The sequence below is a fragment of the Bos grunniens genome, chromosome 16, assembly GCF_055505025.1.
Source record: "Bos grunniens cultivar Pamir isolate PY7600 chromosome 16, Bosgru_T2T1.0, whole genome shotgun sequence".
Classification (NCBI taxonomy): Eukaryota; Metazoa; Chordata; class Mammalia; order Artiodactyla; family Bovidae; genus Bos; species Bos grunniens.
Window position 1 is genome coordinate 41,978,006 of NC_141180.1, and position 144,179 is coordinate 42,122,184.

The window sequence follows — 144,179 nt, forward strand, 5'->3', positions numbered from 1 at the left end:
ATACTACTTAGCCAGAGAGAAGAATGAAATAATGCCATCTGCAACAACACGGATGGACAGAGATGGCCACACTAAGTCAGTCAGACAAAGATAAATACCATATATCACTCTAATCTCAGATATGATACAAATGAACTGTCTATGAAACAGACTCACAGAGAACAGACTGTGGTTGCCAAGGGGGAGGAGGATGGGGAAAGAGGGGTCTGGAGTTTGGGGTTAGCAGATACAAACCATTGTATAATATAAAGAATGGATAAACAATGAAGTCCTATTGTATAGCATATGAAACTATATTCAATATCCTCTGATAAAACATAATGGAAAATAATACATATGTGTATAACTGAATCACTTTGCTGTATTGCAGAAATTAACACTATAAATCAAGTATATTGCAGTTACAATAAAGAAGCAATACTCTCTCCCAGGGCAGTTGTGAGGATCAAGAAAGTATTTGCAAAAATCCCTAATTTAGCCCTGTTTTGGTCTTAACTATTTAAATGCATGTCTATATAAACTATCCATATATATGTGTATGTGTGTGTGTATATATATATAAAACCCAGGATGAATATGAATATATATGTATACTGCCCCTCATGTACTACCACGAATGTAAGCTTTTCCTCACAAATTCCATGACTACAGTTTCCCACTCACAAAACAGAACACGAGAATATGTATTCTCTGTAACATAATAGAAAAATGTACAACTATCAATATTATTACTAACTTTACAACAAGGGCACTGAAACTTCTCTTAGGCTCCCTTAGTCGTGTGGAACATAGACCAAGGGTATCTCCCAGCTTTGCAAATAGCTGAGAAGAGAAAAACAAAGAAGGGGAAGGCCGAGTTCCAAAGAATAGCACAGAGAGATAAGAAAGCCTCCTTAGGTGAACAATGCAGAGAAACAGAGGAAAACAACAGAATGGGAAAGACTACAGAGCTCTTCAAGAAAATTACAGATACCAAGGGAACATTTCTTGCAAAGACGGGCACAATAAATCACAGAAATGGCAAGGATCTAACAGAAGAGAGTAAGAAGAAATGTAAAGAATATACAGAACTGTACAAAAAAGGTCTTAATGACCTGGATAACCATGATGGTGTGATCACTTACCTACAGCGTGTGGAGTGTGAAGTCCACACACACACACTTCCTGGAGTGTGAAGTCAAGCAGGCCTTAAGAAACATTACTACGACCAAAGCTAGTAGAGGTGATGAAATTCCAGCTGAGCTATTTCAAGTTCTAAAAGATGATGTTAAAGTTCTTCACTCAATATGCCAGCAAATTTGGAAAACTCAGCAATGGCCACAAGACTGAGGTTGGTTTTCATTCCAATTCCAAAGAAAGGCAATGCCAAAGGATGTTCAAACTACGTCACAATTGTACTCATCTCACACGCTAGCAAAGTAATGCTCAAAATTCTCCAAGCCAGGCTTCAACAGTATGTGAACCGAGAACTTCCAGATGTTCAAGCCGGATTTAGAAAAGGCAGAGAAACTAGAGATCAAATTGCCAACATCTGTTGGATCATACAAAAAGAAAATTCCAGAAAAACATCTACTTCTGCTTCATTGACTACCCTAAAGCCTTTGTGTGGATCACAACAAACTGGAAAGTTCCTAAAGAGATGGGAATATCAGATCACCTTACTTACCTCCTGAGAAACTTGTATGCAGGTCAAGAAGCAACAGTTAGAACCAAACATGGAACAGACTGGTTCAAAAGTGGGAAAGGAGTACGTCAAGGCTGTATATTGTCACCCTGCTTATTTAACTTAAATGCAGAGAACATCATGCAAAATGTCTGGCTGGCTGAAGCACAAACTGGAATCAAGACTGCTGGGACAAGTATCAACAACCTCAGATATGCAGATCAGTTCAGTCACTCAGTCATGGCTCTCTTTGCGATCCCATGGACTGCAGCATACCAGTCTTCCCTGTCCATCACCAACTCCTGGAACTTGCTCAAACTCATGTCCATCCAGTCGGTGACGCCATCCAACCATCTCATCCTCTATCGTCCCCTTCCCCTACTGCCTTTAATCTTTCCCAGCATTAGGGTCTTTTCCAATGAATCAGTTCTTCACGTCAGGTGGCCAAAATATTGCAGATTCTATCCTAATGGCAGAAAGTGAAGAGGAATTAAAGACCCTCTTGATGAAGGTAAAAGAGGAGAGTGAAAAAGCTGGTTTAAAACTCAACATTCAAAAAACAAAAATCATAGCATCTGGTCCCATCACTTCATGGCAAATAAATGGGGGAAAAATGGCAACAGTGACAGACTTTATTTTCCTGGGCTTACAGAATCACTGCAGACGGTGACTGCAGCCATGAAATTAAAAGATGCTTGTTTCTTGGAAGAAAAGCTATGATAAACCTAGATAGTGTATTATAAAGCAGAGACATCACTTTGCCGACAAAGATCCTATAATCAAAGCTATGGTTTTCCCAGTAGTCTTGTATGGATTTAAGAGTTGGACCATAAAGGAGGCTGAGCACCAAATTGATGCTTTCAAATTGTGGTGCTTGAGAGTCCCTTGGACAGCAAGGACATCAAACTAGTCAATACTAAAGGAGATCAGTCCTGAATATTCATTGAAAGCACTGATGATGACGCTCCAATACGTTCACCACCTGATGGGAAGAGCTGACTCATTGGGAAAGATCCTGAGTTGACAAAGATTGAAGGCAGAAGTGGGTGACAAGAGGATGAGATGGTTGGATGGCATCACCAACTCAATGAATAGGAGTTTGAGCAACTCCAAGGATAGTGAAGGACAGTGAAGTCTGGCGTGCTGCGGTGCATATGGTCACAGAGTTGGACATGACTTACTGACTGAACAACACTACCAAGTTATAAAAAGATCGTGACTTCTGCCTTGGTGCTTTTTTTGGATGTTCCTGGAATACATATGAGTACCCATGTGCCTTTCCCTACGGTTAAGAAAGTGACTGCTTTGTGTGGGAGGCCTACTTGGCCATTCTATTCTCCTTAATTATACCTAATGTACCTTTGGCAGGAAGGTTTAAAAAAAAAAAAAGCAGCACCTGAACCACGTCATTCTGGGCTGCTGAGGAAGGAAAGTTGGTAATATCTATGAGTAGTTGTTTTCCCCCCCGAGACTTGAAATTGAACACCCCCTATTGGCAAGGGCTTCCCAGGTGGTTTAAGTGGTATAAAGAACCCACCAGCCAATGCAGGAGATGTGGAAAGTGGTTTTGATTCTTGCGTTGGGAAGATCCCCTGTAGTAGGAAATGGCAACTCACTCCAGTATTCTTGCCTGGAGAATCCCCTGGACAGGGGATCCTAGTAGGCTACAGTTCCCATGAGGCCACAAATAGTTGGACACAACTGAGCACATCTCTTGGTAAAAAAAGAGAAAGAATACATTGATCCATCCTCTTTCTGTCCCTCTACATCATCCTTGAACCTAGGACTTTCTCATCTGGAATCTCAAGCCTGATTAATTAAACTTCCTTTAATTCTCCACTGAATACTAATGCATTTATTTGGGAGCTCCCTTTTCATTTCAGGTGAATAAATTGTTGACTTTGCTTTTTTTGCTCAAAAACCAGCTAAGACCAAAATTTACATATAAATCTACTTATTAGCTAGCGTGTCAATAAATCAATTAGTATTACCCAAACAATTTTAGGTTTTAATCATACAATCAAGTTAAGCAGTAGGATCAGGGGGAAGACAGAGTGACTGGAAAATGGTCCCAGGAAATAGAGGTCAGGTATCAGTGACGGCAACCTGCAAGACTTCAAGCCACCACTAGACTACACTCAGGTAAGAACTGTCTTCTACATTCCCAGCACATGACACATATATGTACTTGATCAACTGACTAAATTATATCAAAGCCTCATCTCTTGCTTAAACTCTAGTTCATGTAAAACATCCTTCTCCTTTGATATTTCTCTGTCCAGGGAAATGTGTGTGTTTTTGACAATAATTCTTTGGAGTAATTCTATGTTGGAATATGGAGTAAATTAGTGAGTCTTGCCCAAGCTTTACTAAGATTTATTTTGGGTCCCTCCATTTCCAGCCAGAAGAATGGTGATTCTATTGTCTACATTCAGCAGTTTACAACACCAAGAAAGACGACTCTCCTCTTCCTTGACAGACTGTTTTCAAATGAACATGGCTACCTCGAGAACAGGGGCCATACATACTATCCTCAAAAGACAGTCTTTACTTTGACTGAATAAGCTTTATAGTTCTTCAAAGTCAGAAATCAAGTTTCGGGGTGGCATTTTTTCCCCCTAGAGCATAATGTACTCTTACTTCAGATTTTAGGAATGGATAGGAAGCTCCAAGACTCATTATTTAGAGAATACTTTATTAGTTTCTGTAATCAAACCCATGTAGATAAGACCTTACATATTTAATACAGTGTGTTACCCCTGTACAAATGGAAAAAATTATGTTTAACGTTTCTAGACCAATATGGCTGTTAATTTCTGTACAATGCCAACCCAACACGGTACAACTGGGATACTTTTTCCAAAGTTGACAGCACAGCTAAAGTTTCCAAAAATTCAAATTATATATATATATGTATATATATATATAGATTTATTTATTTATATAAAAAGACCAATAGCAGTATGTTATGCATCAATAGCAGCAACAGCTTTTCCAAGTTCTGCAGTCATCTGAACAAAATTATAGAGACATCCAGGACACTCCATTAAAAAAAAAAAAAGTAAAAAACCAAAACCTCAGAAAACAGCTAAGTTCTGTTACTGTTGTGGTACCTGGCACCATTTTTTAATTACGTTTCTCAATCATCATCTGGAAAGAAAACATTCTAGAATAACGTCATTAAAAACAGATCTGATAAAGCACAGTCACTACTACATATCATAAAGCAGGTACAAGATATTTTACATTCACAGAGGTATGATACAGTACTGTCCTACATCTATAATACTAGAGGATATAATTAAAAAGGCATTATTTGAGACTTGATTCTACTTTCCAGCAGAGGGCCCAAAGGATGGTTATGACACAGCTCTGGTACAGAAATGCACCTTCTTAGATAGGATTTCCTTTCTTCATTGGCATAGTTCTAGGTACTCACTGTTCTTCATGAACATCAGCTAAAAACCGTTTAAAAAAATAAACAAAAACCAACCATTGGATTCATACAAAGATGACTGAGGAGAGGCAAGCAGGACTCAACCTAAGTAGTATTTGACCAACTCCGTCATGTCTGAATGGTTAAGAGCTTCACGGAAGAAAGGAGATGCCAAGTAGCACTTCAAAGCTTTGGGCCACAACCAAAACACAGCATCATTTCAAACAGAAGCAGTAGCCAAACAATGCCCACTTGGGTATGTTCAAGGATGTTGACGTCAGTATTTCATCATCTGCTCACTCATCCAGGAAGAAGGGGAGATCAGTTACTGTACTTTGATTGTGTTCAACTCAATCACCATGTTACAAAAATAGCAAGCTGCCATAATAAAAAATAAGGCTCCTCTATCCAGCACCAGTTATCTTCTGTTCTTCACCACCAAGCCCATAAATGCTCTAACCATATTCCAAGAACAAGAGGGAGCACAGAAACCACATCTGATGTCTTAGCTGGGACCATCACTTTGTTCAGGCTGAGCTATTCCTCTGTGGTGTTATTTCCCTCATATTTCTGGTGTTTCATCTAACCATAAGGATTTTAGTTCTACATTATATGCACTCAGGAATGTGTGCACGTATTCACATACAAATTCTGACTGAAGATGCATGGCCGTCAACAGAGTGCATGTTATACAGTAGGTGCAAGCTGGCAAAGCCTCATTTACGGGTGCAGCAGCTGCGTGTCAGTGTAAATCGCTCCTATGTCCCTTGTGCACCTCCAGGCTCTGGACGGGATAGTGTCAGAGACCACTTTGCCCCTTTGGCTGACGGCATTGTCTAACTTCATTCTCCCTCTTTCCCCTCTCCCTTCCCCTTCCCCCTGCAATAACCCACAGCCTTTAAGATTTTGTTTCTTCGGTTTTGATCGCCTGAGGTTTGATTGGTCCAGTTCTAATAGGTTTGGTGGCTATGGTGGGTGCAGGGGGTGGCTTTTCTTCTACTTTTTCCTGACAGACACCAGGAGGGTCGGTCAGGGTTTCAGGAGGTTTACTTGAGTCACTGTCCACTTTCTGGGCTTTGCCTCCTATCTGTTTGTTCTGTTGCTGTTCAGAGAAGAACCGTTGCGTGGACTGAAGAACCTCTGCTCTCTGCTTTGCCTTAAAAAATGAGAAACAACAACTGAAAATGCTGCAGTATAACCAAAGCCTGTCAATCAATCTCAGTTCAAATCTTTTTACCAATCACAAATCAGTTTTCCCCACGTTGGTTTGGCCCCAAAGTACCTCATTGATCTGTCAGCTTTTAATGGATAGATTTCTTCCTATTTTTGAAAACATTCCATGTGATTCAAAACAAAACAAAACAAAACAAAAACTGAAAAGAATAGGACCACCTCCCACCATCTTTCCAAAGTTTGCCCTTGTAAAAAAACAATAAAATATAAATTGCTGTTGGTTTGTATCTTTTCTGTAAAAAACTTATTGATATCAAATTTTATTTAGGGAGTCTGCTTGCAAATTTGAAAACATATATATGTAATACTTAAAACTTCTATTTATCAATATGTGGTCTACAATAAAATGAAAAGGAAGCACTTATATTGTGGCATTACCAACACCTAGGACCAAATGTCTTGTGGCTGAGTCCTCTTCCCACAGCTCTCTTCTGCAGGGGAAGAGCATCAGAAATTAGTAACTACAACTTCACTTGATCACTAAGTTCTGATAGCTCCTACCACATTCTGAGCTGGTAAAATAATTTCCTAGTTTTATTGACGCTGTGCCCCCAAAGAATATACTTACGTCAATCTGTAAATTATACCACCATAACATACACAATTAAGACTAAAGTTTCTACACCTCTTGCATATAACAAAAGCTCTTCATGTTCTACAGGTAACCTGTACTATTCAAAGATCTGAAGCAATTTCATGACATCTGTATCCTTTTCCACCCCATTATTAAGCTCTAATGTAATTTCCAACATGCGGATGTAGGAAAATCAAGTGGCAAGGAGGCAACAGAACTGGAAACCAAGGCCAAATGGTTTCCAAAGATTTCTACACATATAGTATTTTTAATAGTTACAAATGGATGGAAATCCTAGGTACGCAGCCTTAATAAAAGCAGATAACATTCAACAAGTGTTTCACTTCAGGGCAATCTTTAAATTTGATTATTCAGGATCACAAACAAGGGACATCAACCCAGAAAGAAACTTTACTGAATCAACTGAATTTTCTAACAGGATTGTCCTAAACATATTTCTAATTCAGAATAAAGTGTGACTATGGACATTTCCCATTTGAAAGCGGTAAGCTTTTTTTTGTTCTCATCTTGCCTGATATATATACTGACAAAATTGGCAGAAGTACTAAGACTTTAAAAGTCAAGTCTAAGTAAATATAGAAACAGAAATAAATTATTCAGCTATCTGTACTGGCAGACAGGTTAAGTTTATGCTGCAAGAACTGTCCCCACACAGACTCCTCAAGGCACCCTTCTGCATTTAGCAAACCTCATGTTTATCAGTGCCTTTTATCATGAAGGATCCCAAAGTGCTTTTTGAGTTCTTCATCTACAACTACACAATCAGTTGTGGAATACGGATGCCTCAAATGGCAGGCAAAAAAAAAAAAAAAAAAGATATGAAACCAGTTTGAGAAGAAAACTATACTTGGATGCTTGGATGACTCATGAAGGAAGAAAAATCAAGATAACATGCCTTACCCATTCCAGAGTTTTCACATAACAATGATTTATATCTTGGGATGGGGGTGGGGGTGGGAAGGGAAGAAAAACCAAAAAGAAAGAAAATGGGGAAGCCTGTAATAATTCATATTACTTATTTGCTCTTCCCAAAAAATATAGCAGCTAAACTCAGATCTCAAACATTTATTCTATAAACAATTCATTTGGCCACAGAGTTTAAAACGTTAACTTGTTTGCTGACTATAATTGCAAAAATAAGAAACAAACAAAAAATAAAAACATAAAAAAGAAAAAGAAAAGTGTGTGTGTGTGGGGGGGGGTGGGGGGAGTAGGAAGAAAAAAAATTAAATTAAAAAAAGGAGGTGGTGATGAACAAAAGTAGTTAGTGTGGTCAAGTCTGCTAAGACAATGAATGCCTGGATAGGCAGTTACGGGTCCAGAGGCATCGTAAGACATGGTTCAGAGACAGATTCGTGCTCTGTTGGCTGTTAACACTGTACTAACCTTCATGTCTTGTTCAGCCTTCAACGCAGCCTGGGCCTGATTACCTCTGACTCCAGATAGTGATCCACAAGGACCCCTGGCTACATGTGGCAAACGAGCATGGCTCATGAGGCCTGTGGTCAGCGGAGGAGGCATCTGACTGGCCAGTGCCATTGGTGGCCTCTGAACAGGCGCTGGGAAGGTGTTAGTATGTGGGGCTCTTACCAATGGAGGGACCAGGTTAGGTTGAGAGAGAATCTGAGTGAAAAAAACAAAACATACAACATTGAACTGTTAAAAAAAAAAAATTGCCAACTAGACTAGGTTGGCTTATACCAGAGTAAATCTGTGCCCATTCTGCCAGTGAAAGGAAGTGTATGGGTTTGTGCCATTCTATTACAGGACCAAGAAGAAACATTCTCCATGCTTGGAGAATCTGACAAAAATTAGGCAAAGCAAGCTATGGCACTTCAGTTGGTTCTAGCATTTCAGCTACAAATTCTGAAGGGGAAATAGAAAAGCTATTAAATAGGATATCTTTTTAAAAAGATATAATTGCAGAAAAGGCACATATACCAACTATAATCTGAAGATAAATGAAAATACTACTAATCAACAAATATATGAGAGTTCTTATCAACTTTAGTCCTTCCATAGGATTAGCGAAGGGAAGAGAAGCCAACATGTTTACACATATTTTAGAATGTCTTTTAGAATTTCTGTATCAATTGCATATAGTTACCTTTAGAAAACAAAAACCAAACCCCCCTCCCCAACTTTTAAACTAGAAAATGTTAAGCACTGGGACCCTTCTCTGAAAAGTCAGCTTCTTCAAAAGATAAAAGGTTTGGGACTGAAATAAATTTTTAGAGCTGTGTGGGGAATCTTTTGACTATATTTCAATTGTCTGCTTTAGAACTATATGGTTACTACTTGTGTCTAGCTAAAAATTGTACAGAATATATTTGAATGTCATAAATTTACTAAAAGCTGTTTCTAAACTGGTTATAATATGGCAGGATTATAAAATCAGAGAATTAGCCAGATTAGCAATCACTCGCAAGTAAGTAATACTCATTTCTCATTTGTATCTGCCCACCTGGGGTGCAAACTGTGTAGGAAATGGTTGTGCCATTCTCACAGTGGCAGGGGCTGACTGGAACTGCTTCTGATAGACAATGCTGTTCATTTTGCTGGACTGGCTGTTCGGACTTGTGGAAGTAGCCCTTGGAGAGAAGCCATCACTGGTCAGTAACAGTAGTGCCATGTAAGTAATGCTGTTAGTTTTTAGAGACATGGCTTTTGGTAGATTCATCATACTTGGTAGTTGATGAAAATTTACTGGAGATACCAAACATTATGCTGGGAATGGAAGTGCAGATGTGAGAAAGCATACTAGCTTGATTTTCCCAGGGTTAAATTTTTTTCCCCCTTAAAACAGAGTATAACAAATACATTCTTATTATAATTAAGCTTAAATAATAGTTTAACACTGTGGGTAAAACTATGAGAATGTCTTATGCTTATTATAGGAAAAGTGACATATTAAGTATCTAACAGAAACATGCTACTCAGCTATTTGGAAATTCTATAAGCAAATTTAAATGCCCATTTTACCGGAAAGGACTAGATGTTGGTGTGGTGCTTCTGCCACTGATTGGAGGAGTGCCTGGTTTTATATCAATGCCACTTCCAAAGGCTTTTAGTTCCATTTCAGACATCTGAGGAAGAGCATAAAGTAAACTTAACATTTTTGCAATTCCATAAATTAAAGTGCTGTGTTTAGTATTTTATCTATAATTTCATCTGGCATAGAGCAAAGAACCTTAGAACAAGATTTTATGATTTCTTTGTTATAAGGTAAAGACAGAGGGCCTAAACACATTAATAGTAAGTGGATTAAAAAATAAGTATACTGAGCCTGACATTTTTTGGGGAGTGAAAGAAGCTTGATTTTTATAGACTATACAGATACATAAATCTAAACTCATGGCCTTAAATTCTCAAAAAAACTGCATACATTTCTCTTCACTTACTTTTCCTGTGGTTGCGATCATGCTATGCTGTGTTCCAGCAGGGATCAATCCCCTGAAAGGCTGGCTTACTTGTGCAGTACGACTCATGCTCTGGGCCTGTGCTTGTGGGGCAGTATGCTGTAATGGGGGCTGAAGAGTCTGAGGCAGAGCAATTAAAGGCTGCCCTGTAGATCCAAAATTAGGCAAAGAAAGCTGGGATGCTGGTAAAGGTACTGTAACCTAGAAAATAAGCAAACAGAAACTGTAGCAATTTGCTTAATCTGTTGTATGTATATCCCTTTAACTATATACATGACTCTTCAAATACTTCTGAGTAAGATTTTAAACAGAATACTTCAATCTATTAATATATTTCACATGTAAATATCTTGATTAGTGACTACCTCCATTCTTTTATTAAATGTGCAACAATAAAACAGATTAGCAGTAGAGAAACTCTGTATGAAATAATTATGACTGTCTTTGAATCCACAGTATGTCTTAATAACCCCAGAATACAATAAAATCATGAACATACACTTTAAGAAAGTAGTTACAACTTTCATTTTTACAATAGATATTTTTTATATTATTTTAAAGGTGTGGTCAAAATGAGCTTTGACCAAAAAAAAATCTTTCCGGTGTCATACAAATAGTATTTAATTTGAATGTCAATACGGTGATATTTTCTTAATTTTCACCCCCTAAAATATCCACCAAAAATAGCTATGAGAAGATGACTAACGGCTTGCCTCTCTCCTCCAGCCCTCCACCAACTTTTTAAAGAGTAAGCTGATTTATGAGATTGTCAGAAGGCAGTTTCATAAACATATACATTTCACTGAAAATTATTATTACATTCATATACTTAAGAAATTTTTTTGTTATTTTTACTCTATCATACTCTGCTACACAGTCCTATGTATTATATTAACTGGTGTGGGTGGTCTTCAGGGTCTTCCTTCACCTCTAGCATGGATGGGTAAAACATTTATCACACTTAGATGTAACTGCATGTACTGGACAATAGTTTTCCATTGTGGACTTTCCATTGTGTCCACAAGACTTGTGGACTCTTTTGTTAAAATAATTGATTATATAAAAATCCATTTTAGGGACTTCTCTGGTGAACCAGTGGCTAAGACTCCATGCTCCCAATGCAGGGGGCCTAGGTTTGACACCTGGTCAGGGAACTAGATCTTACATGCCAAACTACAGATCTTGTATGCCACAAAAAAGACCTTGTGTGCTGCAACTGATACAAAATAAATATTTATTAATAAATAAATAAAAAGAAGTCCTCTTTAAAAAGAGGTAAAGAGCATTACTGATTTTATGGGAAGTGAGGGTGAGAAGAGGGGTGGTGTAAGACTGAAACATGTCCCACTACCAGTGGACCCCAGAGAATTCCTAAATTCCTCAGGAAAAAACTCTGAGGCCACTGGACCATCTCCCCATCTTGGTTCTATTTTAATCCCCCAACAACAACAAAAGCAACAGCAACAACAATAATAATAAAGAAAATTGAGGAAATTTACCATGCCATAGTTTACCTGCTGGAGAGCACTTGGTGACTGGGCAGTGTTATAAAAATTTGTCTGACCAGGCTGTTGTACTTGTCCAGAATAAAGATTTGAAGCCTGGGTAAGATTCGCTCTAGCCTAGAAAATATTTTGTAAGAAGTAGATTGAAATACTTTCTAATTCAGGATCAAAGGTTACAACTTCAAAGTAATCTCAAAGAATCTGATTAGCATTAGACAGAAAGGAAGATTTTGTTTTTTCATTGTGTCTTTTAACATTTTTTTTTTCCCCAAAACTCTTTCTTAAATAATTTGCTGAATAGGAATACAAAAACAGTGCGTGATTCTAGCTCTTGCCTTACCTGGAGAAGATGTGTATCGATCAGTTGAGAACCTCCTAGTCCTGATGCCTGACCCAGCTGATGTTCATACAATATGGGAATAGGTTGAGTATTTGAAGTTTGTTGGAAGGCCAGACCTGACTGTGCTTTGGCAAGTTCCTGGTGTTGGACAGCTGGAAAGTTGTGGATGGCAGTACCAGAAAGGACCATAGATGGCTGGGACAGACTGCTTTGCATAAAGGCTGGCTGAGATCTACGGAAGTATTAAAGAGAAAGGCATGTTTTAATCTGAACTCTTAAGAATGAGTATCTCAAATGACCAAATACTCTACTTAGCGTAACTAAAGAGGTAGAGAATACAGTGTCTAAAGCACTTCTTTCAAGACTTATTGAGCCCTACATACAGTAGAGCTCTGCACGTTAAACTTCTGGGAAAAGGCTTATTATTACTCTTGCTGAGAAAATGCTAAGATTTTCTTCTCTTTAACAAGGAGAATAATTCTATTTTCCTGTGTTCATTAGTAAGCTCAGAACCAAATCTGTTGTTGTTCTCTTTGGTATTACCAGTCTATTTGAATTTATAGAACCAACAGCTCTGATTTTTAATATCTGTATTTCATTACAGATAATATATACATAGTATACATATATAAACATGTAGTACATATATTTCAAGACCTCTATGGAATAAAGCAGAGTAGCAGTTAACAACAGGAGCACCCACAAAATTCCATTTTGTTAATTGAAGCATAATGGACTCATAACATTAGACTAGTTTCAGGTGTACAATGGAATGATTCGGTATTCATACATATGCAAAATAACCACCACAATGAGTCTAGTTAACATTAGTCACTACACATAGTTACACATTTTTTTTTGTGATGAGAAACTTTTTAAGATCTATTCTCTTAGCAATGTTCAAATATGCAAAACAGTATTATGGCCAAAGGGTATATGACTCCCTTATAAAGGGGATGTAATGTACAACATGGTGCCTATAGTTAATAATACTGTATCGCATATTTGAAGGGTTTTTAAAAACATACAATGCTGAAATATAACCCCAGACTGCCCTATTATTTCTGGGATGGAGGCAGGAACAAAACCCATTAAGCAGGAACACCTTTCTAGGGACACAACTAATTTTTACAACATCTACTTATAATGCTTCAAACATAAAATGTGAAAACATCAGTATACAGTTAAAACTATACCATCTTGGCAGAAATTAACGCCAATGATTCCCTGTTAATAAATACTACGCTAATTAGGTTCAGAACATGAAACAGCAGAATGATGTGGAAGGGATACAAACAACTACTTTCAAAGTCGAAACTGGTGCCTTTCAGGTAGCCATTTGTCACAATTACATAGACATTTACATACATACACACACACACGTTACATATTACATATATATACTTAAAAAGTTCATCTTCCAAGGCAATTGTTAAAATGGGGGTTACAGAATGTCGGTGCATTGCAAATTCATCTCCCATGACTATTGAAGACATTACTAATTACTGAACTCTGTTTAACACAGCTCAAAGGTAGCAAACTTTTCAACAGTGTTTCAAACAGCCAATTAAAAGGAGATTGGTTTTGAGATTAAATCTATTTGCTCTTTCTAAATCTACTAAAGTTTTTTTTATAAATATATATTTTCTGGATTTTTACATTTGTGGAGTTTGGTTTTTTGTTTGCTGTTGAGTGCAGAGTCTTAACCACTGGAAGTCCCTCTACTCAACTTTTAAGTTTTACTACAAATTTCAATATAATCTCAAATTTAACAACATGAAAGAGACTGCCTATAGTTATATTTAGGGTAATAATTTTACTTGTACTGAGAATTTTTTGGAATAACCAAACTAAATGACAAGAGTAGTATCAGAATTAATTAATTAGTATTAATTATACAGATGTACTCAATGCTACTGAAAAATCTTTAATAAAAAACAAAAGTGAGAGCCCCATTTATTAAGTTTACCAATAATTCTGCTCCTTTGAGAAAGTGTGACTAGCTGAGACCACCTTCTTTAGGAATGAAACATGATCTGTAGAAATGAGCTATATCAATCAATGCCAATTTTAACCTATAAAGTATGGAAATTCTACCTGAATCACTTGAAAGCAAATTTCCAAAAGGAAATGTCTAATTTTGCAAGCTAATTTACACTAAATGTCCTGAAAGGCATTTCTTTTTCTTTTTGATGGTTCAGAGCTATTACCATGAGTACTGATGACAGATGTACCATGATGATGACTGAGTTATGCCATCATCACTGCTATTATTCAACCCTTAGGCAACGGCACCCCACTCCAGTACTCTTGCCTGGAAAATCCCATGGATGGAGGAGCCTGGTAGGCTGCAGTCCATGGGGTCGCTAAGAGTCGGACACGACTGAGCGACTTCCCTTTCATTTTCACTTTCATGCACTGGAGAAGGAAATGGCAACCCACTCCAGCGTTCTTGCCTGGAGAATCCCAGGGGCGGGGGAGCCTGGTGGGCTTCCGTCTATGGGGTCGCACAAAGTCGGACACGACTGTAATGACTTAGCAGCAGCCACCCTGCCAGTCTCATTAAGTTGGAGATGAGAGACACCTGGGTTAAATCCAGGATCTGCCACTTATTTGTACTGTAACATTAGGATAAAAACAAAATAAAACCCACAACCTCTTCAAATGTCAAACAAGGATGACTTAATCTACTTTATCTGGTCTTGGGAAAACCAAATAAGTTAGTGTATGTCAAGGGCTGAGTAATATATATTAAGTTGGATAAAGATCAGTTTTTATTACTTGCTTAATTGCAAAGATAACAGGATGAATCTTTCAAAAGAATGGTTTCTTCTATACTATACTCATATACGACAACATACTCATCACTACTACTTCTGTTCTGTTTCAGACACTCCACTTCTCTCGCTTTTATTACATTCCATCCTGGCCTCTGCCTTCTTACATACTGCTATCATCTGCTGTGCCTTAGCTCTTACACAGAGCAAGTCTGATTTACAGTTGTTAGCAGCGAGGTGGCACTTACACCTTTAGGTCCTTAAGCAGTTTTTCTCTGTGATTTCTAATTTTTATGGGACTGCTGTTAGCCTCTTCTTCAAGAAGCTTTGAAGCTTCACTTTGTTCAATAAAGTCTGACAGAAATTACCAGAGGCTGAAGTTCATGACACACATGCAAAACAATTATATAATGCAGTTTATAAGAAGGTCATCTTACTTTTGGGGGGAAGGAGGGAATAGACAGGATATGGCAAGAAGGTTCAGCATTTACATTGTTTCCAACATCATCACAAACATAATTATAAAGCATTTACCTGTATGGCTGAAGTGAAGAACTGAATAGTTCCTGAGCCTGGGAAACAGCAGGCCCAGCACCCAAACTCAGCTGGGCCTGATGCTGTCCTTGCAGTGGGGCATAAATAGGGATTGGGATCTGCTGAACTGAAGTTGGCTGCAATGCAATGTAAAAACAGTATGTGAACACCACATACACAAGCGACACACTTGGAAAATAAAAATGTAAGACATGAAACAAAACATTAATGCTACGTATCAGTTCCCTTTGAAAACAAAACAAAATGTAAACGTCTAAAATTCCTTTTCAATCCATTACTAGTCCTAAACTGAACCCCCAAATACTATTACACCATAAACATGATAGGGTGAAAGAAGCCTGTGATATTTACCTGAGAGAGACCTGGTTGGAAGCCTTGTTGCTGAGCCAAGGATGGTGGAGCCAGTCGCGCATGTTGGGTATTGAATAGATGACTTGTGTCCATGTAGAAAGCTGGGATCTGAGCTACAGATTAGCAGGAAAAATAAGAACCAATGAGTGCCTCACCTTCAGAATCTTCTAAACAGTAACCCCAACCAAACTTTAAAGCAGACTTCATATTAAGTGAGCCTTCTGAAAATTCATATAGCTAAGGAAAAACTAGAAATGTGAAAAGATGCAAAAGGAAAAAGATGTAACATTTCTACCTGACAGGTATATGCAAATTAAAACAATGACACTCTCGTACTTGTGGAAGGTAGGAAAAAAACACTTTCATATACTGCCACTGGGGTACAAAGTAGCAAAATTTTATATAATCCACAAAAACTGAAAATTAACCAGCAAATTCACCCTAATTTTAAATCTACCAATTAGAATTTAGCAAAATATTTCCAAAGAATTATGCCAATTTATACGCTCCTTGGAAGAAAAGCTATGACCAATCTAGATGCATATTAAAAAGCAGAGACATTACTTTGCTGACAAAGGTCCGTCCAGTCAAAGCTATGGTTTTTTCAGTAGTCATGTATGGATGTGAGAGTTGGACTGTGAAGAAAGCTGAACACCGAAGAATTGATGCTTTTGAACTGTGGTGTTGAAGACTCTTGAGAGTCCCTTGGACTGTAAGGAGATCGAACCAGTCAATCCTCAAGGAAGTCAGTCCTGAATATTCATTGGAAGGACTCATGCTGAAGCTGAAACTCCAATACTCGGGCCACCTGATGCAAAGAACCTACTCACTGGAAAAGACCCTGATGCTGGGAAAGACTGAAGGCAGGAGAAGGGGACGACAGAGGATGAGATGGTTGGATGGCATCACTGACTCAATGGACATGAGTTTGAGCAAGCTCCAGGAGTTGGTGATGGACAGGGAAGCCTGGCGTGCTGCAGTCCATGGGGTTGCAAAGGGTAGGACATGACTGAGCGACTGAACTGAACCAACTAGAATTTGGCAAAATATTTCAAAAGAATTATGCCCATTTATATGCTCACTAACAATGTGCTTTAAGAGCCTAATAATTGAAAGAATTTGGTATAGATTCTTATCAGATTTCTTCTCCATGTTTATATTCACTACTTTGTGTTATGTTGTTTTAATATAACAGTATGTTTGGGAGAACTTTCCATATTGCTTTTATTATCATTATAAACAGTACTGCAATGAATGAACATCCTCATACATATATCTCTGATTAACAAGTAGGCTTATCTATACGTAAGACTCCAAACTGGCTTCCATGGTGGCTCAGTGGTAAAGAAACCACCAGCCAATGAAGGAGAAACGGGTTTGATCCCTGGTCTGGAAAGATCCCATATGCTGCAGAGCAACTAAGCCTGTGTGCCACAACTATTAAGCCCAAGTGCCTAGAGCCTGTGCTCTGCAACAAAAGAAGCCACTGCAATGAGAAGCCCTCAAACCACAGACAGTGATGATGAACACATAAAACATTCTGAGATACTTATCTAAAAGAATTATGCCAACTTACATGCTCACTAGCAATGTGCTTTAAGAGCGTAGTAATAATACCTATGGATCCTTACAGATACTGGGTATTAAATATGCTAAGTATTATCAATCGTCCTAATATTTCCCAAATACAAAGACAAAAAATAGCCTCACTGTCCTTTTATTCTGAATTTAAATGAGTGAGCTTGAATATTTTTCAATCATTTATTTACAATTTAACTCTGATTAATGTGTTTGTTTTTAAGGCAACTCATTCAATATCACAGTAATTCAAGTTTATGCCCCGACCAGTAAGGCTGAAGAAACTGAACAGTTCTACGAAGACCTACAAGACCTTCTAGAACTAACACCCAAAAAAAAGATATCCTTTTTATTATAGGGGACTGGAATGAAAAAGTAGGAAGTCAAGAAACACTTGGAGTAACAAGCAAACTTGGAGTACAGAAATAAGCAGGGCAAAGGCTAATAGAATTTTGCCAAAAGAATGCACTGGTCATAGCAAACACCCTCTTCGAACAACACAAAAGAAGACTCCACACATGGACATCACCAGATGGCCAACACCGAAATCAGGTTGGTTATATACTTTGCAGCCAAAGCTGGAGAAGTTCTATATAGTCAGCAAAAACAAGACCAGGAGCTGACTGAGGCTCAGATCATGAACTCCTTGTTGCCAAATTCAGACTTAAATTGAAGAAAGTAGGGAAAACCACTAGACCATTCATGTATGACCTGAATCAAATTCCTTATGATTATACAGTGGAAGTGACAAATAGATTTAAGGGACTAGAACTGATAGAGTGTCTGATGAACTATGGACAGAGGTTCGTGACACTGTACAGGAGACAAGGGATCAAGACCATCCCCAAGAAAAAGAAATGCAAAAAAGCAAAATGGTTGTCTAAGGAGGCCTCACAAATAGCTGTGCAAAGAAGAGAAGTGAAATGCAAAGGAGAAAAGTAAAGATATACCCATTTGAATGCAGAGTTCTAAAGAATAGCACGGAGAGATAAGAAAGCCTTCCTCAGTAATCAGGGCAAAGAAATAGAGGAAAACAATAGAATGGCAAAGACTAGAGATCTCTTCAAGAAAATTAGAGATACCAAGGGAATATTTCATGCAAAGATGGGCTCAATAAAGGACAGAAATGGTATGGACCTAACAGAAGCAGAAGATATTAAGAAGTGGCAAGATTACACAGAAGAACTGTACAAAAAAGATCTTCATGACCCAGATAACCATGATGTTGTGATCACTCACCTAGAGGCAGACAACCTGGAATATGAAGTCAAGTGGGCCTTAGGAAGCATCACTACAAACAAAGCTAGAAGAGGTGGTGGAATTCCAGTTGAGCTATTTCAAATCCTAAAAGATGATGCTGTGGAAGTGCTGCACTCAATATGCCAGCAAATTTGGAAATCTCAGCAGTGGCCACAGGACTGGAAAAGGTCAGTTTTCATTCCAATCCCAAAGAAAGGCAATGCCAAAGAATGCTCAAACTACCGCACAACTGCATTCATCTCTCATGCTAGTAAAGTAATACTCAAAATTCTCCAAGCCAGGCTTCAGCAATACGTGAACCATGAACCTCCAGATGTTCAAGCTGGATTTAGAAAAGGCATAGGAACTAGAGATCAAATTGCCAATATCCGCTGGATCATCGAAAAAGCAAGAGAATTCCAGAAAGACATCTATTTCTGCTTTATTGACTATGCCAAAGCCTTTGACTGTGTGGATCACAATAAACTGTGGAAAATTCTGAAAGAGATGGGAATACCCGACCATCTGACCTGCCCCTTGAGAAATCCGTATGCAGGTCAGGAAGCAACAGTTAGAACTGGACATGGAACAACAGACTGGGTCCAAATAGGAAAAGGAGTACGTCAAGGCTGTATACTGTCACCCTGCTTATTTAACTTATACGCAGATTACATCATGAGAAAGAAGGGCTGGGCTGGATGAAGCACAAGCTGGAATCAAGATTGCTGGGAGAAATATCAATAATCTCAATACACAGATGACACCACCCTTATAGCAGAAAGTCAAGAGCCTCTTGATGAAAGTGAAAGAGAGTGAAAAAGTTGGCTTAAAGCTCAACATTCAGAAAACTAAGATCATGGCACGCGGTCCCATCACTTCATGGCAAATAGATGGGGAAACAGTGGAAATAGTGGCTGAGTTTCTTTTTTTGGGCTCTATAATCACTGCAGATGGTGATTGCAGCCATGAAATTAAAAGACGCATGAAAAGACGCTTGCTCCTTGGAAGAAAATTTATGACCAACATAGACAGCATATTCAAAAGCAGAGACATTACTTTGCCAACAAAGGTCCATCTAGTCAAGGCTATGGTTTCTCCAGTAGTCAGGTATGGGTGTGAGAGCTGGACTATAAAGAAAGCTGAGCGCCAAAGAACTGATGCTTTTGAACTGTGGTGCTGGAGAAGACTCTTGAGAGTCCCTTGGACTGCAAAGAGTTCCAACCAGTCCATCCTAAAGGAGATCAGTTCTTGGTGTTCATTGGAAGGACTGATGTTGAAGCTGAAACTCCTACTTTGGCCACCTGATGCAAAGAGCTGACTCGTTTGAAAAGACCCTGATGCTGGGAAAGATTGAGGGCAGGAGAAGAAGGGGATGACAGAGGATGAGATGGTTGGATGGAATCACCGACTCAATGGACATGAGTTTGAGTGGACTCCGGGAGTTAGCGGACAGGGAGGCCTGGCGTGCTGCAGTCCATGGGGTCACAGAGTTGGACACGACTGAGCGCCTGAACTGAATGCTGTGGAATTTAGTAGGATGTTACCCCTCCCAATATATAAATTTCTTTGTTGTTCTTAGGTTTATTCTTCCCTCATGTACTTTATCATCAATTTGTCAGGTTTCAGATAACAAACTTTGGTTCTCTGTAGAGGGTTGGTTCCACAATACCACCCTCACTGTCCCCGGCCCAGATACCAAAATCTTTAAATGCTCAAGTCTCTTATGTAAAATTGGGTACATTGTTTGCATATAACCCAAGCATATCCTTTCATATACTTTAAATCTCTAGATTACTTTTAATACCTAATACAATGTAAATACTACATAAATAGTTATCCCTACACAGACAATACAAGCTTTGTTTTTTGGAACTTTGTGAAAATTTTTTTAAACGCTTTCAATCCACAGCTGATTAAATCTGCAGACTTTGAATCCGTGAGTACACTAATCTACTATCTATGTAACATAAGTGTAAGAAACAATTGCCAGAAGCCCCTGAATACTTACCAAAGAGAGACAGCATTCAATTCTATGAGGAAACAAATTTGCAAAGCAAATCAAAAAAAACAAACTTGAAAAGGTAAGGGAAAGAGAAAAACACAGAAGCATTAAAACATCTTCATTTTCTAAATTCCTTATATTCAAATCTTAAAAATCTTACCTGCTGCAGACTGAGACACATAGACTTGTGGACTCTGTTGCTGCTGAGCAATAAGGGAAGGCATACAGCTTAACTGTGAAAAATGACTTGCAGAAGGCAGGCTGCTTGTTTGTAATTGTTGGGGTTTCACTTTACAGATATTAGGAGGGTCTGATGTGGTTGTAGATTTTGTACTCAAAGAAGAGGTAGTATATGTACCAGCTCCTACATTGGGGAGAGGGATAAAATGAGAGAAGTGTAGTGTATATTTAAGTAAATTCAAGCAAATTCAAGTAAATTCAAGCACCAACTGGAAACTGGAAAATTAATATTTATGCTGAATAAGTACTTATTATGTACTTATATACTGCATCTCAGACCAAAAGTGGATATGAAGTGGCTTATAACAGGAAGAAACAATTATCAGATGCAAATAGGACAACAAAATCTGGAGAAATATAAATAGAAAATTTAAATATAAACTCACAAAACAAGGAGGCTGAGAGCCCACAACACTGTCATAGCTTAATGTCAAACTAATACATAGTTTTCAATCATCACAAAGGATAATTGTCAGTAATGCCTAATGCAGCTCCCGATAGGCATTACTGACAGATAATCAAGAACTTTATTCATTTATGGTGAGACATAAATACAAGCACATAAATGGGCCCTGACAGAACACAACTGCTCCCCAAATGTCACAGAAACTTAAGGTTAGATTTTTTTTCCTCTTTGTGGCAAAATACCTTAAGGAGCTTTAGAACGTCAAATAAATATTTGAACATCTATTAAAGGCTAGGCATAAATGTAAGAAACACAGGGAAAAGTGCTGTACCTTAAGAATAATTATTATTAATGTAATATAAAAATTTAATATAAACTGCTCCTAGAAAGACATACAAATTTATTTCTCTCCTTGTATTTAGTAATTCTTTAAAAACAAGACAAACTATTAGTAATACTACAGTAAATAATAATACAGGTATTTGATTCAAAAGTCAGATGAAGTAGTTATTATTATTTTCAGACATCAAATGATGTTCTAAGAGGGGACCAACATTGAGGTATCTCTATTCTTCCATATGGATGACCAGGCAAGAAGGTCCTAGTTAAAAACTTATCCTAGTTGAGGGAAGTATAGGGAAACTAGACTCCAAGGAAAGGAAGTAGTTGGGTTCCAAAGAAAAAAGCAGGAAGCTTCTCAATCTCTTTATTTCCTAATCTTCCTACCATACTCTCCTGGTTCCTTTACAGCCTCACTCCCTATCCCCAAGCAGTCTGGGGCCTAAGCTGTTAATATTTATATAATGAAGATGTCTTGCAAACGGGTGGTGGAAGAAGTACAGTTGGAATACTGTCTTTGATGTGAACCTCTGGGTTTGTCTTAATACATGTCTGATTCCAGATAATATCAAATAACTATAGTATAACCCAAAGTCTAGTCCTTTTGGTGCTTAAAACTAGCACAGAAAGCTGGAATACTGAGAATCATTACTGCAATCATTAAATGAAAACTAGCCAGAGAAAGTAAATTCTGTGCTGTATACATTTTACATGCCTTGGAAAAGGAATTTCCCACTGTTTTGGAAATATAGACAGTATTAGGAAAGCTTAAAATGAAACTTCTATTTTCAGAAGAAACATGGTTATGCATATTGTAAAAGGATGTATCTTCATAGAGTCAAATATTTCAGAAACATCTCTGGTTCTTTAAGAATGATAAAGCCCCATATGAGATAAAGGATTACACTCTAGTGAAACATTTAAGAAAAACATCTTCTAACTTGGGGTGTTGATGGACTCTCCTTAAAAACAACATAAAACCCAAAACACCAAAGCCAATGGATATCATTTATTCAAATAACAGACTGGAAAGTCTCTACCCTGTAACTCTTTCCCAGAAAATATGTCAAATCAATAGACTTAGGCCAAGAGCTCCTTCAAATTAGATACAGACCACAGAAAACTTAAAAGCTTTGTGATTCCGTGTTATTTCTGAATGGGTCTAATTAGCTGTATGAGTTAAATAAAAATCAAAAGGTAAAATTTATAAAAAAGTTTAGAGGAACAAGACAGGAAATTTCCCACCAATTACTTCTAGGTATCTGTATTGACAACTGGGGTGGGAAGAAGAGAAGATCAATTGAAGTACTTTAGTCAGCCGTCATTAAATATTTACCAAGCTACAACTGGGAGTGGGTAAAGAGAGGGGGAAGAAGGCAAACTGGTAAGAAGTTTATAAAAGAGCTGATAATTATCTCATGTACAATTTTACATCTTTTACGATTATATTTTTGGGGAGAGTAAATAGGAAAAGATCTGAAAGAAATTTTAAATAATTTAAGATCATTAAAGAAAAGGTACATGAGGATTTCTACCTGACAGTGAAGTTGTGGGAGTGACTGAAGCAACAGGAATCTGCGGCACTGATGCACTTGAGAACGAACTGTAATTAGCAGTGCTTGGTCCACTCGCACTACTGCTGACCCCGCTTGCAATTGGAGGTGCTGTAGAGGTTACTGGGGACCCCTTTTCCCTTACATTTGGAGAATTCTCCCATGCCTTGCGAGCAGACTCCATCTGGAACAAAAAGAACATTTTTTAAAGCCAAAAAAAAAAAAATCATTATCCTAACACAGAACTAATACACATATATAAACAAATATATATACATAAATGTATTCCAAATACAATCTTTCAGATTAGGACCATAAGGCTTTTAAACCTTTCATTTTCTCCTTTATCTCCACTCCTTTACTCAATTGCAATGGGTTTTAATTTTGTCTCTACAGAGTTTGTTGAACGCTCTGGCAAGCAGGTCAGTGAAGTATAGTGACAGCTTTAATCATCTAAATATGACTGGGACTGGTAGGAGTCCCTATTCCTACCAGTGAATAAGGAAACGGAAATACCATGTCCTTTCGGACTGATTTAAGGCTCTGATTCTAGTAAGCAAGACATTAAAGGTCCTCCATTAAATATCCATTCTCTCCACTCTTTCTTTTTAAGTCTTTAAGCCAACATTTCTTGAATGGCAAGTGAGATGTATCTTCTGTTTGGCTATTTTATGTTCACAGTGCTTTAAAGGCAATGTAACCAGCAGGCTTTAGGCTTGGGTACAGTAGTAGTATTTCTTGTTTCATGTCCAAATCCTATTCAGCATTTCAGGTTCTGACTGCCACCATTTGTATTTGTGGGTGCTGATTTTACCTGTAGTCTTAGTTTCTTAAAAAGTAGAAATGGGTCTTATTTGATCGATTTACAGCTATTCAACAGACATATGGAGAAGGCAATGGCACCCCACTCCAGTACTCTTGCCTGGAAAATCCCATGGATGGAGGAGCCTGGTAGGCTGCAGTCCATGGGGTCGCTAAGAGTCGGACACGACTGAGCGACTTCACTTTCACTTTTCTCTTTCATGCATTGGAGAAGGAAATGGCAACCCACTCAAGTGTTCTTGCCTGGAGAATCCCAGGGATGGGGGAGCCTGGTGGGAGGCCATCTATGGGGTCGCACAGAGTTGGACGCGACTGAGGCAACTTAGCAGCAGCAGTAGCAGCAACAGACATAAATGTAAGCCACATGTAATTTTATATTTTCTAGTAGCCACACTTTAAAAAATAAAGAGGTAAAACTAATTCTGGTAACATATTTCATTCAACCCAATATATCTACAATAATAATTAAAACCTATAATCAATATAAAAATTGAGATGTTTTAATTTAAAAAGTAACATTTCAAATCCAGTATCTATTTCCTTTTACACTTACAGCACACACCTCAACCTGGATTAGCCACATTCAAGTGCTTAGTAACTACATGTGGTGTGTAGATACTGAATTGGAGAGCAAAGATGTAGATCCTCAGCTATTCTGCGGCTCATTGAACAGGAAAGGAACAGATACAGAAATTTTAAAGTTTCTTGTTCTACTAGTCAAAATATTGAGTGGAAAGGAAAACTCCAAGATAATCTACAAAACTCAGCAGCAATGACTTATATGTGTACGTGTTAGTTGTATCTGACTCTTTGCAACCAAACAGACTGTAGCCCACCAGGCTCCTCTGTCCATGGGATTTTCCAGGCAAGAATAATGGAGTGGGTTGCCATTTCCTTCTCCAGGGGATCGTTCTCAAGGAGGGATCGAACCCTGGGTCTCCCACATTGCAGATAGATTCTTTACCATCTGAGTCACTAGGTAAGCCCCATGAGAACACTGTTCACAAATAAGATTTTAAAATACCACTGTTGGGAAGTTTGTAGGTCCCTGAAGTGCCAACTTTATAAAAATTTCAACCTGATTTTAACTTTAATAATTTTAGAAATATTATGTATCTCCCTACTTCCCTCTTAAAACACACACTATATACAATTTAACCTTGATGGCCAATATCGCTACTACAAATTCAAAATATAAGACACTTTTAGGTTTGCTTCTTTCTTTTTCCTCACAGTCACCTTGCTGATTTCAAATGTGTTTTAAAACAAAAGTCTTAAGAGGGTAAGAAACAAAAGCAAAAAAGCCCCACACACTACCACTTAAGAAGTCCAACAAAATGCAATTTGCTAGTATTGAGATTTTATGACTTAGAGCAATTTTAAAGACTACAATGCCTTTTATATCCAGTTTTGTTGTATTGGAAATAAATTATAGCTTACCAATTTTACATAATATTTAGGCCATATACATTAGTTTCATTTCTTAAGCAGCAAGAAAATTTAGATTCTAATTTTAAAAATTCAAAGAACCTAAAAAGTATAATTTCTTAACTATATTCATTTTTCCTTTTGACAAATATATTGTCAGTAATACCCATATAATATTAATAGAGATTTCCATACTTTGTAAATCTCTCAAATAAAGAGAGGCATTAACAAAAATAAGTAAACACAGATAAATCAACAAGGACCTACTGTATAGCACAGAGAACTTTACTCACTATTCTGTAATAACCTATAAGGAAAAAATACCTGAAAAATAATGTATATATGCATATGTAGAACTGAATCATTTCACTGTACATCTGAAACTAACAAAACATTGTAAATCAACTATATTTCAGTATAAAATAAAATTACACTAAAAAAATAAAAATAAAGAAACTAGAAAAAGTCTTAAGCTAATACAATTTAAGTTTAGTGTAATTCAACTGTATTTTTTGGGGGTATTAAAAACATGCAGTGAAAGGCAATGTGAAGAATCAACACCCAGCCTAAAGAATAACTAATAATATTTGCTTATTTGAGAAATCAAATGTAAGATATAAGTATGAAACAGGTCGAGACAGTCATTCAAGGGGAAAAAAAACAAAAAAAGGCTGAGTATGAGGTTCAGTTCAGTTCAGTGGCTCAGTCGTTGTCCTACTTTTTGCGACTCCATGGACTGCAGCACGCCAGGCCTTCCTATCTACCACCAACTCCGGGAGCCTACTCAAATTCATGTTCATCATGTCGGTGATGCCATCCAACCATCTCATCCTCTGTTGTCCCCTTCTCCTCCTGCCTTCAAATCTTTCCCAGCATCAGGGTCTTTTCCAGTGAGTCGGTTCTTCACGTCAGTTGGCCAAAGTATTGGAGTTTCAGCTTCATTATCAGTCCTTCCAATGAATATTCAGGACTGATTTCCTTTAGGATGGACTGGTTGGATCTCCTTGCAGTCCAAGGGACTCTCAAGAGTCTTCTCCAACACCACAGTTCAAAAGCATCAGTTCTTCGGTGCTCAGCTTTCTTTATAGTCCAGCTCTCACATCCATACATGACTACTGAAAAAACCACAGCTTTGACTTTGAGTAGGAGGAACTGGCAGTAAACAGTAAGGACTGGGTAAAGATGGAGATGACACAAAGCAGAAGTGGTTGTCTTGTAAAAATTTTATTGTCTCAAACTTATATTTAGGCAGCTTCTTAAAAAGAAGTTGGGGGTATTAAAAAAAAAAAGAGATGTGTGTGGGGGTCAAGGGGACAAGTGGTCAGGAGGCTGGAGAATCAAACACCAAGAGTCTAGAAACAAACATTGACCACATTATAAAACAACTTAGTTACTTCCTCTCTTGACCATCATCAAAAAGATTCACTGGCAACCAATGCAGCATGACAAAGTCCTGCTATAGTAGAGGATATACTGGCCCAGGTTGTAAAACTATAAATACATAGCACCAAAGAGATAAATAAACTGCAGCTAAAAATAACCCTCACTTAATTCCATATCTGTACATCTGTTCTTTTTAACCACTGACTACTTTTGAGGTGAACAACTGATATAAAATAGTCTCAAATAACTCTATTGTACAAGAGTATTAGTAACACGTAGCACAGTTCAAGATTTTAAGTGTAATAGGTGATTAAAAAAAAAAAATAAGCCTAAACTTCTTGACAACAAAAAGCATGTGCTGTGTAAAATCTCTTTTGGACTCTTATTCAATAATTATCCAACAAAAATCAAATAAAAAATGACTTGTTTTAATCAATTACATCTTTAGAACTACCACTTTGCATTCATTCAATTCACACATGACTTACAGGAAAGACAGAAAACTAGCATTCTTAACCATTATTGGTACTTATGATAAAACAAAACAAAACAAAACAAAACATGCAACACCAGGTTACTTGCTTTCTGCATGACTAATGTTTCCAGTAACTATTAGTCTCTAAGAGGAACCCAACACAAACCAAATATAAAACGTTCTCTTGTATTTTTAAGACAAAATTCACAAGCATAGGCCTCATTTTAAATATGAAGATATATCAAGCTACTACTATGTGGTATTAAAAACTAATAAAATTTTAAGGTGTAATTTGACGTCACTCCATTTCCTCAGCTTAGTATTGCTGATTATTGCACTAAACTAGTATGAACACCAAGAGTATTAACTTCTGTCCCCTTGCATGCAACAATCAAGGACCTTTAGAGGCGGATGTTGTACATACCTTGAAGGTGAGGCTGAAAGTAGTGGGAGGAACTGAAGTGAGGCTGGAGCTCTGTTGTATAGTCTCCCTCTTAGGGAGCGGGAGGGTGCTGGGCAGGGGCACCTGAAAAGGTAGGCAACACATCACAATCTAACTAAGTCTGCTGCAAAAGCCCCATTAAATATAATGCTAATGTATTCTAAGGTTATTTTCACTAGAACCAACAGGAATATTTGACTGAATTTACATTGCATTTATACTAATTGATAACTATGGACATCTTAGATCAAACTTCTGAAAAGAAATACTATCTGCTTATTTATACTTCACTGACAGAAAAAGAATCTGTCACATATATAAGGTATAAACTTAAAGGCCATGCTCCTATATTTTAATGTATATACAAAACACTTGGGGTTTTTGTTGAAATGCAGATTCAGACTCGCTTAGTCTGGGGAAGTCACAAAATCCTGCCTTTCAACAAGATCCCAGGTAATGCTGATGCTGCTGGTCCCTGGACCATACCTTGTAAAGCAAAGCTCTAGGGAATATAATTTCTATCATTTACAGAACCCACAGGTTCTATATGAAGCATTTAACATGATAGAGTAAATATAAGAAAGTCTCTCTACAGCAACCTAGTTAACTTATAACTAGATTCAAGAATAAAAGTAATGTTAGGAGGAAAGGCTATAATTATCACCTCCACCTTGTTACACTAAACAAATTATGGTAGCAATACATAACTGTGATAAGTACTGTTATTTAGTAGAAACTTGAGATATTGGAAACTTGCTACCTTTATCTCTTTTTTTCTTCTAATTCTCTGGATCTTAAGATTTTATTATGTACTACTACATGACTGATTTTGATGGTTCAGTCAGTTGTTTAAATAAAATGAAATGCTGGGGAGGGGTTTAAGATAATCACTTTGTGATACTATGGGCAATCTAATGGAGATTATTTTATAAATCTTTAAAACAGCTGCGCTATAATGATCAAAAAGAACACCTGCATTTAAATCTTCAAGATTTAAATGGATATGAATCATCCAAGATTCAAAACAACTGTAATATTAGGTACTACAACTGATAAATCAGTTAAGATCCTTAAAAAAAGTGTGTTAAGCCTCAACAAGAGAAATACGCCATCTTTCAGTTTAATTTTTATTTTTTAGACAGGCCAAGTGGCTTGTGGGAATCCTAGCTCCCCGACCAGAGATTAAACTCATGCACTCTAGGTGCAGAGTCCCAACCATTGGATTGACAAGAAATTCCCCAGTTTAATTTTTAAAAAGACCACAGTTCTATGCATAAAATGGAACCCCTAGCCTAATGAATAAAAAAGCGACATTTCAAAAAGTCCTAAAAATTTCTACATATAGAAAATTTGTTTTTAACACTATATTAAGCTCAGAATCACCACCAAACTTGGCACAAATAAGCAACACTGTGAAATCATTTTACACTGATGACTTTTTATAAATGCTCCCTGACCCAAACTGAGCTTGTTTTCAAATACATTCTGAATACATTGCTAAAAATCAAACACAGACTATTTACTTATACACAAGACGGGGCATCTTCCCTTCAATAGTCCTCTGTATACAAGCCACTATGTTAATTAGCCCTGCAGATCAGACGGAAACCATTAAAACGTTCATGAAGATATTTAATGAGTTTTAAGGGTTTTGAGATTAATGATCTTTCCTTTCATATTCATATTTTATAAACTAAATTTTTAGAAAAGGGTAGTTTGGCAGAAGGCATCATAATAACTCTGGAAAAGGTAACATATTCTATATTTTTCTAAAATGAGAAAAGACACCACAATTCAAATATAATTAAACCTTACTGAAACATTACTGATTCAATTTCAGTTATCATTACTTGATAATCCACATAGTGACACTAGGTATTAAACTGACCAAGCCTTTTTGCCCTTCCCTAGTATTCCATTGTTTCCTACAGAAAGTTAAATAAACCTTTCCTCAAAAGGTCAGGGGAAGAGGAAATTGGACAAATTACATTCATCAGCTCCAAAAGTGCTCTCCTATCACAAAGACAAAATGTGTGACTTCTTCCTTTCTATACCTTTTCCTTCAGCCAGACTACAAAAGTTGGATTAAATGATCCTTAATGCATTTCACCTAAAAGTCTCTATACCTGACACTAAAGACAAAAACAGAAAACATAGCAAAAACATTGTAATAAAACATAATTGAGAGTTTTTATTCTCAAAGTTATAGAATTGAAGCCTTTTAAGAGCTCTCTAAATGTATTTGTAAAGATTATTATTATTATTTTTATTTTTTAAAGAAAAGCCTTTGTTTATCGAGGACTATATTTAAAAAAGAGCAGATGACCAAATTTCTACCATATCTGCTCTACAAAACAAGAGCCACACATGTAACTTCTAAATGCTTTTTTTTTCCGCTTACTCATTTTTCACCTGTCAGTCTGTGAACTAGGCAAAGTACTGGACTGTACCAATATTTAACAGATTCTTAAATTATAACATGGTTGCTTTGGGAGGCGAGAGCCAGATTTATATGACTGTCATCTTTTAATAGAGTATTCAAGGGTTTATGAAGATAAACCCTTCACAAGAGGAATGAAGTCGTTAATGTCTAGTACCATTTTTCAAATTAAAAAAGAAACACATAAATCTTCAGTAATAATCGTCTTTTTAAGTGAACGGCCTTTCACAGCATTATAAAAAGGTGTCATTTAAGAACAAAATTACCAACAAAATTAAATGCTGAATCAGTAGAATGTGAAAACTAAGAATAAAATTTTTTTACCAAAACCAGGTTAACAGGATTAGTACATATGAAATCAAGCCTAAGCATCACAAGCCTGGATATTAAAGTGATGATTTTCAGGGGAAAAAGAACTCAGCTTTGACTATTTCCTCTAATTACATTACAGTGCTCCCAAATACAAACTTACTGCCAACTCTTAGGTAACAATAGCCAGGTTCCTATCCAAACCTGCCACATCTCCAGTTGATTACTTACATTATTAACCAAAGTATCCTCCATCTTTGCATTATTAGTAGCCACAGTGTTAGGCAGAGAGGAAGAAGGTGTAGTATAGTCTGTTACAGACTCCTGTGGAGTTGTAAGAGAGAGAAAAAAAAAAAGTTTTAAATTGAGTTAGTCACTTTCTAATGGCAGCCTAACAGCTGTAAAGTTATTTTGGAAGAAAGCAGGAGAGTATACCAAACCTTAACACTCAAATCTTAGAGACCAACAGTGGGATAAAACAAACATGGACCTACCACATTTCAACCATTGCTAGAGTCCTATAAATTTAAAATATATACTGCAATATAGGAGGCTGTCAACAGTACCAAATATTTATTTCTGTGGATTTCTAAAATAACTCTGTGTGGTTCTTATACTCAAATCTATAGCTTACTTTCAACTACTGATTTTTTGTTTTCTTCAAAATAAAACATGGATAATGAATGTCAAGATCTTAGTTGTCATAATTAGATTTTAGGATAAACTCCGTGTTTATCATCATGAATCTCTCCTTTAAACATGGTAGAGTCAGATCACATGAGCTTTTCACCTCCATGAACTAAGTTGCACGGCAATTAAAAAGAGAAGAATATTCAAGTAACATAAAAGGTTCCATCCATCTTTCTTTTCAGTGAGCATATGTTCCAGAGTGAACACCAAATGGCAGATAGAAAACTCCCACAAGTGTCAGTCCCCATAAGTCACTCAGTGTTATCTTGCCTTAATGAGTATTTTTAAAGACATGCATTTTTCCATTCAATGTAGACCCTAAATGCAAGTCAGTCATTCCTCTGGTGCTCAACCAATGAAACAGACTTGTTCCAACTCTGGAAGAAAACTGGCTATACTGGAGTTACTTTGGCTTGTGAAGTCGCTCAATTGTGTCCAACTCTTTGCGACCCCATAGACTGTAACCTACCAGGCTCCTCCGTCCATGGAATTTTCCAGGCAAGAGTACTGGAGGGGGTTGCCATTTCCTTTTCCTTTTCTTAGTACCCAGAGTTACTAAGTTAATGTTATTTCCTAACCTCAGAATCTCATTAGTGTGCAAGATAAGGAGGGGGTCCATTATAACTCTATTAACAAAATAAAAAGAAATATGCAGCAATTCTTTCAAAGTCTATAAACTTACTTAAAAGCATTCTGCTGCTGCTGCTAAGTCGCTTCAGTCGTGTCCGACTCTGTGCGACCCCATAGATAGCAGCCCACCAGGCTCCCCCATCCCTGGGATTCTCCAGGCAAGAACACTGGAGTGGGTTGCCATTTCCCTCTCCAATGATGAAAGTGAAAAGTGAAAGTGAAGTCACTCAGTCATGTCCGACTCTTAGCGACCCCATGGACTGCAGCCTACCAGACTCCTCTGTCCATGGGATTTTCCATTGCTTTCTCCAAAAAAGCATTCTAGTCTTGTGTAAATATTTTTTCACTTTAAACTACTCAGTAGTCCAGAATTAAGAGTTAGTTTCCACAGAAAGAAATAATTTACTGTAAGGAATTTTAGATCACATATGCACACCATGAAATAAAATCTCTGTAGAAATAATAACCCACATAAGCTACAGAATTATATGCCTCAACCAAAAAAAACCAAAAGTATGTTGCTGCTGTTTTCCCCATTCATGTTAGACCTGGCTTGCATCAACTGAATTGGTAATCACTGCCTGTTGCTTACCTTCACATTAGTACCATATTCTGTGGATGAAACTGAGATCATTGTTCCTATTTCAGTAGACATTTCTGAAACTGCTTTGGTTTCCTTTGTTGTCACAGGATCTGTACTTCTGACTGTAGCAGGACTTGGTTTCTCTTGTCCTTCTGGCTCCACCTGTTGGGCATCTTTTACTTTTCTATTTTTTAATGAACGTTCCTTTCCAATAGGACCAGGTTTATGTTCTTTGTTTTCAACTGGACTCAAATCTGGAAGCTAAATTCAACATTTATGACAAAAACACGTCATGATCAAAGACATTTCACTGAAATTAAATCCAATTAAAAAACCTATTTATTCTCCTTATATGTTAGTGGCTTTCATACAATTGTATCTGGAACACGAACAGTATTTACCTTCTGGGCTTTGATAGGGCCTGCCCGTGGTTGCTTCTGCCGTTGTTCTTTAGGTTCAGATATTTTGTCGGTAGTTTTTTCCGAAAGCACAGGAACAATTTCATTTTCATTCCCATTTGAAGCTGGAGCACCAAACTGAATTGTGTCAATTCCAATTTCAACTCCACTTTCTTGACTATTCTTTGTTCCCTAGTAAAAGAACATTTAAAAACTTGCTTCAAAGTAGAGTTCAAATTTGACTGAATGATTTATGTAATACTACAAATTTTAAAAGTACAACAGAAGGTTTAAAGCAATCTACATCTAATTGAGATTAATTGATAATGCATGCATGCTAGTCACTTCAGTCATGTCCAACTCTTTGCGACCCCATGGACTATAACCCACCAGGCTCCTCTGTCCATGGAATTCTCCAGGCAAGAATATTGGAGTGGGTTGCCATGGCCTTTTCCAGGGGATCCTTCCGACCCAGAGACTGAGCCCGTGTCTCTTATATCTCCTGCATTGGAAGGCAAGTTATTTACTATAGCGCCATCTGAAAAGTCCCATAACTGACATTGGTTAAATTTAAGAAAGTATTCCTTTAACTGGGAGAAGGCAATGGCACCCCACTCCAGTACTCTTGCCTGGAAAATCCCATGGACAGAGGAGCCTGGTAGGCTGCAGTCCATGGAGTTGCTAAGAGTCGGACACGACTGAGCGACTTGACTTTCACTTTTCACTTTCATGCATTGGAGGAGGAAATGGCAACCCACTCCAGTGTTCTTGCCTGGAGAATCCCAGGGACGGCGGGGCCTGGTGGGCTGCCGTCTATGGGGTCGCACAGAGTCGGACATGACTGAAGCAACTTAGCAGCAGCAGCAGCAGCATTCCTTTAACTACTACTGATCTGTATTAGAAAACAACTGATAAAATAAAAACTAGGGCAAGACTTAAGTTTTAAAGTTCTGGCTTTAATTGCCCTGAACTGTAGGACAAATCACACCCTCAACTTAAATGTAAAAAATCATTAAAAAAAATGTAAACAAATACAGCAACAAATAGATGAATAAATTAATGGAGGAGCAGAAAAAAGACAGGAATTCCAGTGTCACCCACTTCTGCTCTGAAAACAAAAATTAATATACATGAAAGCACTTCGTGATTGGTAATGGAGTGCACACACCCTAGGAATTATCATTTAAACTTCTAATTTATGTAACACCTTGTTTGTGCTAGGCACTGATCTAGGCAGACACTACCAATCTAACTTGCAGAATCTGCACTATAATGGATAAAGAAAATAAGTAACAAGTTTAGATAAAAGATGTGCAACAATTAAAATATGGTTAAATCACTTAGAAAAAGGTCCTTAAGAGGTCACACTGAAACTGAATCTAAAATACAAGATTAGTGGAAGGTGTTTTTTGCAGACTAAGAATCAGGAATTAAGCTCTCCAAGTGATTCTGATACAGGCCAAAGTTTGAGTAACTGTTTTAAGGAAACTGCCACAATAGCCCCACAAAAGCCATTACTAAATCTGCTCCTACCTCTGATGAAGTAGCTGATCCAAATGATGTTAGGGGCTTATTCCACGCACTGACAGAAGGTGGCTGTGGTGGACTAATGGGACCTACTGAAAAGAAGTCACAGGAAATACGACCATTAAAATTTAGAGGTTAATAATTCATGATCCATTTAACCCTTTCTTTTTTTAATGGTAGCTAGACCATAAAAAAGTGACTTTTCACATGGTATTTAAAGAGATTCTTGCACACCAAAATAAATGATTCCCCCAAAAAACTGTACATTGTTTTATCAACAAAAAGTTGTGTCCATAAAATATGGCTGTTAAAAGTTTAACACACTTGACTTAGAAATAAAGGTTTTAAGAAAGGAAGCTAAGATTACAGATTACTGTTATTGCTTCCTACTAATAAAAAAAGAGATGGCTAGAAAAAAACCCGTGAGTTTATAAATAAAATTGAAAACAAACTCTCAATTCCCACACCATTCCCCACCCCTCACTTCTCTGTTGCACACTTACATTTCTTAGAAATGTCATTCAGCACAGCTGGTGGGGCCACCTTGTTCTCCCATAATTCAGCTGTAAGAGTGCCATGTGACTGAGAGGTCTGGATGGGTTTTCCTGTGGCTACATAATCTGTGCCATTAGGTGTCTGAGCTGAAGGTAGTCTAATTGAAGGAGGTGGCTGTTTCGAAGATTGTGTTGTAGTCTGTAGTGGACTTTGGACTGGTTTGTGAGTCTGTCCCTGCGTCTGACCTGGGGCAGTGGGAGCTGGGACTGGGACTTGGACTAGGGTGGGGGTTGGGGCTGGGGCTGAGGTTGGGGCTGTCGGGGCTGAGGCAGGGACAGCTGCGGCTGAGATGGCTGGAGGTGGAGCTGAAGCTGGTGCTAGGGCTGAAGCAAGGATGGGAATTGAGGCTGAGGTAAGAATGGGGACAGAGGCTGGAGAGGAAGCTGAGGCGAGGATTGGGGTTGGAGCCGGAGCTGGAGAAGAGGCTATTGCTGTAGTTGGGGTGGAGGCTGGAACTGGAACTGAGGCTGAGGCTAAGGCTGGGAGTGGAGCTGAGGTGGAGGTTAAGACTGGGACTGTAGTAGGGGCTGGAACAGAAGCTACGGGTGATGCTAGAAGGGGAGCTGGGGTTGAGGCTGGAACTGGAGCTGGGGTTGTGGCTGGAACTGGAGCTGAAGTTGACCCTGGACCCGGAGCTGAGGTTAGAGCTGAAGCTGGAGGCTGTACTTGCTGGGTTCCTGTAGCCTGTTTTTTGGCAAATCTTGGTGGGAGCTTAGAAGTCTGATTTCTTCCCTTTTCATTTGCATTCTTTTTATTCCAGACCTTAAAAAATTTGCAGGAATCATTTGTGTCAATAACATTGCTGAAATGTTCATGAACAGATCTTCCAACAAAGTTACCTACTGCTAATTTAGTTCCTTTACAAAATACCTACTCAATAAAATAAAAACATCAAGGTTGCTAATGAGATTTTAAATTATGAGAAGCCAATATGCTATAGGGGAAAAAACGTATATTCTTGATACACAGGTCCACAAGCTCTTTTCACAATTCTGAAATTAAAGAAATTAAGTAAATTTGCACTAATTTCATTTGGCAGCAAAATCGGACTCTACCTGACAAAAAATTATTGGTTCCACTCAACTGATGTTTGCCACAAAAACATTAATTCTGAGAGTGTTGGTGGGTGTTATGCTATATAGAATGTATGCACTAATTTACCTTCTTAAAACACAGTAACAATAAATGACTTCGGAAAATATCTAGTTCGAGGACTATGCTCAATTAAACTCAATATTATCACACAGATAGGATTTTTACAGTGCTTCCTGTTTTAGAACTTTCTAATCTATTAGGGCTCTTTATCACTGTGACCCACGTGCTCTATTTATGTTTATACTAGTTCAGCATTTAGCAAAATGGGTGTATGAGTCGATAAAAAGAAAAATTTAACTTACTGTGATTCATACTATGCATTTAAATAAACTAATTTAGATTATAAGAGAAATTGGTTTAGGTCATGAATCTGCAAGTTATTAGAGATCATGGCAGTTGTGTTCATTAGATTTCCATGATTTAAAAACTTTTAACACTGCAATGAAGTAAGATGGGGCAAATACGTTGCTCTGAAATGAAGATGATCTTCTCTAAGGCAGATAGTGAGATACAGTAATTACATTTTATTTAAAACTGATCTCACTGCGGTTAAAAACAGTTTAAAGTTGTGAAAAATCAGGTCATTCTCAGCACTTGAATAATAAATACAGCCCTGACCTTAAAGGTGGGAAGAAACCTCAACCATTTCCTAGTATATTTTGGGCAATAATCCAAATTAGCAGCAACAAACTGAAACACTAAACCTGTATTATTTGTTCTTCCTTCTTTCGGCGTTCTTCATCCTGTAAACGCTTCTGCTGTTTTTTAGATACCACTTCAGTAAAACCATCATCATTCAAATTTGACTGGGGGTCTTCAACTACTGTTACTTCAGGATGGTCATCAATTATAACAACACCTATAGGAATAGAATAAGATTTAAAGTGAAATTTTTTTCAATTGAAAAGATAAAACAGAAACGTTTATTCCAATAATGATTAAAAATAAAAAAGGCAAAAATCCAATACTTATAATTCATAAAATAACCCATTTCCCACACCATAAAATAGCCATTACTAAAATTTGAAGGTTTCATAGATAAATCAAGCCCTAAAACTACCTGCTATGAATGGTATACATCTTTTTTTCCCTTAAGCAATGAAGTGGTAATGCCTTTTTTTTAAAAAAGAAAAAAAAGAAAAATCAAAAGTCTTTTATCTTATAGTCAAATCACTTTACCTCTCCTGGTCTCAAGATGTGTATCGTGCTATGAAGATCTATGTTAGCACTTTTATCTTATTTGCATCTAACCATTCTAAGAAGTGGGCATTACTATTGTTTCCCCTTTTCAAAGGACGCAATAAGCTCTAAGAGGCTGATTTGCTAACAACATGCTACTGACAAGCCAAGCTGCTCTTTTGATTCTTAATGCCTTTAGTTTATGTAGACTATTGTCTACAATGTGGAGCTGTTAAAAACATGAAATATGTTAAAGTTCCATGGGAATGTAAAGTGATATAGATGTACATATATCATAATGTATGTACAGCAGAAGAACAATTTAAGATACACTTTCAATGCATTGTCTAAGAATTATTTTGCTGCTATGGCTAAGTCACTTCAGTCGTGTCCGACTCTGTGCGACCCCATAGACGGCAGCCCACCAGGCTCCCCCGTCCCTGGGATTCTCCAGGCAAGACCACTGGAGTGGGTTGCCATTTCCTTCTCCAATGCATGAAAGTGAAAAATGAAAGTGAAGTCGCTCAGTCGTGCCCAACCCTCAGCGACCCCATGGACCGCAGCCTTCCAGGCTCCTCCGTCCATGGGATTCTCCAGGCAGGAGTACCGGAGTGGGGTGCCATTGCCTTCTCCGAACAATTATTCTACCTTGTTAAATTACCCTATACATTCTAGTCAGTATAAGAAATTTAGACCCATTAACATTTAAAAGAAAAATAAAAACAGTCCAGGTGATATGATTTTGGGTTGCAGGTATAAAGCTTACACAATGAATTTAAGAAACGGGTGAGGCAATTCAAATAAATTAATTTTGCGAACAATATAAATATATGGGGTTTTTTAAAGCAGGGATTCTTTTTTAATATAATTAATGAATTTATTGTAATTTTTTGGTTGCACTAGGTCTTTTGTTGCTGTGTGTGGGCTTTCTCTCGCTATGGAGAACCGGCGCTGTTCTTTGGTTGTGGAGCACAGGCCCTATGAGGGCTTCAGTAGTTGTTGTGCATGGGCTTAGTTGCTCCAGGGCATGTCGGATTTTTCCAGACCAGGGATTGAACCCAAGTTCTCTGCACTGGCAGGCAGATTCCTATCCACTGCACCATAAAGTCCTATACTATGTTGTGATTGGGGAACACATAACTAAAAATTGCTTGGCAATGATATACATACAATTCAGAACGGTGATAACTTGCGGGGGTTGCCAAGAGAATATGACCCAGAGTAGACCAAAGGGAATCTACCTGCAAACAGTTCTTTTTAAATAGCTAAAAATTCACATTCATAGAAATACTGACAGGGGAAAAAAATACTAAGATTGGCTTTCACTCTTTACAAACCTATTACTGTTAGTCTGTTTAACAAAAATCTGATTTAAAAGGAAAAACATTGATTCTGATTTATCTGTGGCACTTCTATTTGTGTTTTAAATCCTTTATGAAATTAACTGTGTAAAACAGAGCATATGCTTACCTCAATGCAAGGTTTTAGTTCAACATTTCAAAGGGTGTTATGCACTCAAAGAGACCTCTTCATAATTCTAAATTTGTCTTGGTTTTTCACTTAAACTAGAAAGTGTGTGTAAAGCTTGTCCTCATAGTCATACCATCACTAATTATTTTCATTTTCTTGCCTAAGAGCTCCTTTATAAACCTTTTGAATAGTTCACTCAACTGTGTAAAGCATTTATGGACATGAGAACAATACTTTGTGATCAACACCACGTTCTTGTCTGGTGCTATGTAACATTTGGAACTAATTTTAGGAAATTTAGATTATTTTAAAGAACCTAAAGATCACTCAAAATTAATTAAAGGACTTCTCTGGTGGTCCAGTGGCTGAGAGGTCGCCTGCCAAGGCAGGGCACACGTGTTTGATCCTTGGTCCAGGAAGATTCCACATGTCGTGGGGCAACTAAACTAGTGCCCCACAACTACTAAAGCCGTGTGCCTAGAGGCTGTGCTCTGCAATATGAGAAGCCATCACAATGAGAAGCTGGTGTTTGTAGCAATGAAGACACAGCACAGCCAAAAATAATTTTTTAAATGTTGTAAAAAAAAAAAACAAACACAAAACTTCAACAAGTTAAAACTAATAGCTCAATTTTCATTATAAATTCAGAAACAATACTTACCTTTTTATATTGTCTTAATAATACTTTGCAAATATATTCCAGAAGTTGTTTGGAAAAACTAGTAAACAAATATTTGAGAAGACAAATCTGCCATGTTCTGTGGACTTCTGTTATCTTCACTTGTCATTTTCCAAATGTGATGTCTAGATGGATGCTAGTCTCTCTTCTCATGGACCACACAAGCATCCAAATTTCCTATGAATTTACTTTAAATCAAAGCTTTCTAACTTTAGCCTGTTAACATTGTGAGTTAGCTGTTCTGTGCACTATAAAACATTTAGCAGCATTTCTGGGCCTAAACCCACGAATATGTCAGTAGGTGACTTTTCTGGAGGCCCAGTGGTTAAGAATCCACCTTCCAGTGCAGGGGACGTGGTTCAATCCCTGGTCAGAGAACTAATATCCCACAGGTCAAGGAGCAACTAAGCCTGTGTACCACCAACTACTGAGACCTCGAGCTCTAGAGACCGTGCACCACAACCTGAGAGAAGCCCACGTGCTGTAGCTAAAACCTGAGGCTGACAAATATATACATATATATAAATATACAAATGCCAGTAACATCTAGTCACCAGCTGCAACACCAAAAATGTCTCTAGAAATTGTCATATGCCCCTAGGGTACAGAATCATCCCTGTTAAGAACCACAGTTCTAAAGAATCTAAACATTCTTAAAACATACAGTTATGATTCTTTCTTTTCCACACGAATCCTAAAATGATAGTCCAGAATTCGCTCTCAAGTTTGTGTGCAATGGAATTAGAATCCCCTGGAGAACTTGTTAAAACACAGATTGCTTCACATGCGAAGAGTTTCTGATTCAGTAGACCTGGGGTAGGGCCTAAGATTTTGTTTTTCTCACAAACTTCCAGGTGATGATGATGGTCTAAAGACCCCGTTTTGAAAATAGCTGGTCTATAAATAATAATGTCAAGGTCCTGGGCCTGAATCAAATTGAATATGTATAAACAACCATTAACTAGATGAAAGAAAACTCTTATCAACATCTCTAATATGCAACAACAACAGTACCTAACCAGTTTCCCATTACTACTATCTAGTCTCAATCTTACTTAGTATTTTGAGCTTAAGTCTCATCTGAATGAATGGGAAATACCAATATTCGTCTGTGTAAGTGTCTACTCTTAGAGATTCCTTGTTAACGTCTTCATCATGCATTTCCTTCTGGCTGTGTTATCCTTCACATTTGACATCCCATCACTCCATGGCTTTCTGAAAGTATTTATCTACAGCAACACTACCTCCCATCCTATTATTTATTCTGTGTTTACCGTATCTTAGATACCAATTTTCTCAAGGTCATAATTCATTGAGGTTAACACTTCTCTCTTTTCAAACACAGCATATATACAAAGCATCTTCATTTGAATTTCTGTGTGTCCCCCCACATCCGTTTAGCAAGGAAGAGTGGTTAATTTACTTTCTTAAGAAAAGTGAAACTGTGGATTATTTTTAACTAGAATTTTATCGAGCACTCACAGGTATGGTAAAAGGTGTTATTTCAGTTAGAGCTCTATCTGTGATTCATCATCAGTCTCTATGTCTACCTTGAAGTCCAACTTTCTTTTTTTGATGACTTATTTATTTATAGTATCTACTTAAATGTAACAGATGGACAGACAGACAACAGACAGACAGACAAAGGTGATCTGAAACGCACTTGCATAGTTGTTGAGATCAAACTGTGACAACGCATCCACTTTCTCTTTGGGTTTCTTAGGGCCTGGTTTGGGGTCTTCTCTTTTTTTCCCAGTAGAATCTTTGGAGTTCTTTTGTCCTGTACCATTAGGTGCTCCTTCTTGATGGTGTGCAGAGCTGCCATTGACAGGATCAGCACCACTTGTGCCTGCCGACTGGTCATCAAATGGCCTACAAAACAATAATCTGAGATTTTATTACTAGCTCCACATGTGTGTGTGGCGTGTGGCTTAGCTGCTCAGTCATAACCGACTCTTTTTTGACTCCATAGACTGTAGCCCGCCAGGCTCACCTGTCCATGGAATTTTCCAGGCAAGGATACTGGAGTGGGTTGCCATTTTCTACTTCCCAAACCAGGGATCAAACCTGTGTCTCTTGCATCTCCTGCATTGGCAGGTGAATTCTTTACCACTGAACAACCTGGGAAGCCCACTGTCTCCATATACTTGATCAAAAGAAAAATGCCCTTAGTGGCAGTTTCTAAAGTTCAATCTAAGAAGAAGTAACAGTGGGATAGAAATGCCTTAGTGATTATTGTTGGGTACAACTTTACTAAGATGGAGCTTCCCAATACAGGAAATAAGACTAGCTCCTCAAGAGTTCTTTCCAGCAATTAAATTCTAGAATTCTAATTATTCCCTGAAGGTTCTTAACTGTGTCTATTCTTACTGTGTTCATTATGTTTATAAACAAGCTAATCGACATTGTTCATAGCAGAAAACTTCTGTGATCTAAGCTAGTCCAAAGTATTCACGGGTGGATCTTCTCCACAAGAGGGCGGTATATGAAAAAAAAGTGTAAAGAATTCTATGCTTACAAGTCTTTGTTTTAAAAGTTCAATCAGATTTATACACACACATACATATATATATATATAAACATTTTAAAAACCAGTTTTAATATGGAAACAATTCACTTCACAAACCAAAAATATTTCTACAGGGTTTTTTCCTGTTAACAAATTCTTTTCCTGGGTTCATTTTATAAAAACTTAAAGAACATACATCATGAAAAATGGGCTTATCAATTCATTTTCAGCTCAATCTATAGTATTACTCAAGATAAAAGCTTATCAAGAGCCTGACAAAAACCATGATCTCAAACATGTGAACTATGAATTCATTTCTTCTAAATGTGACACTTAGAAAACATTAATCTATAGCCAGTAACTGCTATGTCTGCAGGTTCAAGTTGCTACCATGTATATGGTACAAAAGACTTGCTAAAGTAGCTGAAACCTTGAGTATTACTACTTGAAATTCAAATAGCTTGGTTATAGTCAACAACTACATTGTTAATGTAACTATATATATTATCCTATTCTTTTGACTTTTAAAGGGAGGTTTAAATTCTGTGTTAAACTGGTACTCAATTAACACAACTTGGTAGTATTACTTTCCTGGAACTTTTTCTACATTATCAGGAAGTGAAAATATTTCTTACTGACTGATATGGTAACCTGACATGCTAAGTGTATCTAACCAATACAGATTAAGATAATATTTTGTCCGTATAAATTTCTTATCAGCTCAGGCTGCAAATCTGGGAATTTGTTTTTTTAAAAAATGGGCACACCATAATAATAGTTGCTGACTATATACCAGGTGTTACATTGTTTCATAAATTTCATGTCACGGAATCGTCACACATTTTTAAAGTTCTGCTGCTTTCTCCTCATTTTACTGGTGATGAAGCAGAGAATTTATACAAATAGAAGTACCAGAGCCTAGATTTAAAACTAGAAATAATGCTACTTTATAATTTTCTTAGTACTAAAAAATAATTTACTATAATCAGCATTTTAATATTTAAAAAGAACAGGCCAAATGCTATTTGTGTTACTGGTGGCCCTGGTGGTGGGGTAGGACTTTGCTTTCTAGGCCTCTCTGTAAGCTAGATGGTTTACTGTAGGTTTGCAACTTGAGAGGGAATATAATGTATCCTTAAATTTCAACATTCACTCTCTAGAAACCAGTACAGAGGGACTGAATATGATTACAACATACTAATTTAAGTCCCAGAGGACACCTGTGAGCACCACAGTTTTCCAGAGAGAAATCAAGAAAGGCAGGCTACTCATCATTAGTAAGATGATCTACCAAATGGAAGACATTGTATATGTCCTGTTCTTGGGTGTGTTGATTTTCCCAAAGCTACAAATTTCTAACAGGACTCTTTTGGGAGATGCTGCAATTCATGGGGTCGCAAAGAGTAGGACACAACTGAGCGACTGAACTGAACTGAACAATAGGCAAGGACTTCTGTGATCCACTAACAACCTCTTTCTCAAGCACTCTTACACTTTTAGAATAGAAAAAAAAAAAACCACCTACAGGAGAAGACTGTCTTGATCCTCTATAGACTGATGCCTTTGCATAGTTCAACCAAGAAGTATACTTTTAGTTTCTCTAAAGGTGCAAAAGCAGCCATTCGCGGACCCTGAGCTTCCACTGCCAAGGGCCTTGGTTCAATTCCTGGCTGGGGAATTAAGATGCCACAAGCTGAGTAGCATACCCCAGACCCCCACCGCCTGCCCCCGCCAAAAGATGCAAAAGTAATTATAGGTAACATAAAATACTCACCCTCGCTTTCCACCTTTTGATGGTGGGCCACTTCTCCTTTCATTCCTAGGACCTGAGAAATTCCTTCCGGATTTGGGTGGACCATTGTTACCACGCCGATTCTGGCGATCTATGCCAGGTCGCTGACTAGAAAAACTTCTCTTTGCTATTTCCCTCTTTGGAGGTACAACATTCTCTCCCGTCTTTACCACCACTTGAGCATTCAAATCAGCATTTTTTTTTTCATCCCTCTCACGCCTCTCATTGAAATCACTGCTTTCAGAGGCTGTTTCCCATTCTTCATTTGCCTGATCTGAAGAGTTCTGGTTAGATAAGTCCGGTGTCTTATTCCCAGAAATATCCCCAGCAGTGTTAACTGGTTCCTGAACCACATTATTAACTGTGCCATTTGTGGGCACTGCCACCTCATTGGTTTTTGAAGCAGCCTCCCTCTCCCTTAGTCGTCTAAATCGGGGAGGCTTATCTTGCCTTGGTGGTCGCGTAGGACGCTGCCTTCGGGGCCTCTCTCTAGCTGGGTCAAATTTTCGTTCAAATTTTGGAGGCCGTTTATCTGCTGGGATAGGGATAAACTGCTCGTGTCTCCTTGGTGGCTCCCCAATGTCTGGTTTAGGAGCTTCTGTCTGCCTTGGGTTCCACTGATTATCCCGATAAGCAGGTCTTCGTAAGGTAGAAGGGCGTGATGGGCGACCTCCAGGATCTCTTCCACCACGTCTGAATGTTCCCCCTCTGCCTCGCCTTGTAGGCTCTCCTTTAGGAAGGAAGCCTGGTTTAGATTTATCATCATCCCTTACAAAAGATTTTTCTAGAGGTCTGTTATCTATTCGGACATGATTTTCAGGCTTGAAAGAAGACTGAGGCTTTATAGGTTTTTTGCTTTCAGGCCGTTCCTCTCTTTTGGGAAGCTTACTTTTGCTTAAACTATCCTTGTCACTTGCACTTTCATGAATTTCACTGTCTGTGTCAGTCTCTGAACCTCGCTGTCGTCTTCTTTTGGGAACAACTTCAAAGTCCGAGCTCTCACTCCGTGTTTCACTTTCTTCCCGCTGCCTGAGGGGCCCTGGGGCCACGTGCTCTGCTCGTGGCTTGCTGTCTCTGTACTGAGGATAATCTCGAGTGTGCCCTCTGCCGCCCCTGCCGCGTCCTCCATAAGAGCCTCTGTAGCTTCGCCCTCTGGAGTAATATTCACCTCGGCCTCGACCTCTGTATCCCTGATCTGGAAACCAATCTCTATCTCTAGCTTCTTTCCAGTAGGTCCTAGGGGGTAAAGTGGATTCTTTTTTAGCTGTTGGTCTTGAATCTGGTCGAGTTCTCTCTGTAACAAGGTCTTTGCTGATGACTTTCTCAGGCTGCTTTTCTTCCTTGACTATTGGTGCTGTGACAGCTTGTTGGTTTACGGTTTTAACTGCAGGCTCTACCTCAACACTACTTACAGATTCCAAAGGCTTCTCGGTATCTTGAGGTGGCTTTTGTACCAAAGTTGAAGGCGAAGTTTCTACTGAAGAAAGCTTCTCTGGTTCTGGTTGAGGTTGTGGTGGAACCGACTGTGGCTGAACTGGTGCTGCAGGTGGTGCGGGTGGTGGAGGAAGAGGTTCTTTCTTTTCTGTCTTTTCAGGTTTCACCACTTTTTCAGTGACCTTTTCTCCCTTTTCTCCTTCTTTCTCCTTCCTTTGCTCCCGTTCTTCTTTCATATCTCTAAGTATAGGTTTTTTAATAGGACCTGATCTTCTCACAGGCCTGTCGTTACCTTCTTCTCTTCTGTTGGAGCTAGGCCTTGGGCCCCAACGAGTTTCCGATTTAGATTTATACAATTTCTCAGGTTTTGGTCCATCAGAAGATCGGATAAAGCCCTCTTTTTTTGGTTTTTCCTCTGGCCTTTCTGCTGGTTCTTTTGAATCAATACCTCTGCTAGTTACTTTAGGAATGTTTGCAGATGGCTCATTCCTCAGCTCCTCTGATTTTTGAGTATGGTTAGATCCATGGCAAACACTTCTTTTCCTGGCAGGCTGACTTTCTCCCGCTGAAATTCGCTCTTCTTGAGGAGTGGTTATAGTCTTTTGATCAGGTACATCAAAACAAGTAGACTGACTATTTGTGTCAGTATGACGAGGTCTAATGTCTTCCACTGATCTGCTTAAAAACTTCTGTACGTCTGTCTCACTTGATTCTCTGACAAAGTCTGGTTTTGGATGAACCTCTAACTGACCATGTTCTACAGGATAGGCAGCAGTTATCTGTTCCTGATCCAATGGAGCTTCAGGCCTATGATAATGAGAATTCAAAGAATTAATAGCCATCACAGCAAAAATCTTTTTCATATGTACATGTACAGCAAAATAATCCCTCCAATTTAAAAACAAAAATGGGTCCTAATCATAAAGAACCTTATGTCTCTACAAAAAGTTCAGTGCAACATTATTCGTAAGAGCCAAGAGATAGAAACAACCCAAATGTCTACTGCAGATGAATGGGTTAAGAACATGTATATGCATACAACAGCATGTTGTTTAAAGAAAGAAAATCCTGCTATATGCTACATCATAGATGAGGATATTACACTAAATGAAATAAACCAGTCACAGAAGAACAAATACTGTATGATCCCACTTATACAAACTATTAATATAATAAAACTATAAACTATTAATATAATAAAACTAGTCCATAAAGAAGTAATTACCAGGGAGTAGGAGGAAGGGGAAAATGAGTTGTGATGAAATGGGTAAAAAATTTTGGTTGTGCAAGATGAAAAAGTTAGAGATCCATTATACAATGTTATGCTTACAGTTAACAACACTGTCCTATATACTTAAAAATTTGACAGGAGGGTAGATATTGTGTTATGTTTCTACTCCCCTCAATTAAAAAGAAATGAAACTCAGTCCTTGAGAAAAAGAAGTTTAGACCATGCTTATGTGAAAGTTTTATCTATCAAAACTGGTAATTTTCACTTATAACCAGAGTACACTAGAGTAGGTCCATCTTTCCCAATGAATCAGAATTTTAAAACATCATAAAACAAATTCCTTAAAAGGGCAAAAGCTCAAACTTATCATTATAAATTACTGAAGATCACCAATTGTCTGATACTTCAAAGTAACAGTAAATTAGTGTTTACCCTTAACTTGACCTTAGAAAACTTCCATAAGACATTGATAATTAAATGTCTAACATTTCTCAATAAGTGGAAGAATTATATCAACACTTTAGCCAGACTATATGTCAAGTACAGGAGAATCTTGACAATTTTGACAGCTACCACTAAATTTCAGTATTTAAATAAGGGTACAGAAAGAACTATGTCGCAAAATGCCCTAATCAATTAATACTAAATGCTGGGCAAAGGAAAATACATCCTAGAATGAAATAAGGCATATTAAATGGTAGAAAATCAGATCTGTGGCTCAGTCCTAAGTCAGAATGATCTCCAGGGAGTCTACATAGTTTTCATTTCCCCACAATATTCTATTGGCTTGCTAATGACTTTAATAATTACCTTACATCCTCAGGTTCTTCTGCTGCCTTGGGAGTGGTGGCCTGCTGAGGCTCAGTATGAGGATAGGGATCTGACCCCCACATCATTCGAGGCTCAGAGAGCGAAATCGCATGATCTCTTGCAGAGCGAGCCAAATGCTCAAATGACTCAGAATTGTTTGGTGACCCTTCCATCTGATCTCGTCTCATTAGTGGCTTAGGAGGAATCATTCCTACACAAAAGATCACAAAAAGATCAGAGTGCAGGGAGAAAACAAAGGAAACAGAATCATTATAGACACGGTATCCAGGTTAATACAGTATCCAGATTAATACTTAATTACTATTTGGACATCTCTATATTTAAAGAAATACTTTTGGCAAGTAAAACTGATTAACTCAAAAAATCATCAGTGAAAATTGAATTTTTCTGTGAATGAGATTTTTATTGTTGCTGTTAAATAAATAGATTTAAAAATCCAGGAAGCAACACAAGCAAAACCATAAGAACAGTCTATTTTACTTTAAAGGAAAGAAAAGATAATGCCTATAAAAATCAGATAATAAGTATCACGACTCTGTGCATGTTGAACATTTTGAGAATTACCACCAAGTGATGAATTTTCAGAAAAACATTTCCCATAGAAAATTCTATTAATTTAATTAGTTGATCAGTATGCCATACATTATGTCTCTTAAATTTAAAGTTTTCATATATGATAATATACATGTTTCAATGCTATTCTATATGAAACAGATCGCCAGTCCAAGTTTGACGCACGAGACAGGGTGCTCAGGGCTGGTGCACTGGGATGACCCAGAGGGATGGGATGGGGAAGGAGGTGGGAGAGGGGTTCAGGATGGGAAACACAGGTAAACCCATGACTGATTCATATCAACGTATGGCAAAAACCACTACAATATTGTAAAGTAATTAGTTTCCAACTAATATAAATAAATTAAAAAATTTTTTTCAGTATAAATTTTAAAATCAAGATGTAATTCTTGATTGTATTTTTATCCCCTCTAAATTTTCCTCTGTACCATCTTGGTGCTGGATTATCTGAATTTATTCTGATAAACACAGCTATTTTATTTGTTTCTAGCTAACCTATTAGGAAATTCAGGTGGTAGGCTGGTAAATGACAGAAAAAATAGCTGTAATATATAACATATGCATAAAATTAAAATGCTGAAACACCTGAAAGAATGAAAACAATGCAGCAAACAATAGATATTATAACTAAGATAGTAATTTTTCCATCTGAAATTTTTGAAGTAATATTCACAAAACAGAAAGTACAGTATTTTGGTCTTCCACACTGTTGGTATAGTAACTGGAATTTAACTACTCTGTGCTCAAAGACGATATATCATTTTATGACTAAGAAGTCTTATACAAGTTCTTACTAGATTTTCACTCTCAAAGGAAGTAAGACTAAAATTGTGGGGAAAATGAAAAACTCTAAACTTGCACAACTGCAAGTAAGCCAGGAGACAATGCCAATTTCAACTTACCAGGATGAATGGGTGGAATATCCATGGCAGGTCTACCTGATATCATCCGAGGATCCATGTATGACTGCATCATGAGCCACCTTGGATCAAAACCCATGGAAGCCAAGTGCTGGGGGTGAGGCTGCATGGGCTGGTAAAGAGGTCTGTGTGGTGGTGGAGGGACAGCACTGCCGGATGGCTGAGAAGGAACCGTCTGCGGAAGCACACCCTGCTGTTGCTGCTGCTGCCACTGCTGCTGCTTCATCTGTTCCTGAAAAAATAGGCAGGATCTCACATTTTGAGCCTTTAGTTCCATGTGATAAATTAATACAACCAATCATATTGGAAAACAGACTTTTTTGAAATCCTAAGGGAAAAGAACTCAAAACACATTTGACAGTGAGAGATGGCAAGACAAGAGAACACAGGTTCAGTTATGACATTCTGCCTTATACTTGAGCAACTAATCACTCATTGATTTTACTGCAAGAAACCATTTCCTAGAAAGGAAGATGAGGCAGAAAAAAAGGAACGTATAAAGCCCATATCAACAAACTTTTACTAATTTAAAAGAGGCAAACTTTTCAGAGGAAATTTGTATGTTTTGGGTATTTTGAATTTTATGTTAAATTATTTCTCATACTACTGAACAATAAACCTTTCAAACACACGTACAAGATAAAATGTTTTTATTGTTACCTGCTGCCGCTGGAATCGTGGTGGTAAAGACTTCTGAAACTGTTTAAAATAGCCAGATAATACAGCAGGCCGAGGCTGAGACCCTGATTCTGGTTCTGGTTCATGTGCTACCTGCATGGTCTCTTTCTCACTGCGATTGCTATCTTGTCTAGTGAAAACTGGGTCATCCTCTGTCCAAAGAAAAGGTGAAAGAAAATTATACTCATCTATGACACTTAACATTAATACATGCTGTTCATATTGGAGTGAAATAATCAGACATATTTTAAAAGCTAATGAGGAAGAAAGTATCCTTACTCCAAAACACCATTTTGTATTTTAATATTGGTAACCATCAATGCAATGAGGTAACATTAGTTTAACAAAACCTCAGATTTTCTCAAAGCTGGATTCTTAAGACAGAACTCACATGCCCAGATGCTTTATTATACAAAAGTCTGTATTTGATATTTTGTGATAATAAACCATTTCAAATTCTATTTTTCACTGTTTCAATAAATATTAACACTACTGTCAACATTTACTTGTGGTTCACTAGCATTTAGATGAAAACAAGAATGGCCTATAAATACTTAAAATAGAACATGCTGGTTTATAAAATTTTTTTGATTAGGGGACTATTATCTATAGATATAATATTAACTAATGATAATATTATAATGATAATATAATTGATATATTGATATAATTGATAATATAATAATATAATGATAATGATAATATAATGAATTTAACTATGATCATTCATTTTAATGATCATAAAACGAATGATCATGACAACCAAATGATCACCAGTATCTTCAAATATATAAATCATTGTTCTATGTAAAGGGTATCAATTATGATACACAAAAAGGAGAACCACACACATCCCTTCAACCAAAAAAAGTTCTCATCCCAAAGAAAACCAGAGTTATATTCATTCTAGAAAATGACATTTGTTACAACTACAAAGCCATGTTATGTTATAAATTCTTTTCTTAGAGAATCAGAGGTGAATTTTAAGGGGAAAGCTAATGTAAAGTCAATGTAAAACCACGCAGTAAAGAATCAAAAGTCACACTTTGTATTACATTCGATATTAAAAATGTTTTAAAAATGATAAAATATTAAGAGGGAAAAGACAGCCAAGAAGGTGCAACACTTAAAAATGAAATGGGTACACCTTACTGGTAAACCCAGCTAAAGTTAAATTGCCATCAGAGGACATATGAAATGTGAATGAAAATACAAGTGCCACTAAATAATGATCACTACAAACAAAACTAAAATTAGTCCATGTACAATATATAGTCGCTGTTGATGGTAAATTAATCAGGGTCAATACATGTATTTGCTTGTAAAACTATGACTAATTAAAGGAATTTCCTTATTTCTAATTCATGGTCTTTTCTCACTAATTGCGAATAAAATTCTCAAAGATTGTTCTTTCAGAATTCATCAATTTTAAAGTAATAAAATATTTTTCATTTCTGTGGTGAGAACTTTTGCTTTACCTTTTTTAAGTGTTTTGAGCTAAGTGCTTAGGATACATAATAAAAGCCCATAATCAACATCAAATTATCTCTAGACTGCTTAATATAAGAAATCTGTGAAATGTGGTAACTAAACAATCTGCACGGGCTATATCTTATTTTCTAAAAAAGTTGAGATAAGAAAAAGTTGAGATAAAACACTCTTACTTCTCTTTATAGTGACATTAAGGACCAAATTTGAAGGCAACTTAGAATACAGATTAAAAACTTAAAGGAAAACTTTAAATAGCTTTATAACTTCAAGCAGCATTGTCTTATAGAAACAGCATGAGTTTTACGGTAAAAAAAATTTCAGTATTTCCATAACAGAAATGTACTGAAATAAAACTATTTCTATCTTAAATCACTGTTAACTCTACTAAGATGAAACTTTAAATTTGGAGCATAGTTCTATTAATTAGAGTTTATGATCCAATTTTGGGAAGAACACATCAGCTGATTATAGCTAGCAAAGGCTTTTTTTTGGGGGTGGGGGGGTGCGGTGCCACACATCAACAAGTATGAACCCATGCCTCCTGTGATGGAAGCACAGAGTATTAACCACTGGACCACCAGGGAAGTCCAGCAAAGTTTTTTTTTGGGGGGGTGGGGAGGGGAAGCATTCTGGTAAGCATATAGATAACCTATGAAAGCTTTTATATATCTAAGCTGGTAGAAAAACAAATATGAAATTATGAACGGAGCAGTCATTTAATTATGACAATCCAAAATTCCCATTAAACTCTATTCAACTTTAAGTTTTAGAGGTATTAACCCATGTATAAACAAAGGAGATTTCATTTAGTTAAATGCTGTGGAATCAGAAAAGAGTAAAAGAATCAGCATCTATGTATGAAGCCAATACTATTTTGCTGACAAAATAGAACTGAAGGTCATCTAACTATATGATATCTACAATAAACTCACTTTAGATCCAAAGATACAAATAAACTGAAAATGAAAAGACATTCCATGGAAATAGTAACCAAAGAGAGCAGGGTGGCTACACTGAGATAAAACTGACTTTAAATCAAAGTTTTACAAGAGACAAAGAAGGTCATTGCTAATGCTAATGCGAAGTCGCTTCAGTGGTGTCTGACTCTGTGCGACCCCATAGACGACAGCCCACCAGGCTCCGCCGTCCCTGGGATTCTCCAGGCAAGAACACTGGAGTGGGTTGCCATTTCCTTCTCCAATGCATGAAAGAGAAAAGTGAAAGTCAAGTCGCTCAGTCATGTCCGACTCTTAGTGACCCCATGGACTGCAGCCTACCAGGCTCCTCTGTCCATGGATTTTCCAGGCAAGAGTACTGGAGTGGGGTGCCATTGCCTTCTCCGAAGAAGGTCATTAAATACTAATAAAAGGTTCAATACAGCAAGACGCAACAATTATAAACATTTACACACCTAGTAACATGACCATCAAAAAAAGTATGATGCAAAATACTGGGGGATACATACTTGTACATTCAGAAGCTTCAACAACCCTATCTCAATGATGAATAGAACAGCCACAAAGAAGTAAGGAAAAAGGACTTACTAAACCAACTAGACCAACTCTGGGCTTCCCTTGTAGCTCTGCCTACAATGCAGGAGACCCAGGTTTGATTCCTGGGCCGGGAAGATCCCTTGGAGAAGAAAATGGCAACCCGCTCCAATATTCTTGCCTGGAGAATCCCACGGACAGAGGAGCCTGGCAGGCTATATAGTCCATGGGGTCAAAAGAGTCAGACATGACTTAGTGACTAAACCACCACCAAACCAACTAGATTCACAGACATATACAGAACACTCTACTCAAAAACAGCATATATATTCTTTTCAAGGACATTTTCAGAACAGACGATGTTAGGACCCAAATTAACTCTCAAAAGAGTTCAAAAGACAGATATAGAAAAGTTTTTTCTCTAACCAAAATGGAAAGAAGTTCAAAACCACTAGAGAAGTAAGGAATATTCATAAATTTGTGGAAATTAAATAACTTTTTTTTTTTTAGTTCTACCAGTTTACTGCTACCAGCCCATCTCTCTCCACCCTCATGCATGCATGCTCAGTCATGTAGCCTGATGTACTGCAGCCCGCCAGGCTCCTCTGTCTATTGCCTTTTCAGGCAAGAATATTGGAGTGGGTTGCCATTTCCTTCTCCAAGAAATTAAATAACACTCTTAAACAACCAAAAAATTAAAAAAGAAAGTGCAAGGGAAGTTGGAAAATACCGAAGAGATGAATGTAAACGAAAACACAACATAAAAAAACTTACCGGATGCAAGAAAAGTAAAGGGGGGAATTTATAGCTATAAATGGCTGCATTAAGGAAAAATAGGAAATCTCTCAAAATCAATAACCCAGAGTTATGACTTAAGGAATGAGAATAAGAACCAAACCCAAGGTACCAGAAGGAAATAAAATTCACAGCAGAGATCAAGAGAGAACAGAAAAATAGAGAAAAATCAATGAAAACAAAAGTTGGTTCTTTGACAAGCTCTACAAAATTGACAAATATTTAGCTGGGAGAGTAAACTAAGGAAAAAAAGACTCAAATTACTAAAATTAGAAATGAAAATGGGACACTACTACCAATCCTACAGAAATAAAAAGGATTATGAGAGAACTATGAACAACTGTACACCAATGAACTGGATAACCTAGATGAAATGTACAGTCTCCCAAACAAAAACATCTACCAACACTAAAAATCACAAAGAAATATAAAATGTGAACACTTTTAACTAGTCAGGAGATTGACCTGGCAATCACAAATCTTGCAGCAAAGCAAAGTCCTGGACCTGATGGCTTCATGGATGAATTCCACCAAACATTTAAAAAACTAACATCAATTCTTCTCAAACTTCCAAAAACTGAAGAGGAGGGAACACTTCCTAATTAATTTACAAGACCAGCATCAACATGATACCAAAGCCAAACAAAGACACAAGAAAACTGCAGATAAATACAAATATCTCTTATGAACACTGATGCAAAAATTCTCAACAAAATACTAGAAAACAGAATTTAGCAATATACTGATAGTATACTAATTACCAAGTGCGATATATTCCTGGGATGCAAGGATGGTTCAATATATACAAATTGATCAATATACTACACATTGACAGAATGAAGGGAAAATAACATGATCATCAAAATTAATACAGAAAAGGATTTTTGACAAAATTCAACACATTTTTATGATAAAAATACTCAAACCAGGAATAGAAGGAAACTACTTCAACATAATAAAATCCACTTATCAGAAACCCACAGCTAATACCACACTCAATGTTGACAGGCTGAGAAGTTTTTCTGCAAGATCAGGAAGAAGACAAGGGTGCCTCCTTTTGCTTCTGTTATTCAACTTAGTATTGGACAATTTTGAGGCGTTCAAGACTGCAGTGGAAGAAGTAACTGCAGATGTGGCAGAAACAGCAAGAGAGCTAGAATTTGAAGTGGAGCTGAGATACAACTGAATTGCTGCCATCTTATGACAAAACTTGAATAGACAATAAGCTGCTTTCCAATGGATGAACGAAGAAAGTGGTTTTTATGAGATGGAATCTACTCCTTGGGGATGACTATGAAGACTATTAAAAAGACAACAAAAGATTTAGATTATTATTACATAAACTTATTTGGTAAAGCATCAGCAGGGTTTGAGAGGACTGACTCCAATTTTGAAAGATTTTTTGTGGATAAAATTATGAAACAGCATTGATGCTATAGAGAAATCATTTGTAAAATAAGAGCCAACTGATGCAGCAAACTTCATTGCTATCTTAAGACATTTGCCACAGCTACCACTCCAACCTTCAGCAACCACCACCCGGATCATCAGCAGCATTAACACTGATGCAAGACTCCCTCACCAGCGAAAAGATGATGACTTACTGAAGGGTTAGTGACAGTTAGTATTTTTAGCAATAAAGTATTATTAAGGTATGCATATACTATATATATATATATACACACATATATATATATTTCTAAAGAAAATGCTACTGCACACTTAATAGTCTGTAGAATAGTGTAAACATAACTTTTATATGCACTGGGAAATCAAAAAATTCACATGACTTGCTTTATTGCTATGGTCTGGAACAAACCTGCAACATCTGAGGTATGCCTGACTCAAAAGAAATGAAAGTAGGGTCTCAAAGAGATATCTGTACACTCATAGTCACATCAATATTATTCAAAATAGGTAAAACATGGAATCGACCCAAGTGTCCATCAACAGATTGGGTAAGCAAAATATGGTGTGTGTATGCATTTATATGATGAATTAGTAGATTTAAAAAGGAAGGAAATTCTATCCTTTCTTTTTTTCTTTCACTCATGCTACAACTGATAAAACTTAAGGACATTATGATAAAAATGTCAGTCACAGAAAGACAAATACTATATGATTCCACCCACACGAGGCACTGACAACAGTTACAATCACACCCACAGGAAGGAAGCAGAATCACCACCCAGGGGCTGGGAAGTTATTGTTTAATAGATACAGAATTTTGATTTCACAAGATGAAAGGAGTTCTGGAGATAGATGGCAGTGATAGTTCATTATGAGTGCTTTTAATATCATTTTAATAAAAAATGGTTAAGATGCTAAATTTTATGCTACATGAATTTTATCATAATAAAAAAATTACAGAACAAAACCCACATTTTCAAGTATTCAATTTAAAAAAAAGTATCCAATAAAATTCAACCTATAACTAAAAAACATCAATCACTTTTATTTGGATTACATATTTTAAAAATATACAAACATACAACATTCACAATATAAGTAATAGGAAGCCTTTTGCAAAGCTTATTTAAGGACAAACAAGACTATCATACCTTTGTTACAGCTGTTTTCACTTTCTGGTTTTTCTACCATAGGTTCTGAAGTAGGTTCTTTGTGTTCAGTTTTTTCATCCACTTTCTCTCTGTCTCTCTTCTCCAACTCACATTCCTTTTCCTGTTCTTTTGTCTTTTGCAGTTCTTTTTCCTTTTCTTGCTGCCGTTCTAGCTCCTTCTCTTTTTCTTGCTTTCTTTCCTTCTCCATTTCTCTCTGTTTTTCCTGTTCTCGCTCCAGTTCTTTTTCCTTTTCCTGTTGCCTTTCCCTTTCTTTTTCCCTCTCCTTTTCTTGCTCCCGCTCTTGTTCTTTTTCAAGTTCTTTCTCCCGTTCCCGTTCCTTTTCTCGTTCTTTCTCTCGTTCCCTTTCTCTGATTTCCTCTGGAGAGGGCTGTTTGTCCACTATGCCAAGCTTTTCATCCAGTCGTTTAAGTTTCTCTGCACATGCTGCTTTCCTTTGTTCTTCCATTCTTCGCTCTTCCTCTTCACGCCGTTTACGAGCACGTTCCACTGCTGCAGAAAGTTCTGACTGTTGCCTTCTTCTTTGCTTCCATATTTCATCTTCATCTGGGACCTGCTGCTTGGGGGGGAAAGGGCCTGGTCTTCCAGGTACTGCCTGTCGGTCTGGAGGAGGATGCTGAAATTTTAAAATAAATTCTCAGATGAGTATGACAACACAGGATATATCACAGACATATAGCAGGAGCAAAATTCTCCATGGAATACCAGAAAATTTCCCTGAAAAACATACACATTAAACGCAAAATCAATGTGGGGAAAACAGTATATCCAGATAAGTTTCTAGAATAGTTAATCCAGCCATCTAATATTATCTGAGCATGTACCTATCTATTGTGCCAGACATTAATGCTCACTCAGTATTTGCTGAGTAAAACTAGAAGCTGCCACAACATATATTTCTAAATCTAAATTTAGAGACAAAGGAAATTTAGAATATGAGTGCTTTAGTAGTAACTGCGAGAGATGGAATGCCTAAAGAGGGAGAAAAGAATCCATAAAGATGCAACATGGCACCACATGAGCTGAGATCGGGGTACAGTTACAAGGAAAGAGTGGACAGTCAAAGATGCCAAGTGAAGCACATAGAGACACTGCTGCTGCTGACACGCCAAAGGAGAAGAAATTCCTAGAAAGCAGGCTGGGTAGAGAATTTTTTTTTTTGAGAAGTCTATGTTTAAAGAGAGATTCATATCTAGAGCCCATGGTGGAGAGGGGATCACCTGAGAGACTGAGTTTTACTGATTTAATTTTCAACTGATGTGCTCTAAAACAATTACTACAAAGTCTAAAATCAATGTCAGCAACTATACAAAGACAAGCAGAATGAAAAAAAACACATGAAGAGCTGAAACATCAAGAACTTAAAAATGTGCTTTAAAAATACTGATAAATAGCTACTAGGGTGAAGAAACCTTAAAAGCCATGTAACTATTCAGAATTCCTACAAAAGAGATAACAATGATATGGTGAAAACACTGGACTGAATACTAAAAACAACCAACCAAAGAAACAAACCATAAATCCAGACTCTACCATTTACTAACAGTTTATCTTAGAAAAACTGCTTCATCTCTCTGGTATTGTTACTTAATCTATACCTCAAAGACAAACTGCAAAAACAAAGTAATTATATAAGCACACCTAATTTACACAGGGTAAGCATTTTTTTGAAAAGCAACTTTACTGAAGTATAATTTACATAAAATGTGATACATATATTTTAACTGTATAGTTTGATGACTTTGGACAAATGATAAACTTATGTAACTACTGCCCCATTCAACATATAGAGCATTTTCGTCAGTCCTCTGTATGAATCCCTGACCCCATGCAACCAGTAATCTACTTCTATAGTATAGAGTAGTTCTGCCTTTCCTAAAATTTCACAAAAATGAATACAATAAGTTATGTTGTTTTGTATCTGGCTTCTGGTGCTCATGGTAGGGGTTTTGGGGTCAGTGTACAACAACTGTTCGCTGAATTCTATTGCTGGATACTACGGCATCAGAAGCATACTGTTTCGTCTGTGGACGGACATACATTCGGATTGCTTCTAGTTTTTAAGTAGGAATAAGACAGCTACAGACATTCCTGCTTAAGTATTTGTGTAAATGCATGTTTTCGTTTCCTTTAGATGAATACCCAGGAATGGAACTGCCAAGTCATATAGCAACTATGTGTTTCTCTCTATAAGAAACTGCCAAACTGTTTTCCAAAGTGATTACAGGTTTTATGGCTCCATCAGCAATGTATGAGGGTGTCACCTGCTCTATATCCTTGCCAACATCTGGTGCCATCAGCCTTGAAAATTCTGGACATGTAACAAAATTTCAATGTGGTTTTAGTTTTCATTTTGCTGGGAACTAAAGATGTTGAACATTTTTCCATGTGCTTACTAGCCATCTGTATACCTTACTTTGTGAAATGAATGTTCAAATCATTCTGTTGGACTTTTTGGTCTCATTGTTGAGTTTCAAGAGTTTTTAAATACACGTACGTGCACCCACCCCCCCCCTCCCAATATAAGTTCCTTGTCAGATGAATTACTAATATTTTTCCTGTGATCTTTTCTTTGCCTTAGAGATGTTTTTAAAAAATCAGACTGATCAATCTCTTCTTTCTAATTCATGTCTTTTTTGTCTCATCCAAGACATTTTTGTTGGCCCAAGTTCATAAAGACTTTCTTCTACATTTTCTGCTAAATGTTTTAGTTTTAGCTTGTATGTGTATAGAAATGCTACAAAGAGCATGCAGTGGTTAAAAGGAAAATGACTAGTGCAGATGACGGTGATGGTATGTGCACCTATCACATCAGAGTGATCAAGGAAGGAAGGCCTGTGGATTGTTAATATCTGTGATACCTCAAAAGCAAAATTTTAGAAGGATGGAGGGATGAAGAGATTACCTATGCTAACTGCTGCTGAGATTAAGTAAATGAATACAGGAGAATGGATTGTGGCAAGATGGAACAGTCATTACTAATCTTGATAATAACATTTTTTCAAAGGTATACTGGGAGATCAAAGTATAACTGGAGAGGGTTAATGAGAAAGTGATGGCAGGAAGTGTAAAGAACTCACTAAAACAATTTTGCCATGAAGGAGAACAGAGATATAGGGAGGAAATTGGTGGTGGTGATGGGGAGGTGTGAACTGTAGTGAGTTGAAGAAGGGTTGGTGTTTAAAACTTTTTTTAAAGGTGAGAGACAATATTACTGGTAACCGACAAAGATGGGATTCAGGAACAAGTAGAAAGGTGGTCCTAAGGAACAAGGACAATAGAAAAAAAGTCAGTACAGGAAAGGTACTTGATTGGGAAGAACAGGTGCTTCTTTATTTTCTTAGAAAAATTAGGAGCATGCTAATGAGCTGAGAAGGAAGAGGGAAAGCTAAAGAAAGAGGTGCAGCTACAAGGTAAGGTTGGTAACTATTTCATAAAAATTATCAATTAGAAACACAGAACCTTTCCACTGTAACAAACAGGGCAAATAATACCTACAGTCCATTAACAAGCATTTAATTAAGATTTACCTGCTGTGCAAGCAACTTTGGAGGTGGTGGCAAGTGTGATGATGGTCCACGTTCCTATTATAAAGAAAATAATTTTTACAAAATAAGATAAAAAATATCTACTTCAAATATTTCTGACTGTAATGTTTTTCAGTGAGACCAAAAGACTGCAAAAAGTAAAACATCATTACTCTTTTCCTTTTTAAATAAAAATACATCAGTCCCTATAACTACATTCTATAGAATCACTCAAGCATTTCAATAAAGTTACAAACACAAAATAACTTTGTTAAAAGTAGATTCTTAGTGTAAAAATCCTAGAATTGTAGCCCAAGTAATCTGGCTGTGGAGAATTATGCCTTTAATTTCAAATTTTTATTTATATAGGTCCAATTCTTTTCATGGAATTTTTTTCCTAATGGCAGACTAAACTTTTTAAGTTTATATAAAGAAAAGAAACATTTAAAACACTGGAACCAGATATGAATGGATTAGTTACTTGTTTTTATATTTCAGGATCTCACACACACACATATGAAGATATGGTCTATATTTCTCTGTTCATTCATCATTCCCTATTATGTCAGTTAAAAGTCACACAAAATACAGGTTTTACTTAATAATTAATTTAAAAAACCTGCTTTTCCAGAATTCACAAATTTATTTTCCAACGACTCACCAATGGCTTATGAAATTCAAACTTGTGGTTTAGCATATACTACTCGACAACTACTAGTTCTTACACAGCTCTTATTGGTATGCAATAAGTCTATGGTTTATGTCTCTTTAAGAAAAAATATATAGTTTCCATTTCCTAAGTCTTTTTCCAACTCCATGATTATAAGATTAATTTATCCTTGTCCCTTGTCTGCAGTGACAAGAACCTCATGATTCCCACAAACCTGATTAAATGGCGGTCCTTTCCCATAGGGACCTTTTGCTACTGATGGCTGGGTAGGTATCTGAGAAGATGATTTGGTGTTGGAAACTTCATCTGGTTCTTTTCGGTTTTCAGTGTTTTCAGAGGCTTTTGAACTTTGATCCTCACTGAAGAATCAAAACCCAAGTGAAATAATAAATAGAATAGACAAAATATAAATGTTAAGTAAATGCATTTTCTCAACATAAAAAAGACATTACTTTCATTCAGTTTTGGGGGAAAATTCATTAAGGAATGAGGTGGCTTTTTAATTGAGCAGTGCTAATTTATTCACTCAAGAAATATACGCTATTATCTGCAATGAGATGGGGCCTGGGCTTGGACAGATTATCACAAGATATAAGCTGCAATGCCTGGGCTTGGCCAGATTATCACAAGATATAAGCTGCAATAGAGTACTTGTCAAATACAGACACACCCACTTGACACACAATATGATTCCATCATTTTCTATTATTCTATTATTCTCACCCAAAACTCTCATCTGAATGCAACTAATACTCCAGATAATTAATTATTCTCATTTACTCTAATTTGTTCTGATTTAGTGAAAAAGAGCAATCAAGCTATAGTATTTTAAAAGTAATGACAAATCACAGGCATCTCACAGCTGATAATCAAACAGCAATGTATTACAACATTATGGCTGAAAAACTATACCGATGTGTACATGCAAGCTCCTGTTTAAGAGCCCCATTTTTATGCTTTATGACCCATATATTCCTGACCTCGCCCCATGTTTTTAAAAAAAAAAAGAAAAGGAAAAGCTCCCATTTCCCAAGAACTTATTGCTCCTTGTTAAGTTAAAAAAATCAAAGACTTGAAGCAGCTGTTGTAACCCAAGTAAGTTTTCTCCAGTTTCATAAATATGGATCAGGTCAAGCAAGTAAAAAGTTTTAAATGATCCCTGATACGGTCTCTCAAAGTACCTCCATTAGATGACAAGCATCTATGCAGTTTTTAACTTTTTATTTTGTATTGGGTATAGCCAACTAACAAACAATGTTGTGATAGTTTTAGGCGAACGGGTTAGGGACTGAGCCATATAAACAGCTTCTTTTAAAAAAATAAGTATTTTCTTTAGAAACATCAGACTCTTAATTCCTTGATTATTCATACTTTGAAACTTTGGCTCATCAATCACCTTCCCACCCAGTAAAAATCCTCGGAGTAGGACACAGAAATTCTATAAGCAGGGAGCAAATACCTATCAATGAAAACTCTTTGCATAAATGGCTCATGTGGGACTTCCCTGGTGGTCCAGTCATTAAGAATCCAACTGCCACTGCAGGGGACATGGGCTCACTTCCTGGACTCCCTGGTCCAGGAAGATTCCAAATGCCAAGAGGCAACTAGGCCCACAGGCCATAACTACTGAAGCCCGCACTCTCCAGAGCCCGTGCTCTGCAACAAAAGCCGCCACCGCAAAGAGAAGTCCGTGCAAGACTAGAGAATAGCCCCTACTCGCCACAACTACAGAAAGCCTGTGAGCAACAAAGACCCAGAGCAGGCAAAAATAAAATTAAATAAGTGGTCCATGTTACATTAACAAATTCACACTATTATTAGTAACAGATATCACAACTTACCTGCTGTTTTCTTTAGGACTACTACTTCCTTGCTCATCATCATCACTGAAATTCAGCTGTTCTGTATAATCCACTTCCATCTGAGCACCTATTAAATTAAGGAGAATTCAGACTGACTGTTTCAAAGTGTATAAAATCTAAAAGTGCTTTATTAATCTTGTCTCCTACCTGCCCAACCTTCGTCAGCTTCAGCATCTAGGTTATCAAATTTATCAAGCTCCTTCAGTTCTGATGCACTAAGGATGGAGGGACGTTCAGGCTCAGAGGCCCATGAAGGAGGTGGGCCTCTTCCTCGAAGGCCTCTAAGCAGTGACAGGTTATGAGGGAAAAAGGATACCAAGTTTTAATGATACTAAATTAGGAAAATAGTAAAAGACTGGAATTTAGTTAACTTCAATTCAACATTAATGCTTTCTACATGGTAATATACAAAGTATTCTGCACTGGCATGTGTATGAAAAGACTTTAAGATTAACACATAAATTTAAGACAATACATAATGATGTTTCTTATGCAGATATTTAACAGCAAAATTTTCAAGCATTTAAAATAAAACAAATATACATTAGAAGTCTATATGGCTAAGAGTTCTATTCATCTGAAAATAAAGAACTTGAAGGAAAATCATCATTCAGGAGGATGCTCAAGGTTTACAATTAAGGAAAAAAAGAATGGGGGTTATCAATGTCATGGAAGGAAGACGGAGTAAAGTGCCATCCATTTTGGGGGCCACAATTTTCAGTTTTCAGAATTTTATGTCAAGTGATTTAATGTTTTAGAAGATTAAAGTATTTTTGTTCTATTGATGAAAGTTAACCAATTACTTGTTGATGACAAATGTACCTTGAAGACAGAATAATAAATCCCCACAATCTACTCAACCTCCTGAAAATCTTAACAAGTAGTCTTACTTGTTTGTTTCAGATAAAGAAGGTGGAAACCTCATGGGACCATGTAGAGGAGGATAGGCCATCCTAGGATACTGCTGAAACATCTGCATAAAGGAAACAAAATTGGTAAATTTAGCTACTAAGTTACTAAAAAAAAAAAGGTTACCCCTAAGCCTGAAATTATAATATATAGAAATTATTAAAATAAATAGCACTGTGAATACAGAATTTTATCTACTGGTATAGATTATCATTCACTGTCAATAACAAGCCATTTATAAAACTACTGCCTCTACCAAGTCATTACAAAGAGGTAAGAACTAGGACACATCATATTAAGAACTTCTGTTATCTCATTAACAAAGTTACATAAAAATAACTGCACGGAATTGAAAATAAACACAACATGCATGCACCTCAGAAAACTTCAATTTTCTTAACCAAGTTTAAAGATGTGAAATGATACAACGTGAAACCTCCATCCTAATGCAAGAGTAGAGTAACTGAGAGCAGATTTGTTGGTAAAGAACTCAGTTCAGATACAAGGATAGCCCATAACCCGAGGAAGGTGAGGGAGGAAGTGGGCAGGCAGCTAATTGAGGGATTTTCTATGGGTAGGGCATAAGTGGATTCTGAGTCAAGTTATTACACAGATAGTAGTTACATAAAAAGACCCAAAGATGATGCTCTCCATGGGAACTTGGCTTTGTGAATCTGACTTTAGGAAAATTTGTAAGATAGATTATGAAGACAACTAGTAATACCAAGGGAATTAACCTATGATTTATAAGGGAAGAAATGTCAAGCAGTGCTTGGTTATTTACTCTGCTCATATCCAGGTTAAATTATGTTTTAAAAAAATGAAATTGTATTACTTTAAATACATAATTTATATCCTGAAATAGATTAGTTTTTCTTTAAAAACAAAAAAACCATTAGATGAGGAAATTACTTCATACTTGAAGAAAAGCTATGCTTATATGATTGTGCTATGTAAAGAAGAAATTTCTAAGAAGGGTTGGGGCAAAAGTTAATTAAGGTAAGCAACAGCTGAAACTCAACTGGGGCAGCTTTGTGTTTGGGGAATACTCCAGAGAATTTTTGGTTCCATCTCACTTCCACACTGAAATTAGCAAATAGATAACTGGAGGCAAATGGTCATAGATTAAGTTGCATTAGATCCTTCTGCTGATTACTTAGGCATAGATATTATGTGGTGGTAAATGTTTAAAATTTAGGAATTTGCCTCAAGAACATTGTAGAAACAACTTTTCAATATATAATATTTTTAAAAATGTTTGTTTAGTGAAACACTTTATTTGAATAAATTCATTGATGAAATTGGTAACAGAGCTCACTTGATCTTTCCTCTTACCTTCCCTTATCCCACCCCCACATCTGGAAATTCAGGGGTCCTTGGAAGCACAACTTGAAAAATACCAGGAGACAAGTATTTGGATACAAATCATTACTCAAGGTCAGGTTAGCATTTAAGACCGATCTTATTATACACCCCAATAATTAAAGAAAATATTCAACAAGCAATTGTACTAATAATTGATTTCCCTCTATCTTAGAATGGTTAAATAAAACGTAAATTTATTTACTTGAACACATGTAACTCGCCATACAATTTCACAGTAGACTGAGAGCAAACAAAAAGAGGGCAACAAATTTATAGGAAATACAGGGGTCAGAAGTATATATAGTAATACATACTTTCAAAATTAAATTTCCCCTGCCACTCTTAGGTTCTTTTTTTTGAGGTGGGGGTGCAATGTGTGGCATGTGGAATCTAATTCGCTGACTAGAGATTGAACCTGTGCCCCCTGCACTGGGAGTGTGGAACCACTGAACTGCCAGGCAAGTCCCCTCAGAAATATACATTAAATGAAACTACAAGGACAGAATCAGCAAAACCCAGACTGTGAGAAACTCCACGGGTAACAAACTGTGATAGATATGCTCCAAAGAAAGTAAGAGATGGAGGCAAAGATACCCATAGATAACAAAAATGCTAAGAAAAATACCAACCAATCTCAAGAATAGATGGTATCTGGATCCTAATTAAGAGACAATCAGGGAAACTGGAACAATGACTTAGTATTTAAAGAAGAATTTTTTTTATATGTGTGATAATGGCACTGTGAGCTTTCCCCTAGTCTTTCTCTTTTAAAATCTAATCTAAAATATATATGGATGAGATGATCTACTAGGATTTGTTTAGTAATTCCAGGTGGTGAGAAATGTAAGTGAAACAAGATGTACCACAAATTGGTAATTGTTGAAGATGTATGGCAGATAGGGGAAGAAGAAAGTTCCTGCTTTCTTTTAATCATTTCTATTTTTGAATGTTAAAAATATTTCATTATAAAAAGATTTTAAAAACACTTAAAGGTATATTAATAAAAACTTTAGAACTAAAGCAGGTATTAACCTTTTTTGTGCCATGAACAACCCCTTTAGCAGTCTGATAAATCCTATGGACATCATCTCATAAAAATGTTTTTAAATGCATAATTGAAAACACAGGATTACTAAGAAATTAATTATACTAAAATTCTGTCCCCACGATATTTAAAAAACAAAATTTGTGATACAGTAACATGCATGCTTCAGTAAGTAACACTAATAACTATTTTGAAGTTATGCTGAGTATAAAAAATATTTGCAGTATCTTAATGTAATGTTACATGATGCCTATAAAGGATAAAACTCAGGTACTGCTGTGATTGATTCCTAAATTCATAATCAAAGGAAATGTTAATTTTTAGTTAGATGTTAATGAAAATAAAGACCTAAACTTTTCCCCATTCCAATGCTTCCAATCCAGAGCAAAAACCTCTTATTTAACCCCTTGCTGATTCAACAATACTCACATAAGGAGGCATCATAGCTCTGTATTGAGAAGCAAGGGCAGGCTGTTGTCCATTCAGTTTAGCCTGTGGAGGACCACAAGCTATCCTCTTTTCTACCACTTTGAGGATATCACTTTGCTCTGATGTTCCAGCTGTGCTTTCATCCTGGCCAGGCTTTTCATCTTGGTCAGATGTTAAAGATGAACTAGCAGATTTGCCACCATCTCTCCAACAAGCAACATCTGGTGTGAAGAGAGATAGGAAAAAAAGAAAACAAAATCTCAAAATGGAACAGAGTGAAACCAAGTGAGGCATATTTCAAGAATATTTAATCAAGTAAGCACAGTGAAGGAACAGTAAAGTCTAATCTACTCTGTACTAGAAATCAAGTAAGCATAGTGAAGGAACAGTGAAAGTCTAACCTAGGGTGTACTAGGTATCTAGGCTTTGAAGGTGTTTAGGTAGTCAGAGCAGTGACTTCCAAAGTAGAGAGGATACACCTCAGAGGGTACCTCCAGAAGCAAACACTGGGGTTGGGGAAGAAAATATTAGGAATTCCCTATCAAGCTTCACCAGTTTTTGATACAGAGATTAAAATCAGTTATACCAGAGTAGTCCTGAGGGAAGGGAGTTCTATACCCCAAAAGGATTGATAGTGATGCATGCTCTCATTCATTTTCCATCTATTACTGCCTATTACATGTGCCCAAGCGCACAGATTTAGTGTCTGTGTAACCTGATTCAACTACATGTAACCAGATAAAACAGATAATTGGTTTTACAAGGAAACCCTGTTTGGTTCCAGTGGTCTCTACTCCTTCTATTCACACCTGGTGTAGTCCACTCAACTGTGTCCCAGGATTGGTCTGTGCAACCTGTAGAGTAAGACAGATGTGTTGGCGGTCTTCTGTGAAAACAGGCTATGAAAGCCTAGGGGTTTCCATCTTGAGTAAGAGATGTCTGTCTGTCCCTCCTTATTTTTTCTGAGGAATTCATGTTGTGAGCTGCCCATACACAAATGAGCCATGAGAGAGCTTGACACAGTACGCCTAGTCAAGTCAGCATCAGATGAAGGCTTCACTGTAATTTTGATGAGAACCAACAAAACCTGAGGCAGAACCCCCAGCTAAGTGGCTGCCAGATTCCTAACCCTCAGAGACTGAAATGTCCAGTTCAATTTGTTATCTTACTGCCAAATACATTACACAGCAACAGATAACTGGTGAAAAGAAACTAAACAATAGTGGAGTCGACACTACTATTCCTAATATAAACTCATCAACCACATAACAATAATTAAAAAAAAAATTATCTACTCAGATCTGATAAGAAATAGCCAAAGAAATACAAAATGTATCAGGTTATAAAAATACATGGATTTGTAACTATTACTGCAAAGAGGAAAACCCTGTACAGGGTCCAGGGTCCTTTGAGGTATCTGTTAACAACACTATGAATCCAACATAACTCATTAGACATTTTAAAATCTCTCAAAGATTTTACATTTCTATTTTTATTTTCTGCTTTATAATGCATATAATACAAGTATCTCTTACTATTTAAACTGATTAGCTCCTCAGTTTGAATTCAGAAAGCAAGGGATCCCTGAATATTAGCAGAAAGCAAATGAATGGATAAAATTTATACATAAACATCTGCATATCGGGGAGGTTTGCTAAAAATTTTTACTATTGTAAAAATAACCAAATACTGATGTAAGTTCTCTAGTCATTTTGTTAAAATGCTAACTTTTGATTTAGTAGGTTGGTGTGAGGCCCAAGACACATACTTCCAACAAGTTCTCAAGTTAAACTGATGCTGTTCACGTAAAAACCATACTTAAGTGGCAATCAATTATAGTTACTGTCTGCCTTTTCAAACTACATACAACAGCAGCAGGCAGGAGGTTGTATCAAAACAGAACACAAATATAATCTCACTCTACACTTTTACTAAGAGAAAATATTCTTACTTGGTGGGCGTAAACTGGGTCCAGGTCCATAGTTGTCATCATTTGCTTCTTTTTCTTTTTTTTCCTGATCCCCAGCTGCCTGTAGGCTGGGAAATTCTTGTTGAAAATGACTATTCACCTGGATTCCTAAACATTAAAAACAACAACAACAACAACATATAATACTGAAGATAATACAAAAACCCTTCCAGGATAGAGCTCTCTCCTTTTTCTGGTAATTTATTCCACACTGCAATGGTGACTGTACATATCCATAAAATTTTCAATTTATCTACAATTAGAATCCCTTGCAAAGTTAATGAACAGCCATGAGGAGAAAAAAAAATCTGAGAAAGGAATCTGCCAGACATCGTTCTGGCAGACTCATTAAAATTGGTGCAGCAAACGAGGAGAGTTTCACTTCTGTTTCTCTTTTATTATGACTCCTTTCATTTTCAACACAAGTTAAATTTTTTTGCTAATAAATAACACTAAGAATCAGTTCAAACAACATTACTAAAACAGAATTTATGAATCAACACTACAAATATGGTGAGGCTATGATGTTTTTGTTTAACTGCTGAGATACTGATGGCACCTCACTATTCACTCATTTGCCTATCTACCTGCCTGCCTATTTTACACTTCCATAAACTAAAAGAACTGACTTTATTAGCTTGAGGGCCTAGACGGGTTTCTCTGTATGTTTTACAGACATATTTGCAAGTGGGGAAATTAAATTTTGTTGGGAAGCCCATCATTCCTAGCGGGGAGGGAAGTATTACAGCTACTATCCTTGATGGCTATTCTCCTAGATCTTCTCTACAATGGAAACTGGGAGTAGCATGCTTGAAACAGAAAAGGTTAAAGGGCACGGATGGAGATTAATATGGTTTACAGCAATCAACATTAATGTCTGGGTATTTTCTGTCTCAGAACTGAAGGCACAAGATTTTGTCTGGTTACAGAGGGTAAAGACAGAGTAATATGGGGCTTGGGGTATCTTAAAGACTACTTCTTTGATTCCTATTACTGGCTCATATATAGGTCTTAATACTGAAACTTAACTAGCCCAAGAGATTTTTTTAAAAGATCCTTTTTTTTAAGGGTCTAATAATTTCTTTTGACAGTGTTCTCTGCCCCTGCCAAAACAGTATAATTTGTCCCTTATCTTCTGTCTGGCTGTTCAGTAACTATCAAGCCTAACCAGTTTCCCCAGCTAATGTCTACTTACCATCTCCTTGCCCACCTTGCTTGTTACTGGCCCATGATTTGGGAGCAGGTGCTACTTCTGGGGGAGCTGCAACCCCAGGTTTTGGTTGTGCTGGTGGAACTTCTGGTGCTCTTAAAAAAATATGAATCCATTATTTCAGATATTGTATGTTTAAACAAAATAAATATTTCACTTAAGCTAAATCTGTATATAAATGATTTTGGCTACATATTTACTCAGATGCACCCCCCTATGCTTTCTCTCTGCAACATTCCTTTAAAAGAAGTACAGCTATTTTTGTCCTCTTTTATTTCTACCCTTGAATAACCCAAGGAGATGACAGCTTTGTTTTTAATTTTGGAAGGAAAGGAAGGGAAGAGGGAAGGAAGAGAGAGAGAAAAAAATAGAAGCACTCATTATTGAACATAGCTACCAAAAATTACTTTTGAAGAAGTAAACATTTATAATTAGAAATAACATTATAGGCATACATACAGTCTGGATTGGTGGGATTAGCCAGGAGCAAAGGCTAATAAGCAAGCTCTCCATTCAGCAGTCAATAGGTTCACCATTATATATTACTATTAATCAAAAGAAGTCATAGCAACCTGACTGATGTGTCCCCATGAGTAAAAGGTGTTTTACAAGGGTCTACAGTTTCAACTGACATCCCTGGTGGCTCAGATGGTAAAGCGTCTGCCTACAGTGCGGGAGACCTGGGTTCGATCCCTGGGTCAGGAAGATCCTCTGGAGAAGGAAATGGCAACCCACTCCAGTACCCTTGCCTGGAAAATCCCATGGACCGAGCAGTGTGGTAGACTGCAATCCATGGGGTCGCAAAGAGTTGGACACGACTAAGTGACTTCACTTTCACAGTTTCATTCAATCCTTGCAATGAGTTAAGGCTTAAAAATAAAACAGTTAACAGACTTAAGAAATGCAATATATTTCTGGTATACTCAGACCTAAAACTGACTTGCTACTACAAAATAATTCTATTAACTAAGAAGTAGAGAACAATAAGCCTTTGATAAGGTTCACCCAAGTAGTAGCATTTATCATATAAAGCTCCTCAGAATCCATAGCTTTAGTAATAGTTATAGACAAAAAGTATCAAGCACTCATTTTCTTGTCTATTTTTAAAAATTACCACTACTTGGCTTGGTCATTCAATAAACCAAGAGCCCTGCATAATTCTTGACACAGAATACTAAATACTAAATATTTATTGAATGAATTATGATTAAGAGGGGCATTACTAATTCCATGCCAGTTTTCTTATTAATTCTTTATTCATTCAAATAGTATTACTTGATTACCTATGATGTACATCAGGTAGTTTCAATGAGGCAGACAGAAACTCTAAGCTTTGTGGAAATTATTTAACAGAATGACTCTTAAATCATAGAAAGAGAATGCCTGATTTGGTGAGGAATAGGAGGGAGCCTAACACAGTGTACGATAAAAGGAAAGTTGTGACCAGTATTTCTGTCATCTGTTCTGCCCTGACACCTGAAAATACTGCCACTAAACCCACTCCTAGTAAAAATTACACTAGAGTTGACTATATATAAAACATTTTAAAGGGCATGATATATGTAATACACATAGCATATCACCTAGCACATAGAAGGGACTCAAACATAAAGAATGGGGAATGATTTCATTTTTTAGTAGACTTTGACTTACTTTTCTTCTTCGTGTTGCTCTTGTTTTGAAGCCCATCCTGTGCCGTCTTTAGGTACAATGTTCACATTAGGATCATTGCCTTTGTTTTCTGCTTTGAGACTTGGGAGGTTAGCAGGTGGAGGCATACGCCGAGAAATACCAACTTTTCCAAGACTCTGTAATCCATGGCGAGCTGCAACTAAAGATCAGTAACATCAACTTTCTTAGTAACTATTTTATTCTTAAAACAACACAAAAGACAATAGGAATTAATGGAATCTTGAGCTATTATTTTCTAATATTTTAAGAAAAAAAATTTAAAACTAAGCCACAAACCTGCAACATGACCCAAGGAAGAAGTTGTATTCAAATTAACTATCAAGTCACTGAACAGATGCTTGAAAAATTCTAACAGCTAAACTAACTCTATAAACTACAAAAAAGAAAACACTGACAGTGCTGTTTTGTACTTTTTCCCAAGGAACTGATTTTAAACTCAAAACTTCATACGTGAAACAATAAATAAGATATAAAACAATCTCACAGACATATAGGACAGACCTGTGGTTGCCCAGGGGAAGTGGGTAAAGTGGGAGTTTGGGATCAGCAAATGCAAACTAGTATATACAGAATGGATAAACAAAGTCCTACTGTACTCAATATACTGTGATAAATCATAATGGAAAATGAATATAAAAATGTATATATATGTATAACTGAATCACTTTGCTATATGGCACAAATTAACAAACACTATAAATCAACTACATATGATTAAAATATTTTTAGCTTTATACCTATTAATCTCATTAACCAAGTCTCCCCTTTGGAACCATACAGTTTAACTTATTTTCTGCTGACAACAAACTGGAAAAAAATAAACATTTTAAAACATTTATAAACTTTTAACTTTAAAAACTTCATATCCCCTCATAGATGTGTATGTACATAAAAAGCACAATGCAAACAGGGCTGCTTTAACACAGGTTTACCTAGATCCTAACAGCAATAGCTCTAGTATGTGATTTAGAGTAATAAAATGAAACCATGAAAATTATAAAAAACATAAAAGCCACTTGATTTTACTCACCTGTGGTTTTCTGAGTTTCTAATGATTTACCCTTGTAAGTATTAAATAAACTGAGTGTCGCATACTTTTTCCCATCCTTTGCTTTTGTGCTCTGGCCTGACTTCTCCGACATTTCGGTGGAAACTCATCGAGTCTAGAACCTTCTGCCACACCCCTTAAAATCAGTCTGTAAGATTAACAGAAGAAAGAGAATTAAGGAGGAACATTTTAGTTTACTAAAAACTTAGTAAATTCAAATGTTCACAGAAATTCTGAAAAATAAAAATGAGATGTTAAATCATTCTTTAATAACTCACATTAATAATAGTTTCATGAGCCTGTTTAATACTATAAAATTCCAACAACCAACATGTGACAAAGTTAATCAAAATAAACTGCCATGTGCTTGGTGAGTATATTATTTATGGTTTGTAACCACTTAACTATCGTATAGAGAATATGGGTTTTAAGCCATACTGAGATGAACAGTTGAACTACAGTTAATCGATGGAGAATGTCTTTCTGTTTAATAAGCAAATATTATTCAACCTAATAGGACTGAGATGACCGGCATGATCGGCTTACACATATGGAGTCCAAATGTGACAGAAGGATAACATCCTTTTCTTATAAACTGCATGCCTGTGTTTTCAGGCAATATGTGTCTAACAAGAATCTTTTATTTAACAGTCTAGAATAGAAAGAACATTCTATTTTCTATGCATTCTGCAAAGGGTAGAACACTCCCTCATAAATCTAAGACACAATATTCTATTTCACTACAGAGTAAAGTGTTCAAGAAATAGTGTACACTTGTCAAAAGTCTCTGTATATATGAGAAGTAAACAGTATTTTAATGAACATTCATATACAAAGAGAATGTTCATCTTTGGAATTAATATACCCTAATTAAAAACTAGCCTAATAATACACAGGGGAGGTGATACAGATTAGCTCTCATACTATTTCTCTTCAATTTATAAAGATATACATTATCAATCTTAGGAATTGTTTCTTTTTTTGTGCATGTTTGCTCTATTTGTTTTGAGAGTAGAAGTAGGTCAGGAGGTAGTGAATCTAACAAGAAACCAACAATAGCTAAAAGCATGAGAGCTAAAGACAGTACCAAAATAGGATGTAACGCAAAAAGCATTCAAAGTCAAGGAACGCCTGAGTAGGTCCTATCATCATAAAGATCCTTTCATGTATTGGTTTTACATTTGTCAATTACAGAATAAGCATCACATCCAGAGGTATGATTTTACATTCATAACAGCTAACATACAATGTTCATGTGGTTCCATAAAGTTTATCTGTAATCTTGACATCTATTATCTCATTTTAGACTAAAAATGTTATGATATAGTTAGTATTCTGGTTTTTACAGATGAGGAAACTGATGTTCATAGGCAAATGAGACTGGCTTTGAAATCAAGGCTTCTGGTCAGTCGGTTTATACCATGCTGCCTCCTATAACTAATTACTTAGCTTCTCCAAGTATACATTTACAATTTGAAATAAATTGTGTAAATCACTCACCTGCAACCAAAAGAACTACATTAACACATAGATCGCTTGCAATCATAGGTGCAAGGATGTATATAATTAATTTTATCCCAAGGGTGCTAATGATGACAGTGTGAAGACAGCTATACTCAGAGAATCTCTTTTGTTGACACATTTTTACCAATAACATGGACAAAGATATACAGGAAGACTATTCCTCTCCAGTGACAAAAAAGAGGACAGTGCATATTCACTAGATGACAAAATTAAGATTCAAGGGGATCTTTCTTCAGGTGAAAATAAGGTAACTGGTGTAAAATAAAAACTGTCAACTTCTTCTTTCACCCTCATTTGATGGCAATTTAACACCTGAACATGAACATGAAGTTGCTCAGTCGTGTGCAACTCTTTGTGACCCCATGGACTGTAGCCTACCAGGCTCCTCCGTCAATGGGATTTTCCAGGCAATAGTACTGGAGTGGACTGCCATTTCCTTCTCCAAGGGATCTTCCCAACCCAGGGATCGAACCCAGGTCTCCCACATTGTAGACAGACACATTACCGTCTGAGCCACCAGGAAGTCTAACACCTAAGAATCTCCAAACCTCTCTTAAAACCACAACTACTCATGGAGACCCTCACCTGCCTACATCATAAAAAAAGCAGTAACATAAAAAAACTTTAATTTCCTTAGGGCAAACCTACAAGCCCACCTGCATCTACATCCATCTTTCTGAAGGGTTGCCCTTCCTTCATCTGTTGTTGAAAGTAGTTCTCAGGATCATCCAGAAACTTGTTAGATATGCAAATTCTCAGGATCAAACGCATACCTACTGAATCAAACTGAGGATAAGACCACTGTGCTTTAAAAAGCCCTCCCAGTGACTGTGAAAAAACACAAAAGTTCAAGATATAATGATTTACTACGAGCATATATATATATATGCTAGGGCATCCCTGGTAGCTCAGCTGGTAAAAGATTCTGCCTGCAAGGCAGAAGACCCCTGTTTGATTCCTGGGCCGGAAAGATCCGCTTTAGAAGGGACAGGCTACCCACTCCAGTATTCCTGGGCTTTCCTAGTGGCTCAGGTGACATGACTGAGCGACTTTTACCTTCATATATATGCTAAGCAGTGGTCCTTGCTGCAAATTAAAATCACTTGGGGATTTTAAAACATACCAGTTTCTAGAGTTGTGAGGTGGGATCTGATTATCAATTCTTATTTTGAAAATGCTCCTCAGGCTATTCTAAACATGTAAGCAGTCTTCAGAATCACTGCAATAAAGGAAGTGTACCTTTCCTTACATTCCATCGAAGACCAATCCTTCCTTCTGTGCTACCCATCCTCTCACTACTTTCTTTCTCCTCCTCAATTTGTCTGCAGGGAATCTCACCCACTTCTAAGGCTTCAACTACCAACTGTGTATGTCAAATTTATATCTCCAACCCAGAATTCTGTGTTCCTAAAGAATCCCACTGCCTGTTTACATTTCTCCTTTGTTTTGAATTACCTGGGAACACAGGCATCTACTTCACATTAAGGGTTTCAGATGCAGACCAAGCCAAGTGAATGTTTACAAAGCATGTGAGGAACTGTAGAGGGGGGAAGGAGAGGATGGGATGAATTGAGACAGTAGTACTGAAATATATACAATTACCACAAATTTGCTGTATGATGCAGGGAGCTCAAATGGGTGCTCTGTGACAACCTAGAGGGGTTGGATAGGGTGGGGTGGGAGGTGGGAGGGAGGTTTAAGATGGAGGGAACATATACCTATTCATATGTTGATTCATATGCTGATTCATGTTGATATAAAGCAATTATTCTCCAATTAAAAATAAATAAATTAAAAAAAATTAAGTTGGGGGCTTCCCTAGTGGTTCAGTGGTTAAGAATCCACCTGCCAATGAAAGGGACAAGTGTTCAATCTCTGGTCGCAGAACTAAGATCCCACATGCCAAAGGACAGTTAGGTCCACTCACTGCCCATGTACTACAGAGAAGACCCAGCATAATTCAACCCCCAAATAGCTGAGTCAACAGGAAAAATATCTCAACATGTGACAAAAATGCAAATGTTATACAAGAACTCAAACTGAAGAAAAAACTTGAAGAAACCCAATTATTAATGCTATGTTAACAGACAATTCACTAGAGAAATAATACCACTAAGCAAATGTATTGAAATGCTCAATTTTATAAATAAACAAAACTAACAAGTTAGGGCAGTTCAGCCTGTCCATATGTTTACACAAGGAAAACAAAGTAACAAAACACAATCTAACCACAGGGTGACAGAATATCTAATTCAATTCAGTCATCACAAAACATTTAGAGCTTGGAAAAAAAAAAAAATCACAAAATGAACTTTAATTTTCCTACTTAAAAGTAAAATGAAATAAAAACATGTCTTATAAATTATAAGGAATTTCCAAATACAAAGAAAAAGAAAAGTTCTTGAAAATATATTAAAAACTTCTGTTCGAGTAGTTCTTTTTAAGGTTCAAACTTCTGTACAGAGTTTCTCCTTCCACTATTAATAAAACTACTGCCTATATGGTACTCCCTTCAGTGCATCCTCTTTCACCAAATAGATGAACCAAATACACACTGGGTGTATTCTGAGGTAAGAAAGATGGATAGAGTCAGATTCTCAGGCCAACAGAACAGAGAATTTATTCTTTCATATGCATATGAGTCTGTAATATAAAACCCAAAAAAGCTTTATACTACCAACTAACTCTCCCAAAAAGTAAATCATAAATACACATGACTGAAGCTAGTACAAATGATAATTATCAAAAGATAATTCAAAGATGAAACTATCACAATGTATCCATTTCTATAAGAGAATATGCATTTCTAAAGACAAAGAATTTGTAATCGTAAACAATGCTGGATACATGAGAAAAGCCAACTGCACCATAATGGTTTGCCAGTTATGTGTGGGCACTTTCAGCAATCCCATTCCTAGGCATATATGCCAAGACAACTCTAATGTGAAAACAGACATGCATCCCCCCACCCCCATACCAGCACTATTTACAATAGCCAAGACACAGAAGCAACCTAAATGTCCATCAACAGATGAATGGATAAACATGTACATATAGACAATGAACAGTACTCAGGCATAAAAAGCAATGAACTAATGCCACTTGCAGCAACATGGGTGGGTGGGCCTGGAGACTGTCATACTAAGTGAAGTCAGAAAGAAAAAGACATATACCATACGATGTCACTTATACATAGAATTGTGAACTTCCCAGGTGGTCCAGTGGTCAAGAACTGAACTGCCAATGCAGGGGACATGAGTCTGATCCTTGGTCCAGGGAGACTGCACATGCCATGGGGCAACTAAGCCCTTGCACCACAACTACTGAGCTCACGTGCCCTAGAGCCTGTGCTCCGCAACAAGAGAAGGCACCACAATGAGAAACCTGCTCACTGTAACTCGATAAAGTCCATGGGCAGCAAAAAGATGGGTTAAGTTCTGGAGAGCTAATGTACAGCATTATGATTACAGTCAACAATACTGTATATGTACTGCAAAGCTGCTAAGATGTTAAATGCTGTCACCACGCTCAAAGTAATGATAATTATGCATGTGATTTGTGGAGGGTTTAGCTAATACTACAGCCACAATCACCATACACCTTAAACTTACACAATGTCATATGTCAATAACAACTATTAAAAAAAAAAGAACTACAGACACAGACAAAATGTAAAACCTGAAACTATAAAACTTTTAGAGAAAACATAGGAGAAAATCTTTGCGACTCTGGATTACATTATATAAAGACTGCTTAGTACTCTAAAAGCACAATCTATAGGGAATTCCCTGGCAGTCCAGTAGTCAGGACTCTAAACTTACACTGCTGAGGGCATGGGTTCCATCCATGGTCTGGGAACAAGCCACATGGGGGATGGGGAACACAATCCATAAAAGGTGAAATTTCTAAATTGGACTTTTGCCTTTTGAAAGTTCTCACTGTTGAGAATGAAAACACAAGCTAGTATCTGGGAAAAAAACATCTGCAAATCATGTATCTGATGAAAGACTTTTATCTAGAACATGTACAGAACTCTGAGACCTAGTAACAGTACAATCCAGTTGTTTTTTAAAGGGCACAGGATTGGACACCAGAGATACATAAGTGGCAAATAAACACATGTAAAGACGCTCAGCATTTCGGTATCATTAGTATTTGGGAAATTCAAATTTAAACCACAGTAAGATACCCCTATACTTCTACTGTACTGGCTAAAACTACAGATTAAACCAAGTGTTGATAAGGATGTGGAAGAACTGGAACTCTCAAAGTCTGCTCACGTGTAAAATGTTATAACCAGTTGGGAAAACAGTTCGGAGGTCCTTAAAGAAGAAAAAACATCCAACAACCATACAATCACAATTCTGTTAATAATGTTTATATGAGAAATGAAAACATACGTCCATATGAAGACTCAGACTTGTACTCTGGTTCATAGTTTTATTTGTAACAGGCAAGCACTGGAAACAACCCAACTGTTTCACCAACAGGTGACTGGAAAACCATATTGTTGTATATACATAAAAGAAATGAATACCCAAGCAGTAAAAAAGAATGAATTACTGGTAAATGTAACTACATGGATAAATCTCAAAGTGATTATGCTGAAAGAAGCTAGATTTCCAACATATACACTATATACAGAATTTAACTCTGGATGAAAAATACTGCCTTCCATTATCAGTAAACAAAGGATATTACTGCCATCAAGCCAGCAGCTACAGCTCCCAATGTCAACTGTGCACCGTGAGGGGATTCAGGATGAAGAAAAGGAGGACACTGGCCCAAGACAGTTAAGGTGCATATAAAAGGAATGATTTCAAGGGGCCTAGACCCTTGAATCATACATAGAAAAACATTAAGTTCATTAACTTGAGATGTCTGGTTTTCTTTAATTAACAGTAATTTTTCAATGTTCCAACTACCTGGGTTTCTTTGTAAAATTTCTATATATCCTGGCTCCTCCCTTACCTCTTTAGACTGATTTCTAAGAGCCACCTGAGAAGCTAACTTCCAGACTCGTCTTCAGTTTTGTCCACCAAATAAAACGTAATTCTCAACTTTTACGTTGTAGTCGACACTACAAAATGCAAACGTATCTATGGTACAGGGAATGGGTAGGAACAGAAGGAATTTTTATTGATATGTTCCTTATCTTGACTGTGGTTAAGTTTCATGATGTGTATATGCAAAATATCAAACAGTACACTTTAAGTATGTACAGTTTATTACTTGTCAATAAAAAATATTTTTAAAAAGATCAAGGCCCTCTAGATTGAAAACAAACAAGAATATTACCATACAAATCTACCAGGGCAAATTAAGGAAGAGAGGGCTTCCCTGGTGGCTTGGACAGTAAAGAATCCACCTGCAAAGTAGGAGACCTGGGCTTGATTCCTGGGTTGGGGAGATCCCCTAGAAGAGGGCATGGCAACCCACTCCAGTATTCTTGCCTGGAGCATTCCATGGACAGAGGAGCCTGGTGGGCTACAGTCCATGGGGTCAAAGAGTCTTTAATACTTTGTAATAAACTGGTGATCTAATAAGTAAATTGTTTTCCTGGATTCTGTGAACTGCTCCAGGAAATTAATCAAACCTGACTTACAGCCAGCCTGCCAGTCAGAAGGATGGGTAACAATCTGGACTTTCGACTGGCATCTGAAGTGTTGGGGGGATAAGAGACAGTCTTGTGGGACTGAGCCTGTACTAACCTCTTGGATGTGATGCCCTCCAGGTACCTAGGTCAGAAAGGAGTTAGATTTTTAAGATACCCGGATAACGGCTCGAAAATCTAATTGCTTGATGTGGGGACTCTCCCCCCACCTCACAAGGCAACCAGAAATGTCAGTAGAATATTAAAAGTATAGGAGACATAAAATAGTGTTTTTAATTTGTACAAGGAAAGAAGATGGGAACAGCAGGGCAGGAAATAGGCTGGTAAGATATGAAATTGGAGAAATCAGTAGGCCTGATAAGGAATAATGAAGAACAATGTAAAAATGGGGCTAATACTGGAGCAAAAGAAAATGTCAGAACATAATAAGCAAGAAATCAACAAACTGCTTTTGTTCCTGGGATTGATAAGAAAGCAGTTTAAGATTCTTGTGGCTATAAAGTTAACCAAAGGACAAAACTAGAAACATACAAGAAAATCAACTGGAAATGAAAAATAAACACACCTCTTGTCAAACTATGTTGCATACATCATATAATTGAAAGGAATGCTCTTAAGTACTTTCGTTACCAGACAAATCATTTTAAGTTACCTCATTAAGAGCAGAAAATAAAAATCAAATTTTTATTTGAATAACAACAACTATAAATTCAAGAGCTGACTCTTTTGGAAAAAAATAATATAGAAATTAACTGAATCACTCTAATTTTAAGTTAAACATTAAGAAGAATGAGATAAGTACAATAAAATACACACATGAAGAGAATGCTCTGAAATAAGTATTTTCTAGGAAAACAGAAATTATCAGATTTGGCTCAAAATAAACAGGCAAAAACAATAAAGGAAAAAAAATAAACAACGTTGTTCAAAAACTGCCCATCCTCAAACAGTGTCTGGCCCAGGTGATTTCACAGGAGAATTCTGACATTAAACAGAGACAAGTCACATGCTATTTACAGTGAACTAAATGCAGGTCTTGGCAAACTAAGGCTTATGGCTGAATCCAGTCTGTGGCCTGTTTTGTAAGGCTTGGAAACCAAGAATGTTTTAAGCTGTGCCCACTCCAGTACTCTTGCCTGGAAAATCCCATGGGCAGAGGAGCCTGGTAGGCTGCAGTCCATGGGGTCGCTAAGAGTTGGACACGACTGAGCGACTTCACTTTCACTTTTCACTTTCATGCACTGGAGAAGGCAATGGCAACCCACTCCAGTGTTCTTGCCTGGAGAATCCCAGGGACGGCGGAGCCTGGTGGGCTGTCGTCTATGGGGTCGCACAGAGTCAGACACCACTGAAGCGACTTAGCAGCAGCTGCGTTCTAAACCGAAGTCTAAGCATCTATCCTAAAAAAATACTAATGTGCAAAATACACATACACATAGGATATTCACTATGATATGGTATGTGATAAAATTTATTTATAACCTAGGTCAGTCATTAAGTGATCCATATTTTGAAACATTACTGAACTGGAGATGTAAGAGCCAAGAATCTGCTCTCACAAATCTTTTCAGTTTGACAACTCAAATAACAGGTAAATAACATCACTTCACATGGTGACAAACACTGTAAATAAAACCAACAGGACAACATGAGAAAGTACAAAAGGGTAGAACTAAAGTACTTTGGATCAGTGGATCAGTATCAGCCTCTCTGACTTGAGAGAGAGCTTCTGACTTGAACCTAACAGAGAAGCAGGCAGCTTCAAGGCTTAAGAAAAACAAAGGCAAAGGCCTTCCCATACTGATATGCTAATCATGTTCAAAAACAAAAAAGTGGTGAAGTGGAAGCTATTAAGAGAGGGTTGGCTGGATGACCATTAGGATTTAAAATTTTATCTTTGAAGCAAATGAACTCTGAGTAGAGGCTGTCTTTTTGTTTCAAAGATATTCTGGGAGTTCTGGTGATCCTGGGGTTAGGATTCGGCACTGTCACTGCTGTGGCCCAGGTTCAATCCCTGGTGGGGGAACTGAGATCCCCACAAGCCTCTTGGCATGGCCAAAAATATATGTATCATTCTGGCAACAACGTGGAGAAGAGACTGCAGGGGCCCATACGTGGAATATGAAGATACCAGACTGTCACAGCTTAGGGACAAGAGATAGGCCATGGCTGAAAAATGGAGACTAGACACAGGAGTGTAGGAAAGAGGAGTCAAGGACAAGAAGTCAATGATTCAAATTTTACGTTAACACTAAGAGGAATGAAAAAGATTAGCGTGAAAAACTAGACATTAAGTAAGATGGAAAGACTAGATTTAGAGAAGATGGGGGGGGCAAGAAAGAAGCTTCCCAGGTGACGCTAGTGGTAAGGAACCTGCCTAAGAGATATGAGTTCAACTCCTGGGTTGGGAAGATCCCATGGAGGACATGGCAACCCACTCCAGTATTCCTGCTTGGGGAAATCATAGACAGAGGACCCTGGTGGAGAGTTGGACACGACTGAAACAACTTACCGTGCATAAACAGGGGAAGAAAGCAAAAGAAGCTGGTGAGTTCATTTGACTTCTCCTGATCTGCCTTGTAGTTTACACAACAAATAAAAACCAGAAAAAAGTAATATCCAAATACATGTATAAAAATACTTTGTGTTCATTGAGTACAACACCATTGTCATTATTCCTCCCTATATCGTAAAAGGTCCTTCCAAGTGTGGTAATGAGAAATGGCTCTTCCTTTTGAGCACTGGCATGGGAACCTAACCCACATCAACAATACTGTATCCAAGGGACAACATATCTTCTCTCTGGTGTGCTCTTGCCCTTGCATACTAAAACCTGAAATAATGAAACCTAAGTTCTCTTAAAGCCTGCTGGAGTAATTGGTATAGTCTTTGAAATATAATTTAGCAAAGCAACCCTCTACAGGTTACACAGAAACAACAAGTCTTCTGAAATACCTCCCTACTGCTGCAGTGACAATATCCATTCAACATTTATAAAACAAATGTGCTGAGAACTAATAAACTGCCAAATGTTGTTTTAAACGTTCAGTTGCTCAGTTGTGTCCAACTATTTGTGACCCCATGGACTGCAGCATGCCAGGCTTCCCTGTCCATTACCAACTTCCATGATGCCCCTGTGTTCATGGAACTTTTGACGATAAGTAAATGAAAACATGGAAATGAAAAAACTGGGTAAAGGGACAGCAAAGAGAGGAAAGAGACTTTAGACAGGATGATGAAGGTTTGAAAGACCTCTATGCACAAGGGGATATGAGTTAAGAAAATCCATCTGTGGTTCTCAATGCAGGTTGCACAGACTTATCCAGGAAGATCCTGAAAGATAATATATGTCCAGGTCTCAGTGCTAGACCAGTTAAATCAGAATTTCTGGGGCTAGGTCTGCCAATGACATTCTTTAAAAAGCTCCCCAAGTGTCTCTAAAGGATAGCTATGATTGAGAACCACCAGAAAAACAAAGCAATTCTGATCCTGAAAACAAGGCAGGAGAGGAAGTCAGGTAGACAGAGGTCAAATTTTGCAGAATATTTTAGGCTAAGAAAAAGAGTTATCATCCATGTGTTTGTTCTAAATGTCATGAAGAGCCAATGGAGGAGAAAAAAAAGAAAGAAAGTGAAGTCGCTCAGTCGTGTCCAACTCCTTGTGACCCTATGGACTGTAGCCCACCAGGCTCTTCTGTCTATGGGGATTCTCCAGGCAAGAATACTGGAGTGGGTTGCCATTTCCTTCTCCAATCGAGGAGAAAATAATCCAAAAAAAATCTCAATTTCTGAGTAAATGCATGACTGCATTCAGTAGACCCACATCTTGAGTAACAAAAGGGTACAACTGACATAAATTAGTAATTAAAGAAAAAAAAAAAACCTTTGAAGCTGTCTGTTCTAGAGGAATACTCTCTTCAAACTTGCTATCTTCTGATTTCAAAAAAACACATGGACAGTTACGAGAGACCAAAGAACTATATCCTCTATTTGTATCCCTTTTAATTTTGAAAGCTTTTTATCATTTGTATAAAGAATAGTTTTTAGTTCCGTGGTGGCCTGGGTTCAATCCCTGGTCAGGAAACTAAGATTCCAATAAGCTGAACAGTGAGGCCAAAATACAAACATACATACATATTTATATTTAATATATACATATTTTATATGGTTTATACATTATAAACCACAAATATTTGCATTTTCTAGACATAAAACTGATTTTTAAAATTTATATATATATTACTACCCTGTCTACTATGTACTTAAAAGTCTAAATCATTATGATTTGAGGGTCAGTCTGCAAAAACAAAGCTGTGTGAATAATAGATCCTCTTTCTCTGTTTAAGGAAAGAAAAAGTGAACATCTAAATTCAAAGTTCTATGACTCTGAGCAAAGCTGGTAAGAAACTAGTTGTTTTCCCCACTGAAATTAGATGTAGCAAAACATGCACCTACATTTTCTAAATTTTGAACAGTGAATACGTTACCTTTTTTGAGCAAAAAACAAAAAAAAAGTTGAAAGGAAGAAATGGAGGAGAGTGGGAAAAAAAGGAAGTCAGTTCTTTCAAAGCAGTCTGTTTCCAAAAGGTCTTAAGGGAAATATGAAAGGCAGCAGCTTACCATAATATAAACATCAACCTTTTGAAATGAAAGAATGGAACAATGATAACACAAATATGGTTTTCATGATAGGACAGGTATTGCAGGCTGAATATTTGTGGGAAAAAAATCTTAAGGGATATCCACACACCAAGAGATTAGGTACCATTTCTAAAATTTCTTCAGTGCCAAAAATTGTAAGATTCTAAGGTGACTGATTTATAATTACAAAAAGATTTGTAAGTATTCCAAACCAAGAATATTAAGTGATATTTAAAATCTAGTATATTACAGGGTGACATCATACTTTTGCAAATCACCAACCTGCAAAATTCAATTAAATGACAGAATTATAATCTTTCTGGCCTCCATGAGCTTCTAGGTATCCAAGATCTGTTTACTTCTCTTCCCTCAACGTTCTTATGGTGATTGTTTAGTTTCTTTAGGAAACACAGCACAACGTCCCACTCATTTAAATTGTCTAACATTAAAAAGAAACTGCAAACATTTCCAGAGAAGCGCACTGGACGCATTTAACAAACGTTTTATTGAACAAATAAAAGAAGAATATACACTACTAATCGTCAAGTATCACATACAAATATAAAGACCTTATGTGTAAACCATTTTCATTGGTTCCTGTAACTGACATCTGTATCATTTTTCTTCCTATCCCTATACAGGAGAGTTGGTTTTGTCAGCTTTCTATTCTCTATGTGCTTTCCTCTTTGGCCATCTAATATACTGTTCACTGCTTCAGTAAGGATAATTCCCAACCAAACCCTTCCATCAAGCTACAATCTTTACACATTCATTTTTAATTGTGTATAAAACAAAATATCTTCACTTAAATTTATTGACAGAATTACAAACTAAAAACATCTAATTCCCCCACTCAAGCACAAAAACATTTACTCAGTGTCTACTATATTATCAGGCAATACTAGGAACAAATGAAAGACATATGCTGATCTCCATCAACTAAGTATAGGTTTGAGAAGGCTGGAAAAGATGTTCAAAGAACTGGGAGGAAAGAAAGTCAACTACTAAAATGAGGCATTGAAAACACAGAAGCAGCTGGAAACCAGGGACACAAGTATTCCCAAGACTGTGGTTTGAAGACTGTTAACAATGAAAAAACCTGGCTTAAAACTCAAAATTCAAAAAACTACGATCATGGCATCACTTCATGGCAAACAGATGGAGAAACAATGGAAACAGTGAGAGACTATTTTCTTGGGCTCCAAAATCACTGTGGACTGACTGCAGCCATGAAATTAAAGACTCTTGCTCCTTGGAAGAAAAGCAATGACAAACCTAGACAGCGTATTTAAAAGCAGAGACATTACTTTGCCAATAATGGACCATATAGTCAAAGTATGGTTTTTTCAGTAGTCACATATGGACTCTCTGAGAGCTGGACAATAAAAAGGACTGAGCGCTGAAGAACTGATGCCTTAGAATGGTGGTGAAGAGTCCTGAGAGACTCCTGGACTACAAGGAGATCAAACTGCTGCTGCTGCTGCTAAGTCACTTCAGTCGTGTCCGACTCTGTGTGACCCCAGAGACGGCAGCCCACCAGGCTCCCCTGTCCCTGGGATTCTCCAGGGAAGAACACTGGAGTGGGTTGCCATTTCCTCCTCCAATGCATGAAAGTGAAAAGGGAAAGTGAAGTCACTCAGTCATGTCCGACTCTTAGAGACCCCATGGACTGCAGCCTACCAGGCTCCTCCATCCATGGGATTTTCCAGGTAAGAGTACTGGAGTGGGGTGCCATTGCCTTCTCCACAAGGAGATCAAACTAATCAATTCTAAAGGAAATCAACCCTGAATATTCACTGGAAGGACTGATGCTAAAGCTGAAGCTCCAATACTTTGGCCAGCTGACGCAAAGAGCTGACTCACTGTAAAAGACCCTGATACTGGGCAAGATCGAAGGCAGGAGGAGAAGGGGACAACAGAGAATGAGATAGTTGGATGGCATCACCAATTCAATGGACATGAGTCTGAGCAAACTCTGGGAGATGGTGAAGAATAGGGAAGCCTGGCATGCTGCAGTCCATGGGGTCACAAAGAATTGGACACGACTGAGCGACTGAACAACGTTTAGCAGCACGTCTAGGAGTGGGGAGTAATGGGAGGCTTTGTAAGCAGCTGGACTGAATAAGAAATTAGAGTTGTGTCAGATAGGTGTAAAGAAAAGGGAGGTAAGGATACTGCCAGAATGATTAGAGTAACATTTCAAGAAAGTCTAAACTTCACAAGAATGAAGAGAAGTTGGAAAAAAATAAGGAAGGTAGAAGGGACTGGAAATTTCAAAAAGACTGAATTAAAAACTCTAGCAATAGTGATTATTTAATGCTTGCTGAATCAAGTTTATTACTGATTGCTTTGTTCATTTATCAACAACAACAACAAAACAGGAGAAAGTGTACTATCTGTGTGAGAAAAGTGGAGGCATAGGAGCTTGTCATTTGAATTTAAGTTTACAGGTAATGAAAAGTTAAGTACACATAACATGCACTGAGTGTGTACACACATACAACACAGAAAATGGTAAAACAAATACAGTAATAACCATTAATAGTCAGGGACTATGGATGAACACATGTGGGAATTCTTTGTATTGTTTTTTAAAATATTTATTTTACCTCGCCAGGTCCTAGCTGCAGTATGCAGGATCTTTGAGATCTTCACTGTGGCATTGAGGATCTTTATGTCGAATGTAGACTCCTAGCGGAGGCATGGAGGATCTAGTTCTCTGACCAGGAATCAAACCCAGACCTCCTGAACTGGGAACAGGGAGTCTCAGCCAGGGAAGTCCCTCTTGGAACTATTTTTGCAACATTTTTGGGAGATGAAAGATTATTCCCCCTCCCCTAAAAGAAGCTTTCAAAAAATGTTTATCTGCTTTCCAAAACATGTTCTCCCTGATTTTACCATAACCATTTCCCTTAACCTCTGGTTTAAAACCCTGAGTAATCTTTGATATTTATGTCTCCCATTTCTAACATAAAGAGGGATTCAAGTTCTATACAGTCTAACTCAGTAATGTCTCTTGAAGCCAAATTGTTACTTAAATCTGAGCTATAGAGATGCAGAATGTAAAAATATCAGTTGGATGTAAGAGCTCAAAGCCTAAGTCACCAAAACTTACTAATAAAGAAATAACTTTAATAAAACTCATAATATAGGAAGTGATGACTTGATGTCAAAGCCAGTAACCAAGGCAAACTCACCATATGAAAATCAGAACTCAATTTTCATTACAGAAGAAATAAACATCAAACATGGAATAATAAACATCATTTAAAATATGTAGTAATAAATATCATTTGAGATTAAGAGATTTTTAAAGATTCAAGTTTTCAGTATCAAAAGTTACTGTATTATAATAGAGTTGAATATCAAGGATAAAAAGTTAAAGCAACAAGACAGTGATATCTCAATCAACAAATGTATTTCAACTGTTGTAGAAACATCATTTTGAAGTATATTAATGCAAAAAGCGTAAGAATCAATGCACTGCTGCTGCTGCTGATGTGTCGCTTTAGTTGTGTCCGACTCTGTGCCACCCCATAGACGGCAGCCCACCAGGCTTCCCGTCCTCGGGATTCTCCAGGCAAGAACACTGGAGTGGGTTGCCATTGCCTTCTCCAGTGCATGAAAGTGAAAAGTAAAAGTGAAGTCACTCAGTCGTGTCTGACTCTAGCGACCCCATGGACTGCAGCCTACCAGGCTCCTCCATCCATGGGATTTTCTAGGCAAAAGTACCGGAGTGGGGTGCCATTGCCTTCTCTGAATCAATGCACTATAGATTGTAAAAGGAGGGGTGACTACTAACTGAATTGTGTCTCCCCAAAATTCACATGGTGAAGCCCTAAACACCAATTAACATAAGGTATTTGGAGCTGGCACCTTTGGGAGGTAACCAGGGTTAACTGAGGGGATGAGAGTGAGCCTCATATGGGCTTAGTACTCTATAAGTACTATAGAATGGGAACATATATATACGTGGGTTAGAATGGGACAAACGTAGAATGGGAAAGACTAGAGATCTCTTCAAGAAAATTAGATACCAAGGGAACATTTCATGCAAAGATGAGCACAATAAAGGACAGAAATGGCACAGACTTAACAGAAGCAGAAGATATTAAAAGGTGGCAAGAATACACAGAAGAACTGTACAAAAAAGATCTTCATGACCCAGATAATCACAATGGTGTGATCATTCATCTAAGCCAGACATCCTGGAATGTGAAGTCAAGGAAGCATCACTACAAACAAAACTAGCAAAGGTGATGGAATTTCATCTGAGCTATTCCAAATCCTGAAAGATGATGCTGTGAAAGTGCTGCACTCAATATGCCAGCAAATTTGGAAAACTCAGTGGTGGCCACAGGACTGGAAAAGGTCAGTTTTCATTTCAATCCCAAAGAAAGGCAATGCCAAATGTTCAAACTATCCCACAGCTGCACTCATCTCACACGCTAGCAAAGTAATGCTCAAAATTCTCCAAGCCAGGCTTCAATAGTACATGAACCAAGAACTTCCAGATGTTCAAGCTGGATTTAGAAAAGGTAGAGGAACCAGAGATCAAATTGCCAACATCTGTTGGATCATACAAAAAGTAAGAGAACTCCTGAAAAACATCTACTTCATTGACTACCCTAAAGCCTTGACTGTGTGGATCTCAACAAACTGGAAAATTCTTAAAGAGAAGGGAATCCCAGACCACCTTACCTGCCTCCTGAGAAATCTGTATGCAGGTTGACAAGTAACAGTTAGAACCAGACATGGAACAATGGACTGGTTTCCAATTGGGAAAGGAGAACATCAAGGCTGTATATCGTCACCCTGCTTATTTAACTTACACGCAGAGTACATTATGCGAAATGCCGGGCTGGATGATGCACAAGCTGGAATCAAGATTGCCTGGAGAAATATCAATGACCTCAGGGATTCGGATGACACCAGCCTTATGACAGAAAGCAAAGAGGAACTAAAGAGCCTCTTGATGAAAGTGAAAGAGGAGAGTGAAAAAGCTGGCTTAAAACTCAACATTCAAAAAACAAAGATCTGACATCAAGTCCCATCACTTCATGGCCTATAGATGGGGAAACAATGGAAAGAGTGACAGACTTTATTTTCTTCGTATCCAAAAATCACCGCAGCCATGAAATTAAAAGATGCTTGCTCCTTGGAAGAAAAGCTATGACAAACCTACACAGCATAAGTAGAGATGTTACTTTACCAACAAAGGTCTGTCTAGTTGAAGCTATGGTTTTTCCAGTAGTCATGTATGGATGTGAGAGTTGGACCACAAACAAGGCGGAACACTGAAGAATTCATGTTTTTGAGCTGTGGTATTGGAGGAGACTCTTGAGAGTCCTTGGACTGCAAGGAGATCAAACCAGTCAATCCTAAAGGAAATCAATCCTGAATATTTATTGGAAGGATTGAAGCTGAAGGATTGGCCACCTGATGCAAAGAACTGATTCACTGGAAAAGACCCTGATGTTGGGAAAAATTGAAGGGAGGAGGAGAAGGGGATGAGAGAGGATGAGATGATTGGATGGCATCATCGACTCGGCGGACATGAGTTTCAGCAAGCTCCAGGAGTGGGTGATAGACAGGAACCTGGCATGCTGCAGTCCATGGGGTCAAAAAGAGTCAGACATGACTAAGCAACTGAACTGAACTCTTATAAGAGGAAGAAATATTAGAGCTCTCTCTCAGTCATGTGAGAACTCAGCTAGAAGGCATTCAGCCATGTGCAAGCCAGGGAGACTTCACCAGAACCCAAGTATGCTGGCATCCTGGTCTTGGACCTCCAGCCTCCAGGACTGTGGTTAACACATTTCTCTTGTTTAAGCAACCTTGTTTAAGGTATTTTTCTTATGGTAGCTGGAGCTAACAAAGATAGAGAAGATTGATATATAACTTCAGAAAACAGCATTCATCACTCAAATTTTAACTAGATCTTCCATTTCAAGTAAAGAAGTCAAGACATTCACCACACTCTTGAGTTCCAGGTCAACTAGCAGTCACAAAATTCTACCTTTCTTTTTAAAATTAACTTTTATTGGAATATAGTTGATTTACAATGTTGTAAAATATTATCTTTCTAAAAAGCTTATTTTTGATTAATCCCTCCTCTAGTTGCTTGACTTTAAACACACTAATCAAAGTACTAATCTTTATGTACTCCTTAAATACATGACAAATGAGAATCACAAAATATTTGAGGCTGAAAATTATTTTGATATTTGAACAGTCAATATGAATTAATGGGACCAGAAATATGAATATATTGGAGCCTGTCCTTTCTTTTCTTGTCAAAAACCTCAATAAAGACCTGGAAAGTAGACACCACATATGACACATACATCTGAAAGAGTAACAATGCATTAAATGATTTTCTTAAGATTTAAAAAGATATTCAAATGTTGAGTAGAACTAAATTAGATCTAATAAATAGCTATATAGTCATACTTCAAGAACTGACTTTCATAAATATAGAATACAGATTTAGTCTGTTCATATCAAAAAGGACAGTTAGTGACAGCTAGCAGTGTGATACTGCTGCTGCTGCTAAGTCACTTCAGTCATGTCCGACTCTGTGCGACCCCATAGACGGCAGCCCACCAGGCTCCCCCGTCCCTGGGATTCTCCAGGCAAGAACACTGGAGTGGGTTGCCATTTCCTTCTCCAATGCATGAAAGTGAAAAGTGAAAGTGAAGTCCCTCAGTCGTGTCCAACTCCTAGCGACCCCATGGACTGCAGCCTACCAGGCTCCTCCATCCATGGGATTTTCCAGGCAAGAGTACTGGGGTGGGGTGCCATTGCCTTCTCCAAGTGTGATACTACTGTTTTATAAAAACTGCTACTTTAACAGAAATCTAATGTACAACTCTGGAACTGTGACAATTCTACTGAATCTTGTGCTTATCACACTGTTTATAGAGTATTACTCTCAATTCTTAAGATAACCGATAAAAACAAACTAAACTGGATACAAATGAAAAACTTTCTGTTCAGTTTATCCACAGGTGGAAGAAGTTATATCTTAAACTCATTCTCTACTTTCACCATTAGCCAAGCAACCCAAAGAGCTGTGAAATGAAGTGATACGTATTTTTGCTGAGGCACAAAATGTGCATCCAATACCATGAGGTATGTGAGAGAAGGGTGCTTCTAGGAAATAAACCTAAGATATTTTCTCTCCCTCCTGATGTTCCATGCCCATGGCTTGTTTTGGTTTTTAGAGAAACAGTAACTCTTGTGAAGAGATACATAACTGTTTCCCTGTGTGGGGGTGGAGATGGGGGTGGGGAGGGGAAGAAGAGCTCTGAAAAGAAAGCCAAATTCTGGTGCAGATGATGGAAGCCAAGAGAAAGTGAAGAGGTCTGAATGCTATTATGGTGTTCAAATATTTGGAAACTTAGAAGACCTTAAAATATGAATGCCAAAGGTCAACTACAGCATCTTCCTGGGCACCAGATACATTCAAGCAGAACCAAGATAAGCCTTTATCAAAAATATTTTAAAAGGTAACTTCTGCTTTGAATGAGAATGAACTGGTCAAGTTCTATGGTCACTTTCATTTTTAATTGTTATAATCACTTTGTTGTTGTTTAGTTGCTAAATAGTATCCAACTCTTTTGTGACCCCATGAACTGTAGCCCACCAGGCTCTTCTTGTTCATAGGATTTCTCAGGCAAGAAGCTGGAGTGGGTTGCCATTTTCATCTCCAGGGGATTTTCCTGACCCAGGGATCAAACTCATATCTCCTGAACTGCAGACAGATTCTTTACCACTGAGCCAACCAGGGAGGCTCATAATTAGTAATTCTAAAGTCAGAATGACATAACGTTATTTGCAGCAACATGGATGGGCCTAGAGATTATCATACTAAGTAACTCTGACAAGAAAGACGAGGATATGATACTGCTTATATGTGGAATCTAGGGAAATAACAAATGAACTGACTTACCAAACAGAAATAGATTCACAGACAAAGAAAACAAACATGGTTCCCAATGAGAAAAGAATTTGGGGAAAGGGGGCGTAAATTAGGAGTTTGGGATTAACGATACATACTACTATATATAAAAGAAATAAACAAGGATCTACTGTATAGCACAGGGAACTGTATTCACCATCTTGTAATAACTTAGAAAAGAATATATATGTATAACTGAGTCACTGTGCTGTACACCCGAAACTAATATTGTAAATCAACCACATTTTGATAGAAAATAAATTAAAAAAATAAAGCAAAGAGTGACAGTCAATATTTCTTAAGATCATCTGCTTCTGTAATAGTAAAGCTAAGAATATCGCCATATGTTGAATGCCTCTACTACAATATCACTACAGCAAAAGCATTAAAAATTGTCATTTAAAAAAACAAAGTGTAATATAAATAGATCTGTTGGCATTCTAATCAAAATGGTAGAAGCACTCAGGCTGTTCTTAGTAAATGAAATGTGAAATTAAGACTCTGGGGCCAAGAAAGCCTTAAAAATCAGAAAAGAAATGTAGCTATCAAATCTTCTGTACTATAAACTACTATAAACCCGCAAAGTGAAGCTGTGTGCCTATCACTTCCTCTATAAAGTGACTGTCAGAGCACTCTTTTGGACAATCTGAAATATTTTAAAATTGTTCCTATTACACAATTACTTCTCTTAAAAACTGATTCAGTTTAAATCTCAGCGCTAACATTTAGTAGCTGGGTGATATTTTTATAGCATAATTGTGGCATACACATATATTGGCATAAGCATTTTCTGTCATGAAATGTAATTCTGAATTTTTCTTTCCCCATCTGTGGGCTACATCTTCTGGCCTGTTGTGAGTCTTAAGTGTGTACAGAGCTGTTAAATTGTGTCTAGTACTTAATAATGAGCTTAATAAATGCTAATTTAACACTTTCAAACTTATATGTAATAAATAAAAAATAAGTAATTTCTTAGTGAACTTTGTTTTTTTTGCAAGGTTAAGTATGTTGGATATTACGGAAGAAAAAGAGAAGCACTGTCCTAAGATGGTCATCCAACATCATTAATTATTCAAAACTTTTCATACGACTAAAAAGCTGTCTTTAAGGGTTGGACTTTAAAGTTTTAATTTTTAAGTATAGAAAACTGGTTAGCATCCCTCCCCATCAAGCACTGGCTCTATTCCTCCACCATTAAAACGATCTGTCTCGAGACATGTTAACTTACCCAGCTCTTTCTACTTCCACTTTTATACTATGTTTTCAGGTTTGTGACAAATACAACCGAAAGAAAAAAAATTTGGGGGGTGGGGTGGGTTGGTGGTGGTGATGGTAAGGTCAGGATTTCAAGCAATCAGCACATGTAAGCTGTTCTTGACTTTTCAATCCATATTCAACAGTTCTTTCTTCAAGAGAGATAATGTGTCTCCAAAATGTCAGAAGACTGATTCTACAGCTGGGAGATATTTCACCTTTCTACATTCTGTATTGTGTGGCTACATGTAACTACACATTACCAAAACTTACAGAACTGTACATTGAAAAATCCAGTTTTTCTTAATCTAATTTTAACACTTATACAGCAATATAACCAACCTTCCATATCTCTGTCAAAAGATTTCAATAAAATCCTTTTCCTGCTTTTGAAACAAAATTCCTCTGTCTCATTTCAGAAGCAATTTTTCATGTAATATTCTTCAGTTAAGATCTACAAAATTTAAACCAAACATTAAGTTACTTAAAAGTACAGGTCAAGCAACAATAATCATATTGCCAAAATATTTAGTTTTTTTTTAAAGATTAAATAGTAAGTATAGTTTTACTCATGTATGCTCTTGCCTCTCTGAAAGCTGATAATCTATGTATATTTTAATATACTGTTCCCAAATTACTAGAAATGTTTAATACGTTATAGTGCCCATCTTTAAAATATACTAGATAAACTGAAATTCTGTACTTGCTGTTGTGCAACTACTTAACCCATCTTGGTAGTAAGTTCTAGGCTTTCTGTTCCTAGAGACCATTTCTCCAGTCTCCCAGTTGTTTTTGACATTCTAAACGCATCCTTAACATCTCTCCTTAAGGAGCCTTTCAGAGCACTGGCCTTCCCAGGGCCTTTGTGCAAACAGGAAAACACACCCTCTGGGAAGAAACAGGTACTCCATTTGGTGAGGGGGTTGATGCCTTGGGAGGGAGAAGAGGAAGCACAACTTCCCCTACTGCTGCTGCTAAGTCACGTCAGTCATGTCCGACTCTTATGGACCCCATAGACGGCAGCCCACCAGGCTCCCCCGTCCCTGGGATTCTCCAGGCAAGAACACTGGAGTGGGTTGCCATTTCCTTCTCCAATGCATGAAAGTGAAAAGTGAAAGTGAAGTCCCTCAGTCGTGTCCAACTCCTAGCGACCCCATGGACTGCAGTGCACCAGGCTCCTCCTTCCATGGGATTTTCCAGGCAAGAGTACTTCCCCTAGGAGGCCTACAAAGGGCACAGGACTCTGCAAGCAGATTATGGATGGATTTCAGCCCTTGCTACCTCCCTCAGCCTGGCATCTGTGCAGTACACAACTGGTACAACCAGAGACAGCAGCCCTGCACTTTCAGATTATAAATGAGGAAAGAATGCGGAAGGAAGATCAATTTTAACTTCTGTAAACACCCATTCTCTAACTACATACACATCCATGAGGAGATCTTCCAGTCTCATTGAGAATATCCTCAATGGAAGCCTTCCAATTTCTATTTTTCATGTTTTTCTGTTTTAAATGTGGTTAGGACTCATGTTAGTCACTCAGTCGTGTCTGACTCTGCGATCCCATGGACTTTAGCCCACCAAGCTCTTCTGTCCATGCAATTCTCCAGGCAAGAATACTGCAGTGGGTAGCCATTCCCTTCTCCAGGGAATCTTTCCAACTTGGATCAAACCTGGGTCTCCAACATTGCAGGTGGATTCTTTATCTTCTGAGCCATCAGGGAAGACTCATATGATGTCAAAGAATATTACATTCAAAAAGCATCAGTTAAGTTCAGTCGCTCAGTGGTGTCCGACTCTGCAACCCCATGAGTCGCAGCACGCCAGGCCTCCCTGTCCATCACCAACTCCCGGAGTTCACCAAGACTCACATCCATCGAGTCAGTGATGCCATCCAGCCATCTCACCCTCTGTCATCCCCTTCTCCTCCTGCCCCCAATCCCTCCCAGCATCAGAGTCTTTTCCAATGAGTCAACTCTTCGAATGAGGTGGCCAAAATACTGGAGTTTCAGCTTTAGCATCATTTCTTCCAAAGAAATCCCAGGGCTGATCTCCTTTAGAATGGACTGGTTGGATCTCCCTGCAGTCCAAGGGACTCTCGAAGCATAGGAAACACATTTAATGTGATCTTTGTAACAATCCACTAAGATAGGGAAAACAGGCATTATCTTTATTTTCCAGATGAATACAGTGTATCTACAATTTGAAGAAGCCAAGTCAGTTGCCCCAAAAGTTTAACAGCTTTTGGCACAAAGTGACAAAAGGACTAACCCTAGGTTTTAAAACTCCTAGTCCGGAGCTTATTTGAATATTCAACCTACCTAAAAATTAAGACGTCTCACTACTAATTCCTCCATGCTTAACCTTTCAACCTCATTACTTGACCTACATTCTGTTAGGGTCCACCACCAATCACTCAAGCCAAAGCCTAAGAGCCACTTTTCACATATTTTTCTGAACTTGGCTATATTTGGCTCTAACAAAACCTAATTTTCAGACTTTTCTCTTTCACTTTGATTTCTGTAGTGACAAGTTACTCATTAGTGTTCTCCTTCTCTTGCCATAGATTGTCTTAGACATCCTATTACATTTCTCTGTCTAAATAAACCCATTCTACCTTGCAGTTTATCCTGGTCATGGCTGACCCAAGTATGCAGTTAAGGTTCTAATTTCTATCTCTACTCCTGCAATGCTATTTCCTGTTTGATGAATCTATTTCTGGACTTTCATCACTTCTGGCCTTCATTAATGCTAACTGCTGCCTGATTCTATGCAGGATTCATTTCTTACAGCAGTTTTGTTCCAAAGGGTGGAATACAAATGACTACTGATGGTATATTACATGATTTTAAGTGGTCCATAAGGGGATATTTAAAATTACATGTTTACTTCAACACATATGAGGGGAAACTCTAACACCGAATAATCATGTAAATTTTTCTTTCAAATTCATTTAATTAAAAGACGGTAAGCTGAATTAAAGAAAAATGTTGACAGATGGTTTGAAGATAAAACAAAAACTGTAAATGACTAAAGTTTGGGAAACAATGGCCACTGGGAAATTCATGTAGTATACAAGTTAAGCACTGAGGCCCTGGGTCAATGATTCAAATCTCACTTACTAGCTAAGTAACTTTCAACAAATTACTAAATCTCTTTAAATCCCAGTTTTCTACTTGTGTCATGTTAATAAAATAATCCACATTGTAGACTTATTGTATGGAATGAGAGAATCCTCAAAGTGTTCTTAGTTCAGTGCCTGGCATGATAAGTGCTCACTGACTATTAATAATTACAGTTAAGTCTCTTCTGGCCATCATGCCTTTACTTGTAATCAACTGGACACTTGACCTCTACTATAGACAGTTTTCCATATATGAATTTTCTGCCCAAATTTTCATTGCCTGCCTGTATATTTTTAATTTTCTAGTATGAATCCAAAGATCACACAGTAACTTTTAATATTAAAGACTGTGAGCATCTTGGAAGTAGGAACCAAAAGCCATTTCCCTCTGATGCACTGTGTCTTACAAAATTAAAAGAACTGTAATGTTGTTGAATAAATCTAAAAATTAGGAAGGATAATCTGATGCAAGTAAATCTCACAATGTACAGTACAGAAACACAAACTACCTGAAAGCATTTGATTCCAGTAGGTAAATAAAGGGGCGGGGCGAGGGATGATGGGGTATTCTTTTGCCCCACTATTTGTCAGCTGAACCTTAGTTGTGGGTCTAATCTTTGTGTTTCCTAGTCTCATTCATTAACATATAATAAACTCTAGGCGTATGCCAAGTATTGTACAAAGTGATAAGAACACAGAAACTGTCTAGTAAGGGAAAACAGACTAGTATCAGAACAGACAAGTAAATAGAATACTACTAGATACTGTTACGTAAATAACACCCAATAACGTTTTGAAGTGCTCCACAAATGCTGATGATGTCCTACTCTTCTTTAATGTAGAACACCCAGCACTACCACATATGGATCAGTGTATTACACTGACAGAAATAATTTCATTGCTATCTTGTGTTCAACTCTAGGTACAGACTAACCACATAAAAGTTTTTGTCTGTCAACCAGACAACTGTTGAAACTCAGTAACAGCCTTTCTTCTGATTTGCCAGCAAATATGTTCACACACAGGCCCCAAAATGTGATAGGCATTCTGTCAATCAAGAGCAAAATAATGACTAGAAATATAACTGGCAAAAAGGTCAGACTATATTTAGCCTGGGGTGAGGGTGGTGGTGGTGGATACACAATAAAAAGTTTACTGAAGCTAGCCTCCCCAGAGAACACTTTTATCCCAAAAGATGTACTGACTGATGCATCAAGGGCATTACTGAGAAGTTTAAAATGTTATGACTCAAAACTAACATATCAATTCTAAACAACAGTTAACATAGACTGAGAAGTTTTCATGGGGTTTGCCAGTTCATAAAATGACAAGTTTTGCTTTACTGAAGGTATATTAGTCATAACTCAAGCAGACACAACTTTTGGATCTCCTTCATGGTAAGAACAGGATTCTATACCAATTTGTGTTAACATTTTATCAGTGATCAATCCTTGCCTTACACAAATACAGCATAAATAGAATCTGAAACACAAGTTACTCAAGTGACTTACATACTGAAGTGGTGTTTGGGAGATGACAGAGGGAGGAAACCACTTGGAGGTTTAATATAGTCTTGGAGGACATAATTTAGTCTTCAAAGATATATTACCAGTAAAGACAGAGGGGTAAGGGTAAAGGAGAGACAGGAATTGGGATGAGGCAGAACTTCTGTATTTTCAGTTATGTCCAATATATTGATACCAGGTGTACTGACTTCAGAACATGAAGAAATCTTTAAGAAACAAAACCTAACACACACGTGTTTTGTAAAAAAGATATTTAGGTCTAAAAATATCTTTAAAAAAAAGGGGGGGGTGGACTATTCATTAAGTTATCAAAGAAGGTATACCCTGTTCTGAAAATATACAGGTTACCCTCTGCTGAGAGTGTTTTCTTCTACCATTATCCTGCCATTCTCCTTCCACTGCTAGTTGACATCTTAGTATGTATGAGCACAGCGATAAGCCCTTTACATACATTATCTATGATAATCCTATGGCAAGACTTCTTTGAAGGAGTTATTATCATCTCCAGTTTACAGATGAGAAAATATTTTATCAATACAGGCCAGATAGCAGAATTTAAAACTCATGTTATACCATAGAGCTGTTACTCAATTGTCCTTTAAATCATATAAAGTACAAAAATTAGCTTCTACCCCATCCCCAGAATAGCTGTAATCTATTTTTTACATCTTGCGACACTTTAACCTTCACATGCAACAATGTTTCTATACTGACTCAAGCAAAACAAAAACTAGGCTAATAATACTGTATCTTATTTAGTTACTATAGTTTACAAAATTACAAAGAACAGGGAGACAGCTTGATAGCTCAAAGCATCCCCTTTCTGTTTAGACAATCTGGGTTTGAACCTATGCACCATCAAAAACTGCCCTGTGACCTTGGTCAAACCACTTTCATTTCTCAAATTTCATTTCCTCATCTGTAAAATGGGGATGATGATAGTACCTCCCTCAAAGGCTTGTTGTAAGATTAACAAAGAGAATGTATGTAAAGAGCATATTTCTGTGCTCAGTAAAGGTCAACTAGTGGAGGTGGGAAAACAACCATATATAGAACTCACTCGACCAAAATATAAAAGTAAAATTAAAAGTCTATATTCTGAAAATTCCACTACGGAAAAGGAGAGAATTACTAGTTGATTATATGCTAGAAACTCAAATTCCATCTATTCCTCCTCTTTTTAGGAGATCAATGCATCTGAGGTGGGCCAGAAAAGATGCTGCAGTGCATCTGATGGCACACACCTAAAAATGGCTCCAGTCAAAGCAGCATCTTAATTACCAACAAGGGCGGTTATATCTACTTTTAACAAATGCTGGAGCTGGACTTGATGGGCGCTTAAGTTATCATCCTATCATTTCTATCTGCAAGAGTAACCTATCAAGCCTTCCAATCAAGAATACTGATTCTTCTGAGGGCATTCCAAATGAAAATCCTACAGCACAGCCGCCTACTGTACAATTCCAAGTACCCTGGCGAGGTATGAATCTATGGACCTAGGTTGAAGATCGGTCAATGCGGAAATCCGGGTAGCCTTAGAAGCCAGCAAACATCAGGCATGTCAGAAACCTCAAAAGAATCTCAGATCAGGTCAAAACAAATATACATCCCTTTAAAGGAATTAGACATATTCCCCTCGAGGAAAGGAAGAATTTAACAGGATTCCTATTGCCCGCTCCCACCCACCATGTCTTTTTCAAGTCCTAAAGTGGGGCCTTTACCGTAACACCAATACTAACGCTATCTCAAAGCCAGGAAGCCGCAGGGTGGGATTCACCCTGCAGGTGAGGGGATGGAGAGGCCTATGGGGAGAAAAGGCTATCCGAAGCCGCCTCTGGAGTGGGGGCAGCACGTCCCTAGCGGAAGTAGGAACGGTGCTGATTCCCTCAAGAGCCCCTGACCGAGCCGATCTTTAACCCGGTCTCTCCCGCACACGACTCATTGCAAATTTCACCTTCACTGAACGCGAAGAAAAGGCAGGCATTAAAGGGCCTACATGAGCCCTTCAGTCTGGGGAACGCGTGCCCACACTACGAAAAGAGACCGCGCACCCGTCTCTCCTGCGGGAAGGAAAACTCCCTTCCCTTAACCGGCAACACGCGTAATCCCCCTTCAGGGCCTGAGCTAAGGCCTGGGTGGGAGGAGACCGACGGTCCGGAACTCCCGCTGCAGACCACATGGGGCGGATCCGACTCCGGTTTCCCGCTCCCCGAGCAGGAGGCCGAGGCTCCCCCAGAAGCAGAGACGATGGTAGTAGACGAGAAAAAAGGGGATGCCAGACCCGAAGGCCCCACTGCACGCGGCTCCCCCGACGCTGGGCACCAGGGTCGGGGTGCGCTCCCATGCCCCGGGCCGCCCCACGCCAGCCCTCCCCGATGGGGCCCGCTTTGATCGCAGCTCCTACGCCCTCGCTTTCCTTACCCGCCAGGGTGTCAAGCTGAGTGTGTTTGCGCACTTCGAGGGGTTCCGCCGAGTTCTGATACGGGGAAAGGGAAAGGGGAAATAGGGGTAGGGGGCGGCTGGAAGGACCACGGGACCCGGAAAGCCTAAGCTACAGGATGGACAAACCGCCAAAGCACTTTCGCTGCCGCCCGAGAGGCAGATAGCGAGCGAGAAAAAGAAGCAAGATGGCGGCTAGCCAGCCCCTACGTACGACGTCATGCGGCGGCGTGCGTAAGGCGAATCCCCGAGACCGCCCCCACGGCGCGGAGACGGCCGGATCACGTGAGGACTCCGTGGCGGCCCAACCCCGGCGGAAGGCTACGGCGCCTCTTGCTGCTCGGAGGGCGTTCCAAAGATTAGAGCTCGCGCTGCAGGGCAAAGATTTTGTTTGAGATCTCTCCAAAAACTCTTCGAGAGACCTCAATTACAGGTTGTTATGCTTCAGAGAAGTGAGCACTCTTGGTAGGTGTTGGATAGTTGTGTGACTTGGTTCAAACAACAGTTTGACAGTTTAATTAAAATTAAGCTATGCGTAAAATTTAACCTTGATATTTGGCAATATGTTGGTATTTTCTAGAAAGGTGCAAACACAACACTCAGTACTCATAACACCAATACTTGTGTGTTGTTAAAGATATAGAGATAAATACATTATGATATATTGATATTATGGAATATTTGAAAGCTGTTAAATTCTGAGTAATATCTAAAGATAAGGGAAGTGCTTAAGCCATAATATGCTTATGCCGTAAATATGTTATAAAAACACACATATTAAAAAAACACATATATGCATATTTTGGAGAAGGCAATGGCACCCCACTCCAGTACTCTTGCCTGGAAAATCCCATGGACCGCGGAGCCTGGGCTCCGCGGTCCATGGGGTCGCTAGGAGTCGGACACGACTGAGCGACTTCACTTTCACTTTTCACTTTCATGCATTGGAGAAGGAAATGGCAACCCACTCCAGTGTTCTTGCCTGGAGAATCCCAGGGACGGGGGAGCCTGGTGGGCTACCGTCTATGGGGTCGCACAGAGTCCGACCCGACTGAAGCGACTTAGCATAGCATTAGCATATGCATATTTATAGGAAAAAACTTTAAAATATATTTTGAACTATTTGTAAAGGCGAACACATTAATAGTGTTTAAAGCCATCAGATTTTTTAAAAAATGTTAAGTTCACCTTTCTATAATACCCAGATTTTACAGTCAGAAAAATGGTTTGGTTTTTTTTGTTTTAAAATTTTTGGCTGCACCCACGGGCGTGTGGGACCTTGATTTTCCCACCAGGGATTGAACCCTTTACCCCTACGTTGGAAGGCATAGTCTTAACCTCTGAACCACAGCAGAAGTCCCAGGAAGAGTTTTAATGTGTAATGAAAAAAATTCATGACTCATAAAGTTGTTATGAGAAACGAATGATAAGTGTGTGCATACATATGTACAGTGTATATATTGGCACCCCACTCCAGTACTCTTGCCTAGAAAATCCCATGGACGGATGGGGGGCTGCCCCTGGGGGGCTGCCATCTACTGGGTCTCACAGAGTGGGACATGACTGAAGCGACTTCACTTTCACTTTTCACTTTCATGCATTGGAGAAGGAAATGGCAACCCACTCCAGTGTGCTTGCCTGGAGAATCCCAGGGATGGGGGAGCCTGGTGGGCTGCCGTCTATGGGGTCGCACAGAGTCGGACACGACTGAAGCGACTTAACAGCCTGGCAGCAGTGTGCATGCATGTGTAACTATATAGCATTGTGTGTCAGATTTAAAAAGATTGCATTTTTTTAGCCTTTAAATAAAGCTCAAACAGGTTAGCTGTCTTCTACACCATTATGATTATGAAATTGTCACTGTAGAAGTGTTGGAACAAATAAAATAATAAAGAGAGGTAAATCACAGGCATTCAGCCCTCACACCATTGATATCAATGATCTTTTGAAACGGAAGCACTTGGCTGGCATAGCCAGGGAAAGGCCTGCTGGCCGCCCTCAAGCAGACAGGAAGCATTACTTTGGTGAATTTTCCAGAATACTCTAGAATGTTGTCTGGAGTATGTTAGAACAGAAGTGTCTTTCATTAGCAACATGCAACAGCTCCAGCAATCAGATGAACTTACCTTAACCAAGGTCACAAGACTAGCATGTGCAACCAGAATAGTTATTAATTTCCAAGAGCTGTAATTTGTGTACCTGAATACTCAGGATGGAAAGCCAGTGCATTTTCTATGTAGACAAACTTACTTAGGAAACCAAAGACATTATCAGAAGGTTGCTTGATGAGCACAAATTCAGAACAAGCTGAGTTGTGTGTATAGACTGTTCTTGATTCATCTATCTCCATGACAGGACAATTTCATCCCAAACATAAAAATACTCAGTTTCCAATAGTTGGAGCTTTATATATTGATCTCCAGTACAGTAGGGACATCTTGCTGCTCTGTTGATTTGGGCGTCTTCTCTCCTGACAGCATTTGGATGGACACTGGCCCTCAGGTGCCTCTGTATGCTCTTTTCTCTGTTTCCATGGCTACCCAAACCTTTTAGCAATATTCTTCAATAAAATCAAGTCACAATGAAGTCAGGCAAGTTTGCATTTTAAAGGTGACTTTGCCTACTTCTGCTCGTATCCATTGTATATAATCTTAAAGTTTAACTTTCAGGAAGCGGTCTTATCATCCCTATTTCAAATATCTTGGGAAAAATCTGACTGCCATCACTAGGTATTGGTGCAATGTCCAAAGCCAAATAGTACTCTTTAAAAAGTTTTATTTTGTTTTGGATTATTTGCAAATCTCCCCTAACACCCTTTTGGTGTAGATAAATTTGTCATTGGTAACAAAAATGTTTTCATGACAGTTTGAATGAAAACATGCGTTTAATTTCCTGTTGTGCTTTTTAAACATTAAGATAACATTAGCAAATTGCCAGTTGATATATGAAATAAGGACAGTCTAGTTTTTTTACTGAAAACAAATTGATTCTCCAAACAATATGACCTGCTTTGTTTGTGATTGTCGAGCCTTATTAGCTAGTGGTTTCATTGAGTTTCTACCCTTCTCATTGAAATTGAATCTGTAAACCTGTAGATACTGAAAATTTATTAGGTATGCGATGAAAAAGAACCAATGAAGGTTTCATGCTTCATTAGTAATGGTGTTTCTTAAATGTTTGTGTGCACCTGACAATTTTAGTTTCCTTTCACCAGTAGTCCAGCATATCATATTTAGTAAATTGTGAAATAGTATGAGCCTGATGTAATGAAAACCATAATTCCCAAATACTGAATGAAATTGTAAGCTCATTTTATAAACCTCAACAGATATTGTAATTTTGCCAATAAAGAAAATGTATTGCCAGTGCTTTGAAAAATTACTTCTGTGAACTTCTAAGAAGTTATATACTAAATATATTGTATGTTATATAAAAATATTCCATTATGTATAAAATAATGGAATATTACTTTAAAGATTTTCATTATTTGTCAGACTATTATTAATTTGCTTAGCAGACCCTTTTTTAAAATAATGGAATAAAAGGTGCTTTTTGGATAAAAGCATTGTTCATTCATTGCAAGTTGTGCGTCAAAGAAATTTGAATAATTGGGATTTACTGTCCACCCCCGGAATTTTCTTAGCTGAGAAGAGAAACTAAGTTCTTGGAGCAGTGGATTTAAGTCAAGAGGGTATAATGTCATTAATGAACTGAGAGTATCATGGAGAAGAAAGGGGAAGAGGAAGGAGATGGAGGAAAGAGACTTACTGGTTTACAGTTTTGCCTCAGGTTGGAAGTTACTCACCGAAGTCAGGAAGTGAGTAATGTTATAGTGCAAGGATCCAGAGGCCAAAAGGAAAGGGAGAGATCTAGGGAATGCAAAGTAGAAATGATTGCAAAGAAGCTAGGCAGGTGGTAATTGAAAATATAGAAAAGGTGATTTCTAAATGTTTTAGGCCAGAAAGAGAAACTTGAAATGTTGCTGATAAACATAAATACAGTACTCAGTTATTATGTCTAAAATTGTAACTTTGGTTGCTACCTGTAGCATTTCTGAAAGTATAAGTCACTTTTAACTTTTTTGTTGCCCAACAGATTGTATGTAAAATGTGTAAAAGAAGCCACGAATTCAAATCATTTATTGCCACATAGTAATGAAAATAAGATTGATAATAAATTTCTCTTTTTTAATTGACATATATATATATACATATGCATCTGTGTTCTCAGATTCTTTTCCATTGTAAGATATAGTTCCATTACAAGATATAGTTCCTTTATCTATTTTATATAAAGTAGTATGTATCTGTTAATCCCAAACTCCAAATTTATCCCTCCACCACCCCTTCCACTGTGGTAATAATGTTTGTTTTGTCTTAAGTCTGTTTCTGCTTTGAAAATGAGTTAATTTGCATCTTTTTTTTAGATTCCACATATAAGTGATATCATATGATATTTCTCTTTCTCTGACTTATTTCTCTTGGTATGATAATCTCTAATTCCATCCACAGTTCCTGCAAATGGCATTGTTTCATGATAGTACATTTCTTTGTTAGCACTAGAACTAGATATTTTGAATAACCTTTAGGCTTCTATGGCGGAGAAGGCAATGGCACCCCACTCCAGTACTCTTGCCCAGAAAATCCCATGGGCAGAGGAGCTTGGTAGGCTGCAGTCCATGGGGTCGCTAAGAGTCGGACATGACTGAGTGACTTCATTTTCACTTTTCACTTTCACTTTGACTTTTCACTTTCTTGCATTGGAGAAGGAAATGGCAGCCCACTCCAGTATTCTTGCCTGGAGAATCCCAGGGACCGAGAAGCCTGGTGGGCTGCCATCTGTGGGGTCGCACAGAGTCGGACACAACTGAAGCGACTTAGCAGCAGTAGCAGCAGGCTTCTGTGAAAGAAGAGAATTTCATGTGGTTCAAAATTTCATCCCCAGTTCAGATTCTGTTTCTTTGTATTCTCCATTCTTATTTCTGCTGGGGTTAATTAAACAGTTATTTCAGAAATAGTTCTTTGTGTTGCTAAGAGTATCAGTGAGTTAATTGCTTCAAATGGGAATTAATAGCACAATACTCGAACCATTGTTAACTTTATAAAGAAAAGAGAAATAGTGATTCAAAGAGAATGAGAAAAAGCTTCTCAAAGTTTTCAATAGCCTGGGTAAATTGCAATGAAATGAAATTCTTCATTTCAATGTTCATTATTACCTACATGAGAGTTTTAATTGGAAAGTCTTAATCATTATAGTATTAATACAATTTATTGTTGTTCGATCACTTAAGTCTTGTCTGACTATTTGCAACCTCATGGATGTCAGGCTCCTCTGTCCTCCACTATCTCCTGGAGTTTGCTCAAATTCATGTTCGTTTAGTCAGTGATGCTATCTAACCATCCCACCACTTACTTGTTAGGCTACATATTATCAGGCTACCTGCCCAGTCTTGGAAAATGCTAGGATGATAAGTCATCTCAGTTTGCATGAGACTGTCATGGTGTTAGTACTGAAGGTCCCGTGATCCAGGAAACAGTCCAGGGCAGGATGGGGCAGTTAGTTACCCTATGCTGGCTGCAATGAAGCAGGGACATAGATCTTAGTTCTAAAGTTCTTCCACATTAAGGTCTCCTTCTGATCTCTATGATGTGCTGAGAAGATGCCCTTTCTGGAGACCACTAACTCACCTGCCAAGACATAAGAGACACGGGTTTGATCCCTGGGTCTGGAAGATCCCCTGGAGGGGGGCATGGCAACCCACTCTAGTATTCTTGCCTGGAGAATCCCGTGGACAGAGGAGCCTGGCGGGCTACAGCCCACTGGGTCTCAAAAAGTCGGACATGACTTAAGCGACTTAACGTGTATGCACGCAAGAGGAAGGGAGCCTTGTCTGATAAACAGAGAAGGTTCTTTTAACCTTGAGGAGTTAGCCAGGTTGCAGAAAACCAAGAAGTTTGGCCTGAGGAGCCCCTGGCAGCAACTGAACACATCAGTGCTGTGTTTCTCATTTGGCTGTTGGTGCTGCATTAACTACTGCATATAACCCTGGTATAGCTGCAAATTATTACATGCTGGGACTTCCCTGGCAGTCCAGTGGTTAAGACTTCATCTTCCAATGCAGGGGGTATAGGTTTAATCCTTAGTCAGGATCCCACATGCCTCGTGACCAAAAAGCAAAACATATAATACAAGTAATATTGTGACAAATTCAATAAAAACTAAAAAAAATTATCACATGCTTAATGGGGGCCAGCACTATTCTGAATCTTTTTAATATAGTTCTGTTCAGTCACTCAGTCATGTCCAACTCTTTGCAACCCCATGGACTGCAGCATGCCAGGCTTCCTTGTCCATCATCAACTCCTGAGGCTTACTCAAACTCATGTCCATTAAGTCGATAATGCCATCCAATCATCTCATCCTCTGTCGTCCCCTTCTCCTGCCTTCAGTCTTTCCCAGCATCAGGGTCTTTTCCAGTGAGTCAGTTCTTTGCATAAGGTGGCCAAAGTATTGGAGTTTCAGCTACAGCATCAGTCCCTCCAATGAATATTCAGGACTGATTTCCTTTAGAATCGACTGGTTGGATCTCCTTGCAGTCCAAGGGACTCTCAAAAGTCTTCTCCAACACCACCATTCAAAAGCATCAATTCTTCGGCATAGCTTTTTTTATAGTCCAACTCTCATATCCGTACATGACTATTGGAAAAAACATAGCTTTGATTGGACAGACCTTTGTTGGCAAAGTGATGTCTCTGCTTTTTAATATGCTGTCTAGGTTGGTTGTAACTTTTCTTCCAGGGAGCAAGTGTCTTTTAATTTCATGGCTGCAGTCACCATCTACGTGATTTTGGAGCCCCCCAAAATAGTCTGTCACTGTTTCCATTGTTTGCCCATCTATTTGCCATGAAGTGATGGGACCGGATGCCATGATCTTAGTTTTCTGAATGTTGAGTTTTAAGCCAACTTTTTCACTCTCCTCTTTTACTTTCATTAAGAGGCTCTTTAGTTCTCCTTCACTTTCTGCCGTAAGTGGGGTGTCATCTGCATGTCTGAGGTTATTGATGTTTCTTCTGGCAATCTTGATTCCAGCTTGTGCTTCATTCAGTCCAGCATTTCTCATGATGTACTCTGCATATAAGTTAAATAAGCAGGGTGACAATATACAGCCTTGATGTACTCCTTTTCCTATTTGGAACCAGTCTGTTGTATGTCCAGTTCTAACTGTTGCTTCTTGACCTGCATACAGATTTCCCAGGAGGCAGGTCAGGTGGTCTGGTATTCCCATCTCTTGAAGAATTTTCCACAGTTTGTTGAGATCCACACTTTGACATAGTCAATAAAGCATAAGTAGATGTTTTTCTGGAACTCTTTTGCTTTTTCAATGATCCAATGGATTTTGGCAATTTGATCTCTGGTTTCTCTGCCTTTTCTAAATCCAGCTTGAATATCTGGAAGTTCATCTTCACACACTGTTGAAGCCTGGAGAATTCTGAGGATTACTTTGCCAGTGCGTGAGATGAGTGCAATTATGTGGTAGTTTACACATATCATTTTACGTGGCAGATTGCAATGCAGTTGATAAAACTGTGCTCAAAAGGATCTGGGGCTTACTTTGAGCTCACAGTGCTGATTGGTGCTAGAGTTGGTATTTGAACTTAGGTCTAGCTTCAAGCAAGGCTGATGTCATCATTCTCCCAGCTTGTCTGGAAGGCTCTTTGCATACTTTCTGTGACCCTCACTCAAGGAGTGTATCTCTTCATCACTTGCTGTCTAACCTGGAGGGACAGTGATGATGCTATTGACTAGATTAGGCTCTTTTCTTACCAGTAGAGCATTATGCTACATGACCATTACTAGTGAAATCGCCCTCAACTCAACAACAGGATGTGATTTAAAGTGATTATTTAAAAAGCACAGAAAGAATAAGCATGAACAAATATTCATTGTTAAAAGGTCAACACCAAAAGCAAGAAATACTGTTGCTTAAAATCATTAAGTAATACATCAACAGTAATTTGGTCTGATACAAATAAAAACACTGAAGTAACCAGCTTATTGATTTAGAGAGTGAAATCCACAGTCATTCTCCTTAAAATTCAAATTGAATCAACAATTCAGCAATGAATTAATTATCCAGCTTTACCAGTGTTATGAAACGAGGAGGTAATGAGAAAGTATTTATGCTTATTTGGTACCATGCAAATATAAGTTCTAGTTATTTGCTGGACATTTTGACTGTTTTTTTTTTTTTTTGGCCAGGCTACATAACATGCAGGATCTTAGTTCCCTGACCAGGGAGTGAACCTGTGCCCCTGCGGTGGAAGTGCACCGGGAGTACAGTAGAAGTGGACCACCAGGAAAGCTTCTTGACCTTTATCTAAGATCAAAATATTAAAGAAAATTTGGGCTCAAGATTATCATTATCATTTTTTGTTCACTCAGATTTGCATAAGGTAAGTTTTTTCCAGGTACAGTGGAGGAAAAAAACAAGGAGCAACAACTTGTTGCCTGTTCTCTAACAATGTGACTTCTGAGCTGGCCAGCCAGCCCTTGGTAATAGTTGAGGGTTTAAGGACTTATTAAGATGAAGTGGATTGTTAACAAATCATAGCTAATTATTGCCACCTTGTATTAGAAGACAGTTTCCCTAAATCAGCCTAGAGGGAATTTTGCTTTAAAGAATTTACATCAATCTTGCAAGTAAGTGTTCCATAGAATTTCATGAGGTCAATGAAATGACCTCATGTCATGGGCAGAATTCACCTTTTTGAAGTGATAGCAGAAAATAAATGGAATGGGAATTTTTAATACATTACTCAAATGGCATATTTGCCATTTGTCTATTTGTAAATGTCATGATGTGTATCATGAATCTGTATCATTTACTTTGATTTTAATATGTAACATTTAATATATGTTATACTTTCTTTTTCCTTCAACAAATATTTATTAAGAACTTACCAGGTGGCACAGTGGTACAGAATCCGCTTGCCAATGCAGGAGATTCAGGTTTGATCACTGAGTTGGGAAGATCCTCTGGAGAAGGAAATGGGAACCCACTCCAGTATTCTTGCCTGGGAAATCCCATGGACAGAGGAGCCTGACGGGCTACAGTCCATGGGGTCAAAAAGAGTTGGACACGACTGAGCATGCATGATGTTCTAGGCACTGTGCCAGCCACAAAGGAGATAAAAATGAATAAAGCAGTCTAAACTCCTGTTCTCAGGGAGAGTATAATCAAGTGGGGCGAGGTTAAAAAAATTACAAGTAGTTATAATTAATGGTTATAAATGGTCTGATGAGGGAATTAAAAGGTAGCATGTGAACTGAAAGAATGGGCACCTAAACCAGATTTGCAGAGAGGGCTGGTCAGGGAAGGTGAATCCTAACAGACGGAGGAGCCTGGTCGGCTGCAGACCATGGGGTCGCTAAGAGTCTGACACGACTGAGCGACTTCACTTTCACTTTTCACTTTCATGCATTGGAAATGGCAACCCACTCCAGTGTTCTTCTTTTTTTTTTTCCCCAGTGTTCTTGCCTGGAGAATCCTAGGGACAGAGGAGCCTGGTGGGCTGCTGTCTATGGGGTCACACAGAGTCAGACACGACTGAAGCGACTTAGCAGCAGCAGCAGCAGCAACATTGTATAGGAATTAGCGACATATGTGGATGTATGTTAAGAATGAGTGTGTGTCTGTGATGGGGGAGGTATGGCAATATTTAGTAGAACAGTGTTTAGGGAAAGAGAGGCAGTTGGCTTGTATATAGAGAAGGGTGAAGAATGGTCCAGGCAGAGGAAACATCATGTGGAAACACACCCCTAAACCAAAGGGAACATGGCATGTTTGAGGACTCCTTGAGGACGTAAGGAGAAAGAGGAGAGATTGGAGTAAAAAGCAAAACTGCAGAGGTGATCAGAGACTATACTGCCAAGAACCTTATAAACTGAGTCAGATTCTACCCCAGGGGCAAGAGGAGCCTTTGGATGAATTTATACTGGGATATTATCTAGTCTAGGTGAAATTCATGAATTTTCGTGGCATTATACATTGAATACAGTATAATGTATATTATTCCTTACTCATTGTTTTCTTTCAACAAGTATTAATTGAGCAGGTACTATGCACCAGGCACTGTGCTAGCTGCTGGTTAGTAGTTAGTATAAATGGTTAGTATTTGAAATGGAGAGAACAGGTTGGCTGAGCATAGGAGCAACTGTTTTAGGAGGCTAGAATGATAATCAAAGGAGTAGTCAGGGCTTGGGGTGGGGAGGTGGGTTTGAATCCTACAGTGTGGATGGAGAGAAATAGAGAAATAGAGTCAGTCTCCTCAGATTATTTTTATTTCCAAAGAAACTTCATCATTATCATCTTAAGAAATTGGAGAGTTTTTCCTGCAGTGGTGTGATTTCAGAAAGTGAGGCTTCTAAAACCCTTTTGTAACCATCAGATTTAGACTTTGTTATCAAACTATTTATAGAATCCTCCTTGAGTGCTGTTTGTGCCTTCATTATATGTAAAGTTGTTATCAGTCTAAGAACTAAGTGTCCTATGTCTCTCAGTGAGAGGGTCCCCAACAGTGGAGGACCCTGATATATGCTGCCCAAATTAATGACTTATTTTTCCGGTTCCTGAGAGATGGCTGGCTGGCAGTGGCCTGCAGATATGAGTCCTCTTTGAGCATTGCCTCATCTGAAGAGAGCTGCTTTGCCCAAGGCTGCTCCTCCTTCCTCTTGTCCCATTGGTGTGATGGTGTAAAGGTCTGGCCTTTCAACCTCCTCTGTGGGCTATTTGAAGGGCCATCTCTGTTCCAGAGCTCCACAAAGGGCTAGCTAATTCTCAGTCTAATTCTGCTTTCTTCTCCCCCTTTCACTGGTGTTGATCCCAAGAGCAGTCTAGTTAAAGTTCTGCATGCTAGTTTTTGTTTCTTCTCTAGGGAACTTAACTTGCAATACCACCATCTACCTAGCTTGCTCAAACTAGTAATCTGGAAAATCCCCAGATTCTTCTCTTTCACACTTTATCCTTCATACCCTCCATATCCAATGAAGCATCAAGTTTTTTCTCCATTCCAGTTGCTGCCATCATAATAATCTAAGCCCTCACCATCCGTCATCTAAGTAGAGTATTTTGGCCACTGCTAATTTGTCTTCCTATCTTTGATAAAAATTGCTTATTTTTTAAGAAAATAATTTATTATGTTTAATCCCTTTCATTGATCACAACCTTGTCATGGCGAAGGAGCTTGCGTAACTCAATAAAGCTATGTGCAGGGCTACCCAAAACGGACGGACCATAGAGGAGAGTTCTGATAAGATATGGTCCGCTGAAGTTCATGGCAACCCACTCCAGTATTCTTGCCATGAGAACCCCATGAACAGTATGAAAGGGCAGAAAGATCATGACACTGGAAGATGAACCCCCCCAGGTCAGAAGGTGTCCAATATGCTACTGGGAAGAGTGGAGAGCAATTACTAATAGCTCCAGAAAGCTGGGTCAAAGTGAAAGGTATATTTGACATAAAATATAGTTCATATGCTTCTCAGGTGGTGCCAGCAGTAAAGAACACACATGTCAGTGCAGGAGACATAAGAGACATGGATTCAATCCCTGGGTAGGGAAGATCCCCTGGAGAAGGTCATGGAAACCCACTCCAGTATTCTTGCCTGGAGAATCCCATGGACAGAGGAGGCTGGCAAGCTACAGTCCATAGGGTCACAAAGAGTCGGATATGGCTGAAGTGACTTAGCACGCGTGCACATACTGCATATATTTAAAGTGTAAAAGTTGATAAAATTTGACTTACACCTGTAAAACTATTACCACAATCAAGGTAACACACTCATCACTGAAATTACTAAAGCTGCACGTGCAGACTAATTGGAAATTATTACACACACACATGCATATATAGTTGTTCAGTTGCTAAGTCTTGTCTCACTCTTTGTGACCCCACAGACTGTAGCCCACCTGACAGCCTCCTCTGTCCATGGGATTTCTTAGGCAAGAATACTTGAGTGGGTTGTCATTTCCTTCTCCAGGGGAATCTTCCTGGACCAGGGATAGAATCTGAGTCTCCTGCATTGGCAGGAAGATTCTTTACCACTAAGCCACCAGGGAAGCCTATCAGTTCAGTCCAGTTCAGTTGCTCAGTCGTGTCCAACTCTTTGCAACCCCATGAACTGCAGCACGCCAGGCCTCCCTGTCCATCACCAACTCCTAGAGTCCACCCAAACCCATGTCCATCGAGTTGGTGATGGCATCCAACCATCTCATTCTCTGTTGTCCCCTTCTCCTCCTGCCCTCAATCTTTCCCAGCATCACGGTCTTTTCCAGTGAGTCAGCTCTTTGCATCAGGTGGCCAAAGTATTAGAGTTTCAGCTTCAACATCAGTCCTTCCAATGAACACCCAGGACTGATCTCCTTTAGGATGGACTGGTTGGACCTCATTGCAGTCAAAGGGACTCTCAAGAGTCTTCTCCAATACCACAGTTCAAAAGCATCAATTTTTTAGCACTCAGCTTTCTTTATACTTCAACTCTCACATCCATACATGACTACTGGAAAGACCATAGCCTTGACTAGACGGACCTTTGTTGGCAAAGTAATGTCTCTGCTTTTTAATATGCTGTCTAGGTTGGTCATAACTTTCCTTCCAAGGAGTAAGCGTCTTTTGATTTCATTGCTGCAATCACCATCCACAGTGATTTTGGAGCCCAGAAAAATAAAGTCTGACACTGTTTCCACTGTTTACCCATCTATCTGCCATGAAGTGACAGGATCGGATGCCATGATCTTAGTTTTCTGAATGTTGAGCTTTAAGCCAACTTTTTCACTCTCCTTTCACTTTCATCAAGAGGCTCTTTAGTTCCTCTTCACTTTTTGCCATAAGGGTGGTGTCATCTGTATATCTGAGGTTATTGATATTTCTTCCAGCAATCTTGACTCCAGCTTGTGCTTCCTCCAGCCCAGCGTTTCTCATGATGTACTCTGCATATAAGTTAAATAAACAGGGTGACAATCTACAGCCTGACGTACTCCTTTTCCTATTTGGAACCAGTCTGTTGTTCCATGTCCAGTTCTAACTGTTGCTTCCTGTCCTGCATACAGGTTTCTCAAGAGGCAGGTCAGGTGGTCTGTTATTCCCATCTATTTCAGAATTTTCCACAGTTTATTGTGATCCACACAGTCAAAGGCTTTGGCATAGTCAATAAGGCAGAAATAGATGTTTTTCTGAAACTCTCTTGCTTTTTCGATCATCCATCGGATGTTGGCAATTTGCCTATATATATATATATATATATATACACGCGCACACACACAGTGAAGGTGAAGTCGCTCAGTCGTGTCCAACTCTTTGCGACTCCACGGACTATAGCCTACCAGGCTCTTCCGTCCATGGGGTTTTGCAGGCAAGAGTACTGGAGTGAGTTGCCATTTCCTTCTCCAGAGGATCTTCCTGACCCAGGGATTGAAACCAGGTCTCCGGCATTGTAGGCAGACGCTTTACTGTCTGAGCCACCAGTCCATTCTGAAGGAGATCAGCCCTGGGATTTCTTTGGAAGGAATGATGCTAAAGCTGAAACTCCAATACTTTGGCCACCTCATGCGAAGAGTTGACTCATTGGAAAAGACTCTGATGCTGGGAGGGATTGGGGGCAGGAGGAGAAGGGGACGACAGAGGATGAGATGGCTGGATGGCATCACTAACTCGATGGACGTGAGTCTGAGTGAACTCCGGTAGTTGGTGATGGATAGGGAGGCCTGGCGTGCTGGATTCATGGGATCGCAGAGTCAGACACGACTGAGCGACTGATCTGATCTCATCTGATCTGATAAAATGAAACAGAAATTCTCTCCACCCTCCCTTGGTGTTGTCTTTTAAAATTTGAATCTCAACAAGTCTCTTCTTGTCTTAAATTCCTTTAGGTGCTTCAGTTGCCTTTGTACAAAGATAAACATCTTTACCTGAAGGCTTGATGTGGTCCCCACCTGCCTGTCCAGCTGTCTCTGGCAGAGCTCTCTACAGCAGGGGACCGTAGCTTCTGGGATCTAAGGCCTGATGATCTGAGGTAGAGCTGATGTAATAATAATAGAAATAAAGTACATAATAAATGTAATGCACTTGAATCATCCTGAAACCATCCCCCTTCCTCAGGCCTGTGGAAGAATTGTCTTCCATGAAACCGGTCCCTGCTGCCAAAAAGCTTGGGGACCTTCTCCAGGACTGGATCTTACAGCAAGTTATGTGATACTTTGCCCCTCTTGGCTTAGGGCCTTTGCGCTGCATTTTCCTTCTCCTATTGCTCTTTTCTCTGTTTTACCCCTGCTTTTGTGTATTCTTAAATATGAATGAAAATTTTAGATAGCTGTTAATTAATAATTATTGAGTGGTTACTTTTTGTCAGTTTCTGTGCTTTACATACACTGTATCTCTTAACCTTCACAAAATCTGTAGCTGGTGTTACTGTCATTATTTTGCAAATAAGGAAGTGTAATTCTCCCTAGATCCTGCAGCTGGGAAGTGAAGTTCCTGAGTTTAGAAGGATTTGGCTACTTCCTGTATCCTTAGACCAAAATAAGTTCCTGGTTACCCACTCCTGAATAACATCCTGTAGTTCTCCCTTATAACCCTCATTGCATTTAATGTTAAATACCTCCTTTTCCAGTTAAACTAGAAACTGTATGAAGACAGAGACCCTGTGTATCTGCATCTATGCCAGGACCTGGTATATAGTAAATGCTTATTACATACTTCTGGAGTGGATAACATTGAATGGATAATTATCTCCATTGAACAATATACAGTAGTTTAGGGTCTATAGCTTCAATTCTAGAGTCAGAAAGAAGAAAAATTCAAATACAAACTCTGTCAGTATATAATTGTGAGATGGTATTTAACCTCTTTAAGCCTCAACTTCTTCACCTGTAACCTAGAGATGATAATACTTTTCTCCCCTAGAGAATTGCTCTGAGGAATGAATAAGATGATATCAAAAGGCTCCCAGCATAGGATGTGGCACATCCTTCTGTCTTATCAACTTGAATATTCAAGGTTAAGTATCAAGTCTTGTAATCATTCTGTATTCTCTACTGTGCCTGCCACATATACAGTCTATAGTAGATAACCAATTAGTAGTTATGTTGAATATCAGGAGGTATTTCTGTGAGGCCATGGTTTATGATTTCAGTCTATTTACTTTACCAGTCGAGGGGTAAAAATAAAGCAGTTTTCTTATCATTGTTTTTTGGCTGAGTAGGATTGTTGGTGACTGCTTGGGGTGGAATGGGGTGAGGTCACACAGATCAGAATTCAGTCAGCATCTGTCTAGGTCAGACAATGCAAGTTGCAAGATAGAAGAGACTAGACCTTATCTGTACAAGAGGGCTGAGATCAAAGGTTCTTTAGGAAAATTCAATGAAGTCATACATATATATATATATACATATATATATATATATATATATATATATATAAAAGACACTAGACCAGTAGATCTTGGGTATGGTTAGAACTCAGAGAGTTGCTGATTTCCACAGTCTTGACTTATTCATTCATTCATCAAATATATGTGTGTGTGTGTGTGTGTGTGTGTGTGTGTGTGTATAAAACATTTGTAGGGACTCTGTGGTCCAGTGGCTAAGACTCCAGCCTCCCAATGCAGGGCACCTGGGACCTGGGTTTGATTCCTGATCAGGGAACTAGATACCACATGCCACAAGTAAGACCCAGCATAGCCAAATAAATGAATATTAAAAACATTTATATAAAGTAACTGTATATAGAGTGATGTTCTAGGTATTCTGGGCAGTGATTCTCACACACTCTTGGTGCTGGCCATAGAAAAAGCATCTGAGGAACTTAAGATCACAGATTCTTGAGTCTCACACTTTGGGATTTGTGATAAAGGGCTGGGGGTTCCTGCGGATTCATGGTTTTAAAAATTTCTTTCTATGATTCTGATGTAGTGTTCTAAGAAAGCAAATATACTGAAGGCATTATTCCTGTTCACAAGGATGACTGAGAAAGGACCATAGCTAATAAGAAAAACTTAGTCAAGCCACATCAGCTTTTTAAAAAACATTTATTCAATTAGTTGTTTTTGGCTGTGCTAGACCTTCGTTGCTGTGTGCAGGCTTTTTCTAGTTGCAGTGAGTGGGGACTAGTCTTTATTGTGGTGGTTTCTCTTATTGCAGAGCACAGGCTCTAGAGTTCATGGGCTTCAGTAGTTGCAGCTTCCGGACTCTAGAGCGCAGGCTCAGTAGTTATGGCACACGGCTTAGTTGCTCTGCAGCATGTGAGATCTCCCCAAACCAGAGCTTGACTCTTAACCACTGGACCACCAGGGAAGCCCAAGCCACATCAGTTTTTGTTGGTTGGTTGGTTTGATTTTGGCTCTAGGTAATATAAATGGAACCAGAGATCAAATTGCCAACATCTGCTGGATCATCGAAAAAGCAAGAGAGTTCCAGAAAAACATCTACTTCTGCTTTATTGACTATGCCAAAGCCTTTGACTGTGTGGATCACAATAAACTGTGGAAAATTCTGAAAGAGATGGGAATAACAGACCACCTGACCTGCCCCTTGAGAAACCTGTATGCAGGTCAGGAAGCAACAGTTAGAACTGGACATGGAACAACAGACTGGTTCCAAATAGGAAAAGGAGTATGTCAAGGGTGTATACTGTCACCCTGCTTATTTAACTTATATGCAGAGTACATCATGAGAAATGCTGGGCTGGATGAAGCACAAGCTGGAGTCAAGATTGCCGGGAGAAATATCAATAACCTCAGATAAGCAGATGACACCACCCTTATGGCAGAAAGTGAAGAAGATCTAAAGAGCCTCTTGATGAAAGTAAAAGGAGAGTGAAAAAGTTGGCTTAAAGCTCAACATTCAGAAAACTAAGATCATGGTATCTGGTCCCATCACTTCATGGGAGATAGATAGGGAAACAGTGTCAGACTTTATTTTTCTGGGCTCCAAAATCACTGCAGATGGTGATTGCAGCCATGAAATTAAAAGATGCTTACTCCTTGGAAGGAAAGTTATGACCAACCTAGATAGCATATTAAAAAGCAGAGATATTACTTTGCTAACAATGGTCCGTCTAGTCAAGGCTATGGTTTTTCCAGTAGTCATGTATGGATGTGAGATTTGGACTGTGAAGAAAGCTGAGTGCTGAAGAATTGATGCTTTTGAACTGTGGTGTTGGAGAAGACTCTTGAGAGTCCCTTGGACTGCAAGGAGTTCCAACCAGTCCATCCTAAAGGAGTCAGTCCTGGGTGTTCATTGGAAGGACTGATGCTATACTTTGGCCACCTTATGTGAAGAGTTGACTCATTGGAAAAGACCCTGATGCTGGGAGGGATTGGGAGCAGGAGGAGAAGGGGACGACAGAAGATGAGATGGCTGGATGGCATCACCGACTCGATGGACATGAGTTTGAGTGAACTCCGGGAATTGGTGATGGACAGGGAGGCCTGGCGTGCTGCGATTCATGGGGTCGCAAAGAGTGGGACACGACTGAGCGACTGAACTGAGCTGAATATAAATTTTTTTGCCCATATGATCCCTTCTGCAAAATTCAGCCTACGGCTTCAGAGAGAGGCCAAGTGCTATTGTTTTATTCATGTTACTGTTAGGAGTGAAGGTGTGCTTCCAAACTGATATGTGGGCTGATGGAATGTGTTTATATATAAGCTGGTATGTAATTAGAAGCATACACGATAATGTAAAGTCTACTTAGGTCTAGTGAATTCTAGGTCAGGAAAAGATGAAGCAGAATTGTCTGGAGAGGTCTGATGTTCTTACCGAGTAGACTTTCTATCCAGAAGAATTAGTGCAAAAATAAAGTGTTGACAAGTGCCTTCCTATCAGTGTCCAGAAAATGCCCCCATTATCACCTACCCCGTGGACAGTCCTCTGGCTTTCCTGGAATTTGGGAGTGGGGTTGAAGTAAAGATGCTGCAGTCTCCATTCACACAGATGCAGATTCAGCATGAACCTTGAATATAAATGTATAAATTGGGGACAGCAGTAAAAGTGCTGAGTGCAGAGCAAAACACGCATGAGAAAAAAGCTTTTCTCCTACTCAGTTCCAGAATGTGAAGTAACACATATCCATTGCATTTTACATAATCAGGAATTTAATAGTTACTATGTCGAAAAAAGTTTGGTTCCAGTGTTAAACCCAGTCAGCAGGTGTTCTTGAGCATCTTCTGTGGATGGAGGGGTCTTCCAACAGAAGCAAAACGCTGGTAGTTTGACTTTGAAGTTTACTCAGAGATTTTTTTTTTACAAGCTATCTCAAAATTTCCGTTATTAGTGTTTGCTTTTAGTATGGAAGGTAATGTGACCTGTCACCCAATTACCATTAATTTTTTTGTGACGTTTTTACATTTCTAGGTGTGAATTTTTTGAGGGTGTTTTGTGAGGGTGTTATGAGGCAGACAGTTGAGTCATAGGACAGATTATTAATACAAGACTTTCCAAGTGACTAAGTAACTCTTCATCCAAGGTCGTGGATACAGACCCTGACAACCACCCTGATTTAGCTTTCAATGTATCTTTTGGTCAGAATTTTCCACCTCAACCTAAAATATTTTTTCCCTGAAAAAAAAAAAGTGTGATTAAACATATTAAACTGATTTTGAGTTAAAATATCAGGAAGAAACATAACTAAAAATAACAGGATATGATTAATGGTTTTGATTCATAGACTATTTTTATCTTCTTTTGGAATCTGAGTGTCCAGATTTATATTTGCAGAGCAGCACAAGAAAAAAATGAGATTGCAGTCTTTAGTTTTGAAGTACTTCTCTTCTGAATTCTTAGCCTTATTGAAAGCTTATCAGGCCTTATTGAAAGACTTGCAATCTTGATTCATTCTTGAAAACTTCCATACAGCTAAATTTCTCCTGAACTAGATGTTAGCTTTTTAAGGGTTTATTGTTAATTTTAAGGGGTATGATAATATTACTGTGAAGCCATGCAATTCAAATTGGGGCCTGAACCCATGGTTTTTTAACTGAGATCACACACCTGGTTTCAAGACTTAATAAAGCTCAGTTGATGTCTCATCGCAGAAAGAATTCAGTGAGAGACTAAGCGATAGGTAAGAAATGGATTTATTTAGAGAGAAACACACTCTATAGAGTGGGCCATCTCAGAAAGTGAGGGGTCTCGAAATACGGCTTTGTTAGTTTTTATGGACTGGGTAATTTCATAGGTTAATGATGGGAGGATTATTCCAACTGTTTTGGGGAAGGGGCAGAGATTTCCAGGAATTGGGCTGCCATGCATTTTTTATTTTTACCACCCATTTTTTGATCTCTGATTGTTATACTTGAAATGTCTTGGCAATGGTGGGTGTGTCACTTAACTTATGCTAATGCAACCTAGATAGCATATTAAAAAGCAGAGATTATTACTTTGCCAACAAAGGTCTGTCTAGTCAAGGCTATGGTGTTTTTCCAGTGGTCATGTATGGATGTGAGAGTTGGACTGTGAAGAAAGCTGAGCGCCGAAGAATTGATGCTTTTGAACTGTGGTGTTGGAGAAGACTCTTGAGAGTCCCTTGGACTGCAAGGAGATCCAACCAGTCCATCCTAAAAGAGATCAGTCCTGGGTGTTCACTGGAAGGGCTGAAGCTGAAACTCCAGTCCTTTGGCCACCTCATGTGAAGAGTTGACTCATTGGAAAAGACTGATGCTGGGAGGGATTGAGGACCGGAGGAGAAGGGGCCGACAGAGGATGAGATGGCTGTATGGCATCACTGACTTGATGGACATGAGTTTGAGTAAGCTCCAGGAGTTGGTAATGGACAGGGAGGCCTGGCGTGCTGTGATTCATGGGGTATCAAAGAGTTGGACAGGACTGAGCGACTGAACTGAACTGAATATTATAATGAGTTTATAATGAGGCTCAAGGTCCATTGCAAGTCAGATTTTCTGCCATTTTGGACCTAGTTGGTTCTAACTAGTTTTTTTTCATGTCCAGGGATAATGAATCTGCCTGCAATGCAGGAACCGCAGGAGATTCCTTGATCCCTGGGTTGGGAAGATCCCCTGGAGGAGGGCATGGCAACCCCCTTAAAGTATTCTTGCCTGGAGAATCCCATGGACAGAGGAGTCTGGTAGGCTGCAGCCCATAGGGTTGCAACGAGTCCGATATGACTGAAGTGACTTAGCACACATGCATGCATTTTTATGTCATTATTTTAAAGATTGTTCCCTGCCCCCTTCTCTCCTGTTTTTCTTTTTTAAAAAATAATTTTATTTATTTATTTATTTTTGGCTGCACAGGATTTTCATTGCTTCAAAGGCTTTTCTCTAGTTGCAGAGAGCGGGGGCTACTCTTTAGTTGCTATATGAGGGCTTCTCATTGCAGTGGCTTCTCTTTTTGCAGAGTATGGGCTCTAGGGCACATGGGCTTCAGTAGTTGCAGTTCCTGAGCTCTGAGCCCAGACTCGATAGTTGTGGCACAGGGGCTTAGTTCCTCTGTGGCATATGGGATCTTCCCAGACCAGGGATCGAACCCACGTCTTCTGCATTGGCAGGTGGATTCTTTAACAATGAACCACCAAGAAAGCCCCCTTCTGTTTCAGTTGTGGTTATGTTGTTCAAAAATTCTCATCTGTTAGAGATACATATAGAAATATTTATAAATAGAATGATACAATGTCTCAGTTTTGCTTTAAAAATATTCAATATTCTAGCCAAACAAAGCAAAAGAAAAAAAAAAACAATTCATATTGTAATAAGAATGGCAGAACATCAATAATTATTTAAGGTGGTGATGGATACATAGGCATACATTGTATTCTCTTTTCATTAATTTTTAAAAATTTTATTTTATTTAAATTTACAATATTGTATTGGTTTTGCTATATATCAAAATGAATCCGCCACAGGTATACATGTGTTCCCCATCCTGAACCCTCCTCCCTCCTCCCTCCCCATACCATCCCTCTGGGTCGTCCCAGTGCACCAGCCCCAAGCATCCAGTATCTTGGATCGAACCTGGACTGGCGACTCATTTCATATATGATATTATACATATTTCAATGCTATTCTCCCAAATCATCCCAGCCTCTCCCTCTCCCTCAGAGTCCAAAAGATTGTTCTATACATCAGTGTCTCTTTTGCTGTCTCGTATATAGGGTTATTGTTACCATCTTTCTAAATTCCATATATACGCGTTAGTATACTGTATTGGTGTTTTTCTTTCTGGCTTACTTCACTCTGTATAATAGGCTCCAGTTTCATCCACCTCATTAGAACTGATTCACATGTATTCTTTTTAATGGCTGAGTAATACTCCATTGTGTGTATATACCACAGCTTTCTTATCCATTCATCTGCTGATGGACATCTAGGTTGCTTCCATGTCCTGGCTATTCTCTGACATACATCACAGCAGGATCCTCTATGACCCACCTCCCAGAATATTGGAAATAAAAGCAAAAATAAACAAATGGGACCTAATTAAACTTAAAAGCTTCTGCACAACAAAGGAAACTATAAGCAAGGTGAAAAGACAGCCTGCAGAATGGGAGAAAATAATAGCAAATGAAGCAACAGACAAACAACTAATCTCAAAAATATACAAGCAACTCCTACAGCTCAATTCCAGAAAAATAAATGACCCAATCAAAAAATGGGCCAGAGAATTAAATAGACATTTCTCTAAAGAAGACATACAGATGGCTAACAAACACAGGAAAAGATGCTCAACATCACTCATTATCAGAGAAATGCAAATCAAAACCACTATGAGGTACCATTTCATGCCAGTCAGAATGGCTGCTATCCAAAAGTCTACAAGCAATAAATGCTGGAGAGGGTGTGGAGAAAAGGGAACCCTCTTACACTGTTGGTGGGAATGCAAACTAGTACAGCCACTATGGAGAACAGTGTGGAGAGTCCTTAAAAAACTGGAAATAGAACTGCCTTATGATCCAGCAATCCCACTGCTGGGCATACACACTGAGAAGAAAGAGACACGTGTACCCCAATGTTCATCTTTTCATTAATTTTTAAAAATTTCCACAATAAAAAAATTTTAAAGATTTTTCTCAGTGACACATTCTGTCATATTCTTGCTTTCCCCTATTTTAGAAATCTTTCCTTTGGCAAACATTCTTCCAAAAGAACAGCTAGAATATAAACATCATGAGAATGACCCTTCCCATCCTTTTTTCATGAATATAAATTTTGCACATTTACTGGATAACTTATGCTTTGGTGCAATTGCTGCTGAGGTTAGGGGATTCAAAAGGAGCACGTGATCTGGTTACTGAGAGCAAGTCACATTTCTGATCTTCAGTTTCCTTTTTGGAAAAGGAGCAGACTAAGCTGGATGATCTCAATAATCCCCTTCCAGTTCTAAATGTCTTTGAAACTAGCTTCTTGGGAATAATGACCCTAATGATCTTTTGCTTGAGACAGTGTAAGCAATTAGACTTCATATACATCTGCATTTAATAAAGGTGTTTTGGAAAAAGGTGCCTGTTCCTTCATCTGATGATAGGATACTCTTCATAGCAGTCCTTTCCTTGCCAATCACCCTTTATTTTCTCTTCTGGTGCTCATTTCTTTTCAAGGACAATATGGGTTTTTCAGTATTCAAGGACCTACCCTACAATTTTTATGTTACTTAGATGAATCTTTGGAATTAGCTGGCAGTAAATATTTACTTATAGTCGAAGATAACCTAGGTGTTGCCACATAATTTATGCTCTAGCTTCCAAAATTCATGACATTCTAAAATATCATATTAAAATGTTTTATAATTTAGCCAAGTTTTTTTTTAATAAGGGTTAATACTTTCTCAAACTTAATATGATTATTTTCCTTACCTGCAAAGAGTGAGATCAGGATGCAGTAACATCCTAGTATTAGGACATTGGGAAAACTTAAAACTTCAATTTTACATACTATGAAAAGAACAAATAACCAGGGTATCCTGAAGAAATGAATTCAGAGCAAGTGTGGAAAATGTGTTTAGCAGAAGCATGAGGTTTACAGGGTGATAGCTTCCGGTGAACGATGTTTGATTCGTAATCTCTGAGGAAGATTTAGCTTCAGGACCAGGGACTAGGCTTGATCACTTAAGAGCTTTTGTGTAGCAGAGTTTTACTAAAGTATAAAAAGGGACAGAGAAAGCTTCTGACATAGACATCAGAAGGGGGACGGAGAGTGCCCCCCTCGCTAGTGTTAGCAAGGGAATTATATACTTTTTAAATTAGTTATTACAATAAATCAAAAGAATGTCTCAAGGCTGTAAAGATCTTACTAGACCCACTCCCATAACTTACATTTTAAGATAACAGGATTAGCCAGAAGGTTTTCAGGAAGGATAAACTGTCCTCAAGCAGGTTACATTGTTGTTATATAATAATCCTTAGTACAGAGTTTAAGCTGAGTTGTTTGTTGTGTAATCATCAGTTCCAGGCTTAAAAAAAAAAACAAAAACATTTTATGTGACTAGGAATGTAGAGGGAAAAAAAAAAAAAAAACACAAACCAACAATTTGTCCTTTCCTTCTTTTTGAGAATTCCAGACCCCTGTCTCCTCAAGAACCCCAGACCCCTTTCTCCTCCTCAGGAACCCTGGACTTCTTATCAACCTGCCTAGGAATTAACTCTCTCAAGAGTTAAAAGATTCTATGGAGAATTCAGAAGTTAACTGTATATATATATGTCATCACAGTAAAAAATAAACCAATTCCCACAAACCATCTTTTCTTTGAAAATAAAGGTTTAGAACAGTAAAGTAAATGGCTGAACCTTGGATTCAAATTAAGTCTGTTTGATGGCAAGCATCCATGCTTTTTTGCCATCATCACTCTGCCAGTTAACTTCCAAAAACAAAAACAAAAAAACCTGTTTTGCTCCCAAGAGAAAGAATGGATTGTTAAAAAGATAATTTGGGGGAAATTGGCATATTATATGGGGAAAATTAAGACCTACTTTCACCTAACACCATATAAAAGAATGGACTATGGGTGGATGAAAGATCTAAAAGTGAAAGGTTAAATGACAAAATTAGTAGAAGAACATGTAGGTGAATATATTTGTGATTTCAGGCCAGAAAGGACTTGTTAAATAAAAGCTTCAACTGTAAGAAAAAAAATTAACAAATGTGATTATATCAAAACTCAGTAGTTCTATAAATGATGTTAACAAAGGAAATAATAGGAAGAAGTATTTGTAATGTCTAAACCTACCTGAGGACAGTAGAATGTAGACTATTTTGAAAGTATTCTTACAAAAGACAGCAGCCCCAATGGGAAAAAATGTCTAAGAATTAAAAAAAAAAAAAGGCCAAAGATGTTTACAGAAGAGGAAAGTTGAAAAACCAATCAGTTTATGAGGAGAAGCTGGTTGTTGGTAATCAGAGACAGGCAAATAAAAATGTCAGTTTTTTTGACATGAATGAAATGTCAGTTTATAGCAAATAAACTGGCAAATACTAGAAAGTGTAGGCAAGGGGAGGGAATTTACCCTCATTCATTACTGGTGAAACTGTAGCCTAGTATAGCTACTTTGGAGAGCAGCCTGGCATGATATAGTCAAATTAAGTATATGCATGTTGTACAGCAGAAACTAACACAACATTGTAAAAAAACTATACTCCAATTTAAAAAGTTTTTAAAATAAAATAATATTAATTTCAGGGGAAAATGTATATACATACCCTGTATGTATATACTGCTCTTGAGTAATGAGTAATGAGTAATTCTGCTCTTGAGTATGTTTTTTGGGTTTTTTTGGGGGGTGGAGTGGGCGTGCAGCATGTGGGATCTTCCCCAACCAGGGATAGAACCATTTCCCCCTGTGTTGCAAGCATGGAGTCTTAACCACTGGACCACCAGAGAAGTCCCAGCTCTTAAGTATATATTCCAAAGGAATTCTCATACAGATGTATGACGGACACATAAGGGGACTTTCACTGTAGCTTTTTTTTGGTATGATAGTAAGAAGTTGGATGTTTATCATCTGAAGAGTGGGTAGTAAAATGTAATGACTGCACACCCTTATGTACTGTATAGCAATTACAGTAAACAGATTAGATATACACAGAGCCATATGGATACATTTTAAAACCATAATGTTTAGTTAAAAAATGCTAAATAATGGCAGCAAAAGAAAAAAAAACCACTAAGAATGAACTGTGTGACAAACTATCATTTACATAAATTAAAAGTGTGCACATTCTGTAAGAACACATAAAACAAAAAAAATATCGTTAGAGCTGCCTTGGTGGTCCAGGGGTTAAGAAGTCAGTGCCAGTGCAGGGGAGTTGGGTTCAGTCCCTGGTTGGGAAGATTTGAAGTGCCACCTGGCAGCTGGGCCTGTGCTGCACAACTATTGAAACTCCCACACCTAACGCCCATGCTAAGCAACAAGAGAAGCCTCTAAAATGAGAAGCCTGTGCACCAAAACGAAGAGTAGACCCTGCTCACCACAACTAGAGAAAGCTCTCACAGAGCAAAAAAGACCCAGTGCAGCCAAAAATAAATAAACAAATAAACAAAATCTTAAAAAAAATATATACATTGTTATACATAAATCTTCCATATATATATATATACATACAGTCACCCTGCTTATCCCGACCCAGGGATCGAACTCAGGTCTCTTGCATTGCAGGCAGAGGCTTTAACCTCTGAGCCACCAGGGAAGCCCCTTATATGCAGAATACGTCATGTGAAATGCCAGGCTGGATGAAGCTCAGGCTGAACTCAAGATTGCTGGAGAAATATCAATAACCTCAGATATGCAGATGCCACTACTCTAATGGCAGAAAGAGAAGAGGAGCTAAAGAGCTTCTTAATGAAGGTGAGAGTGAAAAAGCTGGCTTAAAACTCAAAATTGAAAAAACTAAGATTATGGTATCCGGTCCCATCACTTCATGGCAAATAGATGGGAAAACAATGGAAACAGTGACAGACTATTTTCTTGGGCTTCAAAATCACTGTGGACAGTGACTAAACCCATGAAATTAAAAGTCACTTGCTCCTTGGAAGAAAAGCTGTGACAAACCTAGACAGCATATTAAAAAGCAGAGATGTCACTTTGGCGACAAAGGTCTGGATAGTTAAAGCTATGGTTTTTCCATTAGTCATGTATGGATATGAGAGTTGGACCATAAAGAAGGCTGAATGCCAAAAAATTGATGCTTTTGAACTGGTGTTGAAGACTCTTGAGAGTTCCTTAGAGAGCAAAGAGGTTAAACCAGTCAGTTCTAAAGGGAATCAACCCTAATATTCATTGGAAGGAGTGGTGCTGAAGCTGAAACTCCTATAGTTTGGCCACATGATGCGAAGAACTGACTCATTGGAAAAAGACTCTGATGTTGGAAAAGATTGAAGGCAGGAGAAGAAGGGGACGACAGAGGATGAGATGTTTGGATGGCATCACTGACTCGATGGACATGTATTTGAGCAAATTCTGGGAGATGGTGAAGGACAGGGAAGCCTGGCGTGCTGCAGTCATGGGGTCACAAAGAGTCGGACACAACTGAGCAACTGAACAGCAATGTATATCATTAAACCTATCATGATTGCATATGGTAGGAGTTAAGGGCAATGAGAAAGAGTATCAGGATAAAAAGAGAATAAACAAAAGGAGAGTTTTGTCAGGATAAAAAAATGATAATAAGCCATGACTTGTCAAGTATGATTAACTCTCCCTGTGCGTCTGAATACCAGTAAGACTAATATCCCTACGCATGTGAACCCACAGAACAGAGAGACCCACTGTCCTTATCACTCCCAAAGTTAAAACCCTTCATCGAAAATTTCTGTCACCTATAATTCAAAGTCAAATTTCGTAATGATCTGGCCCTAAGGTCTGTTTCTTCTACCTCTCCCTGAAATTCTTGCCATTCCTGAATACACCTTTCCTATTGTTTCTATCTTGACCAGTTCAGTTCAGTCGCTCAGTTGTGTCTCAGACTCCTTGCGACCCCATGGACTGCAGCACTCCAGGCTTCCCTGTCCATCACCGACTCCCGGAGCTTACTCAAACTCATCCTTTGTTGTCCCCTTCTCCTCCTACCTTCAGTCTTTCCCAGCAGCAGGGTCTTTTCTAGTGAGTCAGTTCTTCGCATCAGGTGGCCCAAGTATTGGAATTTCAGCTTCAGCATCAGTCCTTTCAATGAATGTTCAGGATTGATTTTCTTTAGGACTGACTGGTTGGATCTCCTTACGGTCCAAGGGACTCTCAAGAGTCTTCTCTAACACCACAATTCAAAAGCATCAATTCTTCGGTGCTCAGCTTTCCTTATAGTCCAACTCTCACATCCATACATGACTACTGGAAAAACCATAGCTTTGACTAGATGGACCTTTGTTAGCAAAGTAATATCTCTGCTTTTTAATATGCTATCTAGGTGGGTCATAACTTTTCTTCCAGGGAGCAAGCATCTTTTAATTTCATGGCTGCAGTCACCATCTACAGTGATTTTGGAGTGCCCCCAAATAAAGTCAGCCACTGTTTCCACTGTTTCGCCACCTATTTGCCATGAAGTGATGGGCCCGGATGCCATGATCTTAGTTCTCTGAATGTTAAGTTTTAAGCCAACTTTTTTACTCTCCTCTTTCACTTTCATCAAGAGGCTCTTTAGTTCTTCGCTTTCTGCCATAAGGGTGGTGTCATCTGCATATCTGAAGTTTTTGATATTTCTTGATATTTGACCCTTATCAAATTGTGTTATGATAATTTGTTTACATGTTTGTCTTTCCTGTTAGTCTGTGAGCTTCTAAAGATCCCAAGGGCATATAAATTAATAGAATGTGATTTTAATCCTCAGGAAAATTACAGGTTGTCAGATGATACTTCTGTTGTCCACATATACAACCATTTATTGAAAAGTTTCTAAATGTTTGTTGAATTAAGTAATTAATCAGTTAATTATCAAATCCAGCCACAACCTTGAGAAAAGAAATCTGTATCCAATTAAACCTCTAATGTCTTCTGGAATTGAATATTGCTGTGGGGTAATCTGGGGCTACCCTGACTTTTTTTTCCTTTCAGTTCAGTTCCGTTCAGTTCAGTCGCTCAGTCGTGTTCAACTCTTTGCGACCCCATGAATCACAGCACGCCAGGCCTCCCTGTCCATCACCAACTCCTGGAGTTCACTCAAACTCATGGCCATCAAGTCGGTGATGCCATCCAGCCATCTCATCCTCTGTCGTCCCCTTCTCCTCCTGCCCCCAATCCCTCCCAGCATCAGGGTCTTTTCCAATGAGTCAGCTCTTCACATGAGGTGGCCAAAGTATTGGAGTTTCAGCTTCAGCATCAGTCCTTCCAATGAACACCCAGGACTTTAGGTCCTTAGGTCCTGATCTCCTTCAGAATGGACTGGTTGGATCTCCTTGCAGTCCAAGGGACTCTCAAGAGTCTTCTCCAACACCACAGTTCAAAAGCATCAATTCTTTGGTGCTCAGCTTTCTTTACAGTCCAACTCTCACATCCGTACATGACCACTGGAAAGACCATAGCCTTGACTAGATGGACCTTTGTTGGCAAAGGAATATCTCTGCTTTTCAATATACTATCTAGGTTGGTCATAACTTTCCTTCCAAGGAGTAAGTGTCTTTTAATTTCCTGGCTGCAGTCACCATCTGCTGTGATTTTGGAGCCCAGAAAAATAAAGTCCGACACTGTTTCCACTGTTTCCCCATCTATTTGCCTTTATAAATGATTTAATCTTTTGCCTCACTGTACAAAGAGTTTTTTTATTTATATTTTCAGCACAATAACTTTACTAGGATATACTTTTGAAATAAAATCCGTATTTTGTAGCAAGATAAGAAAAATGTAAAGAAAAAAAATTTATCTGCCCTTTGGCCTTCTCTCTTCCCTCACTGTGTATTGTGTGTGTGTTTTAAGCAACATCAACCTCACTTCCCCATCAGCAGGAATACCTGCTCAACTATAAAGAACAGTAATTTTTTTAGCATCAATAAGGCATCTCCTTGAAGGGAACTGTCCTACATTGTTGGTGGGAATGTGAATTGGTTCAGCCACTGTGAAGAATAGTATGGAATTTCCTTTAAAAAAGCTAAAAATAAAGCCACGGTATGACCTGACAGTCCCACTCCTGGGCAGATAAATGGAGAAAAACATGGCCTGAAAGGATATATGCATCCCAGTGTTGACTGCAGCACTGTTTACAGGAGCTAATACATGAAAGCAACCTAAATGCCCATCAACTGAAAAATGAATAAAGAAGAATATTACACAGCCATTAAAGAAATGTCATTTGCAGCAACATGAATGGACCCAGAGATTGTCATACTGAGTGAAGTACGTCAGACAGAGGTATGACGTGGAATCTAAAAAGACATGATATAAATGAGCTACTTACGAAACAGAAACTAACTCAGAGAACAAACTTATGGTTGCCGGGGGAGGAGGGGAGGAATATGGGGAAGGGATAGTGAGGGGTTTGAGATAGACAGGTAAACAGCATTATATTTGAAATGGCTAACCAGCAAGGTCCTACTGTATAGCACAGGGAACTCTTCTCTGTGTCATGTGGGGACTGGATAGGAGGGAATTTGGGGGAGAATGGATATGTGTGTATATGTATGGCTGAATCCCTTTACTGTCCACTGAAACTATCACGAAACATTGTGGCTATACTCCAATACAAAATAAAACATTTTCTTTAAAAAATAAGGCATCTCTGTAAAGATAACATTACTTACATGGTGCTTAAATCTGGATTATGCAAACTGTCAATAATACATCATTTGATGTACAGCCCCCATCTCAAAAAACTTACATAACTATACCATGACTTCTAATGGGCGGAGTTCTCAGAGCTTTCTGAGATGTTCTTCTTAGGTTACACTACTCAACTTTGACTCAAATAATATTTTCCATTTCTTTTTTAGATTGACTGATTTATTTTTTATCACCAGCTTTTTTGGTTTTGTTTTTTTTTTAATTTATTTTTTAATCTTTTTTTTAAATTTTATTTTATTTTTAAACTTTACATAATTGTATTAGTTTTGCCAAATATCAAAATGAATCCACCACAGGTATACATGTGTTCCCCATCCTGAACCCTCCTCCCTCCTCCCTCCCCATACCATCCCTCTGGGTCGTCCCAGTGCACTAGCCCCAAGCATCCAGTATCGTGCATCGAACCTGGACTGGCATCTCGTTTCATACATGATATTTTACATGTTTCAATGCCATTCTCCCAGATCTTCCCACCCTCTCCCTCTCCCACAGAGTTCATAAGACTGTTCTATACATCAGTGTCTCTTTTGCTGTCTCATACACAGGGTTATTGTTACCCTCTTTCTAAATTCCATATATATGCGTTAGTATACTGTATTGGTGTTTTTCCTTCTGGCTTACTTCACTCTGTATAATAGGCTCCAGTTTCATCCACCTCATTAGAACTGATTCAAATGTATTCTTTTTAATGGCTGAGTAATACTCCATTGTATCACCAGCTTTTTTGGATGAATTTTCTCTAGTTTTTAGTATGTTCTTTCAAAATGTACACTCATGTATAAAGTTTTCTTGGATATCTTTATTTTTTATAACATTATTTTGATTTTCTTCTTCAAGGTTTTAAATTATGTGTATGTTGATGCTTCTTTACTTGTTTCCTGTATAATTTGCCTTCCTTTAAAATCTTTATTTCACTTAAAAAAATTAGTATTTATTTGGCTGTGTGGGTCTTAGTTGTGACATGTGGGATCTAGTTTGCAGGCCAGGGATTAAACCCAGGTGCCCCACATTGGGAGCACAGAGTCCTATCCACTGGACCACCAGGGACATCCTTTTATTTCACTTTTCTTATTATACTCTGTGATCCTTAGTTTTCCTTCTGTGTCTACTCTCTTTTTGGTTGCTCTGTATTGTCCTAATCTCTTTTGAGTTTAGTTTTTTCTTGTACTTCTTTCAGTTCATATTTTATCTCCTATTATAGTTTCATCATCTCTTTCCAGAATTCTTGTTTTTCTACTTTGTGAGTGTCTTCCAGAAATGCAATTACTTCATTAAGATTTCTTAAATTAATGGTGAAAATTTTGGTTACAGTTCCATGTTTCTTGATAGCTGTTTTTCTCCTGGTTGGTATGATTTGCCCATTGATAACTTTGTAATGTTTTTACATTTAAAAAATATGTATCAGTGCTGGGCCAGAAAATTTTTTATTGCCTATTAATGAATGAGTTAGGTTTTCTTAAACCATCTTTTTGCATACTATTGCACAGCAAGAGGAGCAGGTCAGGGTGGCCTTTCATGCTTTATAACCAAAGGTTCTCTCCTCCTCTGTTGGTACAAAAACATACTGCTCCCTAAGATTTGAATTAGCTGTGTGATTTTTGGGTAGTCCCTCCACCTCTACTTCTCTGGACCATATGGTGTCCAGGAAGGCTTCTATTAGAGCCTTGATCATCCAGATTTCCACAACACTTTTTGCAAAGAAGTGATAGTGCCTCTCAGCTGCAAAGTGAGTTCCTCAACTTCAGAAAGTGAATTTTTTTTTTTTTTTTACTTGTTGGTTGCACTGGGTCTTTGTTGCCTCACATGGGCTTTCTCTAGTTGCAGCTCCCGGAGGCTATTCTCTAGTTGAATTGCACTGGCTTCTCACTCCGGTGGCTTCTTTTGTTGTGGAGCACAGGCTCTAGGCACTTGGGCTTAGTAATTGTGGCACATGGGCTTTAGTTGCTTCTCAGCTTGTGGAATCTTTTCCAGACTGGGGATAGAACCTGTGTTCTCTGCATTTGCAGGCCGATTGTGATCCACTCTACTACCAGGGAAATCCAGAGAGTGAATCTTTTTCCCTGCTATTTTCTGAACTCTGTTATAAGGATCTGTGCAGCTATCCACTGCAGGACTTTTTCATCCTCCTAGGCTTCATCTCTGTTAACCTATTAAACACTAATTCTCCATCTTCCTCTTGCCCCAAAGGAAGACATTCTACTGTTCTGCTTCCTGTCTCTCTAAATTTGACTACCCTGGGTAATAAGTGAAATCATACAGTATTTGTTCTTCTGTGTCTGGCTTGTTTCAGCCATCTTGTAGCATATATCAAGTTCATTCCTTTTTAAAGCTGAATAATATTTCATTGTGTATCTGTGCCACATTCTGTTAATCCATTCATTCTTTGACAGATATTTGGGTTGTTTCCAATTTGGGGCTAATGTGGATAATGCTGCTATGAACATCTATGTATACAAACTATATATTTGTTTTTATGTTTTATTATTGTTTTCTTTTTGGGGGGTATGCTTTCCAGGAGGTTTAGGATGCTAATTTACACAGCTGTGATTATTCTGGAAGTCTCTTGGAAGCTACTATTGGGCTTCTCTTGTGGCTCAGCTTCTAAAGAATCTGCCTGCAATGAGGGAGACCTGGGTTTGATCCCTGGATTGGGAAGATCCCCTGGAGAAGGAGAGGCTACCCACCTAGTATGCTGGCCTGGAGAATTCCATGGACTGGATTGTGAAGAAGGCTGAGCACGGAAGAATTGATGCTTTTGAACTGTGGTGTTGGAGAAGACTCCTGAGAGTCCCTTGGACTGCAACGAGATCCAACCAGTCCATTCTAAAGGAGATCAGCCCTGGGTGTTCTTTGGAAGGAGTGATGCTGAAGCTGAAACTCCAGTACTTTGACCACCTCATGTGAAGAGTTGACTCATTGGAAAAGACTCTGATGCTGGGAGGGATTGGGGGCAGGAGGAGAATGGGACGACAGAGGATGAGATGGCTGTATGGCATCACCGACTTGATGGCCATGAGTTTGAGTGAACTCCAGGAGTTGGTGATGGACAGGGAGGCCTGGCGTGCTGCGACTCATGGGGTCGCAAAGAGTCAGACACAACTGAGTGACTTTCATGTCACTTGGAAGCTACATTTAAAAATAAATATTTCAGATATTCTTATGACCAGGCAAGTTTTTACCATTTCCATCTGAATGAAATGAAACAAAAATAGTATCAGGGATAGTCTCTGAGTAGAGAAGGAACACTCAGAAATTTGGGTGAGATTGGGAACAGAAGAAACATTGATGGTAAGAGAGAGAACTGGTGCTTATGAGCAGGCTACATGCAGAGAAACCAGTTGTTCCTATTAGACACTGTCTGCCAGGGCAGCTCCTGCTTCTGTGAGTCTCTAAGCAAGCAGAGAGAGGGTGAGATAGATGGATTAAAATTGCCCAATTCCATTTCCGGGCTGACTGTACCTACGGAAAATCCCTATTCGGCTCTGCTTTCAAGAATGCCAAGCTTAGCTCAGCACTTCCTCTGTACATCTGCTGACGCTTATATTTTGGACTGGAGGTAATCCAGTCTATGTCAGAGTAACTGTTGGTTCTTAGTTTTAACATCATAATTAAAAAACTTATGAAGTTTTCCAAGAGTTAGCATCTAGCCTGAACTCACTCTTGTGTATCTTTCAGATTTGCGCCAAAAGAATATTATGAGTCCCCCAAGGGAGAACCTTGATGACGTAAGCAATTTGTAGTCTTGGGAGTATCTCTGAAGCAGTTGTTAGTGAACTGCTGTTCAAACTCCATAAACCAATGTGATAGCAACTCAGGTAAAAGCAATTTGGGATTTTATGGCCAGCAGGGAGACACTCAGGTGGCTTTCTAGAGGGAGAAAAAACATTTCGCTAGTTGCTGACACATTTGTATTTACTCAGCAAATATTTATTGAGCTCCTATTATGTTCTAGGTGCAGTAGATAAAGCAGAGGAAAAGATGAAAAAAAAAATGTTCCTGAGCTTTTATTCTGGTGTGGGAAACATAATAAACAAGTGAACAAATATAAAGAGGTTTTCAGACAGTGAGTACAAAGCACCCAGTGGACCTAATTAAATAATAGGGATTGATTAAAGATATTGCAAAAATCCTTAAAGTGTAGGTCCAATAGTTTATTTCAATTATGTTTTATGTATATAATTTACAAACAAAAAAACAAAGAGAAGTCACTCAGTCGTGTCCGACTCTTTGCCACCCCATGGACTGTAGCCTGCCAGGCTCCTCTGTCCATGGGATTTTCCAGGCAAGAATACTGGAGTGGGTTGCCATTTCCTTCTCCAGGGGCTCTTTCAGACCCATGGATCAAACCCAGGTCTCCCTCATTGCAGGCAGACTCTTAACCGTCAGAGCCACCAGGGCAGAATCTAATTTAGAAACAAATGTTCTTGAAAAAAATTACTTTGCAAAGAAAACATGAAGATTTATGTGTAAAAAGAGCTAACCATATCAGTTAATAATAGGGTTAAGCGCAAACTGGCTAGTACAGATTCTAAGTGCCATGACATTTCAGATAAGCACCAAGGTTTTACTTGGTTTTGAAGTCTCACAGTTTGGAAGCTTTTGAGTCCACGAGCAGGTTTCTAACTTCACCCACAATTTCTTAAATTGGCTTATCCACTCGCTGACTTTGCTCAGCATTTCATTCCTCAGAAGGGAGTGGGAGGTGAGAGGAGGTGGATGATGATATTATGTACTGCTCCCTGTGGGCTGCATGTATATAAAAATGGCATGCTGAAATTGTTAGGGCAGTGCTTGTTGTGTCTAACTGGGGATGGCAGTGGTTGAATTTTTTTTTTTTTTGAGGAAAATGTAGAAAGAAAGATCCCTGGATATTAGGGTGCCTTGATGTCCATACCCTTTAGTGGAAAATTGTAATGCTACTCCAGGATTTGACAAACCCCTTCAGGAGTGAAACATTGGTCATTCTGACTCTGAATGTGTTTTAATTCTTTTTGATAATTCTGCACAAATTACTTTCCTGAAATATTTAAGTTGAAAGAATGATTAATGTTCAGGAACACTGCCTGAAAGATTAGAAAGGGACTCATCACTACAGATTAGAAGCATAAGAGATTAAATTGGTGTGTATCAAAGTGTAAAATCATTAAATCAGGTGAGATGTCACCATTGAGTCTAGTATATTCATGTATAGGTGATTTTTTTTTCTCTAGATGACTTTTGAACATGAATGAAATTCCTCTTTTAATTATATACATGTCTAATATTTGGAATTTCAAATTAAAAAAAAAATAGATGTGTCACTTCCAAGTTGGCTCCCTTTCTGAAGAAACATTTAGAAAATAGGAAACTATATCCAAATTTTTAATCCAGATTAGCAAATAGACTTCACTTTTATGGTGTTCAATTTTATGTCAAACAAAGAGAATTTCGTTTTTCTTAAGAAAGAATTTACAAATAAGAGAAAGCATACCTATTATTCAGCTAAGTATTGTCTGGTGAGTGTGTCATTATCTGTATATCATAAAGTCCCAAAGGCATAAGGGAAATAACTGTACACAAATTTCTGTCCTTGATGGACTGAAGCAATTAGCCTGAAAACTGTTTTAGGACTACTTCACAGACTTGTTTATAAGGCCTTTTTTTTTTTTTTTTCCATTGAGGGGACCTGGGAAAAGCTGTTGACAGCAGAGATGATTAAAGTTTTTCAGTCAGTTTTTTAAAAAATCAGAAAAGTAAAAGAATCCTTCTTTACATAGACTAAAACCTATTATGTTGATAATAATAATTAAAAATCAAGCTTAAAAATTTTACTTTCAACATAGCTTTTAAAATATGATTGAAAAAAAATGGTTAATACAGTTTTTCTTTTCACTTATTTGTAAGTGCTGGTGGACGTTGAACTGATCAAAACTGACTTTTGCTTTAGTCAATAAAAATTAATAAAATTAGCTTTTTTGAAATTGTGTTATATCCTTCAATACCATTAGCACATTGCTTGAACATGTAATCTTTGCTTTTTCACTGTTGGTTTTATAATTGCAAGATAATAAATCAAATTAGAGATGTCTTGAGGTAAATAGTAAATTATATTTATATAAGAGATAGATTTCTTATTATAACAGAAATTTATAATCTATGAAACAGTGCTCTGAGGATTCTCTACTATATTATTTTGGAGATTTTCCTCCTGAAAGAGTTGAGAATACTTTTAAGAATTGGGATATTCTTAAAATGGGTCATTACCGGGGACAAAATTATATCATTATGAAATAATTAGAAAATATGTTTGGTATACTAGGAAGAGTATAATGAGTATGGAAATCTCATAATTTTGGTGGTATGATTGTTAATACAAATGTCCTGGAAATCTTTTGAATAATTATGAACCTATCTACTCCGTAAGTGTACAGCTTCCCTCCCACCTCCTTCTCTTCCTCCCTTCTTCTCTTCTGCTTCCTCCTTTGTCTTCTCAACTCCACAATGTTGAAATCATTTAGTCATTTGTTCAGCATGTTCTTTTTGAGTCTCTTTGTGTCAGGCACCATTCTAGGCTTTGGAAATACAGCTGTGAATGGAATCTACAAAGCAGGAGGTAACATTGATAACTTTGGGACAGACCAACATCTATTGACTCTGAGGACACATCACTTCTGCAGTATTCCCACCAAAATCCCATAATCTGAGTCTGATCATGAGGAACTAGATGAAGGACAACTACAAAATAAGTGGCCTGAGCTCTTAGGAGATGTCAAGGGAAAGAAAGGCAAAAAAAAAAAAAAAAAGACCGAGGAGCTTTTCCAGATTAAAGGGGACTAAAGCTACATGACTACTAAATGCAATGCATAAACCTGGATTGAGCCCTGGATTAGGAAAAAATAATTATAGAAAACAGTATTGGAATAATTGATGCTACTTGAATATGGACTGTGAATTAGACAGTTGTTCAGTCACCCAGTCATGTCTGACTCTGCAATCCCATGGGCTGCAGCACACCAGTCTTCCCTGTCCCTCACCATCTCCCGGAGTTTGCCCAAGTTCATATCCATTGCATCGGTGATGCCATCCAGCTATTTCATCCTCTGGCACCCTCTTCTCCTTCTGCCCTCAATCTTTCCCAGCATCAGGGAGTTTTCCCCATGAGTCGGCTGTTCATCTCAGGTGACCAAAATAGTGGAGCTTCAGCTTCAGCATCAGTCCTTCCAATGAATATTCAGAGTTGATTTCCCTTAGGATTGACTGGTTTGATCTTGCTGTCCAGGGGACTCTTAGGAGTCTTCTCCAGCACCACAGTTTGAAGACATCAGTTCTTTGGCACTCTGCCTCTTTACAGTCCAGCTCTCACAGCCATATGTGACCAGAGAATACCATAACCTTGACTATATGGATCTTTGTCAGCAGAGTAATGTCTGCTTTTCAGCACACTGTCTAGGTTTATCATAGCTTTCCTGCCAAGAAGCAATCGTCTTCTGATTTCATGGCTGCATTCACCATCTGCAGTGATTTTAGAGCCCAAGAAGAGGAAATCTGTCACTACTTCCACATTTTCCCCTCTCTATTTGCCATGGGTGTAATGAGGCCAGATGCCATGATCTTAGTTTTTTTAATATTTAGTTTTAAGTCAGCTCTTTCACTCTCCTCCTTCACCCTCATCAAGGGGGCTTTTTAATTTCTTTTTGCTTTCTACCATTGAAGTGTTATCATCTGTATGTCTGAAGTTGTCGCTGTTTCTTCTGCCTATCTTGTTCCATCTTGTAACTCATCCAGGCCAGCATTTCTCATGATTTGCTCAGCGTATAGGTTAAACAAGCAGGGTGACAGCAGACAGCCCTGTTGTACTCCTTTCTCAATCCTGAACCAATCAGTTGTTCCATACAGGGTTCTAACTGCTGCTTCTTGACCCACATACAGGTTTCTCAGAAGGCAGGTAAGATGGTCTGGTATTCCCATCTCTCTAGGAGCTTTCCACAGTTTGTTATGATCCATAAACCCCTTCACGGATCACTACCTTATTGTGACGAAGGGGCTTGGGTAACTCAATGAAGCTATGAGCCGTGCCGTGTAGGGCCACCCAAGATGGACGGGTCATAGTGGAGAGTTCTGACGAATTGTGATCCACTGGAGGGTGAATGGCAAACCACCCCAGTATATTTGCCATGAGAACCTCATGATGGAGAAGGAAATGGCAACCCACTCCAGTACTCGTGCCTGGAAAATCCCATGGATGGAGGAGCCTGGTAGGCTACAGTCCATGGGGTCTCAAAGAGTCCGACAGGACTGAGCGACTTCACTTTCACTTTTCACTTTCATGTATTGGAGAAGGAAATGGCAACCCACTCCAGTGTTCTTGCCTGGAGAATCCCAGGGATGGGGGAGCCTGGTGGGCTGCCGTCTATGGGGTCGCACAGAGTCGGACACGACTGAAACGACTTAGCAGTAGCAGCAGCAGCAGCAGAACCTCATGAACTGTATGAAAAGACAGAATTAGATAATAGTATTCTATAAATGTTTAGTTTTGAGATTTGGGTACTTCTATGTATTATAGTTCTATATATGTATACAATATATATATAATGAACACATGATATATAGCTAAATATATATTTATCATGTATTTTCTATGTATCATATAGAGTGTATTCTTTAAATTTATATATGTGTATAAATATTTATATAGACGCACATACGTGAGTGAGAGCAAGAGAAAGGTGAAGACAATAGGATCAAAGGGATAAATGTAAATAACTGGTGAAATTAGCTAAATAATATACTGGAATTTCTCAATCTATTCTTGAAACTTCTCTATAAATTTAAGTTGTATCAAAATAATGGGCTTCCCTGGTGGCTCAGACAGTAAAGAGCCCACCTGCAATGTGGGAGACCTGGGTTCGATCCCTGGGTTGGAAAGGGTCCCTGGAGGAGGGCATGGCAGCCCACTCTAGTGTTCTTGCCTAGAGAACTCCCATGGAAGGGGAACCTGGCGGGCTGCAGTCCATGGGGTCACAAGGAGTCGGATACGACACAGCGACTAAGCACAGCACAGAACTTAAATTTCCTGGTCTAGTGGAACTTACCTTTGGGTGTAAGTGAGTGGGTGAGATGGGGTGCTGTGTCAGATACCCCTTTAATCTCTGACAACTACAGATTATTTGCTTTTTCCAGAATGATGTATAGTTAGAATTATGCCATATGTAGTCTTTTCAAACTAGCTTCTTTCACTTAGAAATAAGCATTTAAATTTGCTTCATGACTTTTTGTGGTTTGATATCTCATTTCTTTTTTTTTCATTGAATACTATTTCATTGTACACATACACTACAGTTTGCTTATCCAGTCACCTATTGAAGAATGTCTTGGTTGCTTCCAATTTGGGGCAATTATGAATAAAGCTGTTATAAATATCCATGTGCAGGTTTTTGTGTGGAAAAAAGTTTTCAACTCATTCATTTGGGTAGTTTGCACTAGGAGTGCAAACTGGTCTTGTTGTATTGCTGGTATTGCTTAAATCTGTGTTTAGCTTTGGGGCTTCCCTGGTGGCTCAGACAGTAAAGAATCTGCCTGCAATGGGGAAGAGGCAGGTTCAATTTCTGAGTTGGGAAGATCCCCTGGAGAAGGAAATTGCAACCCACTCCAATATTCTTGCCTGGAGAATTCCATGGACAGAATTCCTAGCGGGCTACAGGCCATAGGTTCGAAAAGAATCGGACACAAGTGAGCAACTAACACTGTCACTGTAGGTTTAGCTTTGTAAGAAGCTGCCGAACTGTCTTCCCCAGTGGCTGTGCCGTCTTACATTTCCACCAGCAGTGAATGAGACTTCTTGTTCCTCACCAGCATTTGGTGGTGGTAGTTTTTTAGGATTTTAGCAGGTGTGTCATAGTATCTCACTGTTTTAATTTGCATTTCCTTTTTGACATATGATGTTGAGCATCTTTTCATTTTCTTGTGTGCCATTTGTGTATCTTCTTTGGAAAGGTGTCTGTTCAGATCTTTTGCCCACTTTGTTCAGATATTTTGTTCACTTGAGGGCTGAAGTTTTAAATAGTGTGGTTGGAGAAGGTTTCACTAAGACTTCTAAATAAAGATCTGAAAGAGGTGAGGGCGTGAGTTGTTTGTAACTCTAAAGAAAGATCATTCCAGGAAGCAGGATAAACACCTACCTACAAGGGCCCTAAATAAAGGGTGTGCTTGGTATGTACTAGAATAGCAGGAGGCCAGTGTGGCACTCGGGAGTGGCCAAGGGGAGAGATTAGGACATATGGCAAAAGAGGCAGAGATGTATGAGTGGTGTGTAGAGGGGGGCATCCAGCTCATGTGGTCTTGTGCATCGTTAGGACTTTGCTTTTTTATTCTGAGTGAAATGAAAAATCAGAGGATCTTGAGCAGAAATTGATGTGATCTGACTTGTTTAATTGGATCATTCCGGTTGCCATGGTGAAAACAGACCAAAGGCCATCAGATGCAAAAGCAAAGAGACTAGTTAAGAGACTGTTGCCAAAATTAGTTGGGAGGTGATGGTGACTAACCCCAGGGTGCTATTGATGGAAAGAATGACAAATTATTGGATTCTGCATATATTTGGAAAATAAGGGATTTATTAAAGGATTGGATGTGTGAGAGAATGAAGGAAATCAGGGATAAATGGCAACCCACTCCAGTACTCTTGCCTAGAAAATCCCATGGACGGAGGAGCTTGGTGCAGGCTACTGTCCATGGGGTCACAAAGAGTCGGGCACGACTGAGCGACTTCACTTTCTGTTAAAAGATAAACTATGACATATTAAAATATTTATGTTTATCTGAGCAAACACTGATTTTAATCAGGCAGTGCCAAACCGGAAGTGGTTAGGAGTGCAAGAATTAGGGGCAAGGTTTTTTATAGAGGAAACCAGGAAGCAAAGCAAGGAAATGGTTTGAATGACTTCAACTTAAGCGATGAATTATTTGGGAAACAGCTAGTTGGCAGTTTGTGATTGGTTGTTCTTCTTAGCCCTGAGGCATTTACAAGATTGACTCTTGATTAGGTTTGCTTACATAGACTATCCAGGCATTAGATTCACCTCAGACTTATTGTTTGGTTATTTTAACAGTTCCAAGTTTGTTTTGTTTGTTTTTTTCCCTAAGCAACTGAAGGAAAGAATGGCATCAATCACAGTCATTTGAGGTCTACACCAGGACTTCTTTTCTTCCTCTTTAATCCTGCTCTCCATTCTCATTACTTCTATATCTCTTACTGGCATCCACCAGTATGCTTGAGACTTCAATATTATTTAGAGTGATTTACGTGGTTACAGTACTATCAGTTTTACTCTGTTTTTTTTTTACCTGTTTCTTGATAGATAGTATGTGTTAAGAGCTTACCATACAACTGAATATATCTGATTCATTAATTCTGACTGCTGCCTAGTTTTCTCCTGAATGAATACATCACACCTGATAGAGTTAGCTCCTTGTCTACTAGGAGTTAGCCCCCAGGTGGCTTCCAACTCTGTGCTGTTGCAAACAGTGCTGAGATGCACATCCTCTTACAGATCCACATAAAGACCTGCTTGCGTGTTCTGCCGGGTATATTCCCAGGACTGTTGCTGGGACGTATTTAGTTGTGTAACTACTGGTAATAAACTCTCCGGTGTGGCTGCATCAGCTAATAGTTGCAGTAGCTTCTGAGAGTGGGGCTTCCCAGTAGTGCTAGTGGTTAAAAAAACTGCCTGCCAATGCAAGAGACGCAAGTTTGATTCCTGGGTCAGGAAGATCCCTTGGAGGAGGGCATGGCAACCCACTCCAGTATTCTTCCCTGGAGAATCCCATGGACAGAGGAGCCTGGCAGGCTAGAGTCTATAGGGTCACAAAGAGTCAGACATGACTGAAGTGATTTAGCACAGCACAACACACACCATTTGAGAGTAACCTTCCCCTGCATTCTTAACAGCTTTTTATTTTTTTGGCCACACCATGCACTGCTTGTGGGATTTCAGTTCCCCGACCAGAGATTGAACCCAAGCCCTCGGCAGAGAGAGTGTGGAGTCCTAACCACTGGACTGTCAGGAAATTCCTATCAATTTGTGATATTAAGTTTAAAATTTCTTAAAAAGTGCTATCATTTTTATTTTAACTTGCATTTTCAATTAATAGATAGTTTGAGCATCTTTTCATAGTTGTGTTTTTTTTTTTTAGACATTACGATTCCTCTTTTTGTCATTTGCCTATTCTAATTCTTCGTCCAATTTGCTATTGAATTTCCTGCTTCTTACTTGTTGATATACAGAAATTCTCTGTCTTCCTACATACTAATTTCTTGCGTTTTAGAGATGGCAAATATATTCTTCTAGGCTGCCATTTGTCCATTAACTTTGTCAATAATGCCCTTCTTTGAAAACAATTTCTATTTTTATATACTGAAATCCACAGATTCTCCCCCATCCTTGATGATTTGTGGTTTTTAGGTTTTTCTTACTAACTCCCTCATTTCAAGGTGAGAAAAACATTATTCTGTAATTTTCTATCTTTATTGGTTTCTATTTCAGATTAAAGTATCTAATCTACTACAGTTAGCATTTCTATGTAGTATGAGGTATGAATCCAACTGTATTTTTATCCACATAGTGAGTCAGCTCTCCTAGAATGATGTTCTAAATAATCTTATCTTTTCTTTGTTGGTTAGAGATATCACTACTATCATATAGAAAGTTTCCATATACATGTGGGTCTGTTTCTGGGTTTCTGTTTTATTCCATTGATCCATTTGTCTATTCTTATGCCAGTGTTAAATTATTTTTGTTGCTGTGGCTTTGTAATATGTCAGTATCTGGTAAGAGAGGTCCTCCATCTTTGTTCTTTTTCAAAATTGCCGTAGCTACTCGTGCCTTAGCTATTCATTGTACTTTTTTAGAATCAATTTGTAACATTCCCCACAAAATTGTGCTGGAAATTTTGACTGAAAATATATGAAATGTATGTTATTTTTAGAAGAACTTACACATTTTTACTGGTGAACTGTTCTTTATGAACGTTGTATTCTTTCTTTTCTGGCCTTTTATGCTTTAACAGGATTTGTAGGACATTTTTAGGACTCTTGAGTATGGAATTCATTAGAGATGTATTTAAAGCATATATTTAAGGCAATGGCACCCCACTCCAGTACTCTTGCCTGGAAAATCTCATGGATGGAGGAGCCTGGTGGGCTGCAGTCCATGGGGTCGCTAATAGTTGGACACGACTGAGCGACTTCACTGTCACTTTTCACTTTTATGCATTGGAGAAGGAAATGGCAACCCACTCCAGTGTTCTTGCCTGGAGAATCCCAGGGATGGGGGAGCCTGATGGGCTGCCGTCTATGGGGTCGCACAGAGTCGGACACAACTGAAGCGACTTAGCAGCAGCAGCAGCAGCAGTTAAGTATTTAAAAACTACATGTTCAATAATAGAGGAATGGTTAAATAAATTGAAAGTAGTTTAAAGTGTTCATTCATAGAAAATTACATCAATAAAAACCATACTTTACAGAATTTTGCTGTTTTCTGTAAAGCAATTATCCTTCAATAAAAATAAATTTAAAAAACTGCTACTGGTTGACAATTGAATAAAAAGATTGTGTTGCAAAAACAAAAAACTGTACTTTCAAAGAATCTTTAATGACGTGAGAAAATGTTCTTGCTAAATATTACATCATTAATGATTTAAATTGTCTTTATTTTGTGTTTCTGAGTATGTCCCAAATTTTCTAAAATGAACAGGCTTTGTTTTTGCACTGTTTTTTTTTTTTTTCCTTTTGAAAAGTTGTTGGAAGCAAATAAGGTTTGCATTTGCCATCTGACTGTACAGGAACATTGGGAAAATGGCTTCTGACTCATCTGATGAGCTCATCAAGTAAGAAAGGATAACTCATATGCAAACTTCCTAGCTCGACTGTCAGCTTGCTCCATCTGCTGGGACTTCTCATACTTTGTCAGACCACCTGACTCAGCTATGTGTGAGTAAATGTAATTTCACACATTTGCTTTTTCATGTAGCAAATATTTAATAATCTGCTGCTATGTGCAAAGCACTCTATTAGAACCATTGAAGAAAAGGGATGCATTAAATAGCTTTAGCCCTGAAGGGATTTAGCATGGCATATAAAGATCAAGAATTTGCCAGAGTTTCAGGTCTACCTTTTGTGTTACCTCTTAATTCTGTGCTCCAGGCATCCCAGACTTTTTTCACTTTTCTCCTACTGTTCCCTGACTTAGGATGCTTCCCTCTCCTTATCCACCTATAAAAATGCTACTTATTTCTCACTGATCTGAAAGGACTTCCATGATCCTCTTACTTCCTCTAACATTCCACCAGCACTTTAATAAAGCACAGACTTGGCATACTCTTTGTGTTTTTTTTTTTTTAAAAGCAAAAGTTTAAAAAATTATGTTTATTTTTGGCTGCACTGTGTCTTCGTTGCTGCATGTGGGCTTTCTCTAGTTGCAGTGAGTGGGGGCTACTCTCTAATTGTGGTGCGTGGGCTTCTCACTGCAGTGTCTTGTCTTGTTGCAGAGCACAGGCTCTAGGGCTCAGGGGCTCAGTAGTTCTGGCGCATGGGCTTAGTTGCCCCATGGCATGTGGGATCTTCCCGGACCAGGGATCAAACCTGTGTCCCCTGCATTGGCAGGAGGATTCTTAACCACTGGGCTACCATTGAAGTCCAAAGCAAAAGTTTTCCAAAAGCGAAGATAGAGGCAAGGTTTTTGTTTGCATTAAGTACTATATTTCTGGTCTTAGGGTCCAGGAAAGATGGAAATTTAAGCAGCTGTGTTTTAGAACAACAAGTCCATAACATTTTTTCCCTTGTGATATTGGTCAGCAGATAGGAAGAAGAGGGAAAATTGTGCTGGTAATCTTGGGCAAGTATAGGACCTCATTAGCAACAGACCACCTGTGACTATTTTTATTTAAAAATTTCTATCAAAAACATTGTCTGA

General features: G+C 38.3%; 1 protein-coding gene and 1 long non-coding RNA gene across 28 annotated transcripts; one reads left to right on the forward strand and one right to left on the reverse strand.

The window, feature by feature from the left end:
• Positions 1–4,341: 4,341 nt before the first annotated feature.
• PRRC2C (proline rich coiled-coil 2C) lies at positions 4,342–99,659 on the reverse strand. 27 transcript variants are annotated; one of them, XM_086344705.1, is made up of 36 exons: positions 99,449–99,659; positions 71,368–71,533; positions 70,299–70,476; positions 68,631–68,740; positions 67,418–67,543; positions 65,467–65,687; positions 62,609–62,691; positions 61,866–61,999; positions 61,698–61,785; positions 60,071–60,215; positions 59,190–59,243; positions 55,642–56,275; positions 49,287–49,456; positions 48,609–48,858; positions 47,113–47,323; positions 43,620–45,878; positions 41,000–41,208; positions 36,713–36,867; positions 34,862–35,675; positions 34,365–34,450; positions 32,835–33,023; positions 32,443–32,694; positions 30,762–30,854; positions 27,764–27,865; positions 23,214–23,415; positions 20,854–21,057; positions 15,875–15,987; positions 15,503–15,639; positions 12,192–12,423; positions 11,861–11,968; positions 10,329–10,547; positions 9,910–10,013; positions 9,392–9,518; positions 8,314–8,550; positions 6,711–6,763; positions 4,342–6,255 (listed from the first exon to the last, which is right to left on the reverse strand). In XM_086344705.1, exons 2-36 carry the CDS (start codon positions 71,477–71,479, stop codon positions 6,183–6,185), a joined length of 8,484 nt encoding a protein of 2,827 aa, XP_086200831.1. In that variant the 5' UTR covers positions 71,480–71,533; positions 99,449–99,659; the 3' UTR covers positions 4,342–6,182. The 27 variants fall into 27 exon arrangements, 22 of the variants coding, with proteins under 22 accessions (XP_086200831.1, XP_086200830.1, XP_086200829.1 ...); XM_086344704.1 differs by having other exon boundaries at positions 11,846–11,968; XM_086344703.1 differs by lacking the exon at positions 6,711–6,763 and adding an exon at positions 92,723–92,834 and having other exon boundaries at positions 11,846–11,968; positions 68,646–68,740; positions 70,299–70,470.
• A 56-nt stretch (positions 99,660–99,715) lies between these two features.
• LOC147356702 (uncharacterized) lies at positions 99,716–113,861 on the forward strand. Its single transcript, XR_015143490.1, has 4 exons — positions 99,716–99,931; positions 107,726–107,919; positions 113,394–113,536; positions 113,623–113,861. It is a non-coding gene; the product is annotated as an uncharacterized LOC147356702 (long non-coding RNA).
• The last annotated feature ends 30,318 nt before the right edge of the window (positions 113,862–144,179 follow it).

Excerpts from the sequence above, each read along its gene's own strand:
- PRRC2C (XM_086344693.1), bottom strand. The coding sequence starts at position 71,479 with ATGTCGGAGAAGTCAGGCCAGAGCACAAAAGCAAAGGATGGGAAAAAG. Across the intron at positions 56,276-59,189 it reads CAAAGTTGCTTGCACAGCAG|CATCCTCCTCCAGACCGACA; the intron begins GTAAATCTTAAT and ends TTAAAATTTCAG. Across the intron at positions 48,859-49,286 it reads CACGATTCCAGCGGCAGCAG|GAACAGATGAAGCAGCAGCA; the intron begins GTAACAATAAAA and ends CTATTTTTTCAG.